This window comes from Panthera pardus, unplaced genomic scaffold, assembly GCF_024362965.1.
Source record: "Panthera pardus isolate Hobbes unplaced genomic scaffold, ASM2436296v1 HiC_scaffold_2, whole genome shotgun sequence".
Lineage (NCBI taxonomy): Eukaryota > Metazoa > Chordata > Mammalia > Carnivora > Felidae > Panthera > Panthera pardus.
In genome coordinates, this window is record NW_026526765.1 from 52,759,641 (window position 1) to 52,903,819 (window position 144,179).

The 144,179-nt window shown below is 35.4% G+C and overlaps 1 protein-coding gene and 1 pseudogene across 3 annotated transcripts; one reads left to right on the forward strand and one right to left on the reverse strand.

Annotated features, from left to right (window-relative positions):
• Positions 1 to 2,106: 2,106 nt before the first annotated feature.
• Positions 2,107 to 63,150, forward strand: GABRA1 (gamma-aminobutyric acid type A receptor subunit alpha1). 3 transcript variants are annotated; one of them, XM_019450228.2, is made up of 10 exons: positions 2,114 to 2,541; positions 4,870 to 4,958; positions 8,399 to 8,511; positions 22,963 to 23,030; positions 30,130 to 30,350; positions 32,620 to 32,702; positions 39,593 to 39,736; positions 49,027 to 49,179; positions 54,631 to 54,833; positions 60,267 to 63,150. In XM_019450228.2, exons 2-10 carry the CDS (start codon positions 4,885 to 4,887, stop codon positions 60,576 to 60,578), a joined length of 1,371 nt encoding a protein of 456 aa, XP_019305773.1. In that variant the 5' UTR covers positions 2,114 to 2,541; positions 4,870 to 4,884; the 3' UTR covers positions 60,579 to 63,150. The 3 variants fall into 3 exon arrangements, with proteins under 3 accessions (XP_019305775.1, XP_019305773.1, XP_019305774.1); XM_019450229.2 differs by lacking the exon at positions 2,114 to 2,541 and adding an exon at positions 2,626 to 2,666; XM_019450230.2 differs by lacking the exon at positions 22,963 to 23,030 and having other exon boundaries at positions 2,107 to 2,541.
• Positions 63,151 to 112,045: 48,895 nt separating this feature from the next.
• Positions 112,046 to 112,373, reverse strand: LOC128778354 (60S ribosomal protein L35a-like; annotated as a pseudogene).
• Positions 112,374 to 144,179: the final 31,806 nt, after the last annotated feature.

Genomic DNA, 144,179 nt, shown 5'->3' on the forward strand with positions numbered 1-144,179 from the left:
TAGTATGGACATTTCCATTTCCATATGTGCTCTGTAATTTTAAGATAAACCCAATAATTACTTATAAATATTTGTTTGTTTTAAAATGTATGGAAATGCTGCACAATTGTCACATAATACTTTCAACCTGAAGAAAGATATCATTGGCATTGTTCTCAATGTGATTATTGTGCAAATGATAATGTTTCAGTAACTGTGCTTGAAAAAAAAAACATAAGCAGTAGAGTGATTGGTTGTGTGGCATTAGATATAGGATAGAAAGTCATTCCCATTTGCAAAACAGTGTAGAAGAGTAGAAGGAGCTGTGACAATTTTACCAGGAGGGGAAAAAAAAAGATGAAAAGATTACATTTCTGGGACTATCAGTCTTTGCTGAATCAAAACATAACCATGGAATTACATTATATATTGTCAGGTAAGAAAATAGTGTTTTCTAATTGTTAACCCAGGATTTCAAAATCTTAGTAAAGTGAGTTTTATTCTCACAACTGCTCAATCAATACATGATTAATGGATAAGCACATAAATAAATTTTAAAAAATTGAGTAATATCACATAGGGAAGCTATGATGAGCCTCAAAGGATATCTTTAAGAGTACATTGACCTTTGTTGTGTCTGAACAGAGGAGGCAACATAAAATGATCTTCAAATTTCTCTTCCTTAAAGATTTATTTCTAAAATCATTTCCCAGTAACATTTCCCGTTCAAAACTCAAGATAGCAAAGCCGGTTGCAGAAAGTGGTCTTCAATTTTATATTCCTGATCATCTCAATCACCTGTCTTAAGTTGTAACTATGTAAGCTGATTGTATTCCAGCACAGGGTCAAGGAACGTTTGTAGCATCATAAAGCCATGAGTGGTATAGACTGACCATTTAGGTTTTTTATTTCACTTGGCCAAGCTCCGCCCCTATCCAAAACGTCTCCCCTGCTAGAAGTCTTCTTGGACAAAATGATTAGGGAGCTCATCAAAGTTCGGACCTTACTCACCAGAAGCATTACATGGAGGCACCCCACCATTTCAGCACCTCCTACCTAGTCGTGTGCAAGTGCTGAAGGGACAGCTCCCAGAGTTTCAGATCATTTCAGAAAGCACTCCCAGGAAGACAGTACCCATCTCCTCTCTGCTACAAACACCCATTCACAAAATCCGAAGAGAGAACTACAGTCGCCCCTAGTTCCTTGAAGATTTAGTTAGACTGATGTTGGAACACACCCTCCTTCCCTAAGTGTATAATTACTCGTGGGTGGAGAGCCACCAGGGAGGGTAATAGAAGAGGGCAGAGGGAAAAAATTAATTAATTTAAAAAAAAAGTAGAAGACGGTTTTGTCCTGACTTCTGAAAATCTTGTTAATTTTCTCTCCTCCCCCTCTCCCATTTTCCCAATCCGGAGAATGATGGAGTTCGAGGCAAGGCAATGATTCCGGAAATGGAGATATGACTCTCAAACCTAGAAATGATCTGGGTGATTTATTTAAAGTTAAATACTCCTCGCCCCGGGAACCCAGCACAATTCTTATTTAAAGGAGCTTGTGTTTTCTCCTACATAACGTAAACAGGCAAACAGTTGCCTCCAGAGGTTGGAAACCCGGTTCCGGAGCGCGTTTCTTGCTGTCTTCTAAGCTACAGACGAAGGTGGGGTGGACAGCGCTCACAACCTGTGAAAGTGCGAAAGCCTCGAGAAGCCCGGTGGCCAATTCCCTACTGGCCAGAACTCTTCCCCGCCATCCCTCATCATTCGTGACTCTGCAAGACACAGGGACTCAGACATGTGTGTGGGAGTGCGTGCGAGGGAGGCAGGCGAGAGGACAGCGGCTCTCCACATGTGCAACCCTGCAGCTAGCTCCCTGCACTCATTCATGTGCATGCAGTGGTTGAATCTTTCATCAAAGCTGGACTAGTTATACTTATCAGCTGTCTTTTTTTTTTTTTTTTTTTTTGATGGGCACACCTTAAAACAGTGTTCATGAATTGGAAGTGTGAAAAGGTACTGAGTGGAGTCCCTATGCCTCTCACCCTCACTACCCTTTCCTCCCTCATCTCTACTCCCCACAAAAAAAGGGAAAGCTTGCAGCAGATTGTGGAAGGATTTGAGTCTGCAGCCAGAGAGAAGGGGATTAGGGCCAGAGCTATGCAAGTTAAATTGTGCTGCATATAAAAAATGGGCGGATTGGTCTCCAGATCCAGAGGCTGGTACCACCTTCCTTTCTAAAATAAAATCTCTCTGGCATGAAGTCACCGCCTATTTCACATCCGGTTTGCCCTGGGACGTATTACTACTGTCTTGGTAAAGAGAAATCTTTTGTTGTATAGCTGCAGATCGGATACTGGGAAGCAAATTTGGGTGTGAAATCTTCAGCAAAGGAGCACGCAGAGTCCATGATGGCTCAGACCGAGTGAGTGAGAGGCAGAGCGAGGACGCCCCTCCGCTCCCGGCGCGCCGGGACTCGCGGACTCGCGCTGGCTCCAGGTTCTCCGCGATTTTCTCTCGCACACTTTTCCCGGGTCTTGAGCGATCCTGTGCCCAGAGGGGGCCCGAGGTAAGTGCGGCTTCGGACCGCTACACGCACAGCCTTGAACGTGGCTTTTCCTAGCTGGAGAGACGGGAATGCTAGAGAAAAAAAAGAGAAAGAGGGAACAGGACAAGAGCCTGATCCCATAGCAGGTAGAAACAACGAATGTTTTTCTTTCAGGGTGAAAACCGCAGCGATATAGAAGCATTATTCCCACCCCCCCTCCCCGTACCTCTTGTCTTTCCTTCTTTTCTTAGGCAGATATGAATTTATTCCGCGGGGTGGGTGGTGACATGTTGTTTTGATTTTTTTTTTTTTTTTTTTTCAGGAGGTAGCTGGGATGAGGTGGGGAGGGGCTTTGGGGGGCATCGTTTAAAGTTAAGATGCTGGGACAGAAAACCTGTGTTAATGTTCCATCCTTGGGAAGGCACTTTCTCATTCTGGCTGCAAAAATGCCTCTTTTCTCCTTTCCAGTGGACGCTGCTAAAATGCCCTCTGGTGTAGGGGTCTCTCTGGTTCTGAACATAAAAAACTCAACTTATCATTTGATATGGGTGGTGAGGGATATAGGTGTTTGGAGGGTGTGTGTTTGGCAGGGGGGAGGTTGAAGGTGGAAAAGGGTAAGGAGGCAGCTTAGCATTTCTTTTAAACTATTATGTTTGTATTTGCAAGAAACTTTCTTACTCAACAACTCAAGTGCCATGATAGGTTTGTTTTTCTCTTTAAAATGCCAGAGGAGGACAAAAAGCTATGGTACCATGCCTTGGGATTTGTTTTGTTTCATTTACCCCTTCGGGAATCACCTTTTTTTTTTTTTTTTTAATTTTACAAAGGCCAACAATTATTAATGGATAAGAGAAATTGTTTTTCCTTCATAACAAATGTTGAAGATTAATGCAAGAATGAATTATAACTGTGCAATTTAGATGCAATATTTTAACATAATGATATTTATCCAATAATTCTTGTCATCTGTGCCAAAATCAGTGACTAAATTAAGTAGAAACTATGAAGCTCACAGCTCTTATCTCTAGATCTAGACCATTTCACTCTAAACACATTAATTATGTTTCATTGCTTACATGCCTGTTTGTAATGGTTTTTACTGATATAAATGATCCCCAAGAGTGTGGAAAGCATTTGTGTAGATGTACTTAAAGGCATACCACATTAAACTATACAGTGCTTAATAAAAAACATGCTTTAAAAGACATGCAATGCATTAATCACTCACGGTACTAAGGAGTATAGATTCAGGGAAGGGCTAATAAATACCTCTAACATTTCTCATGTTATAGCTGCCATTAATTGTAGCAAATTAAATAAAGTGTTGCCACATCTGCTCTTACCCAGGTAGTGCACTGATTTTTAAAAATCGTCTCCACAAATAGGTCCTAGTTTTTCAAAATTCTCTAAGCTTTCCATACTCCTCCTTTCCTCCAGCATCCCACTATCAAGTCTAAAATTCGACAATCAGATGGTGATTGATTGCACTTTACCTAAGAGGGAAAAAAAGATTCCCTTATTCATGCAAAGCAAAGCACTCTAGCTCCCATCTGTCTGAGATGAAACATTTTCTAGCAGCAACCTGGCAGAATTCAAGAGGGCTTAAAAGATATGTGTGGGCATGTTTGTATGCATTTATGTGAGTGTGGTTTGTGTGTATGAGAGAGATTAGCACATGGCTTGACTGTAAAGTGTGTCCTTTAGCCTCACAGAAGCATTAGTGAGCATACTTAACAAGGCAATCATAGGCAGAGAATATAAGCACGACTTCAGCATTCAACAGTGTGTTTCTTATGTTGTTGTTTTTTTTTTAAGATAAATACAGTTGCTTCTGAAACCAAGGTAAATCCAGAATTCAAAGATGAAGTCAGTCATTGAAGCATATTAACCAACCCCATTCCAGCTCCTAAGCATGTTCTCCCCATTATAGACACCAGCTTACAAATTTCAATGCACAGTTCAGGCGTGGAAACTCAAATCAGAAAGGTCAATATTCTCAAATGATAAACAACAAGAAGAGAGTAATTCAAGCTATATTAGAAATATAAAACCTGGAGGAAAAAAAAACTCACAGTTTTCATGTTGAGCAGTATTGTCACCTGAAAGGATTTCAACTTGTATTCTTTTACAGGAGAAATTAAGGCACTGATATATTTCTGAATGGAGAAATGGAAGGGAAAGTGGAGAATGGATGGTCCAGGTTTCCATTGCTTCCAATGAGGTGTCATATCCCAGTGAGGTCATTTCCTGATTTCAAAGCATTCATCTGAACTGCCTCAGTCAGCCCTAGTGGTTATAACCTGATGTTTCTTGCAAGAGACATTGATCTCTACTTGTTCTACTTTTCAGCTGCACAAGCCCGCGATGAAGAAAAGTCCGGGTCTCTCTGACTATCTTTGGGCCTGGACCCTCCTTCTGAGCACATTGACTGGAAGAAGGTGGGGGCACTTTATTTTAAATCTGCATGAGAATTTCTGTAACTTTTTGTTTATTCTTTCAGGGGGAAGAAAATTGTCCTTGGATGAATTCATGACTAAGGGAATCCAAAAAAACTTAACTGCAATAAAATTCCAACTAAGAATAAAGAAGAGCAGTATGAAAAAATAATCATCTTATTTGCGTGATAGTTAGAATACACTTAACACGCTTTTGTTAAAGGAATGTATTCATTCAACATTTAAAGCTTAAATTGAACTTTTTACTGTTCAGTTGTAACTGAACAAAATAAGTTGTTTCCTAATTCATAGAAAAAGTTACTCCAATTAATGTCTGTGTACTATGTGAGTTGATTTTCCAACAAGAAAATTTCTAGCCAGTTGTAAAGATCATAGAGTAACTTGTGACTATATGAAAGTGGGAAGTTTAAAATAATATTTGTAATTTGAAAGTCATACGTCTCTATAAATGCATGTGCATATTATTTTGAAACCATTATTTGTGTAATCGATTGAGGTAGAATATGCCAAACAACTATTTGAGAACATTAAGTAAAATTGAACTTTCCCATTTAAGCATAACTGCTATGGAGACGAGTTATGATAAAAATTTAATAATGTGCTTAACCATATTCAAAATATTTACTAGTGATCAAATCAAGCATATAAACACATTATAGAAGCAATGATATAAATGACCAAAGAACCAAGAAGAGCTAAAGATTTTTCTTTATCTGCTTTTGTATTTCTTGCGTAGTCTACTCCTATGGCCCATAAGAACGTTTTAGACGTATTATAAACACCTAAGGTTCTTCAAAATGTAATGGAAAGTGAACTCTCATGAATTAAGGCGGAGAGAAGCACTAGCTGGAAAGATATGAATTTAGGAGGATTTTTTGAGTTGGGAAGTTGTCTGTTTTTATTTTCTGCTATTGTGTATGGTAAATAATGACTTACCAGATAATAAAGAGATTCCCTATAACCAGATACTCTTAATCTGAGGAGTTAAATGTTATTCATTGCTTTTGAAAAATTATAAGAAGTGTTACTATTGTAATGACCTGTAGATGGAGTTAGTGCACAGCGTTTTATTATATAGTGGTTCATATGGAATCAAAATCAGGTACTGTAACTGACATTTCTTTTTGAATTATATTTTCAGTTTAGGAAACCTTACATTGGCATAAGTGTTTAAGAGCAATACATAATCTTGTTCTTTATCCTGGGGTTATTTTCTGACAATTACAACTGGACACGGTAAATTAGAAGTAGAGATAAAAGAATAACCTGATTAGAAAAATCCCATGAAATAAAGATTACTATTCCAGTTGGGATAGCAGAACTAGTTTTCTGGGAGGGAAGGAAAGTCTCTTTTGGCTTTTGTATGACAATGAATACAATTGCTGGAAATGGCATTTGTAAGATAAAACCAGAGATAAAAACATTTCCTGAATTTGATATAAGCTTAAACACAAAGAAAATGCAGGAAAAGGTAATAGACAACCGCATATTCTAGGAATCCTATCAACAATCTAATTGTGCTCTGTCACGTCACCCCATCTCATCTTTCCCCCTTCTTATTTCATGCTTTCTTCCTTAGACCCCTTGATCAGGCCTTCCTCACAACTTAAAGTGTACTAGCATTTCTTTTCCACCTTTATCAAGATGACCTTCCAATATCCTTGAAAGATGCATACATGGCAGTTCGTTTTGTGACGAGTTTTTATAAATAATTGCATTCAGACAACTATTTTTGCTTTATTGGTGTTATCTACTAATGAGACACCCTGGAAGACACAGAGCTCAGTAAAAATTTGATTTAAAAAACTAGTAAGATGTTTAATTTTGCCAAAGGAGAGTAAACTCTCAATCTATATGGTATAATGTTGAATTTAGGAGAATGAAAAATTGTTTCATAGAGGTACATTTCATATATTTAATATCATGAAGAGGTTTTAGTTTTAATAGCTTTATTAAATTCAAATTTTATCAGAAAAATGTCCATTGAATTTTGCCAATATAAAATTAAGTACCTTTTAAAAAATAGTCTTTGTTTTTGAAATGTTACTTTGATTATGTTTCTTGTTCTGGTCAAATAAGTGTATCCTGGTTTCAATTACTAATTTTTTACATTGAGCAGTAATATAAACAAACAAGAGTGAAGCCGAAAGCACATTAAGTTGAAAGTATGAAAGTGATATTTTTGTGGTGTTTCTTAGTTTACATTCTGAACTCGTTTTTCTTGTACTCAAGGTCAGAGCTATTATTGAAATATGTCAGTGAGTGTGATCCACCCTAAGATAGAAAACTCTTCTCTCAAAGGCTTTTGGAAGTGTCATCCTAATCATTACATAGAATATGATTCAATGAGCAAAAATGATAATGTGATTAATATAAGAAATACACAATATTTGAACTGTGGTCACTATATGGTTGAAACTCAAAGATTAATGATAAGGGGTAGGAACTATACTTGCAAATGAAAAGATTTAAATAGAAACAATTACTCCAGGATAGAAGAATAGAATTAAAGTTTTAGACTAAAAGTTGAAGAAAACTGAATTCGAGTTTAAGCTCTGCTCACAAATAGCTGTGTTTTCTTAAACAAAATCTAATCCCACGCTACAGTTTACTAAACCATAAATTAAGAATATTGGAACATGTCTTTTTCAAGGTATCTTTTATTTTTAAGACAGAAATGATACAAATTCAATTAGAGTTTTAAATAGACACGTCACAAAAATTGGTTCATAAACCTTAGGGGAATGGAAATTACACACTGACTTGAAACTATAATTATCCTAAGAAACAAGTTTTAACTATTTGTCTCATCTAAATACCCTGAGAGAATATCAGAAGGACAAATATATATATATATATATATATATATATATATATATATGTATATGTGTGTACACATATACATATATATATATAAATATATAAAGTGGATTGAAGGAAGGTTATGTTGGTAGGTGAAATCTTAGACTAATGCTGCATGTTAATTAAATGAAAACAAAACTATTAATTTGATAGCTCATAAATACATTTTTTTTTAATTTTAGAAGAGGTTTGCCAGATTTTTTTTCTCTCCCTAGCATGCATTAACATTCTTGCTTGCCCAGAGAAAACATGCATTATAGCATTGTATATGTGCTGAAATTTATACATGTAAAGAGACAAAACACATTTACTGTTATTTTGCTTACATAGAAGAAATAATAGAATAAAGAACTTACCATCTGTGAGAACAAATATGAGAAAATGATAAAAATTAAAATCTTACTTTTTTTTTTTTTTTTTTTACTTTACCAAAAGGAATTTTCAAATTAAGATTCAATAGAAAAGAAGGTAGGAATATCCAGGGAAGGGTTTATTTGGAAAAAGGTTTTAATAGAAATGTATAATTTAGATTAATACCTGAATTTATGCTTTTTTTTCAGCTATGGACAACCCTCATTACAAGATGAACTTAAAGACAATACTACAGTCTTCACCAGGATTTTGGACCGACTCCTCGATGGTTATGACAATCGTCTGCGACCAGGATTGGGAGGTGGGTCACATTATTGTGTTTTTATTTTAGAGAACAGTATTAAATATTTACTAATGAAACCTTGCTTTCCTTCTAAATGATAGAGTAATAAGAATGGCAGTATGTAGTTTAATGGACTAATCCTATTTTTAATAGATGGCTCATTGTTAACTCAATTTACTAAGGTAGTTCTGTGCACATACCTATATGTAGTAAAAGGCAGATACAAACTTCTCATAATTACATTAAAAATGTTACATTTGCTTGTCAATCATAATGTTTTCTGTGCAATGACTTGATTATCCAGGGGAAACATGAAGATAATTTTCTCCCTTCCAGCCCAAAGGCTACATCTACTTCATTTGGCATTGCTATGTTTGCATTGAATTCAAGTAGATTATCTCTGAGCCTAATGCTCTAAACATTTATTTTGGAATATTACATATTGATCCACTATTTTGCATTAGATTAGCACCAACTCTAGGATAAAAGGTGAATGTGATAGATGGTAATTTTTTTAACCATGCATTTGAACTTAAATCTCAATTTTCTGTAGTAAAAATATATTTTTCTTTCTTTACCAATTAATTGGTTACACTAATGAGTTTCTACTTAGGAAGAAAATAGCACTTAATAATACAATATTTATAAAAATAAGAGTAAATAGTGTTAGCTATTACACACTTTTTTTAATAACCTTTGAATAAGATAATTAACCAATCTTATTTAAACAACGACTAATGAAACAAAACAAAATATTGATCTAAGAGTAAAACAAGGGAAGCAAGGAAATAAATTATTGTTTAAAGTCACATAGGAAACGAAGGTGAGGATCTATGATTTCCAGCTATAGCTAATGCTACACTTTCTCTGAAGCATTTGTTAGCAACTATTTAACAGGAATATTTAAATTACAATTAAGTGGCAATATTAAGAAAGTCAGCTCTTCTTTACTTAGATAGCAAACATATACAAATAATAAGCTTAAGAATCCAAATTTTGATTTTAAAACTGAATGGTAGACTGCACTTACAGTCTATTTTTTTTTTAATATTTTGAATAGTGTAATCACATAGATGGGGATCATGGGTCTGTTTTGAGGCTGCCAAATGCCCTTAGTGTCTCAGAGGTTTAAGAGGAACTGCTGTGTCAAAGACACAACTCAAATATATCTCAGAGGTCTTACCAGGTGTTTTTTCTTGTCAATTAAAACGTTCATTCTTACACATGCTGTACAAATTCCTTCAGGTGTGAATTCCACCTACTTTTCCTTTTCTACATTCTTAGAAAAAAAATCTTAAGGAACAAATGTATTGTTAAGAAAATGGAGTGCATAACCGTGTATGTGATGTATTGCAGTAATGTTTGTGTATATCTAAACATCTCAATTGGCTTCAGGAAAATTGTCCTTAAATCATAAAATTTGAAATAAATTACAAAGACTGCAGGTAGGGGATGAATGTACAAAAAGAAAAACAGGATAGTGATATAACTTTTAGAAAAAAGACTTTCTAAAGTACTAATGGGCATGCATCTGATTCGTTTACTTCCTGCTCCATGACACCAGTCCTTACTAAATCAGCAGAATTTTATAATGCATCTAGAAAACGTTGTTTTCATTCTGGCTTAGGAAATCCCATGTAATACTTCAACATATGAATATGAGTATCCTCTGTCAGCTTGGTGTGCATAATTTTCAGTTTGTGAAAGGATTTTTAAATATATACACACACACCTTTAATGATCAGCTGTGTGGTTGTATAATACACACATACACACACACACACACACACACACACACACACCTTTAATGATCAGCTGTGTGGTTGTATTGTTGTTTGGAGTGTAAGTAATAGACCCTGACTGCTCATTGACATTTAATTATATATCTTAACTATTATAGACATGTGTATGTTAACTCTTTAATCAAATATAGTGTAAGCAGGAAGCATTTATCTACTTCTTATATGCATACCTGGGTCTTGGAGAGACACAGAACTCAAAGACATATAAGGTAGACTAAGAATAAGTTGAAAAGCTAATTTTCAAGAACTGAGATAATGGTAGATTTGTTAACAGAAACAACTACATTGATTCACACTGCAACATTACTACTTTGTTAGAATTTACTTTTAATACTGATTTAATGCCTCCTAATAACAAAAATAGACATGTATTTAAAGAACAGGAATAGTAGTTAGCCAAATGTAGTCGAGGTATATTCTTTTTAATTGAAATGGATAAAATGTGCTATGATAATAGAGAATTCAAGGACTCAAGAAAATTTAAAAGAATGGATGTGCTTTAATATTTGCTAAGATGACTTTTCTGATATTTATTATTCCTGGAAACAGTGATTTTAAGGATATGATAGACCAAACAATTTGAAAAGTAGCTCAAATTTTTGCTTCTGTTTCTATTTTATGTATCATCCTGGAATGTACTGTAATTAAATCTGATAAACTTGAGAGTTATGAGGAAACTTTAATACTGACTCACTTAATTTTTGTTAATTTTCTTGGAGTGCAGTTTTTAGCCATAAGTGATATACTGGTATGTGTTTATTACATGTATCTCCTGAGTCATCAATATTTTTAAGTACATTTTGAAAATGTCTGTCTTTAGAAAACTACACCTTAAAATATTAAACATGGTTTTTAGATATTTTCGAAGACACAATCAGCTACAGAATTAGAAAAACATTACCCCCATGTTTTCTGGATGCTATAAGCTGAAATTATTGAATGCATTTTCTCTGTAGTTATTTTAATTTCATTTCTTTACCATAGATTTGTGCGAAGTATAACATAAATTCCAGTAGATCTCCATTGCAAAAGTGTACTTTTGTTGTTGTTATTGTCACATGATCCATTTGCTTCTTTATCTACCCATTTTCACTGATGAAAAGTCCATGTAGACGAAATACTTGAAAGATTATCATTAGCTTCTAAGAGAGTAAAAGTTTCCTCTTAATAGCTTTGTGATCACAATTGAGGTAATCTCTAGCAAGAGAAATGGGCCCACTCTCTTCTCTATTAGGACAAAAGTCTGGTTTTATAAGAAGAGTAACATATGCAGAAGGCAGGGATGTTTTATTCTGAGTATCTTCCAAAGGTATAGAAATGTAATAAACTGAGACTCGAGACAAATGTAAGAAACTCTTGTATGTGCAAATTCATCATGACCTGTTTTTCAGAAAAACACACTGCCATCCGAAGGTATAGCAATACTCTTTGGAGACACACACAGTGGATCTAATAACTAAGCAACAAAATATGAAGCTTGGTTCATCTAGATGATAGAAACCAGTTTGCAGATATTGTTACACTATTTAAAAAGTCTACCTTTTCAGAGCCCAGAGAGCAATCCTGGGAAAATGATAGGATCACATAAAGAAATATACCCTGGAAGGGATATTCATTCTTTCTTTCTTACTCTTTCTTTCTTACTCTTTCTTTTTCTTTCTTTCTTTCTTTCTTTCTTTCTTTCTTTCTTTCTTTCTTTCTTTCTTTTTGTAATAGAAGAAATAAAAAGGAATACAATGATACAATGTGTGGAATTCTAATGATAGAATGTACTTTAGTCAGGAGCAAAAGAGAACAATAAGTTCGCCATGTTTATATTTTATTTTTTAAACAAATTTTTAACGTTTATTTATTTTTTGAGAGACGGAGAGAGACACAGCATGAGCAAGGGAGGGGCAGAGACAGAGGGAGACACAGAATCTGAAGCAGCCTCCAGGCTTCGAGCTGTTAGCACACAGCCCGACATGGAGTTCCAACCTAGGAACTGTGAGATCATGACCTTAGCCAGAAGTCTGATGCTCATCCTACTGAGCCACCCAGGCACCCTTGGCCATGTTCATATTTTAAATACAAAGTTAATGAAGAAACCTTTAAATAGACTCAATTTGAAATAATCAGTAGCTAGAAAATACAAAACAAAACTGTCAGAAATTGTGGGATTCATTCTTATTTACAAATCTCTTTTTTTGAGGGCAAGGTATAGAGGGCTGTTTCTTCTTTGAACTAGGGACTAAAGCATGTTTTGGAAAGGCTCTTGCCCAAAGCCTGGTCATTACAGAATACAATTGTTGGGGGAGGGGAGAAGGTAAAAGCCAGAAAGAATGGCAAGATGAGAAACAAAAGGTTAGATAAGAAAGGTGAGCAAATTGGGCATTGAAAATAAGGAGAGGAGGGGAGCCTGGGTGGCTCAGTCAGTTAAGCATCCCATGCTTGACTTCAGCTCAGGTCATGATCTCATGGTTGTGGGATGGAGCCCCACATAGGAGCTGAGCGTGGAGCCTACTTAAGATTTTCTTTCTTTCTCTCTCTCTCCTCTGCCCCTCCCTGCCTCTCATAAATAAATAAATAAATAAGTAAATAAAATGAAAATAAGAAGAGGGAAGTGAGAGGGATAGAGAAGGTAAAGGAGAAGAACACAGAGAAGATGGTAAAAGAGAGGAATCTGTGTTATGAAGATTGGTAGGCTCACATGTTCCTTGATTAATCGAGATTCCTCTTCTCTCTTTAAATCAGGACCAAACCAAACACATTCTGAGTTCACCTTCTGAAGGTTTCTCCTTATTGGCTATTATTAAAATATATTAATGAAACCTGAATTTTCTCCAGCTTCCTAAAGCGTTAAATGATGCAGCCCCTGAATTGCAACCGTCTGAGTTAACATTTGGCCACTATCACATTGGTTCTCCCCTGCACTCTTGGTGGGGGACAAAAACAACCCATAAACATAGATCCCAAACTCAATTCTGAAGGGAGGTTTCAGTGTTTAAGGATAGGTAATGCCCTTCCAGTGACATCCTTTCCTTTTGCACAGCCTTCTATATAGGCTACATTTTATCAATAATAGGACAAAATCCCAGGGTGAGCAGGGCTGATGTTTGCAGTTTATTGTCTGGAACATAACACCAGGCTGAGGGGCTGCCCTTCTTCCTGTTCACAGGCTTCTTAAGCATCTTGCTTACAAAAGACCTTTTCTTCTATAAACAATTTTATTTCACTCCTTGGAAAACTGATTAAGGTAAAACCATTTCTTTAAGTTTATTTATTTATTTTGAGAGAAAGAAAGCATAAGCACAAGCAGAGGAAGGTCAGAGTGAGAGGGGGAGAGAGAGAATCTCAAGCATGCTCTGTGCCGTCAGCGCAGAGCCAAAGCTCGGGGCTCCATCCCAAGAACCGTGAGATCATGACCTGAACTAAATAAACTCCAGAGCAGGCCCGCTCAAGTGCTTAACTGACTGAGCCATCCAGGTACCCCAGGGTAAAACCATTTTTAATGGAACTCTAAAAGGATAGTGCCAAAGGAATGATATCTTTCTTGGTTGAAGCACATTTTGAAAGGATTACAGAACATTTTTGACTCTCTCCCTCCCTGTAACAGTAGTTTCTAGAAATAATATAATTTCTTAATTTTGCCTTAGGTTTAACCTCAATGAATAACATCTAGGGTGATGGATGCCTCTCAAAGACTTCATCATTAAGCCAAAAAGATGAAGATGGTAAAGGAAAGAGAGTGAATGCATACTCATCACGTGACAAACCTAGGTGGATGGGAGAAGTAGAGAGCTAGATGAGTAGATAATGTACTTTACTTATCCCTTCTACACCCTTAAGAGATATTTAGTTAAGATTTTCTCCTTTTTCCATAAGTCTTATAGATTTGGGGTTTTTATTTATTTACTTCTCTCATATTTTACTTGAATATATCATTTAGATGAATATTTGGAACTGGAATATAATTGGGGTTTTTCTCTCAAGGTAACCTTTTTTAAAAGTACTAACATAATATTTAACAACCAATCTTATGCTTCAAAGCAAACTTTCTCCTTAACTTTCTAATTTTCCCAATTTTGGATTTGTTATGCTATATAAGACCTTTTAGACTTCTTTTAGCCCAATTATTGCAAGAGATCTCAGCTTTAAGATGCAAACGTCTCCGACTAAGGAAGGTGACTGGCTTGGATATGTGCACAGCTGGCAAAATGGTGTTAACTCCTTGGAGAATTAGTTTAGGTTCTTTGGTTACGGTTCTTTCTACATCAAAATAAGTAAAGGTGGAAAACTAAGTGATCCGGAAAAAAAGCAAATCGACTTTTGTGAAATTTTGTGTAACTTTGTAAAGTTTAGGTGATTGGGGGTAGAGAAAGCAGTATGGTTTACCTCTTTGTCAAAATTCAACTTTGTATTATTTGTATTATTATTTGTATCCTGTGTGATGATGATATCAGAAGCAACCATTTTATTCATGTTCAACAGAAGCTAACACATACATTTTATATTTATATTAAACAGCCAGAATTGCAAAAATTAAGAGGCTGAGATATTAAGAGGACAATGTGGTGGCTTTTGACAGAATAGAAAGATTCTAAGTTACTGACAATATCCAAAACAATTTAAAAGGTTAGATTCATCCAGTACTTTTTGTTGGTGGTAGTGGTGTTATATTTACGTTGCCAGATAATGGTCTTTGGTATTGTCTTTTGAAATTGGACTCTGGGATCCTTTTCTCTGAATTTGCTGTAGTTTTATCGGGTGCTTTTAATGTGAGGTATGAAACCGATGCTCAGACTTTGGCATAATGCAATCCATTTCCCCAGAAATACTGTATCCAGACATTCCATAATTCAGTTGAATTTTTGAGAAAAAGCAGTTACCAAAAACCCAAGAGGAATTGTTAAAATGAACAGAGAACACCTTTTAACCTTTCCTGGCTGAGATCTCCAGTCAGTTCCTGAAGCCAGCTTGTCTAATGAATCCAACCTAGATACCCAAAGGAATGTTGTAGCATGTTTAGAAACTTTCTACTCTCATCTTTTCCTATTGTATATAAATCATCTTCTGATCAGTGCCAAGAAGTTCCTGAGATGAAATGTAGCTACTGAGATTATGCTCAAGTTATAAAGATCAAGTTATTAGTGAACAGCTGCAGTTTATTTTTTGTGCAGTTACTTTTGAAATTTTTATAGTTTTTATTTCTCATCTTGATTCTACAACCAATGTAGAATATTTTTAAAAATGTTTTCTGTAGATGATTGTGCTTTTTTTCAGGTAGAATCTGAACTCGTTCTTTGAAAAATAATGTTGTAGTGTTTCTGAGATGAGAAACTCTGCCATTTTGGAAAATTTAAGAGAAAACAAAATCCTAAGTGGATGTCATATTCCTCCAAGAGTGCTATAGTTTCGTCTCATGTAACTAAAATGCTATCATGCGAACAGGAAGTATGATGCCTCAAAGCTATTACAGGTTATACAGTCTTGTTCAAGACTTAATATAGACCAAAAGAAACCCATTTCTCCAGCACAACCATCATATTCTTCTCTAAAGGTTACCCTCTCCCAGTAAAAACTGCCTATAATATAAGGAAGAAAGGAGGGAAATTCTCAATGGAAATGAGATTAATCCCTGCCACAATAAAATTTATTTATTTATTTATTTTTGTCCTGGAAGATACCTGTATCATTTGAGTACTTTGAATCTGAAAACACGAAAGGATTAGGGATTGATTAGATATCTTGAAATGTGAGTTTCTACCCCATATCCAGATATAGTGGCTGTAGGCAGCCACAATTAAGTAGCTCTACATATCAGCTAGGGAAAGTTGCCAACTATTCTAAAGAATTTAGGGAATGAAAATGAAGGATAGGGAGCAAAAATGTTGCCCCAGGCATATTGGCAAGGAGTTGAAACATTGTCCATTCCAAGAGTACACACTGATGTTTATGTAGGGAGCCCAGAATATTTTCAATTTCCAAACAGGACTATTTCCAAGTGGGGTTTTAAGATATACTTTATTATGATGACTAATGTTAGTCCATTTAGTCTCCATATAGTGACTGCCTCTCTGAATTAATAGACAAAAAGTAACTCAAAGGAGGCAATAAACCTCCCTCATAAGTTATAAGTCCACAGAACAGGGCCTAGTGAATATTACTCTGAGTTCTTCAGCAGACAGCATTTCCAGGAAAAATATGGCCAGTACCATACTAAATAAGTTATTGGGATAGGCATTCCTAATAAACCACCACCTGTAATTCTTCACTGTTGATTCCCTCTTCCATTTTCTTTATTACACTCTTATAATGCATTATTCACACAGCATCAGCTTTCTTCTTAAATTGCAAGTAACATCATTTCACCTCATTACCCAAAGGCTTCTTATTGAATTAGAATAAAGGTCAACTGCTTGGTAAAATGCACAAATCTCTTTAGGTGTGGCCCCACTTGCATCCAGAGTGTCATCTTTTACCATGACCATCAGCATCACCAGACTCCAGATATATTATTGGATTTTCTGTTTCTTAAACATCACACATTTATTCTCACCTTAGATCTTGTTCTTTCTGAAAACTCCTCCTTTAATTGTCTTTCCCTTTCTGCTCATCCTTGAATATTTCTCATTATTGAGGTCTCAGTTCAAAGTTATCTCTTCAAAAGTCATTCTTTCAGAGCATGTATAATGATCTGAAATTAATTAGTATAATTTGTGTATGTGTTTGTATATAACTACGATCTACCAATCTACATTTCTAATCTATCATCTATTTATCCCATCTATGTTTCTAATCTATCTAAAATGTTTTCCCCAAGACTAAAAGATAAACTACAGAATAGGAACACTTACACTTTTTTTTCATAATATTACTATAACTTGGGACAGTGCCTGCCTGACATTTAGAAAATGCTCAATAAACATTTTCTGGTTAAATTAATGTACCCAACAAACGCATCTCAAAGTGTTTTTGGCATCAAATATTATTCCACCCTTACTCCAGTGTGATATAGTCAACTGTACAGGTATTATTTCTTCACTGAAAAGGCAAGAAAACAGGCTCAGAGAGATTAAAGTATTGTACCTGCAATCACACAGCTTGTTCCCCAGGAGAATCAGAGTAAAAATCTGAGTGTTTTGACTTTTAATCCAATGTGCTTACTTCTTACTATACCACACTGCTTTTCTCATTTCTGCCTCAAGCACTAATCATCTTTTCGAATTATCACTTAAAAACATCTGTTATTTCAATACTTATCAGCAGGATATCAACATTGTAAGAAATCCCTGGTAAAAACAAATTTACTGCTGTCTAGCAGCTATAGAGTATATAATATAGTGTGTGTGTGTGTGTGTGTGTGTGTGTGTGTGTGTGTATGTGTATGTATATATATATTTCTGTGTGTGTGTGTATATATATATAAAGCATATAAATGTATATAAATCATATATATAAAGCACATAAAATACTTATATATATGTATGTAAAGTGTATCTTTGAAGGTTATGCTTCTTTAAAGACTGATTTTGATTGGTTTACTTATCATTATAAATTTTATTTATGTTGATATACTATTTTAAGATATCCCCAGGGCACCTGGGTGGCTCAGTTGATGAAGCATCTGACTCTTTTTTTTTAATTTTTACTTTTTTTTTAATGTTTATTTATTTTTGAGAGAGAGAGACAGAATGTGAGCAGGGGTTGGGGGGAGGGACAAAGAGATGGGGAGACACAGAACTTGAAGTGGGCTCTAGGCTCCATGCTGTCAGCACAGAGCCCAACGCGGGGCTTGATCTCGGGAACTGTAAGATCATGACCTGAGCCAAAGTTGGAAACTTAACCGACTGAACCACCCTGGTGCCCCAACACCTGACTCTTGATTTCAGCTCTTGATTTCATGATTTCACATTCATGGTATCGAGCCCCGTGTCATGATTTCTCATTCATGAGATCGAGCCCCGTGTCAGGCTCTGCACTGACAGGGCTGAGCCTGCTTGGGATTCTCTGTCTCCCCCTCTCTCTGCCCCTCTCCTGCTCACAAGCACATGTTCTCTCTTTCTCTATCTTTCAAAATAAATAAACATTAAAAAAAGTATCCCCAACCACTGTATTCATCATCATCATCATCATCATCATCATCTCATTTTACATGATTCCACATTTATCCCTTTGACACTTGAACATACATATAAATTTACACAAATTTTAAAGACTGTTGATCTTTTTTTTTACAGTGGACAGAGATAGATTACTGTGAAGAATATACTTTAAAAAATTTATTTGCTAATTAATCTGCTCTTTGAACGTTTCCTCCAGCTGAGTTATTTTAATTGATTTCCATTTTCAGACAATTTCCTAGTTACATAAGGGGTCCATTCATGTTTAACTTTGGCTAGCTGTAAAATCATTCCAGCTGAACTTTATTAGAAGTTCCTGACTCATGTTGTGTGCTCTTAAGTAGAATATTGGAAACATAAAAATATCTTCACTTTTCCTCATGAGATCCATAGAAAGGCCTTGAGTATTTTCTAGATGTTTCTAATAATACTTTAAGAGTCCAGTGCAATGTCATATATATATATATGTGTATATATATATATATATATATATACACATATATATATAAAACAGGCAAGTTAACCATGTCACTTTTTACAGTTTGGGTAAAGTACATTCATAACAGTCCTCATTCTTGAACCTTTGCACTCTGAATTATAAATCTTCTGTCTTAAAGAACAATGACTTCACTTATCACTAAGGAAATTGCTGGTGAGCTGGAGTGAAAGACATACTTTTGGTCAAATGAACCTATTTCTTGTCACTGAAATTGTACTCAACTGAACGAGAATGTGGTTTGAGGATAATCATTAGGTATGTATTTGAAAAGGAAAAACGAAGGAAAGGAATACATAAGATGTTAGCAGTGGATTTATGTAAATGGTAGTATTCTAGGGAGTTTAATTTTTTTTATGTTTTTTTTTTGAAATTTCCAAACATACTATGAAGATTTAAAAAATTAAATAAACAACATGATGCATTCTATTGGCTTCATGTTTACCCAAAAGCTTTTGTAACATTTTAGAGCAGCATTCCTAGATAAGTTTGGGAAATACGGGGCTAAACAAGGTTGATCGCATTTATTTAAAACATGACATCTTAGAGACATTGGCACGCTAATATTCATAATGAATCTTCCAGAGGCATGCATAATAAACAGTGGAAAACTGGACAATCACAAACAGCCAATGAGAAATCAAAGAAAACTGTTTGGGTATGCGGTAAGGAAAATATTTTAGAGGGGAAAATACAGAAGGTGTTGTTTCCTTTCTCTAGTTAATCTTTTCCCAAGGTCCAGATGGCTTCCTGGATTTCACTGCTTTGTGCTTGGTGCCATCACCCACCTCTTCCATTCAGTAGTTGAGTGGTCCCTGCAGGCCCCTCCCCCACCCCCAGGCAACTTCAGTTTGGGGACTTGGAAATTTTGCTACCTTAACCTTAAGGTTTGTGACTATGTTTGGAGGAGAAACAGGATGAACAGAGAGCAAAAATCAGAAACTCTTTAAAGATATCTGTATGGTTAGAGTGCAGGGTGAGGTCATTTGAGGGATTCATGAGGTAAGGGCTCTTGGTCAGGGTACATACCTGGGAATATTACAGTGGTGACTTTTGGGAAATATCAGAGGGAGGTAGCTAGTGCAAAATAAGGTGAAGCACTTGAAGATGATGAACTGGTATGGTAAGTATACTTAGGGGTAGGGATAGATAAAAGATTAAAGAAATATACTTTCAAAGTGTGATTATAGTCATTTGTGTGAACTGCTTTGCATTTATGCCTAACCTCTATATGGCACACTAACAATTATGTGTGGCAATAAATGTATGTAAACTTAACCATGTTTTACATTCTATTTTATTGTTACAGTAATCTTTATAAATAGGCTGTTTGGTCTTTATAATTTGTTAGTTATATAGCATCGTCATTTACTAACAATCTAAAACAGCAAGGGGAAATGGCCCATATATTTAGAAAGTGGATATCTCACTTCTTTGCAGTGCTTTATCATGCTAGATTAAACAGATTGGTTGCTCCTAAAACATCTGCTAAGTCAATTTTTGTAAAGCTACTAGCTACCTTGGGGAGTTACCATGAAGTGCAGAAATTATGCCCTGCCTGCACCCAAGAAATAGATAATGGTGATAAAGGAGTTCAAAAAACTACCCCACACTGCCAAGCAGTTGCAAGTGTGCAGACAGGGATTCATATATATTTCCTAAATGAACATGCATTTAATAGTGGATCCCTGCCACAAAAATAAAAATGAAAGAATGGGCATCATTTTAATTCTGCAGATGTCTCTCAGATCTATAAGGTATTCACTGTAAGTCTTACAGTTTATAATCTGCAGAGAATCAAAACTCAGCCTTAGAAACAAAATTAGGTTGAGCCATACAGTTAGAAAAATAAATAAAATAACAGGATGATCCAACTATTTCAAGACTTATGTAGAAAGAAAATACAGACATTAATTTTTTCTCTTATCACACAATTTGGAGTGCTTTTAATTGCAAGAAATTAATCTGTAAATAATAAAGAAAATTATTTCCTATAAGGAGCATACCTGGTATTCAAAGAATTAGGATGCAAATATGCCCAACTCTATATTATCTGTTGTCTTTCTTTTTGTATTGTTTTCATGACAGTAAGTGCATATTTTGTCATATCAAAGAAAGTCCAAGTGATGGTTCCTTTGCTTCAACTAGAAAGGAAAATGCTGAAAGAGAAAGGCCAAAAATGAGCTCAATTAATAAAATAAATTCTAGTTTTTGTGAATAGATAGCATACATTTTTCTTTTTATTATTGTTTTAATTCGAAGTCAGGCCATGACATTCTAATAAAGTATGAGCTCTAGATGGAGTCTTAAGAAATAGCAGATGTTTAGGCTAAGGAAAAGAATTAGTCTAGTAAAAAATACTTTTGGAGGGGCGCCTGAGTGGCTCAGTCGGTTAAGCGTCCGACTTTGGCTCAGGTCATCATCTCATGGTTCGTGAGTCCAAGCCCTGTGTGGGGCTCTGGGCTGACAGCTCAGAGCCTGGAACCCGCTTCAGATTCTGTGTCTCCTTCTGTCTGCCCCTCCACTGCTTGCAGTCTGTATCTCACATTGTCTCAAAATAAATAAACATTTTAAAAAAATTAAGAAAAAAATACTTATGGAAAGAGAGTGCAATAAAAAGAAAGAGGTGTGCACTGGGAAAATAACTGCAGAAGGGGAGAGGATGGGGGCAGGTAGAAGAGGCAAATGGTTATTGCAGCTTAGACGTTGCTGATGGCTGTGAAGGAACAGTGAAGGACAAGTGAAACACTTGCTGTAGAATGTTAACACTGATGTTGGAAATAAGTTCTAAATACATAGCTCTATTTTCTTTGTCTCAAACTATGTCCTCCATTTTGAAGTTTTTAAAGGGTAAATCCCAGATAATTCTTACATCAAGGGGTTCATTTAAGCATTTTGGAGCCAACGAAATTGTTAGCCAAAAAAAAAAAAAAAAAAAAAAAAGAATAGAAAGGAAAAAAAAAAAAAGAAATATTGGATTGGTTGTTGAAGGGATTATCTGTACCTCCAATTTAGATTATAATTTGTGGTACACATTATGTGTAGTATATAATAAGACCTTCTTGAGAGAAATTTATACTGAAAGTATTTACTGTTTGCAAGTGACTTGCTCAAAGATAAAATTCTTGATTTTCAAAAGAATTCATTATTGCATATATCAGATCACCTTCTTAATGTCCTACCTTTGAGATATAAATGTCCTGATAAATAAAATGAGTAGCTTAAGATACTGGGCCATTAGTTCTCAGAGCTACAGTTGAAAATGACAAAGCCACCCTTTTCATTCTCACCTCAAACAAATTGTGTCCTTATATGAAAGCAACATTTTTCAATTTTTGGAGGGAGGGGGTACTATTTCCTTCAAAATTTCTGTGTTGAGTTGTCACCTAACTACAATAAATATGTTTTGTTGGTTGATATATATGCCTCAGAGATTAATAAAATAAAACCACATTGAACTTGAAATGGAATCTATTAAAGGAACTTTTTCTGTGCCAATATATGTCCTTCTTATCCTCAAAATTGAAAATATTTGTATAGGTTGTCAGATTTTTCCCAGGGAGTAATTTGGATAGTTCAGTTATGATTTAGTGCCAGCAAGCAGTCATTTGTAAAACATACCCTTGAGTCTTTAAAGAGTTAATAAAGTTTGCTGCAGTATACTATATACTTCCCAAGAGTATCCTAAATACCTGGAGGATCTGGTGAGCTCTGTAAGAATGTTTAAGCTGAAATCATACCCATATGCTAATGTTGTTATGACAATGTGAAATGGCTTGGTATCATTTAGGAAAGTGTGTCCATTATTGAAGAATTCATTAAGCAGCCACTGACTCCTCCAAGGAGTCTGCCTCCCAAAGTGGCATATTTGGGCTGCATTCTCCATTGAAAAATATTAACTGTGAAATTTCATGTGTAAGCAGCAAATTATCAGGACTACACAGTGGACCAATTTTAGAAATAGCTAATCAAAGCCAATAAATTTCCCATTTGGGTGTGAGTATGTGGTGGTGAGATCTAATAAGGACTATTGATGGACATTCACTGTCCTCATTTCCTGCTTCATCAGAGCGTGTAACTGAAGTGAAGACTGACATCTTCGTCACCAGTTTCGGCCCTGTTTCAGACCATGATATGGTAAGTGACACTACATTTTTGGTTTTCTTGGTATATTTTCTAAATTTAACTTTGGAAAGAAAAGTACAGACCAAGTATGTCGAAAATAACTTTAAATAGCTTGGCTGTATCTTTGTGTCTTTCCATAAGTGTAATATGTAATATATACTTACATATAATGTATAATATTAGCATAATAGGAATATATTAGACAGAGAAATAATTAAAATAAAACACACTGGAGGGAAATGTTTAGCTTCACTGCAAAAGACATTCATTTAATTATTACCAAGAAGGAAAATAAAACTAATACATACCTGTTCTTTCTTTTCCCAACCCAATAAATTAACATGGATATCTCTTCTGTCTGATGGGAATTGGTAAATCAGTAGAGCTCTCAGGATGTTATGTAATATTTGTGAACTATAGAAGCCAAAAAAATCATAAAGAAGTCATGAAGACATATTGTTATGAATTTTTCAAAGATCTATTTGTTGAATATCATTTTTGAAATGCCTTTTTGTTGACACCATCTTTACATAAGAGTTCTCTCATTTCAGAGTAGTTCAGATGATTCAGAATAAAAATTACAGAAAGTATCAATTTATTCAGAATAAAAATTACAGAAAGTATCAATTTAGACCAGCATTTCCCAAAGTGTGGAAGCTCACAATTTGGCAGGGTAAAAGCTCTGATAAATCCCGAGGTAAGGAAACCTGTTTAACTACATTTAAGCTAGTGTTTTTCCAATCATATTTGCCTAAAACCTTTTATATGATACCTGTTGACATTCTGTAGACCTAGTATTCTGTGAGTCAAACACTGGGGAGTGCTGGCTCAGGATAATTACATATGTTAGATCTTAACACAGGTTGAGAAATGTACCAACTATGGCAATTAGAGTCAGCAGAACATAAGAGAGACAGCAGAGTAGTAGATAAGAATACAGATTTCTGAACCAGAACGCTGCCTGGGTTTATAATTCCAGCTTCTGCACTTATATTTTATATTGTTGTATTCTTGGAAGTTCCTTAATATCTCTTTGCCTCAGTTTCTTTACATGTAAGATGGTAGTAATGATAATACTTCATGGGGTTATCACAAATATTAAATGAATTCATACATGACAAGCACTTAAAAAAATCTTTCCTATAGGAAGCACTCAACAAATGTCAGCCATTATTACTATGCAAGAAATAGAGATATAAAAGTATCCACAATTGTGGATTTATTCCTTTGGCAACTTATTACAGTGGTTGGTTTGTAGACCACTTTATTGAAATGTTGTGTTCTACAATAGTTTTTTGCTAAACTGATCACTCTCTGAGAACGTCTTGTGATTCTCCCATGTTGGAATTCTGTCTTACAACACTATTCTCTTATGCTACTACTCTAATTAAGAACATTTAAAAGATCCCAGTCAGATTTAAGGTCAGATTTAAACTTCCCTGCCTGTATTTCATACAGTCCATAGATGATGCTACTACTCATCCTCACTTGTTCCTAATGTTGACTATTTACTTTAGTTATTTGCTTACATACTACTTTCTGTGAGGCAACACCACAGGGGGGTGAGTGAACTTGCCTAGGATTCAGGCTGGCTGAATTCAAATCTTACCACTACCAATATAACCTTGGTAAGTGAGTAAGCCTCAAAGTACTAAAATGGGTATACTATTGTAATTGCCCATCCTTATAAGATAGTTAGGAATTTTAAATGACCTATATAAAGTGTTCATAGACAGTGCTCAATAAATAATAGTTACTATTTTTGCCTCTGAACTCCTTATCATGCCATGTACCCTTCATGGAAATTCCCTCTATATTGTACCCATCTAAATCCTATGTTTCTATAAAGGCCCAAATCAAAACCTAAAAGATTAATGAAAACTTTTTTTTACCAATCCAATAATGGATTAAGTTTCCCTTTCTGCATTCTAGTCACATTTACTGATGGTAAAATAACAACTTAGCTCTCGGTCTCATTTATAACAATACTTTGTAAAGTTATTTCTCTTATATAAATGTCTTATTTTCTTCAAGTGATGCCAAGAAATATAAAGACACATTTGTTTCATATCCCTCACAGTATCAGTGCATCGCTGGGCTGCAGTATGTGTTGACTTACTACTTATTTAGTGATAGGTTTAGGAGTCTACATTGTCTTTAAAAAAATACAGTCTTATGGGACTCAATAAATAATGCCCTCTTTCCTATGTGAGTTCTGAGCCTTTTTAGAAATAAGGTAATAGAGTAAGGGGTTTGTAAAATGAGAATACCATCTTTATTACTAATGATGGTGGTACTGCAGGAGTGGCTTATAACTGCAGAAAAGTAGGTTTGCAGACAGTAAACACCAGAATCAGCTAGATTACCACCTAGTTAACAGGCAACACTTTGGCCTCCCTCTGTTAAGGCATAGACTGTCTATGTAAAACTTCTAGCATAGAGAAACAGCCGAATTTATGAGTCTTATGGACAGCACAGAGCAGGAAGAGGCTGAGATAGACAAGATTGATTTCTCCTTCCAAATTTACCCATCAAATTAAATTATTCTTCCTCCTCCCCTCCCTAAATAGAAGGGTATGAGGGAATGGGGAGCATTCAGAAGATTTTGCACTGCTGAAGCTCTCTTCTCATCAGTGGAAACATTGAGAGGGGATGAAGCATTACAAACATCACACACTAATAATGATATTATTCCTCCTCCTCCTCCTCATTATTATCATTATCATCATCATAATGAAAAATGAATATTCTCTATCTCTGGCATCTTTCATAATGCCTCACATAGAGTAGATGCCCAATAGGAGTTGTTAAGGGACAGTGTTCAAGTAAGGGTATATGCAATCAAAAACTTCTCTTGAAAATATTTGATATACTTTTGAGTCATCGGTTTAGATTGTGATTTAAGGAACCACAGTTGTTTGTTCGTTTGTTTGTTTGCCTGTTTGTTTTTGTCTTGGACTAAAGGTGCATGCATTAACCCTATGATTATCATGAGTTACTTTTCATACATGGCCTTTGTCATATATCAGATAGGAAGAAGGAACAGAGTGTCTAAGCCAGTTATACTTCTTATTGCCTAAAATTCCAGAACCAGACGATGTTTGAATTGTTCTGTCAAAGGACAAAATTAGTCAGGTCTACAACTGATATGCTAAGTGGCTAGTGGAAATTATACTTGGCCAATTCATTTGGGAAGATTACTTATTTAAACCACATTATGGGAGGGGCGCCTTGGTGGCTCAGTCAGTTAAGCGTGACTCTTGACTTCGGCTCAGGTCATGATAACACAGTTCGGTTCGTGGGATCGAGCCCCGAACTGGGCTCTGCACTGATAGTGCTGAGCCTACTTGGGATTCTCTGTCTCTCTTCTCTCTCTGCCCCTCTTTTGCTCTCTCTCTCTCTCTTTCAAAATAATTAAATAGACAAACAAACAAACAAAACTTTAAACCACATTATGGGTGAATTATGCATAAAGAGCAGTAAAGTATGATTTAGAGGCTATTACTATTAGAAGGCCAAATGAAAAGGCTATTTTTCAAGACCAGAAAACTTCATAGTTTTTAAAATGAGAATTACTAAAATATGTAATTAATAATAAACACTATTGAATGTTTATAATATGTGAGGCACCATGCTAACAGTTTTATAGATCATATTTCATCTAGTAACTCATACTGTGTATTTTACCTACGTATTATTATTATTATTATCCACATTTTCCAGAGGAGGAAAGTGACCTATCTAGGTAGCAACTTGAACCCAGGCTCTGTGTCCCTAGAGACTCTGCTGCTCCCAAGGCATCTGACTTCATCTGGAATAGAAAACAAAATTAGGACAACTCCTTAGCTTTATTTTAAAAACCATTAATTGGCAATCAAACAGCACATTCCCAGGGCACTAGGTTCTGACAGAAATATCTAGGCAGCACAATCACAGAGCCCTGTTTTCCATGGTGCTTAAAATGTACGAAGTCAGAGCACACACAGATGGTAATAGCTGGTGTGAGTGGGAACACTTCCACACAATATTTATTTAGAAACATATCGGATGTTTTATCCCAGTCTTCAGAATAAGACTCAAATTCTACAGGGACCACTGTATTGGACAGGGTCACTTGGAGAGACTTTTCACTTGGATGGTGGGGGCTGGAACACCGGACCTTGAACAGATTCTTCACCAGAGCTTCCTCTTTGTTCAGACAGTCTTCTCTAGAGTCTTTTCTTGTGCCTTCTGATTTTTCTTTGCTTAGTTATGACCACCTCACTTTCCTCAGGTTTCCTATCCTGCTACCTGTCCAAACAAATAGCACTTTTTCATTCCCAGTGACATTGAACTCTAGTCTAAATCTGTGTTGATTAGAAACAAACAAAAAAAAATTGGGAGACAAATAACTTCTAATGTTTACTGAGAACTTCCTATGTTTCAGACATTCTTGCAAGCTATTCACTTGCATTAACTCGCTTCTCACAATAGGCCAGTGAAATCAGTACTGCCATGATCCCCACTTTCTAGGTCAAAAACTGGAGTTTAGAAAGACAAGAAATGACCTAAAGTCATATATCTGGAAGACAGACAATTCAGTTCTAATTAGCAAGTTTGGAACTTATATCCATAACCATCATGCTATGTAGGGGTCTATTTCCTCTCTCTTGTTTCAGCTTCCTGAAGAAAGCGCTGGCCCATCCTGGCCTAATGAACTCTGACCCTGAGGGTTAGGTCATGCCAAGAGCCACCTGCCGCTCCCATGGCAACATTGCAGGGCCTTTCATAGAAAATGAGAAACCAAATATTTACACTCTTGATTAGATGGGTTTTGATCACTATCAAGTGCTTTTATTTCAGTTTTCATTTCTACTTCGAACTGAAGGGAACGTGGGAATCAAAGCTTATCCAGTTAATTTTCTGTGTGTGTGTGCCTGTTTGTGCCACCAGTACGGTATTTGAAGGGAGAATTTCATGAATGAATTTGGGTATTTCAATGTCTGCCATTAGCACAGGTAAGTAAAGCTGGTTGTAAACATGACAAATATGTAAAAAAAGCAATTTGGCAAGTTTTGACATAATTTTTTGGAATCATTGGCTTTGGGATAGAGCTTGTTAAAGATTTGATAATAAATACATTTTAAGGTTTTTAAAATATTTAACATTTCATTTTCAAAGATCTCCTTGGAGTGAGTAAACAAGCAAAGTTGTTGGATTCATGGGAATATGGTCAGTCTAGGCATCCTTGAAATCTTGATTTACAAGTGACTATTCCCTCTACTGTTTGACAGGGTAAAGTAGTTCAGTTGGACAGAAAATAGAGCTTATGTGGCTGATTCCTGAGTAATAGAAATATCATCATTATCATATCCCTATCTCATAAGCCTGTCTGTTGTCCAGAGAAGAGAACAAACACAGCTCAGGGTAAATCCTTCCATTTGCTTTCAGGGTAAGCACTGCTACTCTGTATCACTTCCCCACGTAGCCCATAGGCTCCCTCCCCATTTCTCTCCTCATGGAAAATGCCTTTCCAAGCCCATCGCACTACATGAGTTTCCCTTACAGCATCCAAATCTAAACAGCTTCTCCCTCTGCTAAATTAAAAGATGCTTAACAAATGTTTCTTGGTGAGTAAATTCCTATGTCATGTATCTCAGTGCTTTTTCACCTCACACTTCCGGACACAGGAAAACCTAAGCAAAAATCAAGGTATTTTCTCTTGCCCACAAAAATAAACTGGCATTATGTCACACTTCCTTGTCGCTGTCTCAATCAGCATTTAACACTATGCCTGACGTACTGTAAACTATGCAGTAATAATTGTTAGCTACTTGATCAGTAAGAGCTCAGCAATGCCAAACATGTGGCCGAAGCATAAACCTTTACTCAGTCTTTACCCAATCTTACTTAAACCCTGAGAAAGAGACAGGTGGTTAAATTCATGCACAAAATGTCTATACACAGACATTATATATTCTGCATGTTTTAAGATTATATGTATAAGATTAAAAACAACAACAACAACAACAACAGCTTTCTGATGCATTGAGGTTTAGGGGATTAAGAAAATGTACCATGATGTTTTCAAGTTAGTCTTTCTTCCAGTTTGGAGCAAGCTAAGATTAATGGAGAATGTGGTAATCTTTATTTCAAACCATTAAGTTCGAAATTTAGTGTCAGTGTAGCAAGTGCTGCAAGGAAGATGGATATTACCCTTTTCAATTTTAGGAGCTGGTAAGTCACATTGCTTGTTTTCAGATTAGCAGATGTTTGTCTCTGGGTATTGCCATAAGGAATGCTGTGTTTATTCAAATAAATAGATTCCCTGGCTGTGAATGATGATGAGCTTCACACATTTCTCATGTGTCTTATACACACATAATCTCACAAACACACACTCACACACACCCGCATATTCTGTATTTTTTTTTTTTTGGCAAAGATCCCAATTAACAGTGAAACAGATTCTTTATTCTCATAATGTTCTTTGTTGTGGAGAATTGAAAGTCTCTGCACATTATATGTGAAAAAGAAAAAATTTTACTTAGCCAAAAAGGATATGGGATTCTCACACTCTTATTAGAAGCCGGAACAAGAGAGAGGAAAACACAGCCATAGAAGCCACAGTGGATGATTTGAGATTGACTGAGATTTTCAGAAACTATGGAAGCACCGCCCCCACCCCCCCCACCCCCACCCCCACTCCAAATACTATGCTGGGTCTTCATAACTGGAATTAACCTAATTTAAATATTTTCCTGTATGTAGTAAGCTCTAACATGAATTTTATTTTTTATGTGTACTGTGTTCTGTTTTTTTTGAGTGCTGGTGTGGTGGAGCTGTAGGGAGTAGGACATGATTTTCCTCTCACATATCTCAGGAAATAATCAGTGGAAATTTTTTGACCAAGAAATATTTCAGGCATTTTAGGTGTTTTAAAAAATGATTATGCCAGCCAATGATTCACCTGCCACCAATATGTACAGGCTACCACAAGTTTACTTCTGGAAACATCACCTAGCTCATATTTTGCTTCTAAAGTTACAGAAATTATGCATGGTCTGTGTAAGCTATTTGCATTGCAAAATATAGCTCAGTGTACTCTTTGCCATTTTCCAAAATTACCTAGGAATATACAATAGATGTATTTTTCCGTCAAAGCTGGAAGGATGAAAGATTAAAATTTAAAGGACCCATGACAGTTCTCCGGTTAAATAACCTAATGGCAAGTAAGATCTGGACTCCAGATACCTTTTTTCACAATGGAAAGAAGTCAGTGGCACACAACATGACCATGCCCAACAAACTCCTGAGGATCACAGAGGATGGTACCTTGTTGTATACCATGAGGTAAGGATGACTGTGTTCTGTTTGGGTCTCTTTCTGAACTTTCTCTTCCATATATATGTGATCATGAAGCCAGTGGGCCATGGTAGAGTGTCTCGTTTCCTGTCTGCCCTATTCTACAACTTTAATAATTACTCTGTTGTGAGAAATAAATTGACTGAAATATTATGCAAGTATTGAGGTGTTAAGTAAAATGATTAGATAAAATGGGAAAAAATTTATAATGTGTACTAAGTGATATATCTCTCCAACATACTCTAATTCAGTATAAGGAAATTCTTCTCCTACTATTAACCCCATATATTCCTGCATCCCAGTAAAGTCTAGATTAAATTTCTAGAAGCTATCTCAAAATATATATCTGAAAGTTTTTCTACTTAAAAAAAGAGCGGGGGGGGAGGGAATAAAAGGAAGGGGAAAAATTAGGACAGCACAAGGGCCTTAAAAACTATAGATTCATGTGAAGGTATACATTTAGAAGAATTTATAATGATGCTATTAGTTATATATATATATATATATATATATATATATATATATATATATATATATATATATATATTTCTGCTTTGTAAACATTTCCCTCATTTTGAGATTACTGAAAATCCAGCAGCTGGATACCATTCATTCATTCATGATTGAATGAAGGAAACATGAATCAAAAAAGTTGTGAATATTTTTAAAGAAAAAATATTTAGAATACTGCTAATTCATGAGAAATTAAAAATTGTCCAGAACTCATTCTTAAGGGAAGCAGTGATTTCATACCCAAGTGACTTGTTAGAATGTTGTTTTTGTATATCTGAACAGTACTTGGTAACTCAGACTGTCCAATTATTCCTTTGTCATGAAAAGGTAATGGAGGCAAAATCCTGGACTTGATGGAGTTTGTTTAGCATGGGAATAGAGTGATATTTTGCTTTTGAAGAAAGCTGCCAGAATTCCTACCTTTTTATACAAAAATATCCAAATGGAAAAGAAAGAAAAAATGCTTCAAGAGCCATTTTAGATGTTGGATTCAACTAGTAAACGTATAATAGGACTTAAAGAATGAAAAAAAAATCTCACAAAAAAAAAAAAAGAAAAGAAAAGAAAAGAAAGAAAGAAAATAGAAGATCAGTGGACAGATGTGTTGAGACCTTTCCAGATCATCCGATAGGATCTATTTATAATTGAAACTTGAAATATTCTCCCCTTGTAAAATATCTTGTTTTTGAGCCTAAGTTCAGTATTTATTCCTCCAAGTTGGCACTCTTTTAGGGCAGGACTTGCATATCTGATAAGTTTACCAATTAATGCTTTCTGATGTATTCAGTGTTCTTCATCAATAACTAGACTGTATCTCCCATCTCATAAATTTCTCACCACCTTTGCTAATATGTTATCACTTTCCTTAATATTTTATTTTTAAAATGTGAGTTTAATCATTAATTTACCAATTTCATATTTGCTTCAGTCAGTATTATAATCACTTAATGAGTTTACTGGCTATAAAGCCATCCTGACCACATTTCTTGAGCTACTTAATAATATGGGTAAATATATTTTATAAAAACCATAAATCCCTTCATAATTCCCACCAAACAAGATCAAACATATTTCAGTGAAATTTTTTCTTTACCCTTTTTCAAACATAAATAGAACTCATATTCTCTGAAGATAGGAACTAAAGAGAAGCACAGCAGAGTCCTGGCTTCCATTAGTCAGTAGATTTGTAAAGAAAATGAAATGGTTAGAATATAGTGAGATCACATGCAAAATCTCAAGGAGACTCTATGTTATTGTCAATCTCACAAAGCCTGCAGACATTTCCTCCTTTACCTACGCCTTTGTTGGTTTATGCATTTGGTGCTTTTTTGGGAAGGAGATGGAAGGAGATAGGGAGAGCTGCACTGAGGAGAGAAAGCATTCTCTTCTCTTCCTCACCACCCATGTCTTCTCCACCAAGTCTTATACCAGCATTTATTTGCTTACATTTAATTTTAGTCTCCAAATATTTGCTGGGTTTAATGGATGAGGTGATGATCGTTGTCTTGGGAAACAGTAACAATTCTTGCTCATCATACAAAATCCGGTGTCATCCAGTCATTGTTGTAAATAATTCCTTTTAGATCTTTTGATTAATAGCTCAGAATAGTGCTGCAGTTTGTGTGGGCCTCTCTTGCTTTGTTAATATATTTGCTATAGTTAGTAACACACCATTTGTACTTATCAGAAAGTATCTAATCTATAGGGCTCTTGTTTATTTCTGCTGTTTTCTTTAATTGATAAGGCTGACAGTGAGAGCTGAGTGTCCAATGCATTTAGAGGACTTCCCTATGGATGCCCATGCCTGCCCACTAAAATTTGGAAGCTGTGAGTAAATTTCTTTTAATTTTTCTTTATTCTTATGAGAGACCTACATCTTTAGTAAAGAAAGCTGCAGTTAATAATGTCTGTTAGAAATGTAAAGAGCATGAAGAAAGTTTAAATAGCTATTTGCTGCAAGTACTTTCTATAAGTAATAATCTTTTATTTCATTTTTAATGTTATTTCAGGAAGACATTATTCCCTATCTCCTCAATGAGAAAGAATGGATTTAATTAATTAGAAAAATTCTACTTTTGTTAAAGTTGTATTAATAGAAAAACAAGTGGAGTATGGATGTTTTTACCCCATATATAATATCTTCTTTCCAATAAATGGAGAGCATTATGTTTATTTTGCATCATTGATGACATTTGTTTAACCTTAGGAATATTGCAAGTTGTGGGGCACCTGGGTGGCTCAGTTCGTTAAGCGTTCGACTTCAGCTTGGGTCATGATCTCACAGTTTGTGAGTTTGAGCCCTGCGTTGGGTTCCGTGCTGACAGTTCAGAGCCTGGAGACTGCTTTGGATTCTGTGTCTCTATGTCTCTGCCCCTCCTCTGCTTGCTCGGTCTCTCTCTCTCTCTGTCTCAAAAATAAACATTAAAAAATTTTAAAAAGAATATTGCACATTGTTTATCAGATAGAAATATTGGTAGGTGGCAGCAACAGATGGTACTCTTTTCTTAATAATGAAGCCTACACCAAAAAAAATATATATTGCCAGAAAGGAACTTACCCTAATCATAGTCTTTAGAAGACTTCTAGGTCTGTTTGGATATACCATGAAATCCATGTGTCTATTAATGCTTTTGGAGGTATCCTAGATACCTTTATGATAATTGTCTGGGCTTCTGCTATTTGAAAATATGCAGGCACACATCAGAGGAGCCAAGAGAACCTTGGCCAATGGAATCAGGTTCTCTGGTCCTCCTTTATCCTTCTGCTTTGAATAGCACACACGCAGAAAGTGAGTGAGACCAGTGTATTCCTGGTTTCCTGCAGGAGAGTTACTTACAAATACTGAGTCAACTGCTGGACTACCTAACCAGCTTTCTGTTCCCACTAGACAGACAGTCTAAGCAACTATTTTGGTGAAGATATGATTCATAGAAAAAAAAAATAGGGGTAGTGTAGGAAGACAGCAAGCAAAGAAAATAGCAAAGGGCCTTCAGGCTCCTAGCAGCACTCCTCATGGAGAGACAAGTGTCTCTATTTATAAATCTAATTCCCTACTGAAACCCAAGGACAAACTACTTAAAAAATTGCCAGCCAAACAGGCCTTTGGTGGTAACTTTCCCCTCCCCACTCTTTCCCCAATTTAATGTATATTCTATGTTATGGACTAATATGTTTTCTCTTGGTTACCACTTTCATTTTTAACAATAATATGATGTATTATGTGTTACTTGTATCTCAGGTAGTATATTAAACATTTGAATATGTATCAGTTCATCTAATCCACAAAATAATCTTATAGTTAGGAAAATCATTCATTATAGTTTGCCTGGGACTATACTTATTTTATGCCTAATATCATGGCATAACTACTAATAGTGCCCCCTTTTACCTTCAGAAATACCTTGTCTTGGACAACAAATTACTTGTTTAGTATATTAGTCAGGAATGTTTTCAAGCAGTTTCAAGTATAGCTGAAAAAAAATAGCTTATATTTTTATATGAGATGAATTAAGGTAAATGATTGTTGGTTGATTATTGGTTAGTCAGCATCTCAACAAGGATGATGTTTTAAGATGCCCTTAGACGTTCTTCCTGATCACAAAATGGCTGCTGCAACTCTAGTCATTGCATCTGCTTTAAAAACAAAGAACAGTAGACAAAGAAGAAAGAACTAGCACCTGTATCAAAAAGATAAAAGCTTTCCCTAAAATCTTAGCAGGCATTTACTCACATCTCATTAATCAAAGATGTGTCCCATTGCCCATGCTAACTGCAAATTAGGCTGGGAAGAAATATTCTTAAGTAGGCACATTGTCAGCCTACTTAAGAAGAAAATAGGAGGTATTTTAGGAAGGGGGAAATGGATAGTGAGTAGAAAACAAATAGTGTCTTGTGTAAGAAAAATAAAAATCTGTTTTCCACCTCAGAGCATTTTTACATACTCTTTTCTCTATTTGGGTTACTCTTCCCTTGGTTCTTAATGGGACTGGCTTCTTTTATTTTTCCACTTCTCAGTATAAATGACATTTCCTAGGGCCTTCCCTAATGACCTTATCTAAATTTACATACAGTCCTGCCAGTCTTCTTGATTACAATACATGTTTAATTTAGATGTATTACAGCAATAATTATTAGTTTTATTTATTGGTTGACATTTTTATTGTCTGGGGACTGTAAACTCCATGAGAGCACAGTCTATTTTTTTTCAGCATGTCCTAGCACAGAGCCTGATATAATGGAGACATTCAGTAAATATTTATTGAATGGATAAAAATTATAACAATCAGGTTTAAAATGCCCCTTCAATGTTTAAGTCTCAGAAAAGATAGCCAATTTAAGGCCTGTGGGGAATTAAAGAAACAGAAAAGACTTGACACTGAAAGGTAAGCATTGGAGCTCAGTGGGAGAGCACCATGACTAATTACCGTTGCCTGCCATTGGCTTGAGAAGCCGCGGTGGTTGATTTATTGTATGGTTAGTTCTCTGACCTGGCCTAGTCAGCACACTTCTGAAATGAAGAAACTGAGGCAAAAGTGTGCTAAAATTCCTTTGACCCAGTTTTTGAAGCAAATGTCTTGCCAAAATGTCAGAGAAGAGAATAAGCAAGAGATAAGATAGAGGATTTTGTAATAATTTAGTAGAACACTAAGTAATCTATGTTTATGAAGCATCCAGGGCAACCTCATCCATATGTTGATAAGAACTAAACTCAGAAAAGCAGATGTTTTTCCTTACCACTCTCCATTAGACCCTGATTGTCAGTGTTACATCACATTTTTTTCTTATTGGGGATAGAGCCCTCTTCATAAGGCCAGATAACCAGAAGACAACAGGCATGCTCCAGCTGACGTCTTTTAACTGCATTTTGAGGAAAATACAAAAGGGGCTTTGATACTAAAAGAAGAGATTCAGGGGTGGCTGGGTGGCTTAGTCGGTTGAGCTTCTGACTTCAGCTCAGGTCATGATCTCATGGTTGATGAGCTCGAGCCCCACGTCAGGCTTTGCATTGTCAGCTCAGAGCCCAGTTTGGATCCTCTGCCCCTGCCCCCCCCCCCCCCCCCGCCCTTCCACTGCTTGCACTCTCTCTCTCAAATATAAATAAACCTTTAAAAAATTAAAATAAGAGATTCAGGTTATATTCTGAAAAGAATATCTAAGCAAGTGCTAGATCTAGAAAGGACTTGATAAGTGATGGTTCCCTGACTATCAAGCACAGTGCTTTGTAAATAAGGAGAGAGGGATAAGTAGAAATGTAAGTGAATTCTGAACAATAAATAACTTTAGAAATTATTCAGTGCACCTGCTTCATACAAATGGAGAGATGAAGGCTCCTAAATGTAAAGTGATAGTGTCTATAAGTAGCTGCTCTTCTGATACCAAGTCTATGCTTCCAGTGCTGTAGCCCCAGAAAGTTCTTTCATAGCCCCAACCAAAACTTTTTGTCGTATATTTTAAATTTTTCTTAGGTAATCTGCTCATTTATTTGAAATTGGAGCTTAACATTTTGACTAAATAGCTGAAGGTTCTCTTTAAGCTTCTTTTCTCTTTGCTGAATAGTCTCAAAGGAAGGAAGTTTTCATAGACCTACTTTCTACTAGATACTGAAATGAAGAAATAAGGTATATTACCTATTATGATGCCTTGTGTATATCTGTCTTTTACATCTTAAAATGCCATTTTTTAAATTTTTATTTAAATTCCAGTTAGTTAGCATACAGTGTAATGTATTCAGGTGTACAATATAGTCATTCCACACTTCCATAAAACACTCGGTGCTCCTCACAGTGGCCTCCTTAATCCCCATCACCCATTTCACCATGTGGATCTACTCTGCATTTTGGGAGATTTCCACTGAGAGACATGAACAATACGTAATCTCCACTTTCACAACAATGTCATGTTTATTGTAGATTTTGTGCACAATGGAGTTTCTAAGAAGTTGCAAGAATCAGACATGGAATTATATGACATGAGAAGTCAATGGTAACAGATCTTTTCCTCTAAAATTATATTAGCAGACCATTGGCAACACATGATGAGGTACAAAAAAATAGGGAGTCCAGGCACTGTTGCTAATGCTAGTGTAATACGGTAGCAAGAGTTTTTTTTTTTTTTTTTTTTATTAGTTATGAAATGACACAAAGTGTAGAATTGGTTTCATCCCTAATTACTTGACCAACAAGTATCCTTACTTGGATTTTAAGCATCTAATATACAGTTTTTGCCTAGAAAATCTTTATCAATAGCACTGGAGTAGAATGGATGTCATCCTATGCTCTTACTTCGGTTTTCCCACTATACAGCTATGCACCCTTAAACAAGTCATTCACAGTTTCTGTGCTTCAGTCTATCATCTGTAAAATGAGATAAGCTATATCACCTCTAAAGTCCTTCCATATTAACAATCAATGATTCTTTGTTATCATAAACTTGATATGTCTTCTTAGATAAGGCCCATTAAAAAATTTTATCACGATCAGAAAAATATTTTACTGAATATAGGTACCTACAAATTGTAAGCAATATGGTTCTCAAACTAATGTGCTCTGCACTCTTTGAGGGATTTTATAAAAATAAATCATGTTTCAGATGCTATTCACAAATGCAATCCTCCTCTCTAACAAATGCAATGCTAAAATGATTCAAAACATTTTTAAGTCAATGAGATGTGTTAACTCATTGGTAGGAATTATTTCACAATGCATATGTATATCAAATCCTCATGTTGTACACTTTAAATGTCTTACATTTTTGTCAATTATACCTTAATAAAGCTGTGAATAAATACACACACACATATATACATACATACATACATACATACATACAAGACTAGTGCCATGAAAAAAGTCAATGAGGACAGCCACAATTAAAAAAGAAAAATCAGTGAGAACAAATTCCAAAACTATTCATTTATCAGTCTTACATATTTATGAAAGAAGCAATAACCACTAAATTAATTTCTAGTATATTCTCTCAAACTCCTGGAAAAGTTGATAAAAAATATACTTGAACTTGACTATCAATCTGTCCAGAAGTAATGCTGGAGCAGATGGGGTACCCATGTAAAATTAGGAGAATACTAATACTAATATTGACTGCACCTTCTGCAAAACTCATCCCAGAGACAGAAAAAAGCTTTTGTTCAGAGAATGAGGGGCACGGCTCGCATCTTTTTTATGGCAGCTTCACGTGTGTGTAAAAATGCAATGATCACTTCATATCTCATAATATTTGAGTTTGGACAAATAAAGATTTGAAAAAAAACACACCCAAGTTTGGTTACCTTGGGATGGGAGGGGATGGGTAAAGCAGGGATGCATTATGACTTTTATGGGCTCTGGGCACTTTTGCCTTTTTTGAACAATTCCTCAAAAAATGTATATTAAAACTATACTTTGATTTATAATTTTATATTTTTAACTTTTATAATTGAGGACTATATTTGTATAAAGATTAATAAAACCCAAATGGGATCACTTTTTTTCTGATTTTAAAAGAAATTAAAACATTATTTGTCCACCTAAAGGTATTGTGGACCCTGGGCATTTTGTCTACCGTGCCTAATGCAGAAATTGGGTAAGGGATAAAGCTTTTACAGTAAAGCCAACTTTTGCCAACATATCTGCCTCTCAATCACCCTGGAAACTTTGCTTTTGCTAATCTAATAGTCTTTTAACTTTTAATATCACTCTGCATCTCAAGAGAGGAAAGTGTGTACTATCTTTCCACCCTATGTATAGTGGGTGTCCTGTGACCACCAGAAAAACTATGGAATCTCTTCTTCTTCTCACTTATTTTGTACAATTCTTCCCCCACATTTCCTGAGTAATGAATCAGGATTTTGACCTAGTTTCTCATATAGAAGGATGACTAGGTTAAAACTGATATGGTAAATGAAAACAATTGAGAAGTGTAATGAGCTAAATGGTGTCACTCATCAACATCATCATTGTCATAGTAAATATCTATTAAAAGGAGAATTAATTAAAAAAGAAGTAAAATCAGACTTCCTTTAGAAACAGATGTTCCGTAAAATTTCCAGTGTTACTTTTTACATTTATTATGACCTTCTGCTGGCCAGACATAATCTGGACCCAGGCTACTACCTCTAGCCTTATGTCATCTCTTATGGACTTCAGTTCTGCCCATATTGGTATTCCTGTTCTTATTCAAATATATCACACTTTTACCTGCACCAGAGGGAAAAAAAATTTGTTCATTTATCTGTCAAACTCTTCCCCAAGACTTATATAGCCTACTCTCATTTCTGTCATGCATATAATTGTCATTTCCACAATGACCCTCTCTGAGTCTTTCACCTAAAATAAGTGCATTCTCTACCCTCTTACCCATTGTGAATGGTTTTATTGCATTTAACACTACTTGAAGTTATATGTTTATTAGCTTATCTGTTTTTGTCCCCATTACTGTCACAGCGGTAGGGAACCTTGTTAGTTATGTTCAGTAGCATATTTTCAGTAAGGCACTTTGTCTTTTGTAGATGCTTAATAACCATTTGTTGTAAGAGTGAACAGATGACTGAACAAATTGGAAAATGTGTTTTAGTGTTCTAAACTATGGGATATGGGCTCTCCTTTCCTGGCCTGCCCTCTGTAACCATGCAATAGAAAATATGAAACTGATAGGACTCACCAAATAATTAGGAGAATGAAAGTAGCATAACACATGGGCCATGTACCCTTCTTTCCTTTCAGATGCCTATACCAGAGCAGAAGTTGTTTATGAGTGGACCAGAGAGCCAGCACGCTCAGTGGTTGTAGCAGAAGATGGATCACGCCTAAATCAGTATGACCTTCTTGGGCAAACAGTAGATTCTGGAATTGTTCAATCTAGTACAGGTAAGTGCCATTTGATTAATTTGATTATTCCAGATATTTCAGAAGAAATATAAGCAGTTTTTGTGAGAATGTGAGAATTCAGTAAGGTCTTCAATAACACATATGGAAACAAGAAATTCTGCTAAACCAGGACCAATTAAGCGAGTTTATAGTATACACTCTACAGAGTTTTGCCCTTGGATTCAGCATTTAACGTCTTTTGGCCTCTGTTTCTTTGTTGGCAAAATAAGGTACTGGTTCTATGTGATCAGGGTAGCAGAGTATTTAGGAATGTGAACTTCTGGGGAAGAATGTATGGATTAAATTCTTACTCCTACCTTACCTGATGATTGTGGAAGAAATAAATTAAATCCATAAAGAGTGCTTATGATATTTTCTGGCACATAAAAAAATCTTTTTTTTAAATTTTTTTAATGTTTACTTATTTTTTGAGAGACAGAGAGAGACAGAGCATGAGTGGGGGAGGGGCAGAAAGAGAGGGAGACCCAGAATCTGAAGCAGGCTCCAGACCCTGAGCTGTCAGCACATAGCCCGATACGGGGCTCAAACTCACAAACCACAAGATCATGACCTGAGCTGACGTCAGACTCTTAACCAACTGAGCCACCCAGGTGCCCCATGAAAAAATTCTTAATAAATGTTAGCTATTAATATCATCTAGGCCTAATTTATTGCCATGATTCAATGAATCTCGGTGCATTTGTAGCAGTGACCTCTACACATATGATACCAAAAATCAATTTCTTCAACATAAACCTATCCATTCATGTCTCCAGCGATGGATCTTCCACAGCTAAATTCCACAGAAACATAATTACATTACTGACCACTTCACTTTGGAATTAAAAGTAGGTGAGGTACCATTCTTCTTAGTGTTGTAACTGATTTACCAACAGAATACTGAGAACTAGATCGGATAACTATTAAGCAGCTGGACCCAAAACTTTAAACTTTTAAAGTTGCTTCAAGAAATTAAGAGTTTAGTTATATAAATATCCATTTTATGACTAAATGTAATGTGATCATCAGGCTGGAAAATTATAAAGTTTGGATTTTAACCCTCCCTCAATCCTAATACTTTTAGTTATGCTCAACTATTGAAGACTTAACAAGTTTATAGTTGTCTTTAAAATTTTAAATTAGTTCATTCACTTTGATTTGTAATTTCTAAAAAATGCGATTTGGTAATACGTAAGGGTAGAAGTGCTGATTTTCTAAGAAAAATTTCTTCCTTATGTTTCAGGCTTTATATTAGGACCCTGATAATTCTAACATGTTCATGTAATAGGTCAATATATCTTATTCTGGTTATTGGAAAATTCCTCCTTAATGGTATCTGCCTTTTGCTTACTTTATAGAAACCATGGCTAATCTGTAAATTCAAATGTTTATGTTTCTTGTTTTGAAAAATGGAGAAAATTGCTCCTCAGTTTTGCCAACATTAAAAATACATGTGGCATAGTATAAAGTTTTCAACTTTGCAGTGAGAAATATGTAGACTCAAATCTTGGTCCTGCCACATAGAAGCCTGGTGACTTTGGGAAAGTCCTGTATCCAATTAGAAACTCTGGTGTCTTCTAAGAAGTGGTGATTCTATAATTTTGCATTAAAGATGAGATAATATAAAACATTAAACAGAGTGTTACATATAGTAAATACTCAAAATGGTATGTAGCAGTTATTGCTATAGTCTTGAAGATATTCAATAACATGGAAAATAGTGAAAATGTTTTTTTCTTCACAAGTGAGAAAACATATTAAAATGAGCAGTGTTTACTTTTAAAAATCGAATGCTATTTGGATATTGTGGCAGGCACTGGAGAGTCGATGACAGACAAGGCAGAGATCTTGCTGTCATGGAATGTGAAATCTAAAGGAAGACAAACATATAAACTATAATTATCAAAATGGGTGGTAAGTGCTGTGATTAACATTTTGTGAGGGCAGGGACCATATCTGTCTCCTGTATCCCTATTATTTACTATAGTAACTAAAACAGAGGAGACACTAAATATTTTGAATTAATGAATAAAAAAAGAAATGTATCCAGCCTAGAATAATCAAGGAAGAGTAACTGCAGGGGTTGACTTTCATGTTGTTAATTTGTATTTATTGGAAACCAAATAATCAGTATTTTAAGCCCAGAACATTGAAAATAATAATCATAGGACTTTCCCTCTAGAAATTCTCCATCTAATATCAGTAGAATGGAGGCTGAGGGATGTGAATGAAACAATAATTCAAATTCAGTGGCATGCAGGTATTCAATAGTAAAAGTATACACAAGCCATGAGGATTACTCACGGGAAGGTGTGCCTCCACTCTACTTCTAGTGCTAGTGACCTTGACATGTCTCTGCATTCCCTCTTTATGACCAGTTTCCATGTCTTCAAAGTGAGAGGCTTAGTCTGATGAACTCGGAGACTTCTCTGGCCTCATCAGGCTTTAGCCTATATACGTTCTAGTTATTCAGAAATAATACACAGGCACAAATTGGGGCTAGGGGATGAGAGGCAGTGGCCTAATCTACCACCACCATGCTGGCTGGACCTCATAAGTTGAGTACATTAAAAGTACTCATCTGTGCTAGAACAGCAAGTTTATCTGTACAAATAAAAGTTTTTTCTTACCATTCCTGTAATGGATATTGTTTGGGGGATGGGAGAAAGGGAGGCGAGGAAAATAGTGAGCAAATTCTCCAATGTAGGAGCTCAGTTTGGTGTACATTTTCATCTCCATGATAAGACACTGAACTATACTTCTTCTGGGTCCCCTTTAGCTCATCAAAAACCCACCCTTATAGATTTCTGTGGGGGAAGAAACAAAGATCTTTTCTAAGGTCTTCCATCCCATATTTCAAATATCCTTGTGGAGCCCTAAAAACAGTAAGTTAAAATGGCACTGAGTGCTGTTACCTCCCTTTTTTCTGCCAGAAGACTAGGAATGATAGCAAGAAGGAGCACACACATTGAGAATGATTAGATAAAAACCATCTTCTACCTTAAATTTCTCTGTGGGGAGAGAAGCAATATAGATCACCTCTTAGAAGGGGTTGCCCTACTTGCCTGAGCCAACTCACATGTGAACACCAGTGGTCTTTTTCAGTGGTCTTTTTCTGTGACCTAGGAGGGGGGAAATAAGAGGTTCAGTTCAATCCCTGGATTTTTAAATTCAGTACAAACCCACTAAAGCACAATCTTTTTTTCTGGAGTCTGCCATAAAATTTTGGAGAAGTAAGTAAGTTGGAGATTTAGTTTGAAGTACAGCTAGTCACCTGGCAGAGAAAAACCTTAAAGGCACACTAAATGATGAGACCAGTCAGCTCTCAAATCTAATACAATCCTATGTTATTAATTTATTTATTAACTAATTCCTTCAGCCATTTGCTCACTTACTGTGTTTGACATTGTAATTGGGCCTGGAAAAGATAGATGAAGGACACATAATTCCTGCCTTCAAGAAGCTCATAGTTGATTGATACAAGTAGCTAACCTGCACTTGGCATTGTTCAAATCATCACAACAATCCTGGGATATAGGTATTATTCTTACTATAACCATTATACAGATGGGACATAATTGAATCCAGGGAGATTTAACTATTCTTCTTAGGTCATACAGCAAGGCATTGGCAGAGCTGGGATTTGAACCTGGGTAGTCTAGCTGCAGAGTGCTCTCAACCACATGACTAGAAACAGGAAATGTAGACATGTGTGAAATCCTATAATGTGGTGCATCATGGATTTAAGAGTGTGGGCTCTGGAATTATGCTGTGAAGTTTTGAATGCTGGTTTTACCACTTATTAACTTCCTGACCTTTGGCAAGACATTTCTCTGTTCATTTTTCTCTTGTGCTATTTGGAGATAATAAGAGGATCTACTTCATGAGCTACTGTGAGATTGAAATGAGAAAATGCACGTGACCTCCTTAGCAGAGCACCTGACATGTAAAAACTATGTAATAAATATTAGATATTACTATCAATAATAGTGATAGAGTTAGTGCAAGAGAGCCACATGGCAAGAAGAAGAGGCCATTTCTGCTTGACATATCAGAGAAAGCAGTTTGGAACTAGACCACAGACATGGCCCCCATCTCATTCTACTATACCACATTATGTTTCCTAAATAATTCTTTAAGGAGAGCCCATGCAAAAATCATAGTAGTCATTAAGAGGCATGGAAATATGACTTATACAGGGAAGTATAATAATTAAATAAGTATAATAATTAGTCATTAGGTGTAATGAAAATATGGCCAGAAAACAATAACAAAATAATATGTAATGCATTTTTTAAGTACACAGTGATGACTAAAGCCTTCATATTTACCTAAGTTACTAGATGGATTTGATCAGAGGAAATTTAGGTGAGCTTTGCTGAGTATGAATATTTCTTCTTTGTGAATGACTATCTTTTATCCTTAGAACATCAGACCAAAAGAAATTGTGACATCCTTAAAATCTTCTCTGGATGACTTTATTTAAGGATGACCCTGCAGGGTCAAAATGAATGAGGAAACAACCATTTTCCCAGACCGGAGGCAGCAGTGTTGTTAAACATTCATCCAAGGAGCCTCAAGTCTCTCATTTATGAAACCTAGTACATGATCTCCAGAGAAATCATTGTAGCCATAAAATGTAAAGCCTGGCAGTTGGGGGTGGGGAGAAAAGACTCTATAGTCATCTGATCAACCTATTCTTATCTCAGATGAAGAGATGGGTCTAGAGAGGCTAAGTGGCCTAGAACTCTAACCATTTTTTTTTCTTATTTCTATTTCATAACCCTTTGAGCAGATATTAAAATATGAATTCTTCCCTCGATATTTTTCATTCCTCGTTCCCATTAAAAAGGTATCATAGAAACTTAGGAAACACATAACTTAGAAAACACAAATTTCAGAGTACTTGGAAGGAAAAGATCAACTTTATACGGACCTAATGTTCACTACAACTTTGTTGAAGTGAATGGTTGCTTTCTAGATATGGAAAGAATACCTTTCTATCCTTTTGTCTACACGCTATAAATATGCATGTGACTCAATTTTTTTTAATAACTTCCATATCTACCATTTCATTTTATCCTCACAGCATCCGAGGAAATAATTAAGTAAAGCACTATCATTTTAATTGAACAAATGAGGAAACTGAAGTCAAATAAAGTTAAGCAAGGAATTTGCTCTTCAAGTAAATGGAAGCCAGTTCTAAACAAACCCTCAAAGCTGCTTTCTGACTTAGATCCCTGTTTCTTTTCCTTCCTTCTCCTTAATTTTGTATGGTAATGTATCAGAAATATTGTCACATCTAATTTACAAGCTTCCCTGAGGGTTACATGATATGCAAGGATATTTGAATTACAATTCTTCTAGATTATTGAATTAGAGGAAAAGAATTTGACATGCTTAGTGCATAAGCACTTGATGTCTAGAGATATTCTTTAGGAATATCTCTATTCAATTTAGGAGACTGATTTTTTTTGTTGTGTTTTTCTTTTATTTTTAAACTATTACAACATGATTCTGATTTTGCTGCCTTTTCTTTTCCTTACTTAAATGTTTTGTGCCAAAGCTTCTTAGATTTTGTTTAATTTAAGAAAATGATTTCAGAAGATTTGGAATCCTCTTTTCTCTATTTTGTTAGTGACAAAATGGTTTATATAACAAATATGTTGAATAATAGTTCCTCCAAAATAATATCATTTTCAGAACCTTCCTAAAATGTTCATTGTGAACAACAGAAGATGATAATGGAATATGTATAGATATTCATCTTTCTGACATTCTGGAATTTTTTCTTTGGGCTGGTAAAATTTTGTAAACCTCAGTTGAATGAATGGTTAGAATAATAATGCGTACTCCTGAGAGGATAAAATGTAACATGGCCATGTCCATAAGATGACATTTTAGTAGCCCGGGGAAAATTGTTTTTTTGCATCTTTCTCAAATTTGAATCATTTAATTCTTTTGGGTGACCTTGGGGGTCACCTAATGTATCTATAGAAAATTAAAAGAAATTAGTAAGCATATTTCCCTCCCAAAGAGAGATTCTGATGGATGTTGATTTGAGTGAGTGCCCTTAAATCTCAGTGTGTCCCTTTTCACCATACACAGATATTTGAATACTTAAAATATGTAAAACCATGCTATATTCAAAGAACTATCCTTTTCCAATTAATTTTAAGTTTGATGAGAGGGATATAAGCATATAAATTAGATAAACTAAAAAGTATAAGATATTATTATAAATGTAAACAAGCTATAAATAAATTTGAAATTACTTACAAGGGATCAGTAAATCATTACTGATAACAATTAAAATTACTGATAACAATTAAAACAACTAACATTACTGATAACAATTAAAATTGTTATCATTATTAACAATTATCAGTGAAAGCTTATTTGCACTTGTGAATTATTTCCTACTGTGAAGAATAAATGCATTTATTTTACTAATACTTTTACCAATTCTGATTGGAGGGAACAGATAAGAAAATGGGAAAAGGAACTAAAATTTATTTTAAAACTCTTACACAACATGATTTAAATAGACTCCCTATTCTTCATTCTCCCCACAATATACTTCTCACTATTTTATAGATTAGGAAACAGAGGATCAGAGACTGAGTTGCCCAAGGCTAACAGTAAGAATATAAGATGTCTAAGTTTTGAGCTCAAATCCATTTGCTTCCAAAGCTAATAAACTTTCCTTTACGGTACATTTCCTCCTATTCTGCTATGGATTCATCCCAACCCATAGGTGAACAAAATATTCAGCAGTAATAGGTGTCATGTAGGGAATTTTGTATCAGTATCTCAATATACCGAGTTGTGAGAATGAGTGCTGAGCTATGAGATGTAATGCTAAAATGCATTTTTAGAGCTGTGACAGAGAGAGTCTTAAATACAGCTTAGGGAGTTTGCTTGTCACTATGTAACACTGGAGACAATGTTGATTGTGACACTGGGGAAGAGTGGAGTATTTGCTAGTGGCATCTAGTGGGTACAGGTCAGGCTGAATATACAGCAACATATAGGACAGCCCTCACAATAAATAATTATCTGTTCAGAAATGTCAATAGTGCTGAGGTTGAGAAACCTTAATGTAGACAATGGGAATCCATTAAGGTATTTTAAGATTTTACATATCCTTTTTTTATTATTATTTTAGAGAGAGAGAGAGAGAGAGAGAACAAGGAGGAGAGGAGGCAGAGGGAAAGAGAGAATCTTAAGCAGGCTCCATGTTCAGCGCAGAGCCTGACGCGGGGCTTGATGCCACAACTATGAGATCATGACCTGAGCTGGAATCAAGAGTATGATGCTCAACTAACTGAGCCACCCAGGTGCACCTACATATGCTTTAAAAAGATTACTCTGCATCAAAGTTTAGGGAAAACTGGAGAGAGGGAGTGGCTAGAGATGAGCAAGACAATTAACGGATCTACAAAGGCATTAAGAGCAGTGACCACCAGATGAACGATAGACTGGGAGATACTGCACAGGAGAAATTAAAATTGTGATGATCAACTTATTCCTTTCTTTCTCCCTCTGAAGCCCTACTTCACATCCGTGGATCAATTCCAGGGTTTTAGCCTGAGTGAGTAGAAAGATGAGAGTACCATGAATTTAAAGATGGACTCTAAGTGGAAATTCAACACAGCTGTATGCTGGTCATTATTTTTTATGGGAAAGGTTAACTAATGTCTGTTTTTGAATGTATTTGGTTGGTGATGTCAATAAAAAATCAGAATGTCTGAGATGTCTTGTAGATATTTGGGAATACAGGTTGATTTTAAAAACGATGTTACTTAGAGCTCTAGATTTGGCAGCCCTCTAGGTACAAATGACACTAGGGTCAGGGGTGAGAAAGGAAATCCTGGCTAGAGTCAAGAAAAAAAGGGGAAGAAAGCTGAAAGCCAAACTACACTCAGAACCTCTATAATTATTTTCCAGAAAGATGAAGTTTAGGATACTAAGAGATCATGAACAGTTTTAGCCTCATTAAGGGCTGAAGCTGGATGGCCACAGACTGAAACATATATAACAGGTTGCATAGGAGGAAGTTTGGAGTTGAAGGGAAGGAGAAAGATGGAGAAATGTGAAAACCAAAGGAAGTGATAGTGTAAGAATACACCTAGTTCTCTTCTACCCACTGACAGATAGCTAAGTATATATATATTCAGAATGGATTCTAAAGGTTTATAATTGAGAAAATATAACATCAATTAAAAAAATAAACTCCTACAATTTGGTTTGTATGTCTATCACTTTCGACCTCTAAATGAAATCAGATTTTGATACATACCAAAACCATGAATTGTGCCTACCTAGTCTACTATTTCCTAGCCTAGGCTAGGAATTGGGACAAGTTCAAAAGTTGTATTGGAATGGATTTTCCTGGGCCTCCCTGAAGAATGGTTTGTGGCGGCACCTGGGTGGCTCAGTCGGTAAGTGTCCGACTTTGGCTCAGGTCATAATCTCACAGTTCATGGGTTTGAGCCCCACTTCGGGCTCTGTACTGACAGCTCAGAGCCCGGAGCCTGCTTTGGATTCTGTGTTCCTCTCTCTCTGCTCCTTCCCGACTTGTGCTCTGTCTCTCTCTCTCTTTAAAAAATAAACATTAAAAAAAATTTTTTTTTTTTTAAAGAATGGTTTGTGTATCTAGGTAGGACCTGAAGAACTGAATGTCGAAACATTTCCAGGTGATTCTGATGAATGTATTCCTCAAAATAAATTTTGAGAAACCCTGGGAATAGAACCCAGGGGATAGTTCACTCTCCTATTTCAAAGATCAGGCTTAAGCTAAATAACTTACTGAAGGTGACAGAGCTGCTGAAAGGAATTGTTGGTGTTGCGAGGAACTCCCCCAAGTTGGACACCAAAGCTTCTTCATTAGACAGCCTGAATGTCTTCCATAGTGGTAAACTGGGGATCTGATCTGTTCTAACCCATTAGTATGTGTCATCGGGGACTCAGACATTGCCTTCATGGTCATTAAAGCCAATCTGTAAATAGATGCTCAGATATGTCTGAAATGTGTGATGTACCATGATAAGGTTCTGACAATATCTAGGACATTTCTGGCACCTCAGTCTCATCCTCAGACCCGTCTTGGTGTGTTTTTGTAATATCTCTTTCCTTTCCTGGATAAAAGCTTTTCTCTTTGGGAACCAAATGTCACCTGGAGACAGGATAGGTCTAAAGAACAGGCTTTTGCTGCTGCTGGAAAAATTTAAAGGTAACTTCTTTTCAAGGTCAAATTGTTTCACCTTACTGTCTGTTTTACCCTCTAGGAGAATATGTTGTAATGACCACTCATTTCCACCTGAAGAGAAAGATTGGCTATTTCGTTATTCAAACATACCTGCCATGCATAATGACGGTTATTCTCTCCCAAGTCTCTTTCTGGCTCAACAGAGAGTCTGTACCAGCAAGGACTGTCTTTGGTGAGTGCCGATTAACATTTGCATGCCGATTAACATGGAGGGCAAGTTATATCATATTGGTGACGTTGCTGATGGAATGAAAAAGTAATTATACATTAAAATCTGAAGTTAGCACAATAGAAAGGTTCAAAGAGTTACCATTCTCATTATGGTATGATTTTTAAAAACTTTTTTTTTTTTTCAACTTTTTTTTTTTTTTTTTTTTTAATTTATTTTTGGGACAGAGAGAGACAGAGCATGAACGGGGGAGGGGCAGAGAGAGAGGGAGACACAGAATCAGAAACAGGCTCCAGGCTCCGAGCCATCAGCCCAGAGCCCGACGCTGGGCTCGAACTCACGGACCGCGAGATCGTGACCTGGCTGAAGTCGGACGCTTAACCGACTGCGCCACCCAGGCGCCCCAAAAACTTTTTATCTACATAGCAAAAGTTGTTTCTAGTGCATGTAGTTAGATGGAACTAACGAACATTTGATGTGATGTTTTGGGAGAGTTGAGGAATGAAGCAAACATAAAATACATGGTGATAGATGAAAAACAAATATTAATATTGAAATCATATATTTAGAATGTATAATCATGTATCAGTGTATTTTTGGAGAATCTGAGAAAATATCAGCAGAATTACTTCCTTACATATATGAAGGCAAGGATTCTTTAGGTAGGGAGAGCTCATGAATGACCATCATCAGTATATGAATACCTCATTTTACCTCATGTGTGTGCTTCTGAAGACTTCCAAATACACTTTTGTTTTTTCCTATCAAGATGTTTTAAATGCTCTATATGTTATGAGTTAAGGAAATCTAATTGCAATATTGTTTAAATTGTAACAAACTTTTTACTTATTGGAAAAATCACCCCCTAACTTATAATTTTAGAAGCTTGTATTTCATATAAAGAGGGATTTCCTGCCTGTATTGTAGTACACTATATTAATTTTACTTTTAAGACTGATGAAAACAAAATATTCCATTACAAAAAATGAATTCATTGATTGATTCATACATTGATTCAGCGAACATTTCTTTGAAACCTACTGTGAGCTCCTACTATGTTGTAGGCATAGAATGCTACAGTGAACCAAACATAAACCGCTCCCCTTATGAAGATTATATTCTGGAGCTTAAAATTTGAGTCACATTGAAAATCATAGATAATATTTATTGAATGTTCTTATATCAGGTTATATTATATAAACCTATATTCTCTTATTTAATGCTAAAAAATTCTATGTACTGTTATTATCCCTGTGTTATAGAAGAGAAAGCTAAAGAATAAGAAATTGGGTAACCTGCCCAAGAATAGCACCTTCTGAAGCTATTAGGTGAAGGTGTCTGTAGTAAGACCCAGACTCTCTCTTCGCTGTAGAGTTGGTGCCCTTAATGACCATTCCAAACCAAAATCAATATGCTATATAGATGCAATGATGAGACATGAAATCAGGTGGTTGTGGGATTCATTTGGAAATAACAATCACATATTTATTGGTGAAATGTGAAATTATCAAGGTTTATTCTAAAACATCAACTAGGCACATGCTATATTTAAGCCTCTTTACCAGAGAATAAAAAAACTTAAGAAGCTTATAATCTAAATTGAGGATTATTCATGTGCCGAGATCCCTATGGCATCAATCTTCAATAACAGGCAAGGCATGAAAAATCTGTTATCTCATGAAAAAAACAAGACTTTGCTACGAGTGCCCAGGAAAGAGTCTTTTCTTTTGAACTTAGCAAAGTGCTTCCAGGTTGGAAATGACCAAATCTTTGCTCTGAGTGTAGTCTAGGAACATAGCTGTATTAAGGTCTGGGATGGGGGCGCCTGGGTGGTTCAGTTGGTTGAGCATCTGACTCTTCGTTTCAGCTCAAGTCGTAATCTTGAAGTTTGTGGGCTCGAGCCCGGAGCCCCCACGTCGGGCTCTGTGTTGACAGTGCAGAGCCTGCTTAGGGTTCTCTCTCTCCCCCTTTTGCCACCTGCCCCCACATCTCTAAAAATAAATAAATAAACATTAAAAAAGATCCCAGATGATTCAAGCTACAGAGCACAAGAGTAGCTCATTTTAAATTCTTTCTTTAATTACCATTTGTTAATATTAACTAGTGTTGAAGCCACTTACTAGAACTGAGGATTGAACTCTTGTCAAGGTGCTTACTTCTATATGTATATTTAATTTGAGCCCTTTATTCACTGGAAATTGAAAAAAAGAGGGAGTAGAGAAAATATTTTAATATTTGTGTTTATTTTTGTAGAATGAACCCAGAAGTGCAGTGAAAAGTTATTTTTATTTATTTATTTATTTTTTTAATGCTCACTCTCCCTCCTTCTCACCCTAATAAATTCTATCCTCCTTTTTGGACATTCTCTAAAGCATTTTGGAATCTTTTATAAGTCAAAACCCTTGCTCTTCACATTTCCAACAATGTGATATCTCAGCCAACTCATGCCCTTCTGGTGAACATAACTACGTATTTGTAAACTCAGCTGTGGCAAGTATTTCTGTGTATCAAGTCATATATTTGTAACATTTTAAGTTCAATACAATCACTAGTACAATTTCTCAAGACCTTTAGCCTTTTAACATTTACTTAGTACACATGTTTCCATTGTTTTTAGTCTCAATTCAGCACATTCCTCTGTGCTGTGTCAGATGCCTGACAGGGTCACGGATATTTAAAGAAAAAAATATACAAAGGAAAAAGAAAAAAAAAAGTTGTTCTTTCTAACAGGTTAGTTTAAGGTTGAAGAATGCAGCAAAGCCAAAAAGCCTGTTTCATGTCTTAAGACATCATTTTGATGGTCCATGCTGTCATTTAGAGGCAGTGTGGTCCTGTAATTTTGTTGCCACATAGATCCAAGTTTTAGATCCAATCTTCATTTTTCAAAGATTCAGTTGCCTGTAAAATGAGAGTACAATTAATGTAAAATAGTGCTTTTTAAAATATTGAGAAAAATAAAATATATGCATTGTCAGATTGAGTTCTTGGAACTTTTAATAGGTGCTCAACACAGTTTTTTTTCCTTTCTCTGCCCCTGTAGCAAGTGTTGGAAGACCACACACACACACACACACACACACACACACACACACCTCTGTTTATGCTAGTCTTCACTCTTAATTTACCGATACATTTAGTTTAAGAACACCCATTCCCAAATTATTTCTGACAGTTGTCTACATGAACCAAAATTAAAAAAAAAAAAAAAATGAAATTCACTGCAGCAGAGATTTACTAACAAGGACCAAAGTTGTCAATAATAATAGTCATTGGGGCACCTGGGTGGCTCAGTCGGTTAAGGATCTGGCTTCAGCTCAAGTCATGATCTAGCGGTTCATGAGTTCAAGTCCCATGTCAGGCTCTGTGCTGACAGCTCAGAGCCTGGAGCATGCTTTGGATTCTGTGTCTCCCTCTCTTGGCCCTCCCTCTACTCATGCTTTCTGTCTCTCAAAAATAAATAAGCATTAAAATTAAAAAAAAAAAAAAGTTCAGGATTGTGAGGCAGTTTTCCCAAGGTCATTCAACAATTACAGAGTTGGGATTTGAACTGGGTTTTCAGTTTCTCAAATACTGACATTTAATTCCTTTGCTTTTAGCTCAAGTTAATATTGATATGTAAATTTAAGAACTGTTTACCGGCCAATATTTCTTAAACCATTTGTTGGTTATATAATACAGATAATTCCCCAGAACTTTCTGTAACACCTCCAAAATTTAGAGTAAGTCTACTCACTATATCTGTGACCATGTATCAAAAAATATGATTTAATAAAAGTCTCAATGTTTCTTTTTAATCTTATCACTCCCTAACATAGTTACAAAGATCATTTACCTTAAAATTCATGGAAAACTAGGAAATATTGGATGGCTTTAAGCAGCTTAGAAAAATTAGTCACCTACCAGCTGTGTGACACTGCTGATTCTCTAAATATTAATCCAAAAGGGTAATCATAGATATGAGTTTTAGACATGAGATGACAGTATCTTCCATGGAAATAATTTACCATCTTTAAAATTCTTTTACCCATTATTACATTTAATCCTCAAGTAATCTTGTGGAAAATTGTACAGAAGTTTCTCTGATAATTTTACAATTATAGATAGTTGAGAGAATGAAATCTAAATCACCCCTTTTACAGATGTGGAGACTGAGGTCCCTACAAGTAAATTTGCCTACTTGAGGCCATAGAGCTAGTAAGTGGTAAGGTTGGGACTAGTCACTGGAAGAGGTTAGAAGTCTTTCCATCCCATGCAGCCTGAGCCACCCCTATGGGACTACTGTGAGTTTTTTAATACATTTTCAAATGGCTTAAGAGGTACGTTACAATGCTTCTGTTATAGGGTTTTGCATATAGTAGGTTGATTGTATCAATTTATTAAATGAACATTGATGGATATCATTCACATACCAACTCATAATTGTCTAAATAAGCTAAAAACAACTGGCTTGAAAACTGCTTTGAATATAGGTAGCATTAATCACTAGGAATGGATTCACAGAATCAGGCAAATGAGGCAGCATTAACAAAAAAAAGGGGAAAGATTGTGGACATTTGAATCAGACAAACTTGTGTTCATATTTTTGTCTTGCCACTTCTGAGCTGTATAACCTCAAGCAAATGACATACAACTTATTTCAGGAATTTCTTCAAAAGAGGAGCTGTTTTATTTTATTATATTAATGTTTATTTATTTATTTTTGAGAGAGTGAGTGGGGAAGGGGCAGAGAGAAAGGGAGACAGAGAGAATCCCAAGTAGATTCCACACTGTAAGCACAGAGCCCAATGCAGAGCTTGAAATCACGAACTGTTTGATCATGACCTGAACCAAAATCAAGAGTAGGAGGCTCAACCAACTGAGCTACCCAGGTGCCCCAAAGAGGAGCTATTTTAGAATTAGGGGGAAAATAGTATAAAAGCAGAAAAGTTAACAATGTAGCAAAATATTATCCTAAAATAATTCAATTATCTATCAATTATTGATTAACAAGAAGCTACTAGCTTCTTGGTTTATACATTTAGGATATGCAGATAGAATATTAAACAGAGATGAGGATACAACAATTTCTTGTGGATCAGAGACAATGAAGATCTATGCTTTCTGTTTGAAAGCGTTGGGGACAGTGAGACAGTATTGTTTCCTTCCCTGCCAGGACACCTTGTTCAAGGTGCCCGTTTAAGGGAATTCATGATTTTATTAACAGCTTCTCAGTAGCAGAGCAGTTTATCTCTCCAAGAGATCCCCCTCAATACTGCCATACCATGAACTATACACTACACTGGGGTTGTATTAAAACTCATTTATCCCAAACCAACATGGGATGATTAAAAAACAACAACAACAACCCACTGTATCTATGGCACTGTTGGTTACCTTTTGCACAAGTAGGTTGGCCTCCAGTGATCAAATTTTGCAGTATGAACCTACAAATTCACTTAATTTGTCTCTTTACAGGGGTAACAACTGTGCTCACCATGACAACTTTGAGTATCAGTGCCAGAAATTCTCTTCCGAAGGTGGCTTATGCAACTGCTATGGATTGGTTCATTGCTGTGTGCTATGCCTTTGTGTTCTCAGCTCTGATCGAGTTTGCCACAGTAAATTATTTCACCAAGAGAGGTTATGCATGGGATGGCAAAAGTGTGGTTCCAGAAAAGGTAAATGCTTTAAGATCCTGTGTAATGCATCACTGGTATGTCTTCTTAGCCCTGTGAGATGGCATGTTCAGACTTTGGGAAATGGCTGAAGAATGCAGAGACAGGGTGATGAGGATTCTTTGTTTCTTATATCATCAATGACTATGTGCTATGGTAATTTTGGTAGTGCTAAAGAGAGGGGTTGTTTGAGTGGGCAGATGGGCAGAGCAGAGTAGAGTAAGGAGATCATAGAGAGATGAAGGAGAACATTTCTACTCAAGTATGCTTTCCTGTGCCTTCCATCGATTTGAGAACAGCTTTAATCAACCTGACATTAGGAGCAAATAAAGCTATGCCATTATAATTTTTAGAATTTGAAAATCATAGCCTTTTGGTCGTTTTCTGAGCCTAATCACCTTGGTCATAAATATTATGACTATAATGCCTCAGTGGAATTGAGTTTGTGAGATGGATTATCTCCAATTTTCAGTAAAGCAAGGGGCAATAAATATATTTCTTTCCCCAAATTAGAGTTTTGCTTTAAGGATCATAGACAGAAATCACAGAAAAATTCTTCTTTGTAGAAAATTATCAAGTACAGCTCATTACTGTTTTTCTAAATTAGAACCTATTCTAGAGTGTATTTTAAAGCACATGAAAGGAGGATATTTCTACTTCTGTGGCTTGAAAGTAAAGTATGTCAAAATGCAGGTGAACCTTCAGATGGTAGAAAGAAGGTCAAAGTCAGAGACACAGAGATTGTAAGACATCTAGAAGTAATTTAGAAGAATTCACTCTATAGTAGTTTTCCCAAAATTCTGTTCCTCAGAGTACTAATCTCATGAGATAGTCCCTAAAAATAAAGTTGTGTGGTTGAATATACTTATATAATGGTGTATACTATATCACAGAGTCAGAATAAATTCAAGAATCTGAAAGGGTCTATAGTAAAGAAATTAATGGTGTTTTCCTCATAGCTCTACAGGTGTACTAGAAAAAGGAATGCTTTGTGGTGGAAACATCTACCGTATTTAAATGAATTTATAGTGTTACTGATTATAAGATGAGTCATTAATATATGCATATGAAAGAAAATATACCGCCAAGTAAAAGCCCTTTTAGATCTACCCCAGATGAATCAGCTGAACACCCCCATGCTCTCCTACACAGGTAAAAGCGAAGGAAGGCTCTGTGTAGAATGCATTGTGGCAGCCAACAGTACCTGAACCACACCCTCAAAATTTGCCTTCCCTTGAAACATGCTTGGCAAGTATTAAAAAAAAAATCTCTGAATTTTCAAACCAAGAACCTTGGCTCGGGTTCAGTAGAGAGAGGAGATAAGACAAAGGGATTGTGTTTACTAGTTGGAGAGAGGAATGAAAAGAGTAAAGACAGAGTAATTGTCAAATACTTTAGCCACTGATGGCTTCCATTTGTCCTAGAAAAGAAGAACAGCCCAAAGGAGAGAGAGCCAAACATAGAGATGGGTAATCATAAGACACTACCAGTCATAAGACATAGCCCAGAGTCATAGATGTGAACAATTTTTAAATGCACATCTTAGAATCACTGGAATAGTCTACTAAAGTTCTTCAGAATTAATGATATGCAAACGTGGGTGATATGCAACTGAAGTGATGTGCAAACATTGGAAAAAATTGCTTTTCTGTCTTAATACTTTGCTGCATGAGAGCAGTGTCTTTCTGATTCTGGCTCATCAGTATTGGTTGTTAGTGATTTGTTACATGAATTTGGTCTGGAAAACATAGAATTTAGGTTGCCGCATTGGTTGAGCTCACAGGTAAGTTTATATTTATCTCTGTCTGATGCTGTATTAGGTTTCCAAGTCCTGTGTCTTAATGAAAATATTCTAATCTCTATCAGTCTATAGTCTATGTTATTCAGTATACAAATGTAGATATAGGTATAGTCATTTCTTACCTATATATATATACACACACATATATATTTATCAGCGAGTCATCTATATCTATCATCCTAAGAAGAAAGACAATATTTTCTGTAAATTATCTATGCCTCTGTAAAAATCTTCCCCAGGGATTTGACAGTTTGATTTGCTTATTATAGGGAGTGTGATCACAATGTGACCCAGGTCTCATTTTGACATTCAGAGAGGATGAATAAAATATTTTTTATATGACCAGATGAGTGTATTCTATGATCAGGAGAGTTAAATTTCAGTCTCTAACATGATATAACTTGAAAATAAAAAGAAAATTTCCATTAAGTCATCACATTATCAAGTCAACATTCAGTAGCCGGCTTAAGATCCATTCTCATATACTAAATTGCTGAAAGAAACACCAGCTTCTTAGAGAATATGGGGAGCTTAACGTTCTTAAAAATTAAAAAAAAAATGTTAAGTGCTCTTTCCTGATAAGCCAACCAGATATTTCTCAATATGTTATTCAACTTGATGTTGCAAATAAAAGCACTTAACTTGATAAATTTTAGTATTCTAGTGCTGGAGTACTATAATAATTTGGCACTGGGAGAAATGAAATCTATTAATAATATAAACTCTCCTCCAAGAATTATTCTTGTTGCTGATTACCCATTTCAGCTTATCTAATAGGGTGTCTGTCATTCAACAAATTTTGGTTAGATTGGAACCCATTGCCTCTCTTCAACATCAGAGTACATATACATTTTATCTAAAGGACATGCATGCTTGTATTCTGTAATATTAGAATTCTTATTTTTTAAGAAATGGACTATTACAAGTTCAGTTTGGCTGTTTAACTGTGTTGAAACAAACCATATCTTTTTTTTATTCTAGTACGGTGACAAAAAATGTTACATTACTTCAGGCCTACGACATAGTGATTCAGCAACTCTACACCTTAATGCTATGCTCACCACATGTGTAGCTACCACGTCACCATACAATGCCATTATCATACCATTCACTATATTCCCTATGCTGTGCGTTTATTCTCATGACTCATTCCATAACTAGAAGCCTGTATCTCCCACTCCCCTTTCCCCATTTTGCCTTCCCCCCTCTGTATTTGCCTACCCTGCTCTGTATTTGTGGGTCTGTTTCTGCTTTGTGTTTATTTATTCATTTGTTTTGGTTTTTTGGATTCCACATATAAGTGAAATCATGTGGTATTTGTCTTTCTCTGTGTAACTTACTAAACCATATCTATTTTTGACCTGTAGTCATTTTGACAGTGAAAGAGAGAATTACTTTTACTTGCCTCAGTTTTGTACAAATAATTATGGAACTTTCTGTCATTCTTCATAAAGCTTAACCAAATCTGTCTTCACTATAAAATAGTACAGTTAGAGTGAGTGGCCTTACTTTTTATGATGTAATACTAGAAAAAAACAATTTCTGGGCTTTCTGTTGTTGTCTTAATGTAATGTTTACAGATTTGAAGGAGGGGAAAAGGTAGCAGAGACATCACAGGGCTGGATAATAAAGAAATTAACCTGTTAAAATTAACTAGTATTTCTTGCGAAGAGCATCAGGTCTTTTGGTAGTAAAATTTTATTCTGATTCAATAATAAAAATGTGGATTATTCAGAGAACATTGAGTCTGGTTGGCTAAGTTTAGCTGTTCATCAGTATTCTCTATACCTTTTTGGAACATCAGTAACCAGACTCCACTTCTGGTTTTCTGATTCAAAATATGAGATTGTGCCCAAGATATTTGCCTTTTAAAAATGTTTAACTAGTGATTTAGTGTGCACAAAAGAATGAGAACTACTCTTCTTAACTACTGCTATCCAACAGAAACATGTGAGCCACAAATGTGAATGATGTATATAATTTAAAATTTTCTATTAGCTTTTTTCAAAAGTACAAATCAGGGAAATTAATTTTTTTTTGTTTTCTTTTTCAAGTTTTGATTTAATTTCCAGTTAGTTAACATATAGTGTAATATTAGTTTTAGGTGCAGAATTTAGTGATTTAGTAATATGCTTTTACCAATATATCCAAAATAGCATCTTTATAATGTGTAAACAATAAAAATCATTATTAAAGAGATATATTGCATTCTTTTCCTTTTTTATACTAGGCCTTCAAAATCCTGTGCGCATTTTTATACTTATACACATCTCAGAGTAGCGATGTTTCTTTTTTTTTTTTTTAACGTTTATTTTTTTTTGAGACAGAGAGAGACAGAGCATGAACGGGGGAGGGGCAGAGAGAGAGGGAGACACAGAATCTGAAACAGGCTCCAGGCTCTGAGCTGTCAGCACAGAGACCGACGCGGGGCTCGAACTCACGGAGTGCAAGATCATGACCTGAGCCGAAGTCAGCTGCTCAACCGACTGAGCCACCCAGGCGCCCCCAGAGTAGCGATGTTTCAAGTGTTCAATAGTCACAAGTGGCTAATGACAGTATATCAGACCACATAGCTGTGAACAATGATCCACTTCATTTTTTGGAAATGTCTATATGATAGAAACCCCAAGAAATGCTGCAGTTGTGCAGGTAACATTGACAAGCCGCTGACATTGAACAAGAAATTGGCTTCAAGATACCCTGAATAACTGTTTTATCATTTGCCCACTTGCAACCTGGGGAGAAGGAGCAAATAGTTGTCTCAGCAACTCATCGCTGCAAAACAAACCACTTCAAAACTTAGTGACCTACAGCAACCTCCAGGCATGTGGGGCTGGGAGCAACCTGGTGGTACTTCTATTAGGATATGGGCTCACCAACATGGTTGCAGTAAACTGGAGACTCCATCAGGAGCAGAGGATCCACAATGGCCTCTCACTCGTCTGGAGCCTGACACTGGGACTGGGCTTCTCACTGTACATGGTCTCTGGTCACTCAGTTTTCTAGTCCAAGCTAATTCATGAGGCAGTAATGTTTTCAGAGGGTAAATGCTGAGGCTGCAAAGCTTCTTGAGGATAGGCTCCTAACATGGCATCACATCACTCTACCTCTTGATAGGGAAGCCTGGAAAATACTGTGTCTGCATTTTTCCCCCAGCTTTATTGAGATATGTGACACATGATATTGTGTAAGTTTGAGGTATACCATGTAGTCGATATGATTGATGATACATTCATATATTATGAAGTCATTACTACCCTACCCTACCCTACTACTGTCTCCATCCCATCACAAAGTTACCATTTCTTTTTTCTTTTTTTTTTTTTGTGGTGAGAACATTTAAGACTTAGCCTTAGCAACATTCAAGTATATGATATGTATTTAGTATATCATAGTATATGATATGTATAAGTATATGTATGTCTCTAGGTATAGTCACCATCCTGTACAGTAGATGCCCAAACTTGTCAATCTTATAACTGGGCATTTGTGTCTGCATTTTTAATTTGTCTCAATAAAGCAGGTATACATTCCATTTCTTACATGTTAATCAAAGTATAGATTTTGCTCAGCAACTTATAAACTTCCTTCCCACAGTTTACTGAACAAAATGCTTTTACTCTTTCCTTCGACAGCCAAAGAAAGTGAAGGATCCTCTCATTAAGAAAAACAACACTTATGCTCCAACAGCAACCAGCTATACCCCGAATTTGGCCAGGGGTGACCCCGGCTTAGCCACGATTGCTAAAAGTGCAACCATAGAACCCAAAGAAGTCAAGCCGGAAACAAAACCACCAGAACCCAAGAAAACCTTTAACAGTGTCAGCAAAATTGACCGACTGTCAAGAATAGCCTTCCCGCTGCTATTCGGAATCTTTAACTTGGTCTACTGGGCTACATATTTAAACAGAGAGCCTCAGCTGAAAGCCCCCACCCCACATCAATAAGTCCTTCTATTCACATTCCGTTGTTCAGTCTTCTGCACTGGGAATTGCTTTCTGTTCTCAACGCGGTGATTCCCATCTGCTTTCTTGCCTCTGTCTTAAAGAATTTGAAGGTTTCCTTATTTCCATAATTCATACGAGAACAACAGACCCCTGTCCAGCAGTCCAGAGCAAAGCAGAACATACAGCTGAGAGACAGGATTCTGAGAGAGGAAGCGAGAGAGAAAAATCACGACAGAAGGAGACAGAATGAAACAGAGAGGAAAGGTGGGGAAGGAGGTCCAAGCTATGAGGGAAAGTAGAAGGAAAATAAAACTTAAGTCTGTAACTCCAGGTCATTTGTAGATATTTATTTCCAAATATTCTAAAAAAAAGATACTGTATATGTCAAAAATATTTTTATGTGGAGGTGTTTCAAAGAATACATTATAAATGTTTAATGACAACAATTTTAAAAATCTATGTCTTTATTGCACAAACTACAGTGTGCTTACATTTTGTTTTGTTTTTTGAACGGATGTATAGCTTTAACACTTTGTTTCCAAAGCTAAAGATCCCAATTTTTTTCCTCCTTTTAAAAATGGCTAGTGCATTATATTGCTGTTAAATGCTATTTTAGAATCCATGGAGATTGCATAAGCAAACGTACAGTTCCTTAAGCATTTAATCCAAAAAAGAGAAATGCTTTAAATAGGCTACTTCATCATCATCTGAGCTTTTACCACTTGCTTCGATGAGAAATCATTTTAACAGAGACATACACTCAATAAAAACTAAAAAAAAAATATTAATAAAAATGAAATAAAACAATTAAAAATATTCCCTTTGCCACCTTGTCTATATCCAGATAGCACATGGGTCCAATAATCACTTGATACTCATTATGAAGATGTTTTTAGAGAGGCAAACCTATTTTGCAAGCTCTAGAATTGTTGAATGTATTATTTTATATAACAGTACATTAAAAGCTTTAGATTGAAATTTATGATTAGTAAACAAATATAGACTATATAAACAAATTATATATGTAAATATACAGCATGAGATTGTACATTTTTTACTTTTTTAAAGTTGTGTTCTTAAAATATTGTGTAGGACTCACCGCTCTTAGCTGTTAGAATGTTGTTAAGTGCTATATGGAAATACCTTTAGAGCCTGCATTAAAAACAGAACAGCCTGTGGGAATCAGATGGAATTTAAAATATAAAGTCTACTTATGTAGAGAAAGCTTGTAATTTCGAACTATTATCTGGGATACAGTAGTAAATCAGCTGCTATCTGCTCAAGTCATGCCACATTTCCCTATTTTAGGCTCTTATAAAATAGAAAGAAAATGGAAAAGCATTAGTTGGAGCTAGAAGATCAACTGTATATTATCACTATATTTGCTGATACCAATTATTTCAATAAGTGTTGTACCATATGTAGCATTAAATATAAAAATACATGAAAGAATGTACAGGAAATAGCTTTTATTGAGTAACATTATTACATTTCATTTATACTGTAGCAATATATTTGTAGGTATACTATGTAAGGGCTTTAACTATAGGAGGTCCATTAATACTCCCTATAAAAATTCTGGTCTGTTTCATTACTTCCCAGAAGTTTTAGAGATGAATATTTATGCAGAAGGTATTTTTGAAGTCTCCTTTTGTCTAACAGAATTTCAGAGATGTTTAAAATTAGCATCCAGAATCCACAGGTCATAGTCTAACCACACTTAAAATGCTATGACATATAAACCTATCAGCATAATTGCCAAATAAGTCCATTGGGATCCATATCCAACTTTTGAGCAATGTTTCTTTCAAAAAGCTGCTATCCAATGATGTAGGAAAAAACACAGTTTGTGTTTTCCTAAGCAAACTCTGGTTTTCTTTTTAAATGTGCTTTATTGTTTGATTTGGTCCTGCCGAAATTCAATGAGCTAGGCCAATAAAGACTGAACCAAGGACGTTTCATCCTCTGGTATCATGTGTAGATATCATGTATAGAAAATAAAAAAAAAATATATATATATGGCTCTAACATCCGTGTTGCTGTTTATATCTGTTATTTTTCGGCGTTAATGTGTTTATTAAGAGCATTTTATCTTCCAGACTCCTCACGCCTAACATTTGGTCTGTATTTTACTCATTAGATGTGAATATTTCTTATTAGTCTGCTTTCTGCTATGCAATGATTGCATTTCTATCATTTCTTAGTTTGTTAGTGTGTGTGGATAGTATTCTATTGTATAAATTGACTGCACAATTTATCAAAGATAAATTATTCTATGTAGCTTTTCTACAGTGCTTTGCTAAACCATGTAATACTAGTTAAGTCTTCCTTGAAAATAAAGATACACTCTTATAGAGGACAGTTCCTGTTTATTCCCAGGAACATTTTTTAAAAGATGACGCTGAATGTTTATTGCACCTCAGTGCAGTGAAGTGGCAATAAAACCTAACATGAATCGAGGTTGTTTATGGCAGATGCATGTATTGCTTTACAGAGTTTAGCAAAAGCTCTTAATTTTATGTCATACTGTATTCTATTATAACAATAAAGCTAACATTATTCAATAACAAAATGGAATGCTTGACTCTCTTTTCATATTATCAATAGGACCTACCAATGACTCGTTTTAAACATTTTCACATAGGACACCTAAAAGTGCCAAGTGCTAGCAAGAATCTCGGGTACAGAGAAGAATTTTGAACATGTATAAATAGTATGACTCTAAACTGTGGTTTTAATTGAATCACTTTTACAAAGAGGAGTTATGAAACACCCGGTATCTGATGCTGCCAGTAGCACGTCAACTTAAAATTTATAAAACATAAATAGAACAGAATCAAAACGCTGAACTGATAATGCAGTATCGACTGTCAATACAGCACATTTGTTTTCTGATCTACTTCGTAGAGACTGGTTTCATTTTTGGAGGGAGGAATCTGAGCACTGTATTTTAAGTCTCCCCTGGAGCTATAACATTCCTCAATGTTTCTATAACCACAAAGTCAGATTAAAGTACAAAATACTTATAACTACTTGAAAGACAATAGAAAAATTATTTCAGTGTAAGGCATAAAACTGTGCTTGGCTTCCACAGATAAGACTATGTGAGGCACAATCTTTCTGTGTCAGATGGTGGCCAGGCAAAAACAAAATAAATTGTATTTTTACAAATAATCTTCCTATAAAATGATTCAGGGTTTAGCAAAATTAATCATTTAAAAATCCTCCAAATTACTTATTCAATCCAAATATACTAGGAAAATTATTACATTCATTGATTTATTGGCTCTCACAAAAATGAATGTAGTGAATGATGATAATTTTGGCTATCAAAATATATGCATGTCAGGGCTCACCATAATAATTATCTAAGGTATCAAAATAAGAATGAAATTTGGCATGGTAGTTGGCCATCTGTTTGAATTTCATTATATCTGTTTGTTAATACCTTCTGTTGGAGTTTTCTAAAATCTATCCAACTCTGATGACCAACAAGAACAATCATCTGACTCATTACATTATAACCACATTTCAGTCAAATAAACTCCAAATGTTAATTTAATTAAACTAAGTTCTCTAACATTTGCTGCATCTCTAACCTGTGTTAAGTATTGTGCTACATGATAGGATGGAGACATCAATATTTCATGGCCTTTTTCCTTTAGGAAATCGAAATTATGATAGGGGAGGAAGAGAATCAGGTGAAAATAATAATATAAATACTGTAAGAAAAGTAGAGGAAGCTAAGAGACAAACGGCAGGGCTAATTTGGCACTCTTCATAAGGTACATAGTTTTATCTAGAGGAACTAATAATATCCAAGATAAAACTTAAAATGTCAGAGGAATTGAAGTGGTCCTGGACAGTTTGTCAGTGGACTGGGGGTATAATGCCAACACTATGCGTTGTTAGCCATTTAACCACCATCTAACATTTGAGACCTCTTACAAACCTTCAGAAACTGTGGTAGGTACTGAGATTACAGAAATGAAGATGACTGTGTGATCTTGGAAAGTTCATAATTCATAGAGAATCCAAGGGAACCCAAAGTTACAACACTTTAAACAAGATGTACATCTACCAATAAATGTACAAGGTATGGGGCATTTATACTCAGGAAATGGTATGAGGGAAGGCTTCAAATAAATGTGTTAGCTGAGCTAGTTTTTAAAAGATGATTCAATATTTATCAGGTGCTCTATTGCTGAGGATGGCCGATGGTGATGAGAAACAGACCCCATTCCCAGTGTATTTAGCCTCAGCCCCAGTTATTTTGTGCCATGTGGAGAAAGAGTCCATGTATTGTAACATTACTCCAATGTTACAAAAAAACATTCAGTACTGAAATTCTTTTTAACTCTAATTTTGAAACTACTACATTTATTAAATATATGAGCCAGTTGAATTTGGCTAATTCAACTGATCTCTGTTTTTCAGAAAATCTATGCAGATCCATGCATTCATTTGGTGGTCATTAATTGAACAGCCTATACTATGTTTGGTGTGAGAATTATTTCACAGAGAAAGAGCAGGTGATCCTCCTCATTATTAGTGAGCAAGCTTTAAAACTGTATTTGAAAGAATACTAACTACCTACATCTTCTGAAGTCATATTGTTTTTCAACAAAATATTTGTGGTGTAAAGAGAAATCGATATCTTCATGGGGCTGAAAAACAGTAAGGTTCTTTTTGGTTTTCGTTGGTAATTTACCTTTCTCTAAAATGTAGCAAATTTTATTATGGAAGGTATGATTTCTTCATTAATAGTTCATCAAAGTATAATCCTGGATATTATTTTCTTTGATTCTTACCATAAACAGTGTAGTTATAAAAAAAGAAATTCATACAGGTCTGTTGATTTGCCTAAAACACTGTGTAAGTAATATTGCCTTCATTATAAAGCTGATACTTTCAAAACTCATCTTTTAAAAACACATTTACACTGGATCTCCTTGACTAAAGTTCTGTTTGAAAAATTAATATCTTATAATATATTACAAACACCATGAATAGTCATTTCATATCAAAAGGAAAGGTCATTTTAGGTAAGCTAGATATGATTAGGGTGGCTCATATTGGACATTTTGGAATCCATCATGGCATAAAGAGCCATTGAAATTAGAGACCTCACGTTAAAGATTGACATGGCCCATTGGGCAGTTCCTGCTGAGCCTTATTTATGCAAGAAACAAGAATAATAATAATTAATGTGAACATTGCTAGAATAGCTGAGGAAGGACCCAAGCAAATCAACTTTCCCAAGACAAATGAAACTTGCCAGGTTTTCTAAAACAATAATTTCAGAATTCTAGAAATCAACCAAAGTCACACAACAAAGTAAGGAATATTTAATCAAGACATAAACAAAAGCATAATAGGGCTGAAACTTTTTTAAGAGCGTGTGTAATGCCATGTTTTAACCCAGAATTATACTCATGATCTCTTTGTCTACATTTCTGCAATAATGCTACCAGAGAAGGACAAGCTGGTTAATAAACACCTTCCCACCTGCAGAGGTTCTCACTTAATATAGGGCAAAGCATGCAAAAGTTCTAAACCCATGGATACTGTTAGAAACAGTAGCAATATTATAAGCAAATGGGTAAGAAGACTAATACTGAAGGTAGCCAGAAGTTACAATCCTGGTTAAAGAAAACAGAAGACTGGAAGAAGAACCAGAAATGGAAATTTAATGGGAAGATGAGGATAATAAGGCATCCACAGTGAGCTGACTTCAAAGCAATATAATCAGTGTGTTTGAAGAATAAAAAGCTATGTTCATGTAATAAAATTGTTACGAAAATGATACATTACATAGAGAATCTCAATGAAGAGATAGAAATCATTAAAAAGGTAAATCTAAAAGGAAAATCTAGACTTGGAAATAGGAATAGCGGGAGTGGTACAGTTACCAGAGGAGCTCAAAAACAAATCTGAGCTATTATTTTATTATTTGCATGTGGTACCCATATTACAGCCTGTGTTTATGGGTTCATTGGTTTTAGTCCAGAAACTAAAGTACTAGACTAGTTTCTGTTACTCCAGAAACTAAAGTAACAATACCTGGGGGTAAGGAAGGAGGAAACACTGAGCATTTAAACAATAAAGCATAGGTTTACCAGGGAAAGAATATACATTTTACTGTAAATGAGAAGGACTTCAAAATTTTATTGAAATAAATCTTAGAGATTTTTGTCTCATTAGGTGTAAAACTGCTAACTATAATAAATTCCACCTATACATGGAAAAGTCAGTACAAGTAAAATGAAGAAATAAAATTCAATGAACCTGTTAAAATAAAGGGTTTTTTTCTCAATAATAAAATTCAAGTATTTTTGAAAATTAAATTACTTTGTCCTTTAAAGAGAAAACTCAATTTCAGACATTATAAATGAGATGATATTATCTTCTCTTCGTTGTAGTACAGCTGTTTGTAGATCATTCAGTAACATTTGCTCCTGCTGTTTGTAGCTGTCTCCACTTGCCCATTAGCTATAGTTTTCAACTAAGAGCAGGGAAATGTCTGTGGCTATTATAATTACTATAAATTTTTATAATCTTGAAAGATGAAGTATAATTTACCCTCAGAATGATCTAGTTTTAGAGGGTGGCAAATGTGCACACAACGACACACTGCCTAGATATTCCCAACACTCAAGTTTGTGAAACCACATTGCTGAATATAATTAGAAATTTCTGGCATCACAATAATCTCAGGGTGAGGGGTTGAATGAGGGTCTCTTCAAAATATTGTTGAGCACTTCTCTTTAAAAAAATTTATTCAAGTACTTGGGGCATGTGGGTGGCTCAGTTGGTTAGGCATCAGACTCTTGACTTCAGCTCAAGTCATGATCTCCCTGTTGGTGACATTGAGTCCTGAATCGGGCTCTGTGCTGACAGTGTGGAACCTGCTTAGGACTCTCTCCTTCTCTCTCTCTCTCTCTCTCTCTCTTTCTCTCTCTGTCCCTCCCCCATTCTTTCTCTACCAAAATAGATAAATAAACATTAAAAAAAGTTACTCAAGTACTAAAAGGTTAAACATTTGAATTTGGTTTTATTAAAATTGGTCACTCTCTGTTCTTCAGCAGTCGTATTTCTGCACAGATTACCACTGGGAGTTGATGAGTTGACATGTGGAAACTGAATCCACATATTTGGAGGTCAGCTGTCCACATAAGTTCTGCTTCTTTCCTTCATAGCCACTGCAAAAATAGAAGAAACAGAAATAATATACCAAAACTGTTTTTAAATTCAAGCACTAGGTAGTAGCCAGTAAAGAAGTACTCTCAAGAGCATGCTTTATTCAAAAACAATTTCCTTCAGTAAGGGGGATTATTTAAAGGTAAGATTAAAGTGCTACGTGGCCCAAAGAAGAGATACTTTCTTTTCAACAAGTTTTGGCCAGTGCCCCAAGTAAAAGTTAAATCTTGATGTTCGATCATATCTGTATATTCATCTTTGAGAGACAGAGAGAGAGAGAGAGAGTTTGAATGGGTAAAGGGCAGAGAGAGAGGGAGACACAGAATCTGAAGTAGGCTCCAGATTCTGAGCTGTCAGCACAGAGCCCAATGTGGGGCTTGAACCCATGAACTGTGAGATCATGACCTGAGCTGAAGTTGGATGCTTAACTGACTGAGCCACCCAGGCACTGCCAAAATATGGAGGTCTTAATGGATAAGCTCCCTATTGAAGGCAGATTCAAAACTAGAGTACACATATCTTTTTGTTTATTTGTTTGTTTACTTTTCTTTAATGTTTATTTTTGAGAGAGAGAGAGAGACAGAGCATGATCAGGGGAGGGGCAGAGAGAGAGGAAGACACAGAATCTGAAGTAGCCTCCAGATTCTGAGCTGTCAACACAGAGCCCAATGTGGGGCTCGAACCCATGAACTGTGAGATCATGACCTGAGCCGAAGTTGGATGCTCAACCAACTGAACCACCAAAGTGCCCCTACATTTCTTGAATTCTAATAAGAAAACAAAAATCTAAACTTGTTCTTCTGTGTTGGACTTTCCACTGCAATCTTTACCTATTATACTTTAAGAGAAGAGAGATATTTAACCGAAATCATACCAAAAGAATGTTTAGTCCAATCAAGATTTTGAATGCTATGGGTATTCAGAGAAACTCATCATTAAGCAGGTACGTGTCTGGAGTTGTTATGTGACAGGAACTGCTCTCTTTACACACTGGGTCACAAGTGTTCCCCCAGAACACTTCTGCTTTAACAGAAGTGCATGGCATGCACAGTAATAAAGAGGATTTTATATGAACATATATGAGGGGAACTGTAATGAGTTGAATGATGACCTCAAAAAAGATATAGCTACGTCCTAATCCCTGGAACCTGTGAGTATGACCTTATTTGGAAAAAGGATTTTTGCAGATGTAATTAAGTTAAGGATCTCAAGATGAGGTCATTCTGGATTATCTGGTCCTAGATTCAATTATTTATAGTCTTAATTTTTTTACTGTTTATTTATTTTTGAGAGAGAGATAGAGAACGAGCAGGGAGGGACAGAGAGAGAGGGAGATACAGAATCTGAAGCAGGATCCAGGCTTGAGCTGTCAGTACAGAGCCTGATGTCGGTCTCGAACTCACAAACTGGGAGATCATGACCTGAGTCAGTCAGATGCTTAACCTATTGAGCCACCCAGGAGACCCAAAGCAACATCTTTTTAAATATTTAATTTATTTTTTTATTTTACATTCAAGTTAGTTAGCATATAGTGCAAAAATGATTTCAGGAGTAGATTCCTTAATGCCCCTTACCCATTTAGCCCATCCCCGCTTCCAGAACTCCTCCTGTGACCCTCTGTTTGTTCTCCATATTTAAGAGTCCCTTATGTTTTTGTACCCCTCCCTGTTTTTATATTATTTTTGCTTCCCCTCCCTTATGTTCAACTGTTTTGTATCTTAAAGTCCTCATATGAGTGAAGTCATGATATTTATCTTTCTTTGACTGACTAAATTTGCTTAGCATAATTAACCCTCTAGTTCCATCCACATAGTTGCAAATGGCAAGATTTCATTCTTTTTGGATTGCCAAGTAATACTCCATTGTATATATATATATCACATCTTCTTTATCTATTCATCCATTGATGGACATTTGGGCTCTTTCCATTCTTTGGCTATTGTTGATAGTGCTGCTATAAACATTGGGGTGCATGTGCCCCTTTGAAACAGCATACCTGTATCCCTTGGATAAATACCTAGTAGTGCAGTTGCTGGGTTGTAGGATAGTTCTATTTTTAATTTTTTGAGGAACTTCCATACTGTTTTCCAGAGTGGCTGCAGCAGCTTGCATTTCTACCAGCAGTGCAAAAGAGATCCTCTTTCTTCCTTCTTGCTGATTTGGATGCATTTTATTTCTTTGTGTTGTCTGATTGCTGAGGCTAGGATTTCTAATACTGTGTTGAATAACAGTGGCAGGAATGGACATATCTGTCATGTTTGTGACTTTAGGGGGAAAGCTCTCAGTTTTTCTCTGTTGAGGAAGATAATATCATTGGTTCTTTCATATATGGCTTTTATGATATCGAGGTATGATCCTTCTATTCCTACTTTCTTTTTTTAAATTTTTTAAAACATTTATTTATTTTTAAGAAGAGAGAGACAGAGCAGGGGGTGGGGGAGGAGAGAGAAAGAGGGAGACACAGAATCTGAAACAGACTCCAGGTTCTGAGCTGTCAGCACAGAGCCCGACGCGGGGCTCAAACTCATGGACCGTGAGATCATGACCTGAGCCGAAGTCGGATGCTTAACCGACTGAGCCACCCAGGCGCCCCTATTCCTACTTTCTTGATTGAGGGTTTTTACCAAGAGAGGATGCTATATTTTGTCAAATGCTTTCTCTGCATCTGTTGAGAGGATCATGTGGTTTTTGTCTTTTCTTTTATTGATGTGATTAATCACATTAATTATTTGTGGGTATTGAACCAGGCCTGCATACCAGATATAAATCCCACTTGGTCGTGGTGAATAATTGTTTTAATGTATTATTGCATCTGTTTGGCTAACATCTTGTTGAGGATTTTTGCATCCATGTTCATCAGGGAATTTGGTCTATAGTTCTTTTCAGTGGGGTCTTTGTCTGGTTTGGAATCAAGGTAATGCTGGCTTCATAGACAGAGTTTGGAAGTTTTCCTTCCATTTCTATTTTTTGGAACACCTTCAAGAGAATAGGTGTTAACTCTTCCTTAAATGTTTGGTAGAATTTCCCTGGAAAGCCATCTGGCCCTGGACTCTTGTTTTTTGAGAGATTTTCAATTCTTTTGATTTCTTTACTGGTTATGGGTCTGTTCAAATTTTCTGTTTCTTCCTGTTTCAGTTTTGGTAGTTTATATGTTTCTAGGAATTTGTCCATTTCTTCCAGATTGCAATTGGCATATAATTGCTCATAATATTCTCTTATTATTTTGTATTAGTTTGTATTTCTGCTGTGTTGTTTGTGATCTCTCCTCTTTCTTGATTTTAGTTATTTGGGTCCTTTCCTTTTTCTTTTTGATCAAACTTGCTAGGGGTTTATCAATTTTGTTAATTCTTTCAAAGAACTATCTTCTGGTTTCATTGATCTGTTCTACTGTTTTGTTTTGTTTTGTTTTGTTTTGGTTTGGTTTGGTTTGGTTTTGATAGCATTGATTTCTGCTCTATTATTTCCTGTCTTCTGCTGGTTTTAGGTTTTATTTGCTGCTCTTTTCCCAGATCTTAAAGGTGTAAGGTTAGGTTGTATATCTGAGACCTTTCTTCCTTCTATAGAAAGGTCTTGATTGCTATATACTTCCCTCTTATGACCACCTTTGCTCCGTCCCAGAGGTTTTGGGCCATGGTGTTATTTTCATTGGCTTTCATGTAGTTTTTAATTTCCTCTTTAACTTCTTGGTTAGACCATTCATTCTTTAGTAGGATGTTCTTTGGTCTCCAAGTATTTGTTACCTTTCCAAAATTTTTCTTGTGGTTGATTTTGAGTTTCATAGCATTCTGTTCTGAAAATATGCACGGTATGATCTCAATCTTTTTATACTTGTTGAGGGCTGATTTGTGTCCCACTGGAGAAGAATGTATATTCTGCTGCTTAAGGATGAAATGTTCTGAATATATCTGTTAAGTCCATCTGGTCCAGTGTCATTCAAAGCCAGTGTTTCCCTATTGATTTTCTGTTTAGATGATCTGTCCATTGTTGTAAGTGGGGTGTTGAAGTCCCCTACTATATGGTATTATTATCAATGTGTCTCTTTATGTTTGTGATTAATTGATTTATATATTTGGGTGCTTTCACATTTACAGCATAAATGTTTACAATTGTTAGGTCTTCTTGGTGGATAGACCCCTTGATTATGATATAATGCCCTACTTCATCTCTTGGTTACAGTCTTTATTTTAAAGTCTAGATTGTCTGATGTAAGTATGGCTACTCTGGCTTTCTTTTGTCGACCATTAGCATGATAGATGGTACCCCATCCTCTTACTTTCAATCCGAAGGTGTCTTTAGGTCTAAAGTGGGCTCCAGCATGTAGATGGATCTCGCTTTCTTATCTGTTCTGTTATCCTATGTCGTTTGATTGGAGCATTTAGTCCATTGAAGTTTAGAGTGAGTACTGAAAGATATGAGTTTATTGCCATTATGTTTCTTGTAGAGTTGGAGTTTCTGGCGGTGTTCTCTGGTCCTTTCTAGTCTTTATTGCTTTTGGTCTTTTTTTTTCTTTCATCTTTTCTTCCCTCAAAGAGTCCCCTTAAAATTTCTTGCAGGGCTGGTTTAGTGGTCATGAACTCCTTTAATTTTTGTTTGTCTGGGAAACTTTTAATCTTTCCTTCTATTTTGAATGACAGCCTTGGTGGATAAAGAATTCTTGGCTGCATATTTTTTTGATTCAGCACATTGAATATATCCTGCCACTCCTTTCTGTCCTGCCAAGTTTCTGTGGATAGGTCTGCTGCAAACATCATCTGTCTTCCCTTGTAGGTTAAGGACTTTTTTTCCCTTGCTGGTTTCATGATTCTTTCCTTGCCTGAGTGTTTTGTGCATTTAACTATGATATGCCTTGTTGATGGTTGGTTTTTGTTGAACCTTATGGGAATCCTCTGTCCTTCCTGGATTTTGATGTCTGTGTCTTTCCCCAGGTTAGGAAAGTTTTCTGCTATGATTTGCTCACATAACCCTTTTACCCCTTCTTCTCTCTCTTCATCTTCTGGGACCCCTATGATACTGATGTTGTTCTTTTTTAATGAGTCACTGATTTCTCTAATTCTGAAATCGTGCTCTTTTGCCTTAGTCTCCCTCTTTTTTCTCCCTTCATTATTCTCCATAAGTTTGTCCTCTCCATTGATTCGCTGCTCTGTCTCATCCATCCTTGTCACCATGGCATCCTTTTGAGATTGCCGCTCACTTATAGCATTTTTAATTTCATCCTGACTAGCTTTTACTTCTTTTATCTCTGCAGAGAGGGATTCTAATATATTTTTGACCCCAGCTAGTGTTCTTATTATTGTGATTCTAAATTCTGGTTCAGACATCTTGCTTGTATCTGTGTTGATTAAGTCCCTGGCTGTCATTTTTTCTGCTCTTTCTTTTGGGGTGAATTCCTTTGTTTCATCATTTCAAAAGAAGAAAAGGAATTAATGAGGTAAAAAAATTAAAGTTAAAAAATTAAAAACAACACACACACACACACACACACACACAAATCAAACAAATGATGCTAGATCCTAGGTGTGTTTTGGTCTGGTTATTGAAATGAGCTTGATAGATTAGAGAAAAAAAGAGGGAAAAAAAGGAAAAACAAGAAAAACAAGAGGGAAACATTTGAAAATTTGAGAAATTAAATACAATGAAATAGAAAAAATAAATGATGGAAGTAAAATAGTATTGGAAAAATGTACAAAAAAGTAAAAAATATAGTAGAAAAAATAAAGAAAAATATTTTTAATAAAAATGGAAAATAAAAATAAATTTTTTTCACTTTCTGTATTCAAGAAAAAGACAAGAAATGAAAGAGAAAAAAAGAAAATTGAAGAGATGGACTAGTGAACAGACCGAAATATGACTGAAATTGCATTGTTTTCCCCTAGAAGTCAAACTATGAACCACTTTATAGTCCATAAACTAAGCAGGCAGAGAGATTTGCGGTGTTCCTGAAGAACGAAGTGGGCCCAGTTGGGTGGGGCTTAGTGTAACAGCTCCGTTCTCCACTAGATGGCATTGCTTGGCCTACTGGGGTGGATTTTTGTGGCACTTGTAGATGTGTATGTGCATGTGTGGGAGAGGTGAAAATGGCATCACCCAGCTGCCCAGTCTCTAGTATTGGAACTCTGTGCTCTCCGTGACCAAGAATGATGCACCCAACCTTTGTCTCTGGGGATTTGACACCGTCTGTGACCAAGCCGTCAGGTTTCCAGGTAACACCTCCTTCCTGAGTTTTTTCTCAGATGTGGCTGTGTTTCCAGACCCCTCACTTCTGAGGGACTGTGGCTTTGACCTGCTCAAATCATCTGGGGGAGGATCTCACTGAGCAATTGCCGGCCACACCCAGGAACATTTGCCAGCCAATGCTGCTGCTGCCAATGCCTAGAGGCTGCGGCTGGGTGCCAGCCCAACCCAGAAAAAGTTCACGTGATTGTGTAGCAGCAGTGTTTCAGGGATTATGGAAAATCACAACACACATCTGGCACCAGGCTTCACCCTTAACAAACTTGTTCCAGCACCAGCGAATATGGTTGTTTTCTGGGGTCTGCTGGGATCTGGTGGCTGCACAGCCTCTACCAAATGTCCTTCCAGCAGTGAAACCACTTCTGCCCATGTGGCCAAGGACCTTCTGGACCCCACTCTTCTCCTGGGGATTCTCCCTTCCCACCAGAGCACTGCCAGGTATTGAGCTGCGGAGTTTCAGACTCTGTGCTCCCCCTGTTTATAGAGTCTTAATGGAATTTAAACCCTCTCCTTTCTCCTTTCTTCCTTTTTAGTTCAGTCCCTGTGGCTGTTTCCACTTTCCCACTTTCTCTCCAGCTGCTTTTGGTGGGGGTGCTTTTCCCATACTCTCCTCCCATCTTCATCCTCTCTCCACAAGGAAAAACAGCTCCCTGCCCTCCACAGCTTTTCTCTCCCTCAGTTCACCTCTCTACACCAGATAACTGCTGAGTTCTGTGGTTCAGGTGGTGTAGAATGTTGTGTTAATCCTAAAATCAGTTTTCTAGGTGTGCAGGATGGTTTAGTGTTGAGCTGGCTGTATTTCATGGACACGAGACACTAAGAAAACTTCCATGCTGTTCCGCCATCTTGGCTCCTCCCACTAAGCAACATTTTTAAAAACAGATTTGTCATTAAGCTCCTTTTCATGTGTTGGTGATCTAAATAGTGAACAGAGACCTTCCTTATATCAAGCAAGAGTCAATGCTTCCAATATAAGAAATTTTCCCAGTTATCTATGATACAAAGGAATGAATCTTTTTTTTTAAGTTCATTTATTTTGAGAGAGACAGAGCATGGTGGGAGGTGGGGAGGAGACAGAGAGAGAAAGGGAGAATCTTAAGGAGACACCTTGCAGACAGGGTAGAGCCTGACATGGGGCTTGAACTCACAAAACCATGAGACCATGACCTGAGTCTAAATTAAGAGTCAGATGCTCAGCCAACTGAGCTACCTATGAGCTGCAGGATGGAGTCTTGACGTTTGACTACTGTTGACTATGACTCATAGCATATTTCTAAGATTTTATCACAGTAATATACAAGGGTTTAATGATCTATTTAATGGTGTATAGTAGCTCTTCCATATGCCACCATTTGAAGTCAAATAATTATTTCTCATATATCCAAAAGCACACAAGCAAGTATTATTTACCCCCACATCAGGCTCACTGCTGTCACCTGTCAGTGCAGAGCCCACGTAGGATCCCCTGTCCCCTCTCTCTACCCCTCCCCTGCTTGTGCTCTCTCAAAAATAAATAAACATTTTAAAATTTCCAATATACAGAAGTACCATTAAGTTGTAAGAAAAAAATGAAGAAAAAAAGCCCCAAAAGATTATAAATAAACTTGAATGGGTTATTTTTAAACACTTAAATACCAGAAATTAGATCCACTTACTTTAAGAATGAAAATTTAGTATGTGAAACTTGAAAGCTACATCCTGGCCAATAGCCTTATTTCATAGACAAAGTCACTAAAACATAGAGACATGAACTACCCAATTTGCACAGTTTATAGCAGGCATGGTATCAGAAATGTTAGTTCAACTCCCTAGCCAATACTATTTCCAAGATGCCCTATTTTCATGTTCCTATCTAAACAATTGCAGTATCAATGTTACTTAGACAACTGAAAGTTTATTGCAGGCATTGGTTTAGGGAGAAGAAGTTAGAGAATTGTCAACAAATTTCATTTAATTACAACAAAATTCACATGTGAATAGTGGCCCAAATTATATTTAGTAATCATGGATATCTGGAAATTATTTTGATGGGTTAGAAAATAATATGGTGTCTTAATAAGCAGTATTTTCTAATAGATGGCATTAGGATATTGCTAATTCTCTTACTGACCCGTTGAAAGCACATAGAAGGGTTTCTAGTCAACACAGGTCTTATCTCCTAATGCCTACCAGGCTATTATGGGAGTATTTATTTGAACTACACATCCTTGTCAAGTCATATAGAGGTTTATGATTCTTTTATACATTCTGTCAAAAGTAAGTTACAATGCTAGCAATATCCTTAACATGAAATAATTACTCAGACTATACTTGTAAGAACATAAATACTACATTCATTAGTAAAAACTACTATGCCATTTTACTTGTGAAAAGTCAGTCTACTAGAGCAGAGGGCAGGATGGATCAAAAAAATAATTTATTTTCTTTTAGAAAAGGGGATGGTCTAGGTAAGCTTCTGAAACAGCCTTGCAAATAGTTAAGTTTTATGTAACCAAAATCAAACTTCTTCTCTTTTTTACAAACAAAACAAAACAAAACAAAACAAACAAACAAAAAACCCTAACTGGAGATTTACACACAAAATAATGAAATCATTTATGGCATCGAGTGTGGAGATGATTTAACAGATATACACTTATCTCCAAACTCATCAAGTTGTATACATTAAATATGCACAGCATTTTGTATGTCAATCATACCTTGATAAAGTGAAATCATTAAGATAATAAATACAATGAAGAACATAAACCTACAGAGATAACACCTTGGTTGATCTCTGTGAGAGGTCAACATATGTTCTGAGACATAAGTGACAAGAAGCCAGAAACTGATCATCTACTGAAGCCAAACAGAAAGCTGTATGGCTTGGATACACTGGTAAAAATTCTAGAGGATAAATAAAGTATACATGCTGAAGTGTTATGGGTAAGAGTTGTAGGAGATGTTGGACAGGTATGCAGGGACCATACCTTGGAGGGTGTTGTAGACCATTAATAAGAGGTTGGAATTAATTTTAAGTTTATGAGAAGCTATTGTAGTTATTCAAATGATAGCGGTCAGTCTGCTTTGTCTGAATTAAAAATTCATGTCCTTTCAACTATAACAATATTATACCTCCACATCTTTTTCTTAAGACTGCCAGAGAAAAAGCATATAGAGTTGATTAGATAGAGATAGCATATAGAGTTGATGTAGAGATCAGGTCAAAATCTCGTGGTTCCATGAGCTGGAGCCCTGCATCGGACTCTGCGTTAACAGTGTGAAGCCCACTTTGGATCCTCTGTCTCCCTTTGTCTGCCCTTCCCCTGCTTTCATATGCATTCCCTTTCTTTGAAAAACAAATGCACATTAAAAAATTAAAAAAAAAAGAAAACAGATAAGAATTGCTTGAGGAAAAAAAAATCATTATCACACACCACATAGATTTTAGGGGAAAAAAGATAAAAAAGGAAAGAAAGAAAAGAAACCATGTTTCTCCAGATGAGAAGTTTAGAAAACCGAGCAATGAGATTATTAGGCCTTTATATTGTTTACAGATTTAAAGAGTATGTCTTCTGCTTGGGTATGTATTAATAGGTGCATTTTATTTATGTTTTTATTGATCAAGTAAGAAAGGAAATATGAAAAATAGTAGGTACAGGTTGGAATTTGTTGTAAAGTTAGACATGTAAAGAAAGCCTACTACTAGTAAATGAGAAAGGGCCAGTTGAATAATGAGCAGTAGATGAAGCTGAGGTTTGGATGGGAGAATTAGACATCTACAATTATTTTTAAGAATTTAAAAAATTAGAGGGTGCCTGGGTGGCTCAGTTTGTTAAGTATCCAACTTTGGCTCAGGTCATGATCTCATGGTTTGTGAGTTCGAGCCTCACGTTGGACTCACTGCTGTCAGTGCAGAGCCTGCTTTGGATACTCTGCCCCCTCTCTTTGCCCTTCTCCCACTTGTGCTCTCTCTCTGTCTCTCTCTCTCTCAAAAATAAACAAACATAAAATATAAAAGAATTTAAAAAAAGTTTTTGTATATACATTTTTCCAGTTTTAAGGAGATATTAAAATCTGCCAATAGTAGACCTGCATCCTAAAAGGAAGCAATGGACTAAAGGTGTCTGTGCCCCTTCCAGATTGGGCATGGACCTTCCAGTTCTTTATAATCTCACCACCCTCTACTATGCTGTGTCTAACCAGCATGCACACCTGACTTCACTCATTGATATTATTCTCAATGTTGTAGGCATTTGGAGACTCCTAGTCTATAATATTGTGAAATCTCAGTGGAAAGTGAGCTGTCAGACTCTCTGATGCAGTGTGTGTGTGTGTGTGTGTGTGTGTGTGTGTGTGTAATGTGTGTATCTGTTTGTACCTCTCTCTCAGTAGATAGATAAATAAAGAAAGAAAAGGATCTAACGATATACACACATATATACATACATAGTTGTTATCTCTTCACATATTTCCTCCTATTTGCAGAATCTGATATAAAGAATGTGTAATGCATAACACAGATGATGACCACATTTTTTTTTTTTTGGTCTAGAATTATAACAAGGTTTAAAACAACCTTCTCAAGAGCTAATGACTTCTTACAGTGCCAATGACACCTACATTTTTTAAAATAAAGAAAGGGCAAATTCTCTATATTGGCATCTCTGGCTTTCAGGTACCTGTTTGCTTTTGTTGTTGCCAAAGGTTATTGGGACAAAGCAGAAATGACAGATTGTCTGGAGACCATAAGGCTGGTAGCAGCCCACGGCAGTCCAGACAGCACCAGGGAGCAAACCTTCAACAGACTGCCAGGCCCTGTGCTCATTCTTTCATCAGGACTGCTGAAGGATGCAGGTGGCCTGGAGATCAGGACACCCTCATATAATGCAGGAGAAATAGTGGATATTTCCTTCCACCTGTTCCATTTGGCTCTTCTTCATTTGATACAAATATCCTCAGGAGCAAAGAGGACCTGCTTTTAAGGAGAGGTCAAATATCCTCCCTTTTTATCCATAAGAATAAAAAAATAAATGCAAACCTACGGAAAAAAAAAAAAACTGTAACAATGAAAATAGCTTATTTGGCAGAAAAGGGCAGGGATAACCACAAGGTCAAAGATTTCTACTGATAGAATGTGTCATTTTAACCTTTCCCTGCTCTCAAGAGGAATATCTCCTGCATGGGCTTGGTCAATTTCCTGGACCAAAAATATAACCTCCCTGGGAATATTTGCCCTACAGTATATATCTCAACCCCTCCAAAGTCTTCTCCAACCTCTGTGGTGGAACTTTTGTTTTAGATCGATTTCTAAGTCTTATTTACTCCCATTGAATGGCAGGTTTTCCCTTCCTTATTCTCCTTATTCTCTTCACTGGCAACCCAGCCTCCATTTGACTTGCCCAGCACTTGCAGCCTCAGGCTCTGTCTGACCCTGGGACTTACTGGCCAAGTGACCCTCAATGGAAGCATCCAACGTGTAAAGTCAGCATTTATCCAAAGGTGAAACTACCGTGCTGTTGAATCACCCACAAACTTAGCCCCAATTGACTCCAAAGCCTGTGCTCTTCACTTCAGCAGAATTTCACTAAAACCGCATGAAAAATAATGAATGAATGGGAGCGACAAAATGCACTGTGAGTTCGGAGGTGAGTGTATCAGTTTGAGTTCAGAAAATTAGGGAAGAATGTAACTTCAACCACCCCAAATGGATAGTGTCTGAATAAACAGACTGGAGGTAGGGGACATCACAAGAGGGGTAATACAAGACAAAGGTGTCAATCCAGCAACATCTGAGGCATGTTATAAGAGCAATGAGAAAACGAGCTGTTTAAGCCTTTTTCTTTTTTAAAAATTTTATTTATTTATTTATTTTAGTTTTGAGAGAGAGAGCGAGACAGAGCGTGATGGAGGGAGGGCCAGTGAGAGGGAGACACAGAATTGAAAGCAGGCTCCAGGCTCTGAGCTGTCAGCACAGAGCCCAATGCGGAGCTTGAACCACGAACCCTGACAACATGACCTGAGCTGAAGTCGGACACCCAACTGACTAAGCCACCCAGGAGCCCCTAAGCTATTTTCTTTTTAAATGGGAGAACAATAATGGAAGCTTGTATTGTAAGACCATGTTCTCAAATCACGTGTCTTGATGTTTGATTTATTTTCATTCATGAAGGGATCTAATAAAGTGCAGTGCTTATGAGTATAGATTCTACTTTAGAAAGATCAAAATTCAAATTTCCTCTGGCACTATCTGTGTGAACAAGGGTAAATTCCATATCCTCTCTAGGCCTTATTTTTGTGATTTATAGTGAGAATAATATTATTTAGCTACCAGTTGACTAGAAAAATCAAATGAGATGATGCAAAGAAAAACTAAGTACAATGCCTAGCACATAGATTTTTTCAGGAATTATAGTAATATATATTATATTAATAATACATATTATATTAATTATTCAATCATCCAATACCCTTTTTGGAGCATCTATTAGGCTTCATTTGCTGTACTGGGCACTAAGTGTAGAAGGATGAGTGAAATTGGTTTTCTGTTCTCACTTTATTATCTATGGAAGAAGGTGGGAATTTAACCAATAGTTTCAATACCATAGCATACATAATGTGATTAAGTTAAGTACAAAACCCTGGGTCTCCTGCTGAGGAGTAAGCAGCCACTTGGTCTGATTCTTACCTGATTCACACTTGGGAGGTCAGGTAAGATTTCCAAGATTTAGAAGTGATGAGCTAATAAGATCCAGGAAGGATCTTCCAAGCTGAGGCAACAGCAGGTGCAGAGGCCTCACAGAGTTCAGAGAAGCCCCACCAAACAGTTCACCTGGAGCATACCCAGCCAGGACAGATGGGGCTGGAGGGTTTCCCAAGGATCTGACTTTTTTTTTTTTAATTTGGGGGGGGGGGTGTGGAGAGAGCACAAGCAGGGGAGAGGGGCAAAGGGAGAGAGAGAATTTTAAGCAGGCCCCATGCTCATTGTGGATCCCAATGCAGGTTTGATCCCACAACCCTGAGGTCATGACCCGAGCTGAAATAGAGTTGGGCCCTCAATAGACTGAGCTACCCAGACGTCCCGCAAGGCTCTGCCTTTTATTCACACTAATGCAAGTGCAGATGGTGGAGGATGTTACCTCCCGCGTGAAAATCACAAAGAGAAAGAGGAGGGAGGTGAGTGTTTCATTTAGTTTGCTATAACAGCTAAAGGCATGGACTTTAGAAATACTGAGGTTTTGGGGAGCCTGGGTGGCTCAGTCAGTTAAATGTCCAACTTCAGCTCAGGTCATGATCTCAGGTCTCCTGGATTCAAGCCCCTTGTCGGGCTCTGTGCTGACAGCTCAGAGCCTGGAGCCTGCTTCAAATTCTGTGTCTCCCTGTCTATCTCTATCCCTCCCCTACTCGTGTTCTGTCTCTCTCTCTGAAAAGTAAATAAACATTAAAAACAATAGAAATACTGAGGTTTTGTATTTTTGTACTTGGCTGTTACTGTTGTTAACTCTGGACACCTACTGCTGCAAACCTCATTTTCCTTATCCATAAGATGGGGACAATTCTCGTAGAGTTACTATTGGTGATTAACTGAGGTATTGTGTGTAAGCAATTAGCTCAGGGACTAGCATATAACAAAGACTCTGTGTTTTCTAGCTCTGCTGATCACTGATTATTTTATTAATGGTAATAACTTTGAGTTAAGAGTGTTGGGCACAGTTCCAAAGCCATGCCTGCTGCTGTCACCACCTCTGCTTGTGTAAATAAAATATAATAATTCATAAAATTTATTTTGAAAAAAGAAGAACTTAACCTTGAAAATAGAACACCAGATTGCAAAAGAGATGGAATTATAGACAACCTTGCTTAAAAGATCATGCATGAGTCTTTGGTTTCTCTTCCATGTTTCCTTCTTCTCTAGACCTCTATCACCCAGTTCTCCTCTCCACTTTCTTCCATGATCCATGTCCTGCCCACAATTCTCTAGACTGTCTTCATCCCTATACTGTATGAAGTAGAGGAAAAGGTCATATAAAGAAGTCACAATGATGGTGGGGAGCACCTGGGTGGCTCAGTCTGTTAAGCGTCTGACTCTTAATTTCAGCTCAGGTCATGATCTCACAGTTCCTGAGATTGAGTCTTGCATCAGTATCCATGCTGACAGTGTGGAGTCTGATTGAGATTCTCTCTCTCCCTCTCTCTCTCTCTCTCTCTCCCCCATTAGCTCACTCCTTCTGTCTCAAAATAAGTAAATAAACTTAAAAAAAGAAGTCACAATGGAATGGGTAGCCCTTTATGACAAGGGACAATACTCCCTTAAACAGCTAATTTTATCAAAGCTTGAAAACTGACACAAAGTTTCTTTAAGAAATTTGGAAGTTGAGTCATTTAAATATTATGTTTGAACTAAAATATCACAATAGAAATATCAGATCACACTTAATTTCTTACTATGGGACAAGTATTGGCTAACAACTTTGCATACAGCATGATGTGATTCAACCATTAACTCTGTTTTACTTAAAAATGGAGGCACTAAAGTAAATTGGGGAACTCATCACAACTAATAAATGACTTTTATTAATTCGGAGTCTTTGATAACAAACAACTCTTAAATTCAATTATGTAAACTGAAAGCTCCAAACCAGAAAATAGAAAAAAATAAGTTTTTTGCTAATCAGTGGGTAGGCATTCTTAGGCAAGCCCTCTTCTCTCTACCCATTAACTTCCAAATCTGTAATGTGAATATATACATTTGAGACATCTTAACAATTTTATGTTTCTATAATTTTGTATGAGCCCTCAATAGATTCCTCAAACTGACATTTTCTACATCTCCCTGAGAAATTCCTGGAACCATTTAATTCTAAAGGGCAAGTAGAGAATAATGGATTATACCAGCCTATGAATGGAAAATACCTATCACTCCTGTTCAAACTTTCTCATTCCTCTTCCCAAGGCAGATATTGCTAATCAATCACCGTACTCATTCATGACAAGCAAGACTAGATGAGGCCTCATTATCCCACTAAAAACCAGACTGATATGTGAGATAAAACTTATCTGTCAACATATCTACACTGCGCTGAAATGCTACCTTACAGAAAGCTGTAGATTTCACAAGCACCATTTTCAATGCAGGGTCACAATGCTAGGGCCAAAATGTTCTCCCCATGTCCTTCTCACATCCTTCCCCAGGAACCTGACCTAGTACAGAAATTCTCTCTCTCTCTCTCTTTCTCTCTCTCTCTCTCCAGTCAGAAAACTTGCTGCCTGGACCTTGATTATATTCAGTTAGAAGCATGATAATAAGTTTTTCTTATGTTCATCCATTCACTCATTATTCAACAAATATTTACTAATTTGTTTTTATGTACTACACACTCATCTAGGCACTATGAATAAAATATGAAGAAGATAGACACAGATTCTCCACTTATTGGAAACTTCCTCTTTCACAGCAGATAATCAACAACTGAAAAGCATAATAAATGGGTTCCAGAAGCATAGAGTAGAAACATCTAGGATATAAAAGAAGTCTTGCTGGACAAAATGCAAATTGAGTTCCAGAGGATATGTAGGAATTAGATAAGTACAGATAAGAAGAATTGAGTTTCCACAAAAAAAAAAAAAGGGGAGGCCTGGGGAGAAACTATCTAGAGTCAGATGAAAAACAACTGGAGCACTTTGTAAAAACAATGGGAAAATGGGAATAAGTTTCAGATGCAAGGTGGAACATTGTAAGAGATGGGGTTGAAGGTCTATGAAGGGTCTATTAATAAATGCTCTTGAAAGCAATCAAAACCAACAGTGGATAACTTTTTAGAAAGTAAGGGAACTCATTGAACTGGTTAAATCACATAATTGTTGGAGGAGCTGTTTAGCTAGATCTCAAGAAGTACAGGAATTAAGAGATACCCAGGGAACTCAGTGGCAGGAACTCATGGAATTTTCTTTAAGGCACAGCCACTGCATTAACTCAGCTCCAACCACCTCAGGTCCTTTCATGCACTCAACTGTGAATTCAGTTCTTGGGAGATTTTGATTGGTCTAGCCTGGGTCATGTACTTACTCCTTAAAGAGACACTTTAGTTGGCAGTTCTAACAGAATACTGTGCAGTGGGAGGTGGTGTCTTCCAAAACAAGTATGCATGGTTGGGTGGTACCATGCTCGCAAAAGGAGCTGTAATGGATAAAAGGCAACAAACTCAAGAGATGCCTTCTATACTAGGATGCACACTGTATCAAGTATGAATGCTAAACTGAGGACAAGGGGGTGACACTGAAGAGTTAATACAGGAGAATAATATGAGCAGGACTGTATTCAAGGACAAGCATAAAGAAGAATGGAGTAGGGGTTGACCATCCTGGGGGCTACAGGCACCTGGGTATGAGATGATGTATGGATATTTGTACAAAGAAAGAGGTGGGAAGGACAGAGAGAAGAAATTTAGTTTAAGAGACATTAATCCTGTAGAACGAAAAGGGCGAGAGGATATAATATGTATCAGCAGCTAGCATATTTCCAGGAACAAAGCAGGAGCTTAGAAAATATCTACTGATGCAACTTCAATGCAGAACTCTGTGGCTTAGGAGGTGCTTAGTAAATTTGTGCATTTGTACACATTCTATGCATCACAATATCTACATTTTCCCAACATATTCTTAATTTCTCACATTACTTACAATAATTATTTTTAATCCCACTATTTTATAGTTTTGCTGCCTAATGATAAGTAAATGCACACTTGTTCATGGGGAGAATGCAATCATCTCATTTGAATGAGAATCTCATCTGGGAAGAAAAAGGAACATATAGGAAAAAATAGTGTTCCTAACCTGCAGGCATTGCTTAAAATGCAAGAAAGTAGAAAGCTGTAGTAAGAGGACATGTAAGACTAATTGTGATAAATATCCTAGAAATTTAGATTCGTTAATGGTGATGGCTTTTAAAAAGCTCTAATTTCAGCTTTTCTGTCTTCCACAACTATAACAAACACAGCAACATTCTTTACCCATTTCTAAGAAAACAGAAATAACAGACTCTGCACATGGAATTTAACAGCAATTAATTGGAAGATATGGATGTTAATGTTTTGATATAATCTTGTATGAATTCATTAAATAATTTTACTTGTTAAATTGGTATAATGGCATCCCAAATTGCAGATAATTTTGTTTCTCGAACAGAGAGAGATGAGCAAGGGAAAAAGAAAATCACCAAAGTTCCAAAACAAAACAATAGGAAACCATTCTAGACAGAAGTTGCTGTAGCAAACTGACTCCGGTAGGGATTTGGGAGTTACTGATGAAAATCTATAGTCATCACTCTATGCACCACTGTCACAAAAAGAGGAAAATGAGAAAGCAGAAGCAAGGCTCAAGAGAGTTAGAATTGAAATATAAATTAAATGTAATCATTCCATGTATCACCACCTCTGCTCTTGCACAGCTCAAAAACCCATTTCGGTATAAACACAGTGCCATGCGGTTCCATCTGTAACAAGTTGACCTCAAAGGGGAAAAAATGATCTGTTCTCACAACTGAGGCTTACTCTTGATTAAGGGAATATGATTGTAAGGGCAGTTTGGGCACACTGTTGCAATTCAAATGAACACTTCAAGTTTAAAAGAATCTCATTGATCAGTCTGCCAGTAAACCTCTCCTTTTCTTCCTTAGTCTATCCTCTTCTCTTTTTTTTATTATTGAGCTATATGTTATAATATATTATAAAAAGCTACCATTCTGTGCTCTGCTCTCAATCTACTGAGTATTGAGGCTAACAAAATGATTAAAACCTAAGAAAAAGATAAGACAGCTATCAGCAGAAATAAATACAAGAAGGCAGGAAACTATTATTCCCTGCAAAAGGCTGAAAAAAATACTGACAGACTAGAATTTAGTGTGCACCTAAATTATCATTTTGAAGTGAGAGAAAAATTAAAGACATTCAGACTTATAAAGAATGTGGGAGTTTACCACCAAATTAACTTTACTAAAGTAGTGATTAATCATTGTAATCCAGAATCTAGAAGGAAAGTATACAATACAAGGAATGAACAAACATAAACTCCTAAACTCCATATATTTAATTCAATTTACTTTCATTAGCAAAACTAAGTTCAATGAACTCCTAATTGTTTACAAATAATATTTTTAAATTTATTTTGTAAAAGAACAATAGTCAGCTTCTGGCTATAATGGAGTAACTGAGATGAAAGTTACCTTCTCATTGCAAACAATTGGAAAACTGGGGTAGCACAGAAACCCACAGTATTCAGACATTGTAGCCCAGACAAAAAGGACTATGATCACAGAGAAAAGAGAAGCAAATGATCATCCCAGATTTTGGTCTAGGTGCAATATCCTAACGTCTCAGCATGGGTGATGCAGGTGGAGTTAGCATGGTGGTCTCACTGAGTTGAAATGATGCTTAACATCATTAATCATCAGGGAAATGCATATTAAGACCACAACAAACACCAACCATTACACACCCACCAAAGTGGCTAAATTTAAAAATGTTGAATGGGGGGCCTGAGTGGCTCAGTCAGTTAAGTGCCGACTCTGTTTCAGCTCAGGTCATGCTCTCACAGCTCGTGAGATCAAGTCCAACATCAGGCTCTCCACTGACAGTGTGAGACCTGCTTGGGATTCTCTTTCTCCCTGTCTCTCTGCCCCTCCTTCACTCACATTCTCTCTGTATATCTGTCCCTCTCTCTCAAAATAAATAAATACATTTTAAAATGTTTTTTAAAAAATAATAAAAATATTGAAGAATGTGGACTCACCATATGACCTAGCAATTGCCCTCCTAGGTATTTGCCCAAGAGAAATGAAAACATGTCCACGTAAAGACTTGTACATGATACTTATAGAAGCTTTATTTGTAAGCATAAAAAAGAGAAAAAACTCAAATGTCATTCAACGAGAGGACGAATAGTTGTAATCTATTTATTCAATACAGCATTATTTATAAGTAAATGGAACAAAGTACTAATGTACATAACATCATGAGTTAAAGTCAAAAATATGCTGAGTGAAAAAAGCCAGACAGAAGAGACTGAGTACCATGTGAGTTCATTTACATACAATTCTAGAAAAGAAAATCTAATTAAGAGTGACAGAAAGCAGGTTAGTATTTTGCCTGGGTCCAAGCCAATGAGAGATTGATAAAAAATAAGCTTCATTGAGATTAAATAGGCAAATTATTTCACAATTTGTTGAGACCACATACTGCTGTTGTTTTTAAGCTATACCTTAATATAGTTAATTAAAATGTAAAAATGAAAAATCTAGAGAAACATTATATAGCGAATATGCATATGAAAAGATATTCAACTTTACTGGGGTTTAGGGGAAATGCAATAATATGCCACAATCAAATTTGCAAAAATTAAAACGTCTGAAAATACCAACTGTGGACAAGGATGTGGAGAATCATGAAATCTCGTACATAGGATGTGGGAATGTCAACTGATACAACAGCTGCTGACAGTATCTGGTAGATTTAGGGTATGCTGACCCCAGTGAGGTGTGTGCACAATGACACTTGCAGTCAGATAGCCCGGGTTCAAATCCTTCTTACCTAATTATTATAAACTTTTGATTCCTTCTTTGTAAAGTGAGGATAATGAATAAATCTACTTCATAAAAACATTAGCATTAGATCAGTTAATAGATGTAATATACATAAAGCCTTAGAACAATGCCTGGTTTGATCTGGGAAAGTTATGCAGGGAATTTTAATTCTTTCAACATTTAGTTTTGCTTTTTTCTTTGAAATATCTTTGAAGCCAATTGGATAATGTCACATTTTGTAAACCATGTGCTGAGTCACAGATGTTTATGTTATTTTGTTTCAATGGTTCAATATACTGGAGTTTTATCTTAAAATCATAATTCTTCATGTCTTTATAAAAAGTAAGAATGCAAAGGATAAGCATATAAACTTTACAGTTTTTCTTACAGTGGAGCTAATTCATTTGCTCGTGTCGGCCAGCCCCAGCAACACTCATGTTGATAGTTCCACCTGTAAAGTAACAAGACTTGTTAGCAGCATAGGTTTCAAGCATAGTTCACATTTACAGACTCACTTTCCATCCATGTACACATATGCTTGTAGTTTTACCAGATATAAATTTACATTCTAAATATTCTACATATTTCTGAACATTTTCCAGAAATCAGTAGATAAAATTATGAAATGACAACACTTTCCTTAGAGGAAGATTGAGTTGTCAGACTGAATGATCTGGGAATTAATAAAATAAGATTAAAAGTTGTTCTTTGGGAAAGAGACAGAGAGAGACAGTGAGCAAAAAGAAGGTAGGAAAGAGAAAGAATAGAACGAAACTAATAAAATATTAGTTCATAATAAAAGGCTTTTCTAATACAGACTCTCATGAAGCTGAGGTTCAGAGTATTTAGATCCATCACTGAAATAAGCAATGGATGCAGCAAGAAACAAGGACAAATATTTATCAAATAGATTTAAAATAAAAAATATGTTTGTTGATATTTCCTAAAATAAAACAGATTAAATGCTTTTTAGTTACTAAGATGTCATTTTCTTTATTTTTTAACACACAATTAAGTACAGTGATTTTTTTTTCCCTAAATGGTGGTATTAGAGGCGATATTTATCATTTTTGAGCTTTGTGTTCTCATATAACAATATTGCTTTTGGAAAAGTTTATTGCTAAAAATTTATCTGAGTATCTCAGAAAAGCCACAAAGCTTAGGATCTTAGATTAGATTTTATTGTCATGACATACTCCACATCTAGGAACAGTCCAGTGCCTGAAATTAGCCTATTGCTAAATTGAATAAAAGGGTACAACCCTAATGTGAATATACAGATTTAACTTGTTTTTCTGAGTAGCTACAACATATAATCAATCACAATTGTAAAACACAGTGCTTAAGAATGCGAGTTTTATAATTTGCATTTTTGAATACATATTTTCCTAACTGGGTGACCTAGGGGGAATCACTACTTAGTTTCCTCATTTTCTGGGGTGGCTGAGTGGCTCTGTCGGTTGAGCGTCTGACTCTTGATTTCAGCTCAGGTCATGATCCCAGGGTCGTGGGATGGAGCCTGTGTCAGGCTTTGTGCTGAGTGTGGAGCCAGCTTGGGATTCTCTCTCTATCTCTTTCTCTCTTTCTCTCTCTGTCCCTCTCTCGTACTCACACTCTCCTTCTCTCTCTCAAGAAAAAATTTCCTAATCTTTTAAAGGAAGATATTAAAAGTTCTTAGTCTTGGGGCAGCTGGGTGGCTCAATTGGTTGAGCATCAGACTCTTGATTTTGGCTCAGGTCAATATCCCAGGGTCGTGGGATGGAACCTCGCATCAGGCTCCACACTGAGTGTGGAGGACTCTCTCTCTCTCTTTCTGCCTCACTCCTTACCCCCCGATATTATTGTATTTGGAGGTGAGGCCTTTGAGAGATAGTTAGGTTTAGATGACATCATGAAAGCAGGGTCCTCTGAATAAGATTAGTGTTTTTATAAGGAGAGGAAGAGACCAGAGCTTGATGTCTCTCTCTCTCTACTACCTGAAGACACAGAGAAAAGATAACCGTCTACAGTCCAGGAACAGGGCCTTCATCCAGATTCCTACAGTGCTGGCACCCTGATCTTGGACTTCCCAGCATTCAGAACTATGAGAAATAAACATCTGTTGGTTAAACCATCCTGACCATAGTATTTTGTTATAGCACCCTACACAGACTAAGACGCATAGAAAACCAGTATATAATGAGTAGTTGCTAAATAAATGTTAGTTTAAATTATGTAGCCTTTTGTTTATTGATGGGTATGTAATTTGCATTCAAGTTTTTCATTTAGGCACATCACTGATATGTTGAAGAGGAAGGAAACACAGAAATTTAAAACTAAAAGTCAGTCTGAAGGGTGCCTGGGTGTCTCAGTCAGTTAAGTGGCTGACTTCTGCTCAGGTCATGATCTTGTGGTTCGTGAGTTCGAGCCCCGTGTCAGGCTCTGTGCAAACAGCTCAGAGCCTGGAGCCTGCTTCGGATTCTGTGTCTCCTTCTCTCTCTGCCCCTCCCCCACTCTCTCTCTCTCTCTCTCTCTCTCTCTCAAAAATAATAAATAAATATTAAGAAAATACTTAAGATCAGCCTGAAACCAATCTGTTATAATCATTTCCCCTCCTTCATTTTTGCAAATTACAGCACAATTATGGCCTCACATTTCCCAGCTACACAAATAGTGAATAGGATCAGCATGGAATTCAGGGCTTCTTGTTCAAAGTCAGCACTTTTTCCACAACACTTCTCTTACGTATCATTACATACCATTTAAAATAAATCATAGACCCCAACACCTTTCTAAGAATGTGGTTCAGAGTGATAAATAAGAAATTAAAATTCAACCCCTACCTCCAGCCCACCCCAGGTAGCATACTGGAAAATTTTTCTCTAGAGAAATTCAGTTGTTCCAATACAAAGTCAAATATCTAGAGACACTATGAATTGTTTTCTACAAAATTTTTGACTGAGGACCATTTATTTCTTTTTATTTTTTGTTTGTTTTATTTGTTTATTTTTTGGCATTGAAAGACAGTTGAGAACATCAGGGTGAAACCTGTTCCATTTGGACATTTCTTATTCCTTATTTCTGCTGGGCTAAGTCTTTCAACTCTTCCACCTGTTGGTCTGCTAACTTTCCACCATCCCTATGCCTGTTCAGTTCAAGAAGTCATCATTCCTCATCCACAATATCCTGATAGCCTCCCTACCTGAGCTTCCAGCCTCTGAGATGGTCCATCTCTAGGGACTTTGCATACTGTAGCTACTGATTCCTTCAAAACTTGAATTTGCCTTTGCAATTATGATGTATTGATTCTAAAACACCCAAAAGACTTATTCTAAGTCCAATATCATTTGTCTCTGCTTGATTGCTTTCTTTTGCTTCATTTCCTTTCCTTATTTGAAAAATGTAATGCATGTTTATTGCAGAAAATATAGAAAGCAGACTATCAAAAGGAAGAATATAAAATTTTATACTCTCACCATTCAGACCAAGATCATTTTGAACACTTATGCATGCATTTTTCTGGTAAAGCCAGGTTTTGACTTTGCCTTTCTATCTACACTAATTCAGTCATAAAGACATTGTTTACTGGGAAGGCATTTTCATCTCATCATTCATTTGCTTTTTGTTCTGAAAATAACATGGACATGTCAAGTATGGAATTCAAAGTGGTCAGAAATGTATTTTAAAAACTATCACAGTTATAATACCTGTCCATCTTAAATCAAAGCTCAGTACTGAAATAGTGCGATAATTTGCTCAAAAATTTATAAATTAGCTACGAAATAAAATCAAAATCATAAATCTTTCACTCAGTTCAAAAGCCATGTAACTACATAAGACTACCAACCTAAAATAAAATAAAGAGCAGCTAGCACTGCAGGCAGTTCAAATTTGATTCAAATGAGCAAATTTCAATACCATTTAGAAGTTACACTAACAGCAAAAATTAACTTTGTAGAAACAATCAATAGGGACTAAAACTTAGTTTGCAAAATTATTTGGTAAAATTTTTATTGTCTAAAATTGGTACAAGAATTGATTCTTACTGACAAAACTTACATCTGAAAACATGGCTTTTCTGTGGCTTGCTTCCTTATCAGATGATTGTCCTATCAATTTAACTTTTTAGAATATATGACACAAAGAACTGAAAAGAAACAAAACCAAAGAAATTATAGTTAGCAAGATTCAAAATAAATAAAAATTCGGTAAATTAGGTAAATCTTCACTGTAAAATGTATCAGAAAATAACTATTCCTCTTAACAATTATGCCTAAATTGTCCTGTAGAATTACATTTGCTCAATTGTGTTAATATCAGAAAACACCTTTTGCTAAAAATTCATCAATATTGGTATAATTTGGTTAACTTGTTCTCTAATAAACTGAGTCTTAAACGGTTCTGGGTCAAAAGAACAGGAATAAAATGATGGGGTCACATTTCATATGCCTCTTATTCCCCACTCGTGCTAGATTGAAAGCACTATACTATACATTTTACTTGGTCTCTAATTTTCTTTAATTAAGAATTGGAAATAGTTAAAAATCATTAAATATAATTACACATATAATTTATTTTGTATCTAATCTTACTTATTCTAGACTGAGGCATTTTTACACCAAATAATGTCAGATTTTGCATCTTAAAAAAGAAGAATCCCTAATTGCTTAAGACAGAAACACTTACTAACACTGTTGAAACTTTATGTGTCCTTCTGTGCTCACATTCTCTTAATTTGTTATAAACGAAAGCTCCATCATACTCATGATACATTTCTTCTATTTGTAACTATTCAAGTCTCCAAACAGACCTGAGCTTAAGCCTGTCTCTGCCATTTATTAATAGCAGGATCTTTGTAAGTTAATGAATCCTTATAGCTCAAAGCACAATTTTTCACTGAAGGAATAATCTTACCATATCTTTTGTGTTGTTGTGTGGACGGAGGATCATTCATAAAAACACTTAGCACCGTTCTTGGTGCATGGTGCATATGCAATGAATAAAGAGTTATTATTATGGTCATTATCTTTAGTAAGATTAAGATTAATTCCTAAATTCATACAGTGTCCTCCGTTTGTGGTGGCTTTCTCCAAGAGACTTAAGAAGAAAGCAGTTGAAGGGTTGGGATTAAATATTAAACTTAAAGTAAAAGTCACACTTTACCAAAGACGCATAAAACTGCCATGTAACTTTTGAATTATTTGTATAATAATACAATAATATTTGTAATATATTTCATATTTTTTCAAAATGTGTAAGTAACTAACTGCATTTAAGGCAGTACATAAAAATGTCTTCTAAAAGACAATGGTAAAAATGAAATAAAATACAACCTTCAATATCAGCATGGTCTCTATACCACTTTAAGACAGTTGATGAAATTCTTTTTGCATGTTGGTACTATAACCTGTACTCAGAAGAATGAATGACATACTACCAACATTGGCAGGATATCCATCCTATATTTGAAGTGCTAAATGTATTTCTGTTCATTTGTTTGTTTGCTTTTACACACACTTCTTGGTAATAAATCTAATTACATTTAACCATGCCTGCATTTATGCAGATTCACACTAAAGGGTCACCTTAATAAAAAAAAAAAAATCACTCATATTTTTAAGCCTGGATTATGAACAGTGAAAAATAACACTTTAAAGATTTCCAAATGCAGAATATGTAAACAATTCAGGAATTATTACCACATAATCTAAAATAAACTATGTTTAGTATCAAGTGAAAAAAGAGGGATGGCAGAATACAGTGTTAAATCAGTATGGCAAGAAAAATATTATCTTCTGTGGTAACTGTACTTCCCATGCAAAGACATAATGTTAAAATATATTCTATCAGCAATTTATGTTAAAACACATATATTATTTATACATATGTAATGAAGTAGAAATTGCTGTTTAACTTCCAATTTGCTTATCTTGGATTGTTCAAAGAAAAATATCATCAGTCTTCAGCATTATCTTCTAATACCTGAAAATTGGGTACCTGTAAAAGATATCAATGATATGTACATATCTCATCAAATACACCTTTCATATAAAGGTGTAGATATAATCAGTGCTACTGATCAACGCTTATCTCTAACTTGGTGCAAGATCAAAGAACTGGGAAAATAAAAATAACAAGAAGTGGAACACTTTTTTTTCACCCAGCTGTCTTTATAAATAACTAGTATACATGGTACATTTAGGCCTAATATACTTAGTATTGCAATATTTTATGCTTAATCTAATTTTCAAGGAATGACAACATGGATATTGGTGAAAATGTTTATACAATTGCATTCTCAACCTCTTCATTTTGCAGGTTTATTGATTCCAAGAGTTTCAGTTTAAAAATCACTTAATGTAAAGTACACTTTGCAACATTAAGTGATTTGTACATCACTTAATATATACATTAAGTATATATATAAACACACACACAAGAATTTTTTGCAGCATAGTTTATAATCACAAAATATTATAAAACTCTGAATGTCCACCAATATGCAACTGAGTAAATAAATTATGATACACTACTATAATTAAAGAATATGTAGTCATTAAAAGAATAAAACATATCTATATGACATTGATGCGAGACAATCTCAAAGATATATTTTTAAGTGATATTAACTAAGTTGTGTAAAAATAAGTGGAGTTGAATACCACTTAAATTAACAAGTAAATGTACACACACACACACACTTATATTGTAGATTAATTGATGGCAAAAAAATCTCTAGAAAGCAGAATTATTGGCAGTGGGGTGGGAAACTTAGTTTTACTTTATATGCTTCTGTACATTTTTATCTATATGAAAAGTACATATTCTTTTTAGGAAAAGAATATCTGGCTAAAATATTAAGTCTTTTGAGGAACTATAATACCTGAACAAGTTACTGGTTCAATCATGTTTGTAACTAAATTCTAAGCTGAACATCCCAAATAACTTCTACCAAAAACAAAGAAGATATATAACATATATAACACTATATTGTGTAATTGAAATTTGCTAAGAGAGTAGAACTAAATGTTTTCACTAAAAAGTGAAAAATATAAATATGTGAGATAATGGACTGTTGATTAACTCAGTGGGGGGAAACCCCTCACAATGTGTGCGTGTGTGTGTGTGTGTGTGTGTGTGTGTGTGTGTGATATCATCACATTGTGTTCTACAATCCTACAATTTTATTTGTCAGTTATACCTCAAAAAAGAAAAATACATTTTAAAAAATATTTAAAGGAAGATCTATAACATTACATATAGAAAGAGAAGCATTCCTATAATCTTGATAAAGAAGCTAGTGATTGAGATGAAGTTAGGAAATTAGCAATGCTAGTTATACAATAGTGAAATATTGTTGATGTTTTAGTGATAACTTTGATTATTCATATTGAAAGGCTACCATATGCAATACCTTCATTATATATGAGGCAGCAAGGATGCAGCCAAAAAGCTCCAATATGCTGACATGACCCGATTTACTGAAGGTCACTCAACCAATCTGTGTTAAAATCAGAAATGAACTACAGCTCGTAATGGAGCCCTCATTTCACTAGCCAGCACTGTCTGATAGAAGTGGGTGGCATTCATCATGGTGACACATTACCTGTAGCTGAGCCAATGAAGTGGGACAACCATAATAAAAGAAAATTAGTGAAAAAAAATAGAGAAAGAAAGTCTATTCAAGTTAAAGATTATTCCCCTTCTACAGTAATTTCAGATTTCCTGGTATACTTATTTCATCACATTGACCTATTACAATAAATAGGAACAAGATGGAAATGCAGAATTTGGGATTAAAAAAAAGCATCTGGAGTGACATACGAGTTTAGACTCATCACTTCCCATTTAATTCTCTGACTGAATTTGTGGTCAACACTAACCAAATGCAAACATATTTTATAGAGCCACTTTCTCAGCTCCCTATTGTTTGCTCTCCTTAGTTATTATGACTAAAATGCATTTCAGAAGCAGAAATGTATAAAATGTATTCAAATGTGACTTATTGTCCTCTAAATATGCCTCATCCCTTCACCTATGACATTATTTATCTGCAAAAATCAAATTCAAGTTTATTAAATAGATGTATGTTTCACAGTTCACAATATTTAAATAAGTTCGGACAGTAATTGCATTTCTCAACAGTCTCCTGGGATGAAATAAAATACTATTTTTTTCTGACCTTCAACTGTAGGAAAATGACTTCATTATCACTTTCCTATGTTTGCAATAGACTGTCTCTATAGTCATTTATTTTGATGTTACATAATCTGAAATATTTTTACAAATAAATGAAAAACATTTTCTTTTGATAGATACCTTTCTATAATCTCTCACTTGGGACAAAATATAAATACACACACACACACACACACACACACACACACACACACACACACATTCCCCAGAATGAAAAAGTTAAATTAAAATAAATATTTGAAGATAAAGAAAAAATTCTTCTTAATTTTCTCTTTTTACAGGTTAATTCTCTTCAACATTTGGTAGCTCATCTACAGATATATTACCTTTATCAAATCATCTTGGAATGCAATATCCATTATCCAAAGCAAAGAATTGTTTTTTCCCTCATGCTGACCTTATCCTTTCATTTATTATTACAAGGGAGATCACAACTATTTTTTAGGTACTTTTTACTACTGGGTAGTATTGAATTAAAATTGCAACATCTGGGGCACTTGGGTGGCTTAGTTGGTTAAGCGTTCGACTTCAGCTTAGGTCGTGATCTCACAGCTCATGAGTTAGAGCCCTGCGTTGGGCTCTGTGCTACAGCTCAGAGCCTGGAGCCTGCTTTGGATTCTGTGTCTCCCTCTCTTTCTCTGCCCCTCCCCGACTCATGCTCTGTCTCTGTCTCTCTCTCAAAAATACATAAACGTTAAAAAAATTGCTACATCTTTCTACATTTATTTCAATTGGTAACTAACTTATTCTTATAAATTTCCTTTTGGGAAGCAAGCATACATTTCTATTGTCACAATATTTTTCTTCTTCAAATGGACAATTATTTTAACCTCTCAAGGACTTCTTTGTATCTGATACTGTAATTGATCTTTTTTGTTTCTTTACAATATCTGTCACCTCCAAATTAGGCAAGCTATCAGTGTTCTTATCAAAGTCATTAATAAAATTTTGAATGTGGTAGAGTCAAAGAAAATGTCATAACGTTCCAACTTGACATTGACATATAGCATCACTTTTAGGTTGTGATTCCACCCCTCTCCATTATTAACCATGATATATTTTTGTGCCTGATCCAATAACATTTCTTAAAACTCTGTCAAATGCTCTACTGAAATGCAGAAGCACTCTAACTTTCAGTCTGTAAAACCTCGATTTTGGGAGAGGTACAACAAATAGAACATTCACTTAGATTACAATAAATAGCTTAACATGCATGGCTATCCCAATAAAATTATCACTAATTCTAAACAATATTATAAAAAATGATACTGTATATCATTATCCTCTTTAGAACCTCTTCACTCTTACTTTTCTGCATCATTTACTTGTGTCCTTATTTCTATGCCTCATTTCCTTCCCACCAGAATTTTGGATCTCATGGCTTAGTTAAATTTTAAAAAATAGAAATTCCAGTAGTAATAGTTGCTAGCTTTTTAATTTTCTAAGTAAAGAGAATACAAATAAACTAATTCATTTGTTGTTTTCATTTAAGGAATAATTTTTATCATTAAAATAAGAGCATAATCTCAAAAATTAAAAAAAAAATAATTACACGTATCTTTCTGAAAATTGACCACATTTCACTGGCTGAGAAAATATTTCTATACACCATCTTTTAAAGACCACTGATCTAGGGACTTCTGGCTGGCTCAGTTGGTTGAGCGTCTGACTTCAGCTCAGGTCATGATCTCTCTGTTCTTGAGTTCGAGCCCCACATTGGGCTCACTGCTGTCATTGCTGAGCCTGCTTTGGATCCTCTCTCTGCCCCTCCTCTGCTTGCACTCTCTCAAAAAGAAATAAACATCTAAAAAAAATAATAATAAAAACCACTGGTCTAGAGTTTGTTCTCAGTAGACCAAAAAAGAAACATTCCATTTACTCAATAAACATACAGAAAAATGTATTATGTGTCAGAAATTGTGATAAGTGCCTCGGGGATGGAACAGTTTGTAAGATATGCTTAATTGAGGAGAAACAACAGGCCAGCAAACAGGTAATCAGCTACAATACAGACTGGTGGTAAGTGTTATGACAGGGTCAGCTTAGGGTGCAAAGAAAACATGGAGTGAGGGCTACCATATTGATCTAAAATGAGCTAAAGAAGGCTTCCCAGAAAAAGTGAGGGTTAAGTTAAAAGGTAAGTAATTGACAATGATAATAACTATGATTATGATGATATTAAAGAGCAGTAAGGAAAAAGACACAGAGAGAAGGTTGTTCAGATATCAGAAACAAGTAATGAGGCCAGGCGTTGAGAACAAAATTGAAATTTTAAAGTAACTAAAAGTAGTTTAGCATAAAGCACAAGAAGACAAGGATAAGATTGAGGAGTTGTGATAACAGAGACATTTAGATTAGTGAAGATAACAGTGTCTACTTTCTATTGAGTTTCTACTTGGTGCTTTAGTGCCATGTATTTAAATTAATTTTGTTCTTACATTTATTATATTTGACCAGCACCTGTAAATCACTTATATTTACCAGACTTTCTTCTAAGGAAGAGAAAGGAGACTAATTTAACCCTCAAAATATCTATTTATGTGTATTATTTTCTCCATAATATTAATGGGAAAACCAAAGTATAGAGATGCTACATAACTTGTTAAGTGATACAACGGATAAGTAGCAGAACTTGGCTTCAAATCCAGTCTAGCTCCAGAACCTATGCTCTCAAATACTACATTATGCAAAAGAAATGCATAGTATCTCCATTTTGAAGTTGAGGAACTCATTTAAAAGATTGGTCCAAGATTTCTGGGACCAGAATTTATGTGTATTCTACTTCAACTTCATGTTCTGCAACAATAAGAGCATAGCTCTGAACATTCTGGAGCCAGACTGCCAGTGTTCATATCTTTACTATTTATTAACAACTGTTTGTTAACTGTATTATTTTAGAAAACTTTTCTTGCTTTCCTATGCATCAGTTTCTTCATCTGTAAAAAATTCAATTGTAAAATATATGTCACACAAGGTTGTAGGTAAGAATTAAAGAACTATTATTTCTAAAATACTTTAGAAGTGAGCATAATTGACAATGCCCTATAAGAATCATTTATTACTAGAAAGTTTTACATGGCCTCCTGGTAAGTAAAAGCAGGCTCTAAAAACATTTGTCATGATCACGGAGCACCTGGGTGGCTCAGTCGGTTAAGTGTCTGACTTTGGCTCAGGTCATGATCTCATAGTTTGTGGGTTTGAGCCCTGCATCGGGCTCTGTGCTGTCAGCTCAGAGCCTGGAGCCCGCTTCGGATTCTGTGTCTCTTTCTCTGTCTGCCCCTCCCCCGTTTGTGCTCTGTCTCTCTCTGTCTCTCAAAAATAAATAAATGTAGAAAAAAAAAAACCTGTTAAAACATTTGTCATGATCAAATAGAATTTCACAGATGTGTGTTCAAAGAAAATATTTTGTTTTATAAAAACACACCTAACCTGATTAAATGAGCAAACTGATCATGTAACTTTCTAGGGCACAACTGGCCCATTAATAGTTTTAATAGTAAATTCATCATTCATCTTAAATGTTTTGTTTTTCTTGTTATTGAAAGTTTAGATTTACGACTTTTGGGCATCAGTTTTAGCTAATGGGAAAATTAAAGATATTCTTTGGTTCTGTTGCTGAGCCTTTTCAAGAATCAGCTTTCCTTTCAAGAAGAAGCCAGTAAGACCAATCAGGATGGTATGATCTGTCAGCTGAATGTACCATTTGTTGATTTCAACAGTAAGATGCCTACAATTGACATTTTAGTCTTCCTTTTAAGGCTCTTTAAAAAATTAAATACAACAGAAAAATTGGCTGACGTTTAGTGGGAAATAAAGAGATGAATTACTTATAATGAAAATGAAATTTTCAAGTATAATTTATTCTCTAAGCCAACCTGTAACATCATAAACTTGTCTTCGCACATTTTGCAATTTATTTAAAAAATTCTTGAGTGTCCACTGTACTCAGGCATTTGGAAAAATCTGCTGAATAAGGTATGTCATATTGTGTCACATTATGTATCACATTGTGGTTCAGGTACATGTTAGAAACCAACCATACACAGAATAACAAGAAATGATCTCTGCCCTGAAGGAACAGTTGGTTTCTGTTATCTTATAATTCTAAAATTCAAATGACTACCACATCTAATATTCAGCATTTATATTTACTCAATCAACAATAGTCAGAACATTTCTTGGTTGCTACCCAGTTAGTTTCTAATTAATATTTGGCTTCTCCTAAAAGGGAGCATAGTAAGATATATTCATTGACATTTTGTTCTTGGAGAAGATTTCTCTTTCAAATTAACAAGTAGATATTTAGAAACTCAGTATCAGTACTTTAGCCTTTCTTAAATCCAGAATCAAGAATTATTACCCACTATCAATACAATTCTTGGTTAAAGAGGAATTATTGCCTCCACTTTTGTATGGGTAAGTGTTTTGTACTTAAGAAGAAAACCTTGTTCTGAATTAGAACCAATCAGATAAGTCCTTTTCAAGCTGAAGTGTAGCTAAATGTGAGCATATTCTATCCCCAATGTTCAATAGAATTTCCCAGATAAAGTCCTTGTTCCTAAATGATAGTGGTACTTTTGATTTCTGCACTAACTTTTTTTTCCTGTACATAAAAAATTAAACAGTTATTAGGATATTTGACTAAAATGCTTATTTTTCCATCAGGTAGAATATAAATGATTGTTATTTATTTATTTATTTATTTATTTAGAGAGGGAGGGAGGGGCAGAGAGAGAATCCCACAGGGCTCAATCTCACAAACCACAAGATCATGACCTGAGTGGAAATCAAGACTTTGAGCCACCCAGGTGCCCATCTTTTTTAATGTCTTTTTACTCTCATTTGACAGGAACTGCCATTTAAGAATATTTCATAGTATTGTAGTTAACCCTTCTTTTTATTTCCCCCCAAAAATTTGCTTAGTAAGTATGTCAAGATGACATTCGCTTTCAAAAGGAGAAACACAAAAGCATCTGAATGAATTATGGGATAAATAATCATTACCTATAAAGATGGGAGACTAGATATGCCATTTCACTAATTATAAATAACATCCCTGATGCTAATCTAGAAGCGAAATGGTTCATCAACTTAAATTAAGACTGGGTTTGCCCCTCTACAGAGTTAGTAAGTGGAAACATGCATGCTGCATTTGACCTGCAGTAAAACAGGAGATCCTGAAATTTTATTATGATCCCTACATCAAATTTAACAAGGCAGTCTTTTAGATATATCAAATGTATGTACTCCCTAAATACAGATTTTTTTTAACTTTGAAAAGAAATATTTTATGCATGAATTGCTATGAGATGACTTAGCTGAGAAAAATACTATGATTACTTTAAGATGACATTCAATTGATTCCCTTTCTGTTAAAAGCAACTGTGTTTCTATATCCAGAGAAATAACTGGATAGTCTTCCTCATAATTAGAACTGGAACTTTTTTCTCTAATATTATGAAAGAAATGTTGATCGTGCGCTGAACCATTCCACTATCTGCAAATAGGAAGAGTGGTGAGTTTTTACTAGTTACTCACTTTGACCTTCATCCAGTTACCTCCATTAGGAGGAGCTCCAGCTGGGCATTATTTGGCCCAGCTGGGTTTAACTTGGCAAGCTTCAGAAGGTAGTCATTTTAACAGTGCTACAAAACAGTGAATTTTAAAAACCAGAACACATGCATTTTCTGTGCTTTCCCTCTCCATGTAAAAGCAAAGCAAAGCATTGTGGGTTTTTTTCCTACTAGTCTAATCTTAGAGTCTACACACTAACTTTGGTTTTGTTGATACATGTAAAAGGCTGCTTCAAGAACATTGGCTCAACAACTGAGTCCATTTTTCTGAAGCACTTAGAGATGGTGTTAGAATAATCACAGACAAAAGAAATGGTAGAAACCTGAGAAGCCAATTAAGCAGGGAACAACTTACTCAAATTCTTACTCAAGTATAATTTAATAATTGATTTCTGATTTTCATAGTATACAATAATAACTACTATATTTTGAACACTTACCATCGACTGGAACTGTTGTAAGAATTTTCTCTAACTTATCTGATTTATTTCTAAATAACTTGTGATACAACTAAAACAGAAAGTTTGATAACCTGCCCAGGTTACACAGCTAGTAAAGGGAGAAACCCAGCTTTCATCAAATGGCACTATTTATTATTCAAAAATGTTTACAAAGATTTTTTTTTGCCCAGATTTCTCCTACCATGTCATTTTTTCTCCATTCTAATAATCAAATAAGGAAACACAAAATGAAATTGGAAAAATTAGCTTGTTACTTTTGCTTTTATTTTTGACACTAAGAGGTATCTGATTTCAGCTTTTTTTCCCAGTGAAATGATCTCATCCTTTAATATCCCATGCTGGCCAGGAGCAAATTTTTAGGGTCCCTAAGTTAAGTTTCAAAATTCCTAAAAGTGGGTTTTCAAGTCCATAGGATAATAGCACCTAATTAAATTAAATCTGTTTTTCAGGTACAGACCCATGAGAAGAGATTCCAATAAAAACAAACAAATAAACCCATAAACCCATTCTTACTGTATAATTAAATCATACAGGATACTATTCCTGTCAATTTCCATGTAAGTTGGAAGACAAATTCCCAAGCTTGGCACAGCCTGTCCTAAAACCCACGCTGAGGCAGGTCCAGTGATGATAGAAGATAGGTGAAGGCCCTCCCTAAAAGAGAAAGAAACACCTGGGTGAGGAAATAGATTCAAGATCACACAAGATCAGAACACAGTCTGCAGAATAATCAACAGAAAGGTCCTCAAAACTGGTCAGAACAATAAATGACATTCTTGAAAGAGTAATGTTTCTGACATATCTTAGATGCTTGGAGTAAAGGGAATGAACAAAACAAGTAGTGGAAAACAAAGTTCCTACAGAACAAGATAAAGTACAAGCCTCAGCAAAGAGTTCAGCTCTTGTGTATATGAAGTTAAACTATAGGCTCCTGAAACATAGAACTCACATAGTTCTACTAATCCCATAATGGGCATACATGCCATTATAATCTTTAAAATGGAAAGAAAAAATAAGAAACAAATGCCTCCTCTCCCTTCAGAGGGTCGAAATGTTTTCCTCTTTGCCTTTGGTCTGTGCCAGACATTTGCTGTAATTAAACTATACAATGGTAAGTGTCTTAATTATCTTATAGGTCAGTCTTAAGTCTTTATCTGTCATTTTAGCTTATGCTCTTTACATTGCGTACCACAAATACACCCTTTACTTCATTGGTGTTCTTTCAATTTATGAGCAAACACATGAAGACACTCAAAAAATATATGCTATATGCTGTGTTATAAATTTAGAAACAAAAAGCTCCTATAAAACAAAACCGAATCACAAAATCAACATACCAAATATTTTCTACCAAAAGAAATATTGCCTATTAAAGATACTGAGCTTTACTACACAGCAGATCAGGGCACTTCTGGAATAAGAAACCTAGTTAATCACCCTTTGACTTCCTATCTACATGTACTTGTTTGTTTTTCTAATGCAAGAAACTCCAAACTAACCAGATGTCATCCCTCTCTTTATAACACTCCAAAAGGTAACTGTTGATGGACAGGCTTTTTTGTTGTTGTTTTGTTTTTGTTTTTGTTTATTGTTTTTTCCTATGGAAAAACACACATGCTCTTCTCTTAGCCTGAACCACTTTCTCTAATTTCTCCATATGGAAAACTTTACTTACTTTCAATATCAGTCCAGTTATCACTTCCACTCCTCTACTATTGCCAAACTTTGTCAAATGACCTTCCATGTACTTCTGTGGTACCCTGTAATTCTCCACATAGTTCTTATTACATTGCACTGCAATAGCCTTTTCTCCATCTTTCCCCACTAGACTATGAACCTCTTAATGGTTGAGGCCAGTCTTTCTATTTACAATTTTGATCCTGATGTTTTGTAGGAACATTAAATTTTGTTTGGAGTAACTAATGATGTCCTGAATGAGTAAATGGCTATACATTTAAAGATTGAGTGATTATTGAATATCAGGTATTGGGAAGCCCAAGTTTCAAATGTCTAGGGGATGTTTGGTTAAAAGTGAGTGTATAATAAATTTAAGTGAAGATGGAAGAGTTACTGAACTGGAAAAATAGTGTATTAAGAGATTTGCTCCATATCACTGGAAATTTACTTGAAGCTAAAAAACACTGTAGATAAGTTAGTATTAATTAAACTACTTTCTGGTACACTAGACTTTAATTACATTTTTTCTTGTCTGATAATTTATCCTCTTCTATCATCTTTTTCTCACCCCAATTTTTTGCTGACCTAGTAACCATAACATAGTCCTCAATAACTTACAGAGTGTCTTGTGATGTTAACTTTGAATTTAACAAGGTTGTGCTACTGAACATCTTTAATTAAATATTACTCACTTTAGTGGTTGAATGGACATGTATAGAAAAATAAAACATCTGGGAGGAAAATATAGACCTTTTGAATGAATTAAAATGAAGCGCACATGAGAAGATAACTGTATCCAAACCCCAACACTTCCATTCCTCCATGCAAATATACCACCACAATCCACAATTTTGGAAAAAGCAATCCTTTGTTGCTTTTGCTAGAAAGTTTTTTCTAGAAAACCTTACAGGATGTCTTCCTTATGGGGATTACACGAGTTATAATAGCATGCCCTATACCCCAAATATTGTCAGTTTGCACCGTAAATATCCCAGCATTTTTCATCTACTACCTGTACCTTAATTCTCTTTTAAATTTTATTTTGAAATAAGTATAGATGCATGGAAAATTGATAGATAATACAGCGAGGTCCTGCGTGCCTATCACCCATTTTCCCTAATAGGTAGTACAATATTAAAACCAGGAGTTTGACATAACTATAATGTGTGTATACATCTCTATGTCATTTGTGATTTATGTAACCACCAGCACAATCAAGACACAGAAATATTTCAGCCCCACAAAGATCTCCCTGCTACTAAGCTTCTACAGTTAAACCCACCCCTACCACTCCATATCCCCAAACTATGGTTATATAATTTTGGAATTTGGTGAATATTATATAAATGAAATCATAGGGTATTTGACCTTTCGAGGTTGTCTTTTTTTTCACACAGCACAATGAAATAATTTGTTCTTTTGTCTTGTTGAGTTATATTCCGAGTAATGGGTGTACCACAGTTTGTTTAAATATTCACCAGTGGAAGGTATTTTTGTTACTTTCAGGTTTTTACTACTACACAAAACTGCTAAGACCATCTTACACAAGTTCTTGAGTAGATACAAGTTTTCATTTTCCTGGTATAAATGCCTAGGAGTGTTGTGTTGAAGGAAACGATCCAGAGATTGTGATTTTCATTTGACCTCAGAGCTCCACCCAGGCAACTGGAGGCTCCTGGTCTCCTCTGTGTCCTTGGAGGGAACTTACATCCACCATTCCCACAGCTGAAGCCATTTCAAGGATGCAGCTTTGAAAGAGTGAGGCAAGTTGAGATCACCTGGAATGAATATGTAATTAAACCTCATTAGGGCCTCTATATATACTTCAAGATTCTCACAAGGAAGTGTGGAGATTTAGTTGCCTTGTGGCTCCCTGGGACAAATCTCATATGTAAGTTCCCTTGCTTATTAAACCTGTCACCTACCCATTCAGAGTGATCTACCTCTTTCTCTGGTCTCTCCCTGCCCTCTGTTCTGAAGTTAATTTTAGATTTCATTCAGGAAATTCCCAAGGTTGTTGACCAATGACTGCAACCAGGAGACCATGGAAATGGGGCTTGGGAAAAAGCCAAACTTGAGAGAAATTTTAAGTTGGCCACTGGCCACTGAGCTCTGGGAAACGGGGGTAGGGGGAATGGCTGTTAGATGCTTATATACCCGCTGCCTGGTGAGTACAGGGATGCCTCCAAATGCCAGCTAGGTTAATGTATTTGTTTAAGGAACTGCTCATAGAGCTGTGATAAGGAAAAACAATAAAGGCATTTTTGAAGAGATCGTATCCAAGTTTAGATCCGAAAGATTAAAAAGAGATAGTCATTTGTAGATTTGAACATGACTGTGAATTGTAGGAATAGATCAGTTTGAATGTAATCATGTTTTAAGTAGAAAGAATAGCAGGTCAGTTGGGTGGCTCAGTCAGTTAAGCGTTTGACTCCTGATTTCGGCTCAGGTCATGATCTCATGGTTCATGGGATTGAGTCCCACTTTAGCCTCTGTGCCAACAGCATGGCACCTGATTGAGATTCTTTCTCTCTCTGCTCCTCCCCTGCTCACTCTTTTTCCCAATAAATAAATAAACTTGAAAAAAACAACAACAACAACAACCAGAGTTAAGTTGGAAGATGGGGGCAAGGTGGAAATCTTGGAACTTTTGAGGAAAAGAGAGGAGGCCAGTGCTCCAGGACAATATTGCATGAGTGTTAATGTGGTATGGAATGGTGCTGGAAAAGGAAATGGAGTCAGATCTTACACAAGAAGCAGTGGAAAGCCATTGACAATTTTGAAGGTAGGGTGATAAAATATACTTTGCATTATAAAAGACCCATTCTTCTCTATGGATAATAGACTGAGAAAAAGATTGAAATAAAGTATCAGAGTGATTGCAAGAGGCTCTCAAGGTGAGAAAAGATGCTTTGGTCATAAAGGATTACAGATTTAAAGACTCAGATGGTAAATATCTAGAAAACTTGGAGATACTTTGGGTAGATGGATATGGTAGGAGGAAGAATCAGTATTACAATATATACTTTTTCATGTTTTGATATATCTTCTATGTGACAGTATTTATAAATCTACATTTGTATAACCTACAGTTGAGTAGATGGCAGGCCGTGTGGACAGGAGCATCAGTTTGGGACTCAGTTCATCTGATTTAAATTCCTATCTATAGTACTTACTGCTCACTGGAAATTAGAAGATGGGCTTAATTTCCTCCCTGGGAAAATGGCAGTGCTAAAACCACAATACTGTCATGTGGGTTGTTGGGAGGCTTAACTAGGAATACAATTGCAGTGTCTGCAACAGATTGGCGTTGTGTATCCAGTGAAGGGCAGTAGAATGTAGTGGAAGCATTTATTGCACACATGGGGAATAACCATCAATTGTACCTGTGCAAAGTTAGGAATGGGTTTGTAAAAAAGTATTACTTTTGTTGAGGCTTGGAATATCAGAAAACCTTGGCCAGGTGAACACAGCAGATAAGGGAGAAGTGAAATCTACTGATTTAATTGGAGAGAAGAAAACTAATCTTGCAAATAAACATTCATCTCAGGGAGAAAGGTCTGTAGTCTCTAGGACACTGTTGTTATTTTGCAATAATATAAATCAAACTAACAGTAGTTTCTTTTCTAAAAACATTTTGAATCCACTTACTGGATTATTAAATCATTGAGATGGTGCATTTTGTGAGGATTTTATGTTGATAGTGATGATAGGATCTTATAAATCAGTCTGTGAGGCCACCCATGTGTAAGGCTTATCCTGCACAACATAGATCTACCCCATGAAGTGGGAAAGTGTCTGTCAAAGATCCCTGTAAGGCAAACCTCTTTTGGCTGGTATTGAATAGTTCTGACCCCTTTCTGCCAGGATGTTTGTAAGTCAGGTAGCCACTCTTTTCATTCAGGCTCTTCCAATTCATTTTATCCTCTAGGTCTTTGGAATGCTCATTTTAATCCCAGTTCTTTTTAAATGACTTACATTTAGTTTTTAAGTGAGGTTGCTGGAGTTCATTTAATAATGGAAGACATGGAAGGAACATAGATAATTCCTCACTAACAGCAGTTCAATACCAGGACTTTAATAATAATCTGGAGCATAAACAAACAATTATTAATGCCCTTTGTGCTATCTTCACATAACCATAGATTATTTAGAAGTGTGCTTGATTTCCAGATATATGGAGACCTTGACATACAACTAGTTATTAATAATTTCTAACTTAGTACCCTTTTGACAAGAAAATATGGTGTACTTATTTTTACCCTTAAAATACATTGAGACTTGTTTTATTGCCCACTGTATGGTTTATGTTGGTAAATATTGCCTATGTATTTGAAAGACGTGTATCCTACAGTTGTTCAGTGTGTTCTAAAATGTCAATTAGAAGTTGCTTGAAGCTGGTTTTTATATCTTCAGTATTCTTGTGGATATTTGATATGTATATATTTTATCATATACTGAAAGATGCTATTAAAATCTCCATGACTGTCTATTTTTCTATTTTCTCCTCTAGTTTTCCATCATTATACATTGAATCCCATTAAGCACATGCATATTCAGCCTTATCTTCTATATGAATGGATCCTTTATATCATGAAATGCCAGTTTTATTTCTGATAATATTCTTTATCACAAAATCTTTCATTTCATTAATATTACACAGTCAAGGCCACTCATGCTGTACAATATCTTTTAATGTTGCTGTTTGTATTAGATTAGTGGCTCACAGAGATTAATTTGAGATCTTATTCCACGAGAAGGTGAAAAAATGCAAAAAACTGAGTTGCTCATTTACCTCCACTTTGATTATTAATTCATTTATTCAACTGAAACACCAAAGAGCACATATTCTGTGCCAGGCTTTCTTCTGCATGCTGGGAACACAGCAACGAAAAGACAAACCAATATCCATGCCCCCACCAACCCTGAGTTTATATTCATTCACTTTTCATTCATAATTTATCCATTAGAATTCTGTTAAATCCTAGCATATCATTCATCTCTAGAATTTAAGGAAAATATATTCTGTTGATAATAAAGTCATTGTATATCTACTTATATTCAGAGTTTAAGTACCTGGATATTTACAAGTGATAGCATAAAATTAAACATTTGTACTTTCCAATTTGTGAAAATGAATGACTTTGGAAGCCCATTTACTGCTAAATATCTAAGTACAGCTTTCTAAAAGAGTCAGAAGGAAATGCTAGAAGAAGGATTATAATGAAATTAAAACGTAATTAATGGCTTTAGTAGTTATTTACACATGTCAGAAAACAGAATACATTGGAAGATAGGCCTGTAGAAAATGTCAAACTTGAAGCCCAGAAAGGAAAAAAAAAAAAAAGGGAAATAAAAGAAAGAGTAAATATGTTTTGGAACAAAGAAAAAAATATCTCTCTTGTGCTTTTTTAACATTAAAATACACATAAATTCCAGAAACTTTCAAATTGGAAACTCAGAGTGGATGGCTCTAGATAATATTTAAAGAGTTACTATTTTCCAAAACTAGTGAGGTAAATCTCACAGTCAAGTGTTTCTAGATATGCTAAGTAAAATAAAACCAAAGAAACAAGTCTTGGACATATTGTGTTAAAATTCTTAATCTAAAGAGAAAATATTAAAAAGAGAGGAGGGGAAAAAGGACATAATATATTCAGGGGAGCAGCCCACAGCAGCATTTTGAAAGTGGGGAAGGCAGAAAAAAATTAAAGGTCATCTTTAAAGCACTGAAAGATGGAGAATTGCTTAATTATTATAATATCAGATAAAGTAGAATTTAAGAAATTTTACAAGTATAAGGAACTATCCATACTGGGGAAAAAAAGGTGTGATTTCAACAGGGAAATACAGCAGTGCAAGAATCCCAAGCATGCTCTGCACTGTCAGAACAGAGCCAGTCGCAGGACTCAGTCTCATGACCTGTGAGATCATGACTTGAGCTGAAATCAAGAGGTGGACACTTAACCACCCAGGTGCCACAGTCATGTAATCTGAAGACACCTATCAGTAAACTGCTGTCGTGAACACTGATGTGCTAATAGATCCTGATGTGCTAGTAGCACTGATGTGCTAACAGATCCTGATCTGTTTTCTGGGAAACTACCCAGAAGCAGGATTGCTGGATCATATCATAGTTCTATTTTTTTTTTCTCTGTTGAATAAACTCCATAATTCCATACTGTTTTCCACAGTGGCTGTACCGTTTTACATTTCCCCTAATAGTGTACAAAAGTTCCAGTTGATCCACATCCTGACCAATACCTGTTGTTTTTGTTTTTTGATAATACCCATTCTAATAGGTGGGAGGTAATATTTCATCATGGGTTGGATTGCTATTTGCCTGGAAATTAGTAACATTGAGGATCATTCCAGATAGTTTTTGGCCATTTGTGGGTCTTCTTTGAAGAAATGTCTATTCCAGTCTTGAGCTCATTTTTTAAATTTGGATTATCAGGGTTTTCTGTCTGTTTTTGTTACTGAGTTTTAGGAGTTCTTTAGGTATTTTGGAAATTAACACCTTACCCAATATATATTTTGCACATATTTTCTTCCAACCCATAGGGTGCATTTTCACACTATCGTTGATTGTTTGCATGTAGAAGCTTTGTAATTTGATGTAGTCCCATTTGTCTATTTTGTTTTTTTTTTTTTTTTGGTCCTATCCATAAAATCATTGTTAAGACCAGTGTCATGGAACTTTCCCCCTATGTTTTCCTCTAGGAGTTCTACATTCAGGTCTGAAATCTGTCTTGAATCCATTTTGAGTTGATTTTGGTGTACAGTATAAGATAGGGTTCCAATTTATTTCTTGTGCATGTGGCTATTCAGTTGTTGCCATTTTCTCAACACCATTTTCAAAGAGATTCTCCTTTCACCATTGTGTGTTTCAGGCAACCATAACTGTTAGTTACTTCTAGGATCTCTATTCTGTTGGGTTTCTCTTTGTGCCAGCACCATACTGTTGTTGTTATTATTGTTTTGTAAAATATTTTGAAATCAGGAAATGTGATGCCTCTGGCTTTGTTCTTTGTAAAAATTGTCTTGGCTTTTTAGAGTCCTCTGTGGTTCCATATGAATTTTAGAATTTTTTTTTATTTGTCTGCAAAAAAATGTCATTGAGATACTAACAGAGATTGTAGTGATAATAGCACTGTAATGTTCACTGCAGTATAATTCACAATAGCCAAAATGTGAAAACCACCTAAATATCCATCAACAGATGTTGTATATATATGCAATGGAATATTCAACCTTGAAAAAGAAGAAATACCTGACATAAAGTGAAAACTTGGGTGAAGCTTGAAGACATTATGCTAACTGAAATAAGCCATTCAAAGAAGGACAGATACTGCATGATTCCACTTACATGCAAGGTGTCTAAAATAGTCAGGGTCATAGAAAATAAGTAGAATCATGGTTGATGGGCTGGGAGGAGTAGAAAGTAGGGAATTGCTAATCAATGGAAATAGAATTTCAATTATGCAAGATGAAAAGTTCCAGAGATCTGCACAACAGTTTGTCTATTAATAATATTTTGTTATACACTTAAAACTGTAGGAAGGTATATCTAATGTTAAGTGTTCTTAGTACAAAAAAGTCACCGTAACTAAAATGGTAACTAGATCAATGGACAATCATAAATGAAAATAACTCCTTTCTTTCTGTAACTAAAGGAAAACAAGCAAACAAAAAATCAGTAAGAATAGATGAAGAAATTGGATTTATGACAAATAGGGTGTTCTACTAACACAACAAAGAATAAATACTGTGTGTTAGTGCATCTAGAACATTGACTAAAATATTACAATACCGGGCAATGAAGAATAGATTGTCTACCCATAGAGAAATTGAGGTATAATCAACAGGAAATTACTCCCTATGCTTGGGAAATAAGAAATACCATTCTATGTAATCTAAACTAAATTATAATGTAAAGGCAACATACTAAAATCCAAGGAATGGAATTACATATGTAATGGAAGTTTCTAGCTCTATCTGTAGAGTATATAAGCATACAAATAGATTCTCTTCTAAGACTGCTCTAATAGGTTACTGTAATGAAACCGTTTGGACTTTGGGTAATCAAAGGAATTTTGGTTCACCTGTCAAAGCTATCCACAATTTTCTTAAGTTTATTGTATTTTAAATTATTTTCTTAAAATGTATCTCATTTTAAGATACATAACTGAGATCTTATTTTGATTTTGTTTTCATTGTTGAAAATATCTCCTTACTATCAAGTTTGACCTTATAAGAATAGGGTACCTTTTATTCAAGGCTACCAAATAAGTACATATCAGTAGAAAAGAGAAACTCATGTAAGGCAAAATGTATACATAGATTTTAATAAGTGAAATGCTCATTTTATTAACAAAAAAGCATTGAAATGCAGAAATTAAGTTGTACATCAGAAAAAACATACAATACATTTAGTGAAGATAAGCTTTTGGTTAGCTATATTAAGGCATCTTTTTTTTTTTTTTTTTTTTTACTGAGAACATTAGTTCTTGTGTTCTCTTAACAGAAAAAAACTTAACTTTTTTTTTTACAAGAAAACAAACCTACACCTTTATTTACTTTTCAGTTAGTTTAAATCTTTGAGGGGTACAGCATCACATGGATTCTGTGGCCAATGGCTTTAGCAGGAAGGGTGCTTTGGAATTTGGCAGAAATCCCACTACTATTTCCATGAGCATGAGTTACTTTTCCCCAGATTACTCTGGCTTTGTTCGGTTTGTCACCAGGAGTCACTGTGTTATTCTTTGCTTTCTACACATACGCACATATCTTGCCTACATAAAATTCAGTTTCATCTCGAGCATAAGCACCTTCAATTTTCAGAGGAGCTGTGTCTCCCTCTTGTTCCAGAGACCCTGCTTATAGCAAAAATGACTTTGGACCATTGCCTTCCAGACATATTTGTTGTTTTTAGAAGTCTTGTTCCTGGCAGGCCTCCACAAGTTCCAAGATGGCAGAAAGAGAAATGCCAACAAAGTTTTAATAATTTTCCTTTTCTTCAATAAGTCAAAATTGTTAGGAAATCAAAAAGACTTTACTGAAATACGAATTGGGAGATCTGTATCCTATATAGGCCATGCTATTAACTAACAGTAAAACTTTTTTCAGAATTGTCTTAAATTTGCTGTTTAGAATCCCTCTAAATTAAGATTTCATGAGCCTTGATTTTTGACACAATGGTATCAAAGGCAACTGATGCAAAGTGAGGGACTTTGCCATCTTCCAACTTAACTCACCCAGTTGGTAAGACAAGTGTGGCATCATATTAGGGATGTAAAATTACTCCAAAACTTTTAGTACTACCTAAAATTTCCTAAGAACAGAAAAGCATTCATTAGAAATCTACTCTTTAAACACACACACACACACACACACACACACACACACATACAATCTTACATTCGTGAGTTTATGAAGCAATATTTGATAAACAACTTTGCCACCTAAAATAGGGCTTTTTAGCCACAATGTCCTTTTATTTTCTATATCTTTAAAAAAAACATAATGTAAAAATGGCAGAGAATAGCTCTGTGCTATCTTACAACATTCTTCTTTGATATACAGGGAAAACTTTGGTTGGATAATAGAAAATAAAATTTATCCATAAAGATAAATGTAAAAATAAAATTATCTACCTCTGGCATGCTGAACTAAATGAACTGTAATTCATTGGACTTTAGAGATCGGGCAATAAAAATGCATTAATTCAAAAGTGGAAATGAAAAATTTATCTTGCCACCCTCCTTATCAAAATCAGGAAACTTACTTTAATCATTCCTGAAAAAAAATGGCAGCAAGGAAATTAATCCAAATAAAATAGTGAGAGAACTTCTACCCTATGTACTTATTAAGCATCAGAAAATAAGTTAGAGAACATATGATTTTAACCTAAGTATTGAATCAAATATTCTATCACCATGGGTGTAGCCAAATGGCAAAAGTGACTATTTTCAGTGAATGCCTTATTTCAGAATGGACATAAAGTTTTAGAATCCATGTATAGTTCCAAAACCATTACTTAAATTCATTTCTAAGATGAATGTAATTTCTGAAAATCCTACTTTGTTGAATGAAAAATACTGATAAGTAGAAAGATAAATTGTATTCTGACATTTTCTGTACATACTCATTACCCTATACAATTTATAGCTATCATCAAAATAAGAATAGCTATAATGACTATTAATATGGCTTTGAGGGAAAAGTATTTCTTCTCTGTATAATACTGTCAAAAATCTCAGAACTTGCCTAACAAAAAATCAAGTCCTCATACCTTCTTAAACATTTATCAAAATAGAAAAGTGTTAATATTACATTAAAATGTTGAGTTGAAGTTTGAATATTTTAAAAATCAGCTTTATTGTGGTAGAATTTATATATAGAAAAATTTACCAATGTAAGTTGAATATTTCATTGAGTATATATATATATATACATACACACAGATGTGTGAGACAGAAAAAGACTATAGCTATCGTAATACTCAAGAAAACTCCAAGTTATCTGCTTGCTTCTCTTTAGTCCATCCTTTCTTCCTATTTCATGCCTCAGAAAATGACTGATTTTGATTTTTGTCATGAATCATTTAATACCCAATACTTTCACAGTCATTTTGAAAAGATGCTAAATTGCTATGTATTATACAAGAGTCATTATGATACTTTTCTGTTCCTAGCAAACACCAGCTAGGCAAAAGCAACTCTCTTAAATGTTAAAAATAAGAGTGTCTCCACTTAAGAAGAAGGCAGTGCAATGTCCTAGTTAAGAGGACAGGTTCTCGAACACGTCTCGATTCAGGGTTCACTCCTTTTACTTAAGAGCTGAATATTTGGTCAATAACTCAGTTTCACTGTGCCTACATGGATAAACTAGAAAAGTAATAGTACCCACTTCATAGGGTAATGATTATATAACTTAATGTATGCTATATACATCAAGTTTAACACAGCCTTTTTTACATGCATTGTTTACCATTAGCAGTTATTAATTAGATATAGACTTGGTTCTAAAAATGTGTATACTTTGTGCAAATTGAGTCTACTTTAAGTGTCTAATATTAGAGAATTCAGATATTAAAGCAAAATAAAAATAAATCTATAAAACAAGTACATTTTTCTATGTCTTTAAATTGCTTTCCATTCTATTAGGTTATATTTTAACTAAAAGAAAATGTGTATCCAGAGAATTGAAGAATTTAATCTTGCTGGATTCAAATGGAACCACTTTCTACTGGTTGAACTCAGTGATATTTTTCTGGCTTGCTTCTGGACAATTCTTAGTCCTGCTCTCTGACATATTCTTAGCCTGGAAATCTGACCTCCCCCCACCCCATTAGTCTTCCAATAAGTTAGATTTTCTTATATTCACAATGGAGATACTAAAGCTGTAGTCTAGTCATCTCCTGAAGATATTCAGAGGCTTTTTTGAAAGAACACGTATCTGTTTGTACTGCACATTCCTTGTAAAGAAGTAATGTTGTTCTTCATATTCATAAATATGTAACCAAATCAGAAATATAGATGGCACATAAGTCTTAATCCTTTTATCTAAAGCTTATGCTCACAGGACTCCTTTTCTTTAGGAATTTGCTTTATGTCCTATAAAGTTTTTAATATCAATGTTTCAAAAGCCTCCTTTAATCAGATTTTCTATGGCCTTTATCCTTACTAAAATGTTGACTGTCTTAAATTGTTCCAGAGTCTAGCTTTGTCACTCAGACCTTAGACTATGAAATAGGTTTAATTATAGTTAAAGAATCCATAATCTGTCTAAGCTTTGTTAAATTCTTTGCTTTGGTATTACAAATGGAAAGTCGATTTATGATAATGAGCTAAACAGATTATAGATTCTTCTAATATTTTTCACTTTTGACTCTTATTTGGGCTCTGGAAATCATTTTAGTTATGAATACTTTTTAGAGAAGTAACTTTATTAATACATATTACATTGTAATTATTTAAAAAAATTAATACCAGCTTTGATCTTTGTATCATCTGAGATAATAATAGAAGCATAAGTCTCTTATCTTCTTGATTGTTAAAGATATTACAAAGCATAACTAAAAATAACTCCATACAGTCAAGTTTGACCTTTTAAGATTCAAAAAGGTTTTAGGCCATTTTTTTTTCCTGTTTGTAGAAGTAATGTTTTTTTAAAGAAATGGAAGGATATTAAGATTTAATTTGTAATAGATCTCAGCATAAACTTTCCCGTGTGTAAATTTATTTTTTAAATGTTTGAAAGAAAGCACAAAAGGGGGAGGGGCAGGGAGAGGGAGAGAGAGACTATCAAGCAGGCTCTGTACTGTGAACATAGAGCCTGACTCAGGGCTGGAACACATGAACCATGAGATCCTGACCTGAGCTGATATCAAGAGTCAAATGCTTAATTGACTGAGTCAACCAGGTGCCTCTAAACTTTACTGTGTTTATATTTAGATTTCATTTTTTTGTCTTTTCCAATTGAGTCAATTTTTGATTTCTGTATAATTGTTATACATTCATTTTCCAAGGTCAAGTAACTGTTACATATTCTAGTAGATAAATAAACTAAATTACCCTAAAAAGAACATATACTTAAAATGAAACAAAATGTTTATGTATTTCTAAAAAGCTAATCACATAAACATAAATCAGACTTCACATAAGAGATGACATTCAATATATCAAGTGAACATAAACCTTCAGTTAGCTGACTAGGCATATCAATTTTTCTGGTAATGCTGATGCTTCTTTAACCTTAATAAAGAATTAATAGTATTTCACTTTGTCCTTCCTAGATGAGCAATCGATCAACCTCACAGATGTTTCTAATTCATCAGGAAAGCAATGAACTCTCACTCTGAGTAAGTCCATGGCCTGTAAAGGACATAAGGCCAATGTGGTATTTGAAAGCAATAAAGAAAAGTTACACTTTGAATAATTTATCCAAGACACAGTTTGTGAAAAACTGTATCTTTTCAAATTTTGCCAAAACAGAATATAGAGCCAGAAAAGATCTTGTTTAGTTTAGCTTTTTTTCCTGGCAAATCTATAGAAATAAAAAATGTGTTTTAGTATATGTCTATTACTAGACTATGCAAAAGGTGCTGGATAGTTTTTTATCAGATGTGGAAGAATATTTGAAATGATTTGCCTTGAATGCACATCTTTCTTAACTGATAAGTAAAAGTCTTTGGTGGTTGAATTCCTGTTTTCTTGTCAAACATTCATGGACTTTATATAAAACACAGTCTTGGGAAACTACGTGGATTTGAATCACAGTACCACCACTATAAGACCCTAGGAAAAACTTTTAATTATAATGAGCCCCAAGTTCATTTGTCAAATCAGGACAGTAAGTTCTGTGCCTCACATGGCTGTTACATGATTAAATGATATCATGCACTTGAAGTGGCCAGCAGAGTATATGGCACATAGAAAGTGTCTAATTCACATTAGTTAGCTATTATCAGTGTCATTATTATTTGTAGGCAATTATTATACATGTTAGTGCTCCTTGACTATAATAAAATATGAAATTAAGCTTCTGGATACTAGTGTGGATAGAAGTTATTTAATACTCCCTACCCCCAACCCCCACCACCAGGTCAGCTTGTATTACTAGTTCATCCATCAAATGTACTCTTAGAAATAACAATCATCCACTGTTCCCCATCAATCAACAAATCCTTATTACCAGGCATCATCTATTTAGGGTCTACTATATACTATATGAAGGGCCACTGGGAGATACTTTAGGAGTATATGGCAGGGATGGTCTATGGTCTTTCTTGGATTTTTTGGCTGAATTAGAGCAGACTAATTCACAGGAGTCATTCATGAATAATAAAATGAACTGTAAAATTACAGGCTACATATCAAGGCAAAAAGTGTTGACCCTGTAATACATTTATAAAGAGTCTTCAAGATTCAAGTAACAATATATAACTCAAATTAGATGAAATATAAACATGAACTTACTGGCTTGTATAAATGAAAGACTTCGGGCAGATATTGGGTCAGGATCCAGGAAATTAAATAATTACATCAATCCTCAGTTTGTCTCTACTTCTCTATTACATTTTGGTCTGTGTTGGGTTCATTTTCATAGGGCTCTCCCTGTAAACTGGTGAAATTGGTGTTGGCATCTCCTGACTCACAGAACCGAAATATGCCAAAGTCCAAGAATATATCATGAAGTCTATTCTCTCTGGTATCCATTTTTCAGCCAGCTTTGCTGAAATTATGTTGGATACTTCCAAGCTATTTCCACTAGGTGGCCTCTGACAGTCCAAAGTTATATCCTCACTGTCCAAGGACAGGAAGGAGTTAGAGATTCTTTTAATCATCTCAACAAAATCCCATGAGTGCATCACCTACATCACTAGTTCTGGTTTGTCTACTTACCCATTTCTGAACAAATCACTCTTTGTGTATGACAGAGGGCAGAGGGAGAGGGTTGCCATGCTTTAAATGGCTGAAGTCTGAGCCATACAATTACTCCTAAAGCCAGACGTGAATTTAAAACCACCAGAACCAAATTAAATGGATTTTAATATGGAAGGGTTTGTTCTCCAATGAGAACAATTAAGATGTTATTGAAAGAAGATTTTATGGATGCCTGGAACATTCCAAAATAGATGGCCATTAAATTGCTTAAGGCAGGTTGGATTCCTAATCACCAGTTCTTACTCTAGAAAACCCCAGCACTGCTTCCAAAATTCCTGTGCAATCTTCAGCAACAACTACTTAATTGGTAAGCTCTAAGTTGGTTTTCAGTGTTTTCAAATACTTTAAACACTTAATATTTACCTCACAATATAGATATGTAAATTATCTCCTATTCAGATGCACAAACTGAAGCCTATCTGGGATTTGTGCAAGTCCCCAGGGCAAGTTAGGTAAAAAGCAAGTATATAAAAACATATCTGGTTTAGAATATATAAATTAGAGGGGCGCCTGGGTGGCTCGGTCGGTTAAGCCTCTGACTTCAGCTCAGGTCACGATCTCACGGTTCGTGTGTTCGAGCCCCGCGTCGGGCTCTGGGATGATGGCTCAGAACCTGGAGCCTGCTTCCGATTCTGTGTCTCCTTCTCTCTCTGTCCCTCCCCCGTTCATGCTCTGTCTCTCTCTGTCTCAAAAACAAATAAACGTTAAAAAAAAAATTAAAAAAAAAAGAACATATAAATTAGAATGTATAAATAGAATTACCTTGTTATTTTAGGAGCATCACCTTGCATTCTCTTAAGTCAAGAGACATAAATTTCACTACCTATAAGAGAAAGGCAGGCAATATAAATTGATGGAGTAAGCAGGGTAGAGATGAACAAAGTCACAAATATGCATATCTTCTGGAGATGGGCAACTCCTACATAGTGACAGATAATAGTTGCCATATAAACATGTAGACTAAATATCTTTAGTCTTTGGATCTTTCAAAGATTAAAGAAAGGGTAAATATTTGAATGCTGTATGCAATTTCCTTTAAGTCCTAGCATCTTGGAGGCTACATAAAATATTTCTCATGCTATACATGTATGGTGTTTTAAACAGTGCAATACCCTTACTCTTACTCAATGTCACTACTGCAGAATTAACTGTGTTTACTTCTCCTTTCTCAACCTGCTGTTCCTAGAATGAATCACTTCATGGGAACACTGTGCTCTTCCTCAGATAAATGAGCTGCATATTCTATCTTGCTCTACATTTCTCTGAGCACTCTTCTTCCTTTGTGGCATTATTATTAAACCTCCATAAATTGTGAAACAAGATGGAGGAAGAGGCAAGTTGTATAGAAAAAAGTTGGAGGCAAATGAGATAGTCTGTCTAGCTAACGTGGGGATGAAAGGAGAGCAGTAATTTAAGAAATATTTCAGAGATAGAATTGAAAAGGATTTCCTTTCTTTGGATGGCTGAGAGAAGGGAAGAGTTAAGATTCTCCTGATTTTTATTAAAGAAGAAATTGAGATCAAGAGGGCTTGTTTAAATCCACAAGTGATAGCAGAGATAGACATAAAAACCACCCAGATGTGACTTCCAGCTGTCAGTTGCTTATCTCTTGAAAAGTTTCAATAGGTTCTCCCACTTCCTGTGTCTTTCTCAGCCTGTGTGTGTGTGTTTGTGTGTGTGTGTGTGTGTGTGAGTGACCCAGTGAGATGACAGCATGTCACAGATAAGCTCCTTGTTTTTGTGCATGATCATAAGAAAATATGAAACTGGGGAATAGGGTGTTGGGCATGAAACAATAAGTAATACAATAAAAACAAAATACTCATTGGAATTTCAGTCATCAAACTCCTTGCTATTCAGACTTTAAAACATTTCCTTTAAGGAAAGATCTGAATGAGTACCTATTTCTCTTTCCCTATAACCACCTTAAAAAATAGCATGCCTGTGATATTGTATCAAAAATGTATCATTTCTTTCACTTGAACAAATAAGTTTCTGCCTATCACTTTGTTCTAATTCCCCTAAATTTGCCCTCATTTATCACTTTGTCCAGGCATATTAGCCTCTTTTTCCCGCCTGTTCTTGAACATGCCAAGATCTTTTCCATGTGTTCTTCCTTATGCCTGGAATATTTTTGCCCCAGATTCTCACGTGCCTGCCTGTCTTTCTCTTTTTAGAAACAGTTTAAATGTCCATTACTACTCAATCTGAAGTTACACCCTCAGTTAACTATTGTCTCATACCACCATCCTAAAACATATTTGTTTAGTGCTTTTTTTCATTATTTGCTTCTTCCACTAGAATGCAAGCTCCATTTGAAGAGTCCTTATTTGTCAATATCACCATTGCATCCCAGATCTGGAAGAGTAATTGACACATTGGAGGTTTCGAGGTCTCTGAGAGGCCATATCTTTTCCACATGTGTTCCAGAAAATGAAAAGAAACAGAGATGGGCAGACAGAACAAGAGGGCCAGATGGAGGTCAAAGCATTATCTACATTACTAGCTGTAATGTATTGACATTACTCAACAAATAGCAGACTCTCCCTTTCTATATCAGGCAATTCCCGTCTAGGACAGCTTGATGCAAAAGAATATGCCCCTGGAACATCAGATAAGATTCCTGGTTTACAAGGGAAAAAGAAGCTACATTGAACCTGATCAGTTTATTCTTCTCAGTTATTCTAATCCTCTAAGGTCACTTTTCCCTCCCAGAGAATCAGTATGTGAAGAGGCAGGGAGAAGCCAATATTTACATTAACTGATGTCCTTTGACACAGAAATACCTAAAGTGAGAGACAAGCATGTCTTCCTAAATACTAACAAGTAAATATTCTTGGAATGAATTATGTTCTTTAGCTCTAACTATAGGTGTGAAAAGGAGATGCTGTGGGTTTGAAAGGGATTTTCCCAAATTTATTAAAGCAGGTGTCCTATTTTCTACTAGAGTATTTTCATACAACATTGTAAAAAAGTATTTCTAAGTTTGGAGCTTCTTGGTGGCATGTGAAGGCCACAGGAACTAATGATGAAGGGTAAACACAAGAAGACGAATAAGCCCTGAAATTTCAGCAGAGGAAATGAGACCAGTGTTTATATTCTGAGCACCCAACAGCTTGGGCCCTAAGAACTGGTTTCCTCTGCTCATCGGCTGCTCATTTTCAGCGAGTCTCCACTACTAAAAGAAGACAAACCATCGGCGGAAACTAATCTGTCCTCATTCAATTAAACTGCGAGGCAATTACTTTTTTCCCCTAAGAGAGTGCAATTAGTCCCCTTTGAAAATTTATTCCAGCTCCAGGAGAAAAACAGAACCTCTGAAAATGTATGTCAAAAGCAAAAATAGGAAGAAAGGCTCCTCACCCTTCTTCTCCGTCTGCAGCTTGAGTTTTCCCTCTTTGGGGCCCAGCCTCTGTTTGTTTGATCTTTGGTGCCTCTCTTACCTGATTTTCTTCATGACCTTTTCTCCTAGTACAAAGAGGCACAGGGGTAGGATCTGAGAACGCATAGAAGCAGCATGATATACCAGTAGATCAGTTGGATTTGGAGATGGAGCTGTTTTCTGCTCTGTGACTCTGGGCAACCTAGCTTCCCTCTCTGGGCTTTAGTTCCCTTATTTTTAATTCGAGGCATTCATATTCACATGGGTGTAAAATAGAACACTTTTTAAAATTCTTTTCCAGTAAACTCTTAAAATCAATAAAAATTTGTAGTTGTTTTAGTTGAAGTATCAAGGGGTACAGGAGTACATAGAAGAGTAAAAGTCAAGGATGTTCCTTCTTAGCAAACTCAGGATCCCTCTTAGGCCCTTAGGAATATGTGGAAGAGACCACTGAACTAGACAATCTGACATTCCCTCCACCTATAATAACTCTGAATCCTCCTAGTCTAGGAGCATGGTTTATAGATACTTGATAGACCTAAGTTTGTATCATAAAAGGATCTTCTTGACCCTTGGAAATTTAATCTATAAAGAGAGTTTACTCTTTTGCAAAATAGAGGAAAATTGATTTTTAAAGAAATGTTATCATACTTTTCTGAAACATTCTTAACTTTACACAGTCTTAGCATTCTTTCTGAAAAAGTAGATAAAAATCTTTCAATCACTGTAACTAATCCACACTGTTCTGGAACATAGACATAATTACCATTCCTCTTGTCACTGAACTTCAGAGTGTTACCATCCCCCCCACACACTGGCTGCAAATAATACTGAAATGAATACCCATGCATATGTCTCCTTCCATGCATTCAAAAGAATATATAGATTATGAATCTAGACTGGAATCAGATATTTAATATTTTCCATTCTGGTAGATAACATCTAATAATTGCCCAAAGGTTGTGGGGTTTTTTGTTGTTGTTTTTGTTTTTGCCAATTTATGATCCCAGTAATCTTGAACTTTATTACCCTTTTTTCTATAACTGTATCAATATTTGGATGCATCCTACCCTTAAATTTAATAATTTTAGTAATTTTTTGCATTAATTTTCACTATTGCTGAGCTAATACAGAATCTGAAACATTAGGTACTTTAACACATATTTATTAAGCTGGACAGATTTGTTATTTTTTCACTAGACATGAGAATAACAAAGTATTCTATAATTAGTATTTTTTCTTGACATGTTAAGAATTAATGTTAAGAACTTTAGATTACAGGTAAATTAGGTGTAATGCTAATAAAAGGGGAGTTCGGGAAGCCAGGTCTAATATGAGAAATAATTACGTATGGAAAAGAACAATTACTTTGAACCTGGGAAGACTGAGTTTGAATCTCAGTTCTCCCCCCGCCACCATTATGTATGTTACTATGGGAATTTTACTCTACACACTATGCATCCATTTGTAATTTGTAGAGTAGAGGTTGCACAGCCAATTTCTCAGGACTATGAAAAATGATCCACATATAATGTAAGATGGCCAATTTAGTCCATAGTAGCTATCAGACATTACTGGTTAGGTCCATATAAAATGCCAGTCTGGTGATCTACCCTACAAGCTTTATATGTTTTCCAAGACTCCATGAACTAGATACCAATATAATTTTCATTTGGCAGAAATAGGACTCAAATTCAGGTTTTTTTTGAACTTCTGGAATATACAAATCAAGGAGGATACATTATTTTTAAGAGAGAAATATTTCTATTTTCGGCTCACCACTTGCCCAGCAGTAGTGGAGAAGACCAGATCTATGACAATTGCTTAATAACTTTTATGGGAAACTTGGGCTCTGATTGCAGGATGAATTGGGGTCTGGACTTTAAACAAGGACACTTAAAACTTCAGCATTTGTTTATCCATCGTCTAGAAGAAAGACCCAGAAAGACTTGTGCGTTCGAGGATGGGGCAAAACAATTAGAGAAGGATTTGTTTAATTATTTTTACTTCCACAAATAAGACGCCAGCCATCTGGCATTTGGCAAGGGAAGAATTCATTCACTTGACTCTTGGGAAATGCTAGGGGCTTGAAAGAATATGTCAAAAGACGAAGACAGTATTAGGCATAAATATAATACTTGCTAACTCAGTTTGCTCACCCTTGCTCCTGCCAGCATTAGACATCATGTGTCTCACTACCCAAAATGCTGCAGTCACTTTCTAAATGGTCTTCCTCATGACATTGGCCTTTTCCCCAAAGAGTTTTATTTTATTTTTTGTCTGTCTTTCCCAAAGAATTTTAAAGCAAAACGAAAGAGAAAATTTTCCAAGACAGCCAAACATGATTGTAGTGCCGTGACCAACATTTCTTCATGTTTTCTAAATCACATTTACCTGCAGAGGCTCTAAGTCTTGGTGTACTTTTCTCTGGGCATGTAGCATGTCCATGACCATGGTGACTGCCTACCCCTTGCTGTGACTTTGTGGAAACTACCTGTGTCTTCTTGGAGAAGACAACAGGTATAAATAGCCCTGAGAAATTAATTGTCTGAGAGGACAAAGCTGTTCACCCATAGGTCTAGCTATAAATAAAAATTGCTCACTAAAAAGCAACGGAAGTCCTTGGGGTCAGAATAGGGATTTCCAGATTGATGTCTAACATCTGAAAAAGAAGGAATATGTGAGATGGTGGAGGAGGAGCAATAAGATGGGATGAAATTATAAAATCCCATGCCATTAAGTGAAATTAATTCCAATTCAGTTTGAATAGTGGGATTCAGAAGTAGTAACAATAGGAAATATTAGTCCTCTATAATGTTAACACTAATGAACATGTATCTGTGTCCATGCTTGATTAATGTTTTAACTTAATGTCAGAGGTGGGTCAAACTTAACATGTCCAAAAGGTAACCTACCACCATTCACTTTAAACCTGTTCTCCCTCATGGGTTTCTCATTTCAGTAAATGGCACCATCATCCACTGAATGGCCCAAAGCAACTGATGTCCCACATCCAATTAATCACTACTACATCTCCTTAATTCTCTTAATATGTCTCCTTCTTTACAACCCCAATATACCTGGCCAGTAAGGTCTAACAATCTGTCACTTGGACTCTTAATGTAAGACTCCAACTCGGCTTCCTCCTTCCACTCTTATTACCCAAACTAGCTCCTACTAATTTTTTTAAAAATGCTAATCTGACTGTCCATGGTATGCTCTCTGGGGAAAATACAAAGCTCCTATTTGTTATGTTTGCCAACTTCTTTGATGCAAATACTCCACTATGACCAATTTCAAGTTGCCAATATGATATCACTGAACACAGAGTTGGGGAAAAAGAATTAAAATCATCTTGGGAGTTTTCTCTCCCATTTGCAGAGATATTCTTCTCTTCCACTTATCCTTATTTTTTTAGGCAAAATAAAATTTACACATGTGCTAGCAGATCACATCCTAATACAGAGAAAGCATGATGAAAGCATGTTTTACTATAGGCCATGCTCTAGGGCATGTTTTCCACAGTCTCTATGCTCTTGACATTTGGGGCCATAAATAATTTTTTGTTGTAAGAAGGCTGCTCTGTGAACTGTAAGGTAGTCAGCAGCATTGTGGGAATCTACTCATTAGATGCCAATAGCACATCCTCTCCAACCCCATCTTTTCCTCCCCACCAACATGTGACAACCAAAAATGTCTTCAGACATGGTCAGATGTCTCCAGAAGGAAGGGATAAAGTTGTTCTTCATTGAGAGTCACTAATATGTGAAACAATTTCAGGTAATTACTATAGCCCCACATATGTGTACAAGCTGAAGGTTTCAACTCTTAAACTATCATCTGTCTTCTAGGTATCTAAAGTTCTATTTGTTTTTCTTAACTTTTTTTAAGTGGAAGTGAGGGGGTGGTGGTGTTTCTTTGTTCCATTGTTGTGTTTCGTGTGTTGCTCTATAGACAAAAGGAGGGACCTTATTGGCAAGGAATAATCTGGATATGGCTTGGAAAACTGCATATCCTTTCTGCTGAACCTATTAACATTGGCTAGCAGGTCTTACATGGATTATAACCTCCATATGGATGTTAGATGGCACTCACGTGTCTGTGGATGTGGCACAGCCCCCCATTGGCTCCTGGGCAATCAGTCATTGACAGCATGCTACTGGACAGTCTGTTCTTTTAGTTCAGGACCCCACAAAACTCTCTAACCTTACTATGATTCTTAAGCCTTAGGAATAAGGACAGTTTGTCTATTTTCTTGCAAATATATATATATTTTTATGATATGAGCTTTCTCTTTGTTAGGGCTTAGCCCTCTGAATTCTAAATTAGCAAACTTATACAAACTAAAACCTTTTGCTTTCAAGGTTAAATCCTCTCCAAAATTTCAAGAATTTTTTTTAACTTTTTTTTTCTATGCATTTGATGCATCACTCTGATCTATTTTAATGTGAATAACTACATAAAAAGCAGAGTGAGGGGGTGGACTGGAGGGGGACAGCAGAGAGGAAAGGATATCTCCAACAATTACAGTATCAAAATATTATCCCACTACAAATTTAGATTATTTCAATGTATAATGAAAAGTGTAATATTCAAGTGTTCTAGGTCTGTGAAGCCATGGCTATATGGTTATGAAGCCATGACCCATATGAATTAGCCTCTAAGGACTGTTTACTATTTTACAGAATGATTTACAAACAAATATTGAAGAGGGATTCTCTTATTTCTTCACAAGTTGTGAAGAAAATGGTCTGATTAATGGCCTGATTAATAAATGCCTAGAGCAAGTTTTCTAATATATCCTTTTAACGTCCAAGCATTGAGATACATACTTCCTTCTGAACTTGGTCCTTCTCCCATCCTCCTCTTCTCTAGATTGTTTAAGACCAAAATCACTCAACCCAAAAAAGCATGTAACCAAAATCACTTAACCCAAAAAAGGGACAACACTTTCTTACACTTTGAGGAAGAAAAAAAAAGAAAGCTTTGCTGAAGTTGTAGTTGCTTTTAGGTACAGGCTGAAGGGAAAGGCTCAGAACACAAAAGTCCTAGCAATCTATGAAAGTGCTGTGAGAGCACAGAGAAAGGAAGATTTACATCTGTCCATGAGTGAGGGCTGGGCTGAGGGTGGAGGGGGCAGGAAAGTATTTATGGAGGAAGTGACATTAAATGGAGTTTTGAAAAATTAATAGTTTGCCAGGAAAGAAGATGCACCCCAAAGGTGTGATTTTTTCCTTATCTCTTCTAATGTATACTTTTCCCCCCATGCATCTGTTACTTCATACAGTTTGTGGTTGTGTGTGATATCCGTACATAATCTCTTCAATCATATGATAGATTTCTTAAGGTAAAACTATGTATTACACTTATTATTCCTAACATCTTTTTGATGAATTATAGATACTTAGTAAAGGCTTTGACTATTGGTGAAAAGGTGATAAAAATTATATCATCCCTCTGTTTTCCTTCCCCTCCAAGAACCTAATTATTTTATGCTAAATATGGATTACACATGGCTACATGGAGGACTTCAACATCTTCAGGCTTTTCTTCTTCAGAAGGAAAGTGTGGTAACTGTAACTCACAGGATGCTTCTTAAGTGGAGCTTGGAATAGAAGTCTGGAGGAGGGAAATTCCACAAATGAACACAGATGTATTATTTGCAGATTAGCTAACATATGGCATGTTTAATTGCAGTTCTAAAACAACAGCAAGACTAAAACTGATGGTTCATTTTTAAAGCTTCAAGTTATAGTACCTTTTAAACATCATTTAAATGTCAGTGTTTTATCCAAATTACCTAAAGCATTTCTCATAGCTTAAAAGATTGAATTGGAAATTCCAAAAATGATTGAAGATTTAAGGAGAAAAAAGTCTTTAAAAATAGGCTGACTTTTCATTCATATGGTAAATCATAATTTCTTTTTCCTCTTTCTCTTCCTTCACTTTGAGCAAAACCACAAGATTTGGAATAAAAGCACATTAAGACATAATAATTGTACTCTTCCTTTCCATTTATCTTGAACAATGAAAAGCACAAAAGATACAGTCAGGTTGATAATAAGAAACTGTTCTTCTGAATGATTATTTTATGTTTATTTTGTTGATGATTAAGTGATACATAATATTCTTAGTTTCCTTCTTCTTCAAAAATCATTTTGGGGTAAAAGTTGCAAATCAAAATAGTGCAAAACCAGAAACAAGTGAAAATTTTGCATTTTATCTGTAAAATTTTAAAAAATCTCACAAATTCGTAATATTATTTTATGGTATCTATAAGCTTTCTAAAATTGTTGTGTGACCAGAGATTGATAATACTTGATTTTCAATATAACCTATATAACTTGATTTATTTTTAAGTTTTATTGTGATATATTTTTACTAGATAAAATACATCAAACATGAATATGTAATTACATAATTTGTGTTTAATTGAAAAGTTAAAATGCACGAAACCACTGTCAAGAAATATAATATTGGAATAATATTTCTTGGAAGATTCCAGTGCCTTCCCTTAGTCAAATCATCCTTCTATCCCTAGAGGTAATCATTCCCCTGACTTCTATAAACACATATTATCAGGACTTTATTAGTTTGCTACTTAAAATGCAGTATATTTTGTGGTTGCTTTTTTTTCAAATTGTTTTTCTGAATCTATTAACATCAGGTAATTTTCTAGTCTAATCTCTTAATTGGATGGATTACATTAATTTCCTAAAGTTAATGACCTCCTTCCTTTCAGGGATACCCATAACTTCCTTATTATTCATTTTAAGTTATTGGTTTTCATTTGCTATTATTTTGCAAGAATATTATGACATTAATGAAGAGGATTAGAGGGTGTCTGGGTGGCTGAGTTGGTTAAGTGTCTGACTGTTGATTTTGGCTCAGGTCATGATCTCACAGATCATGAGATCAAGCCCCGAGCCAGGCTCCATGTTGACAGCATAGAACCTGCTTGGGATTTTGGGATTCTCTCTCTCCCTCTCTCTCTGTCCCTCCCCCACTCATGCAGGCACACACACACACTCTCTCTCTCTCTCAAAAATAAGTAAACTTTAGGGGTGCCTGGGTGGCTCAGTCAGGTGAGCGTTCGGCTTCGGCTCAGGTCATGATCTCACCGTTTGTGAGATCGAGCCCTGCGTTGGGCTCAGAGCCAGGAGCCTGCTTCAGATTCTGTGTCCCCCTCTCTCTCCGCCCCACCCCTGCTTGTGCTCTGTCTCTGTCTTTCAAAAATGAATAAATATTAAAAAAAAATAAAAATAAATAAACTTTAAAATAATGGAAGAAACAATATATATATGTATATGTGTATACACACACACACACACACACACACATATATGTGCATACATACACAGAGAACTATAGGTGATCAAATGCTGTCTAAATTATTTCTATGTAAAAATAAGTTTTATCATTTTTCTATAGAAAATAATTTAAAAAGTCATGTTCTACCCTTCATCACCTTACTTTAAAAAATGTTTATTAAACATATTATTTGGGAATAAGTGTGGCTGTGCATATTACTCCATTTAATACTTCAAAACATCTGTAATTTTTACTCAGATTTGCCCTTGTAATTAAGTAGAATGTTTTAAAATATATTCTGTAGCCTACTGTCCTTTATTCCAGAAAATATTAAGAACATCATTTGGTGTAAAGTTAATAGGTATATGAAATACACTGCTCCAAATGTGAGCTTTTGATTTTGCAGCCATTTTATTCTCAAAAGGACATGATGAACTGTTATGCAGTTCATTGTTACTGTATTGACTTGTGTACATACACCTACCAGATGGTACCTTGTTCCTAGCATTTTCTCAAGAGGGAGCAAAATTCACTTAACCTGTCATTATTTCATCTCCAAAAAAAGCTTCTAATTTTAGTAGTCCACTATCAGGATGGGTCTAAGTTAAGGCAAGGTGACTATGACCTGACATTAATGCCTCAAGGTGAAGTGGGCTAGAAGAAGTGTCCACAAGAGCTTGAAATGCTAGAAGAATTTGTATAAAAATTATTTCAGATCTTTTACTTTGTCTAAAGCTAAACAGAATTGTACATGCTAATTTGTAAGTGTAATTGTCTCCATTTCTGGGTGTCATTTCTTATTTCTGAAAGTCATCTTCTGACATTGAAGCATCAAACACTGATTGTGTTTGTTTGTTTGCTTGCTTTTACTAGCATCTTTGATTTGTATGTATGTTCCAAATTTTAAAGAGTAATAAATGCTCACTGCAAGAAGCTCAAGAAACAGAAAAAAACACAGAAATTTAATTTTTCAAAAATCACTTCTAATTCACCATTCATAGAGAATAATTTTTAGCATTTTGATGTTTTCATTTTCAGATGTATGAGTAAACAAGTTATATATATAGTGTATGTACTCATTAAACTGTTGATAGACGTTTGTGCTATTTTTTTTGTTAGTTTATTTAGAGAGCAAGAGAGAGAGAGAGAGAGAGTGAGTTGGGGAGGGGCAGACAGAGAGAGAGAGAGAGAGAGAATCCCAGGCAGGCTCCACTGTCAGTTTGGAGCCCAATGTGGGGCTCAAACCCAGAACTATGAGATCATGACCTGAACTGAAACCAAGAGTTGGATGCTTAATTGACTGAGACAACCAGGCTCCCTATGTGAGGTATTTTTAAAAAATACAGTTGACACACGATGTTACCTTAGTTTCAGGTGTACAATCTAATGATTCAGCTTCTCCATACTCGATGCTATCCTCACTACAAGTACCACCTGTTACCATACAACATATTCTAATATTATTGACTGTGTTCCCTATGCTGCACCTTTTATTCTTATGACTTATTCATTCCATAATTGAAAGCCTATACTTCCCACTCCCCTTTACCCATTTTGCCCATCTACCTCTCTTCGGGCACTCATCAGTTCTCTGAATTTATAAGTCTGATTCTACTTCTTTTGTTTGTTTGTTCGTTCATTCGTGTTGCTTGATTCCACATATGAGTAGAATCATATAGCCATTTGTCTTCCTGAGTCTGACTTATTTCACTTAGTATAATACCCACTAGGTACATCCATGTTGTCACAAATGGTGCAAACTCATCTTTTTTATGACTGTATGATACTCCATTGTGTTATATACATGGCATCTTCCTTATCCATTTGTCTGATCATCAAAGAAATGTAAATCAAAACTATCATGAGATATCACCTTATACCTGTCAGAATGGTTAAAATCAAACAGACAAGAAGTAACAATTAGTTTCTAATTGCTGGAATTTTTATTGGAATTGTATCTGCAGATTAAATTGGGATAAATTGATGTTTTAATAATACTGATTCCAATCCATAAATGGGAATGATTCTCCATTTATTTAGATCTTTGATTTCTTTTATATATGTGTTGTAGTCTTCTACATATATTGTATGATTTATAACTTGGTACTTTTTTCTCTTGTTATTATAAATGGTATTGACTTTTTAATTTAAAAATTCCAGTGTTCACTGCTGGCATAAAGAAAAGCAATTGACTTTTGTATATTAGCCATATATATACAGCAATCTTATACATGTTTTTTGTTTTCATGACATTTGTTTTTAGTTTTTGTCTTGTTTAGTTTTTGATGATTCTTTGAGAGTTTCTAAGTAGACACTCATGTCATCTATGAATAGAGTTTGATTTATTCCTTTCCAGTATGTATACCTTTAAAAAAATTTTTTTAAAGTTTATTTTGAGAGAGAGAGCATAAACAAGAGGAGGGGCAGGGAGAGAGAGAATCCCAAGCAGGCTCCATGCCATCTGTGCAGAGTCCGATGTGGGGCTCAAACTCACAAACCATGAGATCATGACCTGAGCTGAAACCAAGAGCCAGACACTTAACCAACTGAGCCACCCAGACATCCCAAGTATACCTTTTATATAATGGAAAAAGTAGACCAAATGCAATAATAGATGTGTGATACAAGTAGAGAGATGGAAATTCTAAAAGAAGTCAAAGGGAAATGCTATGAATAAAAAACAAACAAACAAAAAGTGTAAGAGCAAGAAATAATACTTTTGATGGGCCCATTGGTAGTCAACATAGCCAAGGGAAAAAAAATCAGTATTAATGTTATTCCTTTATTAGCTCTTCATTAACACTTTATTTTTTTATTCATTTTATCCTTTTGGTGGTTACCATATAAATTAAAACGCGCATCCTAAATTTATTACACTGTTGATTGAATTCATTCATTACCACTTCTCAGGGAATAAAAGAAACTTGTAACACTTCATTTTCATTTCGCACCTCCAATCTTTGGTGTTAAATATGATTTTTCAGTATATCTTTCACAAGACATTATTTTTCTTTTATTAAGTAGCTACTATTCATCTTCATTTATATTTATTATCATGTTTACCTTTCTAGTATTTTTTCCCCTAAAATTCTAGGCTTCCATTTGGGATCATTTTCCTTTTAACCTGAAGAGGTCCCTTTGCTAATTTTTGTACATTAGCCCTGATGGCAATAAATTCATCAAATATCAGTGTTGCTTTTTTTTTTTTTTTATCTTAAAAAAGAAACATTTCTCTCATTTTAATTACTGAAGGATATTTTACCTGAACAGAGTTCTAAGTTGTCAGTATTGTTATTTTAACACTCAAAGATTCTTTGTACTTTCAAAGACTTTCTTAAAAAGTTTGCAGTCAGTCTTACTGCTTTCTGTTGTTTATGTACTTTTATGTGGTTATATTTGAGATGTCTACTTTCTTTTTTAATTTTTTAAGTTTATTTTTTGAGAGAGAGAGAGGTTCAGGGTGAGAGAGAATCCCAAGCAGGGACTGCACTGTCAGCATGGAGCTTGATGTGCCCAAACCCACAAACTGCAAGATCATGATCTGAGCCAAAAACAAGAGTTGGATGGTTAACTGACTGAGCCCAGATGCCCCTGAGATGTTTACTTTCTAACTATCACTTAGTTAGGTGTCATTTCTTTGTATTTATTTTGTATGGGATTTGCTGAATTTCTTGAATCTGTGGGTTATTTTCATCATATTAAGAAAATTATTGAACAATATTTCTTCAAATATTTACACTCTAGTAGTTCTCTTTCTAAAGGAACACTGACTGAAAGACACTACGTAATATGTGCCTTACATGTTTCTTAGATACTGTTTAAATTTTTTCTTTCTGTTTGTACTCCAGTTTGGATCTTTTCTATTAATTTGTGTGACTTTTTAAAAATGTTTTAAATGTTTTTATTTATTTTTGAAAGAGAGACAGAGCATGAACAGGGAGGAGCAGAGAGAGAAGGGAAACACAGAATTTGAAGCAGGCTCCAGGCTCTGAGCTGTCAGCCAGAGCCTGATGCAGGGCTTGAACTCACAAACCACGAGATTATGACCTGAGCCGAAGTCGGATGCTTAACCCACTAAGCCACCCAGGCGCCCCTTAATTAGTCTTTTAATTCACAAATTGGGCTTTATTCTGTGTCCAGTTTGCTCTTAAAAACCAACTGAAGAATTCTTAGAATTCTTAGTTTGCAGTCTTAGGATATCTATTTAATGGTTTTAAATGAATTCTGTATCTGTTGAAATTCTGTATTTTTTAATCCATTTTTTTATCCTTTTCTCAGGTGTCTTTATCATATGATTATAGTTCTACTGATGACTTTGTCTATAGTTCCTATCTCAGTCATCACTGATTTTGCTATGACTGAATCTTTTTTCCTCTTGATTACTTGTCACTCTCTTCCATGTATATATATATGTGTGTGTGTGTGTGTGTGTGTGTGTGTGTGTGTGTGTGTGTATCTATATATCATATACATATCATGCATTGGACACCATGGAAGATACGTGGTTGATATATATTACTTTCTTCTAAAGAGTATTTAATTAAAATATGTCAGGCAGATAGATTACATGCAGATTAACTTGACAGTGTTAAACTTTGAGGCTTTTGAGAGATGACTCAATTTCATTTTTTCCCTTAAACTTAGGGCACAATTCAGGGGTGTCTCAGTCGATTAAGTGTTGGACCTCGGGTCAGGTCATGATCTCACCTTTCCTGCGTTCCAGCCCCATGTGGGCTCTGTGCTGTCAGCCCAGAGCCTGGAGCCTTCTCCTGATTCTGTGCTTCCTGGTCTTTCTGCCCCTCCCACTCACGTTCTGTCTCTCTCTCTCTCTCTCTCTCTCTCTCTCTCAAAAATAAACATTAAAAAAATTAAAAACAACAACAATAATAAATTTAGGGCACAATCCTTATTCCTAGGCCATGCCCTTCCTGGGTTTCTCAGTAGCTGGGCTCAGACTAAAAGTTCTTTCTCCCGATATTGTAATAACTCTGAAAGACTTGTCCACATCTCCAGCCTCTAAGTGGTTCTCACTTCTAGGCCTCCTCAAATCTACTGCTATGTATGTATAGCATAGGGGTTGGTAAAGAAGCCAAGAATAGTTGTTTATATAGGATTCTAAAGCTCCTTCCCTCCTTCTTTCTCTGTATGGCCAGATTTCCCAAACCCCAGCTCTGAGGGCAGCCCTCAACTCCAACTCTGTGTCCTCTGCTGGTTGAGACCACTACTCTGCTTGGAACCTATGTTCCTGTGCCACATTTTAGAACAAGGATTGACAAATATTTCAATAGTAAAAGACAGGGAGTCTATTTGCTGACCCTGTTGTTACAACATTCTCTCAGGGGAAAAGCCAAGGTAACAGTGGAGTTTAACATCTATGTATCCCTTCTCTCAATAATGGCACCTGCTATCCAGAGTATACCAAACAGCTGACAACTGATTTTTTTTAAATACTCTCACCAGCTTTTACAGTTTATATATTTTTAATAGTGGGATGGTCTGATGACAGCTACTCCAGCTTTGTCAGAACCAATAGTCTTCTCTTAATCTTATTTCCATATGAAGCTTATAGTCTAAATATTAAAAAAAAATTGGGGGTGCCTGGGTGGATCAGTCAGTTAAACACCTGACTCTTGATTTCTGCTCAGGTCATAATCTCATGGTCTTAGGATGGAGCTCCGTGTTGGGCCCAGTACTGAGCATGGAGTCTTTTTGGGATTCTCTGTCTGCCCATACCTCTCTCTCTCTTTTTCTCAAAATAAATAAACTTTAATAAACAAACAAATCTTCCTTAAACCACAGTGCTAAATTTCCTCTGCTGACCTCAAAGAAAGATGTGAGGCATAACGTTAAGAAGGGAAAGGGGTGGAAATGAAGGCAAAAGTAAGAGATAGTGGGGGAATCTTTACATATTGTTTCACTTCATCCAAAGAAGTTATATAATCTCTCTGCCTTAAAAAAAAAAAAATAAAGGTTTACAACAATAGCAAGTCTTTTTGTTTAGAGCTTTTTAATTTACGGTGAGTCTTTTCTCATTTGATTAGCAAAAAACTTAGATATTTTCTGATCAGAGAAATATATAATTTCGTCAGAACAATATATAAATAATTTGAAGCTTGCTTGATGTTTGAAATTCTCTGAACTATTCCCTATGTCCATTAGCATGTATAATTGAGAGATACTCATTTGGTAGAGGCTGTTACCTTCTCCTGATCGTTTCTGTAAGAGTATCTGTATTTAAGAATACATAACAAAGATGCCTTCTGGGAGTGTTGTGTTCTAGTAATAATGTGTTAATAATGTTAAGTGTTAAGTAATAATGGTACTTGAGAAGAAAAGTTACTTAATAGAGTTTTTAATTTAAATATCTTAGTATACAAGTTATTTTCTTTCAGGAAGGTGTTTTCCAAGCCCAAAGCAAATAAGTAATATTTCTTCCTAAGTAGCTAGAAAGAATTGGGGGAAAAGCCCATAAAAGTCAACCAAATGCAAAAGTTAAGTGTCAAGGTCATGTAGGCATTCAAATTCTGACTTAATTCGGTTCACATCCTTTTTCTCCACTCTGAAGTCATGTTTGTGGATGTTAAATACAAATGACTTGTTTTATTTTTACCAGCATTGCATTTGTAAAATCACAAACCAATTTCAAGTAAATGTCCTTGATTTATCATTTAGCTCCGGTGAGCTCAATCCAATATGAAATAAAGAAAGAATATCAAGCTAGCACAAAGAGACATCTCTTGCTGTAACTGCCTGAGGTACATTCATGCAGAAGAAAGCTTTGAAATGTCTCCAAAATAGAGTTGGTTAAATTGCCTCTTAAAAGAAAGTATTTAAAGTCTACCTAAGTATAGTGTCAACTCCTTACATGTGGTATAACTGATGTGCCCATTCTAGATATAAACTCTGACATGTAGAATTAAAGATTAAAGGACACTGAGGAAAATTCAATTTGACAAATGTTGTAATCGATGACCTATGGATATATGAACTCACTTTGTACAGGAGGAACCCCACAGATTCCTAATAAAAATTCTCAGAGCTACCACTTATTGAGTACTTAATAAAATATCAAACACTGCATAAATTATCTATTTTAAATCTTCCAATATCTGGTAATGTTTTATCCCCATTGTGAAGCAAATGAAACTGTGACCCAAGATGGTTATGTGATTCATCACAGTTCCAAGCTAGTCCAGAGCAATGAACTAGTCTAAAAAAGCAGTGTTTACCCCACATCCCTCTGGATTCAAGGCTAGGGATCTCAAAACCTTGCCATTTTGCTTCTGAGCTAACTTCACTGTTATGCAAATTTAGTTCAAATGGTTTTTTTGGCTAGACAATTAAGTCACAGAGAGCAAGACCACTTCTAATCTACCTCCACTTGGATGTGATGTTTGATGTGGAAAACAAAGGCAAAAGAAACAAATTTCTTTGCTACTTACAGCCCATTGACAAGTACTTGATACAGGCAGAGTGACATTCCTCTGAGAGCTCAAGCTGCTTCAGTGATGCAGCTAAGGGCAAAAGGCAATCTTAGCTGACCACCCCCCCCCCCCCATCCTGTAAATCTACTTTAACATATAAAAATTCCTTTGAAATGTCCTTTATCTCTACCTCTTGCCCCCAAGGTAAATGTTGACAATCCTACTCCAAGCTTATAGCCCACTGATCTACATTCAAAGGGTCTCATGACTGAGGGTTTACTAGAGAGTAGTAAACGACCTTTGCTAACAACAGCTAGCCCCTGCAAGATCTTGGAAACCTTACTTTCAAAATTCCTTACAAACCCGCTATCCCTAATTCCCTACCAACCTGGAGGTATATAATCAGTCACCTGTCACAATCTCATTGTAGCTCTTTCTGCACACGGGTTCTATCCCCATGCTTTAATAAAAGCCACCTTTTTGCCCTGAAGATGTCTCAAGAATTCTTTCTTGGCCATTGGCTCCAAACCCCAACACAACATTTCCACATCAATATTCATTTTCATTATTTCATTCACTCATTTGTTAACTCATTTAACAAATACTTACTGAATGCAGATCTCCTGGCCATTAGAAATGTACAAGACAGACAAAATACCTCTCTTAGGGAAATCACATTCTAGTAAAGAAGACTGACAACAAGGATAATAAGAAAAATAATTACGATAATTTTTAATAGTGGAGTGCCTGTGTGGCTCAGTTAAGTGTCTGACTTCGGCTCAGGTCATAATCTCATGGCTCGAGAGTTTGAGCCCCATGTCAGGCTCTGTGCTGACAGCTCAGTGACACAGCTCTGTCTCAGTGAGACAGTCCTGTGTCTCCCTTCTGCTATTCTCCTGCTCTCTCTCAAGAATAAATAAACATAAAAAAGGATAATTTCTAATAGTGATAAGTTCTATGAAAATTATGAAATATGCTACAAATGGAATGAAATTTAGATAGCGTGGTCAGTGAGGCCTTTCTAGTCAAAGTAACATTGCAGTTGATAAAATGTATAACTCACCTGCATTTTAAAGCCTAAATTTCATACCTGTCAAGCCTTGGGTTTGCTTAATTCAGATTGAGATTTGCTCTTCATTTCTGTATTACTGCTTCAGGGGAAGAGTCTTTGAGCTCCTCAAAAGGAGATGCATCCTTCTATTGCTATTTTTTTTTATTATAGATACTGCTTTACAGTAAGAATATTTGCTTGCAAAGGATAATTGTCTCCTGTGATAGCATAACTTCAAAGTAAAAGTGATTACTTTTTCCACTGCTATTCCTTACCATTTCAAAGAGCCTCTGTTGCCATTGTTAGTCTTGTTGAACATGGTTCTAATAAAGGAAAGTGATCTGCTTAGTGGAAGAGGTATGTCAATTCATGAGATGATGGTGAGTCTCTTTTTTTCCCTATTGTATTAGGAAAAACGTTAATCAAGCAGGCAGATGGGAGAAACGTCTTCAGAATACCCACTAGTCATGTAGGCACTATTGTTTAATTGGTTTTCTTCATTTAAATAATCATTAACAGCTTGTATGAACCAAACACTTTCCTAAAGTTTACCTTATAATATAATGAAAAAGCATTCATACCAAAACTAGACAGACACACACAAAATGCATCTCACAATGGCAATACATTGCTATATTTATATACTATTTATTTATATACCTAAAATTTATATATTTATTAGACCTTTACTAAGGTAACCTCAAATTAAGTTTTTATTTGTAATGTTTCCAGGTAGTACCTGATAGCATCATATAAAAACTTTTGTGAATCGAGGCAGTTAAAACCTTGCCTTACACAAGGGAAAATGTGCCACTGACAAGAAAGGCTTTGGGAACATTCCTAGTTTGGAGGACAAAACACCCAAAACCTATTAAAATTCTGAAATATCATTGCAAATTGTGATCATGTGTTATTTTACTATGGTCAAACTATGATTAAAATGATATTTGTATTCTTACTACCAAAAAGATAATGCACATTTTTGTTTCTGATCAATTGAGGTGATATAATCTCTTAAGGCAAGAATAGCACCACTGGCTCTCTTTGCTTCCTTTAATTATTTAATTATTTATTATTCCTTAGCTTGGACAAGGTGTAACTACAGATTTAGTGCAAAGAATTTCACTTCACTAGTGCTTAGGCCTTATTGGGGAAGCATAGCCAAACCTTTATTCTCTATGGCATGTGTACATGGCTTTGAAATAGCTGTATTTCCAAACTAAAGCTCAAAATCTATAAAAGAGACAAGATATGACAGGTGCCATATACAATGAACAATTATTAAAGGCAAGATTTGGTAACCAAAATTTCTTTTTTGTTAACTCCTTTATATCTTCTCTGAACAATCATCATGATGTTCAATCCTCTGTTTCTCTAGCACATTCTTTGTAAGATCCGTTAGGGATGGTTATTTGAAAAATAAGTTTCTTGTTTTTCTCCACTTGCTACCTCTTTGTAACGATCTTAAATAGTGAGGCTTTCTTCTTCAAGAATCTTCTGAGAATCATGTGTGACTTCATTTGCCTACCAAGTAACTTGAGCTAATTTATTCAGTTATGTGAAATCCCTGGAATAATTCAGCATCTCAGCATTTATATGAAAACTTAGCTGTCCATCTCCTAACCCTCTCCTCCCACAACAACCCACATGAACACAAGAGTATTTCCAATGGGGCATAAGCAAACCGGATAGCTTGAGTTACATATTACCTAATGATTTACTCAGGATTGTCTATCTACATCTCTGATCTCTTATCCCTCCTCCACTTTGTATGTTAAAAGTAGATAAATAATTATGCACAAATTCACAAATGGTGTTGAAATAAAAACTCCTGAAATGTAACACCCTGTAATGTACTGAGAGTTGAGTTATTTATTTAAATATTTTTATTATTGTGGAAAACAACTCTTTATTTTCTGTAACTTCCAGTAATGGGAAATTATGAATTTTCTTATTAAATAAACTGAAATCAATACTTCGTTAATTCTCAGCTCAAAATAGCCTGATATTGTATCTCAAATATAATCAGTGGTAATGTGGTAATGTAAATCACGGGACATTTTTTAGATAATTTTCAGCAAGTAACTTTATATACTTAAAAAGTACACCTCCTTTAGGGTGCCTGAATGGCTCAGTCATTTGAGTGTCCAACTCTTGATTTCGGTCATGATCTCACAGTTCACAGTTTGTGGGGCTGGGCTCTGTTCTGACAGTGTGAAGACTGCTTGGGATTCTCTCTTCCTCTCTCTCTCTGTGCCCCTCCCCCACCTGTACATGTGTCCTTTCTCTATCAAAATAAATATTAAAAAAAAGTGTACTTCCTTGGACTTAACTACCGATATCAGGAATTTAACCTATGGAAATAATATGTACAATTATATATGATTATATATAATCAATGAATATATATAGTATACATATCAATGATATATTCAGATATAGAGAGAGAGATATAGATGTGGGCATATATATGTATATATATCTCATTTAGGGGTAATAAATATATAATCATATGTATATATTTCAAATGTACATATATATTCATTGTAAATTGCTTGGTTTTTTGTTGCTTTTCAGTCAATGGATCACAAGAGTAATTTTTTAAATGCCTGCTTGTCCACTTCTCCTCAATCGAGATTTTCCAGATGTACTACCTACTGGGCAGAATGCATTATATTTTGTCTTAATTCTACATATGGCTTGAAAGGTTTACATTTGAAATTAATAAGTATTCATAATTTACATTTTTTGTTTATAATAACAAACTGAAACTTTAATTCCTTCAACAGGGAAAGAGTATCTTGTACTACGTTTTATGAATTCCAGAAAGTCAATCCTCTCTTTCTGTATATGAGGGAAATAGAGTTGCTAAGCAGAGAAGCGATTTACATAAGACCTATAGGTCTTTTGTTAAGCAACTGAGAAATTATGATTGGAGGATCAGTATAGTTTTTAATAAAGTACACAGCTTCCCTTTACCACTCCCTGCCTATACAGAAGATTTAAAAAAAATAGATGTACAGATATTTTAAAAATATGTACAGATATTTTTAAACATTGCTTTAAAATTGTTCTAGAATATAAAACTATTTTTAAATAAGCATATATTTAGATTAGGACCTAGCATAATGTCTGTTTCTTTGTAAACCACTAAACACATTTATTGGGAGAAACGGAGAGGGAAGGGAGGAAGGAAGACATATTAATTATTAACTACAAGGTATGCCAGCCATACTTGAATTATCATTCATTTATAAACTTATCTATAGGTAGAAAGATGTAAGTAAACTTTACAAGTATTCTCTTGTAATAGAGATATATTGCTGGTGGGGGAAAAAGTTTATATAATGACTTTGAAAAATAATTTAGTGTTACCTGATAACACTGAGTTTACATAAACTACATGTCCACTATTTTCCATTCCTAAGTATATGCCCTATGTATTCTCAATCCTTGTTTATGTGCACCAGAAAAAATATTCAAGAATGTTTATGAAAGAATTGTTTTGTAATTGAACAGTGAATAATCTAAATAATTACCAATATTAGAATAGTTAAAGTATTTGTGATATAGTATTTCAATAGACCACTCTAGAACAAGATAGATAGATAGATAGATAGATAGATAGATAGATAGATAGAACTATATTGGATAAATCATAAAATGTAAATTGAGTTTAAAAAGTGGACAATAACAGTGTAACTCCATTAAGATATATTTCAAATGAAACAAAAGGTTTAGGGGTATAAACATGAACAGTTAAAAAAGAACAAAGAAACAGTAAAGAAATTCAATATAGTGTCTGTTCTAAGGATGTAGGGAAAGAGATGGAAAAGGAATTGGGCATATAGAGAACTTTAGGGTATCGTTAATAATCTTTTAATGAAACTGAGTTCTGTGCCCACAAGGGATTGCCATTATCTTTATTATTTACCCCTTACATATATTGCACATATATTCAATTTGTATCTACTGAATATTGAATTTAAAAATTATTGCATGAAAAGTGATAGAAAACTGGGCAGCAACATTTGTGTTTAAAATAGGTATTTTTGATTAAATAAAAATTAAACCTCAGAACAAAATTTAAAAAAGAGAAACAAACAAACAAACCAAGAGTATTACTTGGGATCCCCGGCATTAGCTACTCTCATTACCTATTTTTCATCTGTGGTGTAGTTAAGTTGACTCAAATTTGCCTATCCCTAGATCTTTCTGGCATAAAGAATATTAAAAAAAACTGATAAGAACTAGAATTTATATCATTATGATTCTCAAAGAAGCAGGTTCTTAACCAAATTTAAATCTGTAGTTCTTTTGGAGTAGATGTGCACGTTTGTGTTTGTGTTTGTGTGCATGCACACACCCCACACATGGAAGGCACCGAAACAGGTCAACACTTACATCCATTTGAGACACCATTTTTCCATTCAAGAGCTGTGAAGTATGTTTGATGAATTCACTGGACCTGACTGATGACCTATCACTATTACTACATGGTGAATTGTTGTCTGTCACAGGGAAGTCAAAGCTATCAGGCCTCAAAGGAGAGGTATGGGTAGTAGAAAGTGGTACAGTCAACTCACATAGGCTTCTCCCTCCTGTATTACAGGTCAAAGTCTACATCTCATGTGTAGCCTAAGGCTGGAGATTTAAGCAGTGCTCACTTATTTAACCATCATAAAGCTGATTCCACCTAACAAGTTCTGCACAATAGGCTTTCATGGGCAAACAATTTTGGGAAATACATTATCAAACAAAGGTGATAAGTTTCTTTAGTACAGATTATTTTAGAGGATGCAAAACCTAAGCCATGTGATTCTCCTAAGCAGGAAATCATGTACACATTTTTCCTTAAATGTATTTGATTCTGATTTCTTTTCCCCTTTGGAGTATCATTCCATGGGATTACTGATTTGGGTAATAGACTTTGAGAAATGCTGTTGTAGGTTGTTCTATTCTTTACCTTTTCCTAAAAGGGTATAGTAATTAGAGAATATAGGATATCCCAGTAGAATATTAGGATTTATTATGGGGTGGAAGAATGTGCAGAGAAACAAACTGAAGTGAAACTTTGGGCATACTTACACTCTATAAAAATAGTAGAAAAGTAGTTTATAAGAGCATAGATTTATCTATTGATCTCTTAAGATACTACTAAAGACTTCCTTTACCTTTAATATTTCCTCATCATCCTATTCTACCTATTCACTTCCTGCCCTGATCTAAACCCTAAAACATTAATCTGGACTTTGGAGTTTAAAAAAATAAAAATAAAATGAGAGGTCTCTGGCTAGGTTCGCCTTCTTTTAATCAGGCCAAAGAATTTTCACTTTAAATATAGAAGTGTGTCTCACTCAAGTTTCTCTACAAATATCATACGACCCACATCCTACTTGGCTGTTTTTAGATTCTTAGTCCTCATAAAAGGATAAGACTAAGAGGTGAGAGAAGTCAGGTGAATGTACTGAATGGAATGGAATAAAAAGTTAACACTCCATATGGAACTATGTTTTATTTGAGTGTGAAATTGGGAAAAAATAACCTGTCATGCTGTTGTTAGTGGCTATTGGGTTTTCAGAATTTGAAAAGTTGTTTCACACATACCAATTTCTTCCACAATTTTACCAAGGTTGTGTATATATAGGATTATTTTTATTTCTATATAATGATTAGAAATATGTAAGATGCAGCAAATTGAGATAACCTGTGTAAAGTCACAGGGGGTGGGGAGGTTGGATTAAATGAACCTTAAGAGCTGATTTTAGATTTAACATTGTTGCCTTCTATACTGTGACAATGTTCTTTCTAGTCAAAGTCTTCTTGGAGAACATCAAGGAGATAGGGTAACAGGGAATATTTTAGGAATAGTATTAATACTTGATACTAACTACTTATACTACCTTGACTAATTTCTAACTCAGCCATTCATTTTGGATCAAATGTAAAAGTATGTGCTGACTACTCTGGAGTCCACTGCTTGTGCCCCACTTCCCCGGGCATGGGAAGAGGGATATTATAGCTCTTTGGTCTCCAATAAAGCAAGGTGGAATCCTGCCTGTTACTACTATGTAAGACAAAATAAAATGGCATTCAGAGGCTATATAGATTTTAAAAAATTAAACAGATACAAGAAATAAAGTGCTGGATTCCTGGTTCCATAATTTCTGTTCTACTGATTGGATGAACTTATAGTTTTGTAGAACTGTAAAACTATCATTCAAAATGATCTTTTATTAATTGATTTTAATTAATTCATATTAAATTGGATGTATTATTAAATATATTTAATTAAATTATAATTATTTTATTAAATATATCCATATTTTATTAATTATCTGTTCAAGCTTGTGCTGTGAAGTCCCCAGTAAATGAAGTTTGATAGTAATATCAGCTACTGGGTAAACTTCAGTTGGAAAGTATATTTGATAATGACTTTTACAACTTCCACATGGATTGTTTGTATACAGGAGTATGGGATGAAATTATCAGCAAAGTTGTCAAAAAATAGAGAGAAGTGATCTATCTTCATTCCTTATCTTGTGCTGAAACTGCTCTGTAGACTAAGAATTGGAAGCAAATTTTGTAATGTGTACAAAATTTGTAATGTGTACCTCTTAAAAAGACAAGTGAACTTTGACATTACCAAAACTGTAGATTGGGAAATCCAATATTTTCATATTTGTGTTTCCTAAGCCTCGGAAACCGTTCTTACGGACTACTCTGATAATTATTCCTATTATGTAGAACAGGGAAGCCATATCTCAGGTTAAGTAAACTAAAAGAGTAAACGCCTGATATGACAAATGCAGATTTCCAGTTGAAATGTTTCTGAGTCTGGCACCTGATATCTTAAGTGTTAAGGCATGCTGTCCCTAATAAATCAGGGGCATGTCTTAATATAGAAGACTTTTCTGAGCCCCTGAAATAATGGTTATCTACCCTCCCGTGGAAAATCAGTTTGACACCACTCGCCGTTTATTGATCTCACCATCAGGGACAAATTTATCCATATATAGATAGGAAATTCAGGATGCTGGGATTCTTTTCTACTTATGAGAACAGGGTCAAATAACATAACCCTTTCAGAACGCAGTTTCCCCTTTCA

What these genes read in the sequence shown, in the direction of transcription:
- GABRA1 (XM_019450228.2), top strand. Translation starts at nt 4,885, where the DNA reads ATGAAGAAAAGTCCGGGTCTCTCTGACTATCTTTGGGCCTGGACCCTC. An exon ending in TCTGCGACCAGGATTGGGAG is followed by an intron (nt 8,512 to 22,962) that starts GTGGGTCACATT and finishes CTGCTTCATCAG; the next exon opens with AGCGTGTAACTGAAGTGAAG. An exon ending in CCCACTAAAATTTGGAAGCT is followed by an intron (nt 32,703 to 39,592) that starts GTGAGTAAATTT and finishes CTTTCCTTTCAG; the next exon opens with ATGCCTATACCAGAGCAGAA.